The following is a 124,523-nucleotide window of genomic DNA, read 5'->3' as shown; positions in this document are numbered from 1 at the left end:
CAAAAAAGCAACTTGCGCCAATGCCACGTGACAGTTGAGGACGAACATCCTCAACTGTCACGTGATGAGCAGAAATTGGACCCAGAAGCGGACATGACACCGAAGTTTGAAAAGTAAAAGTCTTTATCTCTAAAACAATAACTCCACACAGAGCGGAGCTGGATGCGGAAGACACGAAAGAGAGCTGCCATTCTGACTGGGACTAAGCTCGATGTACTGACAAATAGCGAGGGGGGAAAAAAACGACGTGTTCTAAACATGTGAAAATGAAGTCTGGTTTCAAGGCGCCTGTCAGTTGCATTTTTGTTAGGTGACCTGGGGAAAGTTGACGTCTCATTCGTGGATGTGCGTATTGAGGGGGAAAAAGTCACATGACCGAGAAAACAAAGCCTCATTCGGGGCGATTTGTGAAGAGCGGGAAAGGTTCACGTGACCAGGTACCACCAGCTGATGTATACGATGCAGACCAGTCATAATTTTTTTCCTGCTTAGCTGTTATTTTGTATCATTTTCTCTGCAGACACTTATTAAATTGCCTGGTATTTTGCTGGTCAAATTTGGATACACTCCGATTTAACGCTTCTGTGAAGTGTACTCAGTCACCCGAGCACCTAATTCCGATTTTTCAGGATAACGTTGCATTAGCTTAGCAATTAGCGTGGCTTCTCCATCTATTGCTGTTAATTACTCTTTGTAATGCTTTCTTGTAAGAAGTGTAGTTTATTCGCCACGATGGAACTGTAATTACTGATTTAAAAGCGAAACCGCAATGTTTTTAGCCGATGTAGTGGGCAAACAAAGCTCATTGTTAGCTAGCCATGTACCACTGATTTCTCGCCTCGACCTGTCAACTACCCTCCCATATGTGATGAAAGTAGTCCAGTGAAGCTTTTTGTCCACCGTTCAATTACAGGAAAGACTTAAAAGTCTGCAATTCAAAGTTTTACTCTTTGTGTTTTGATGAGCCTGAAAACCCAATCTGCTATGCTAGGTTCAGTTCCCAGGAGTACCCAGCATGCCTCGATGCACTCTTTTTTTATTTTCTAAATAATTAATCATTTGGGGTTTATTGTTAGTTCCCTAAGCAATACAATACATTATTTGTATTCAATCAGCTTGTTATTTATTAATTTTCATTGACGCCGTATGTTTGTTATGTATGAATGTTATGCATTTCTTTCCTGCGTTGTTGTTCAATCTGCCATATGGTGACCGCGGTGTGACATAACAATGGTAAGTGAAATCTTTTGCCCATCAAATGAAGCTTTGTCTGTTGTTCTTTTTACTCACCGTTTGCTTTAGGTAAAAAAAAGTGGGTCTAAAATGATCAGAGACACGAAAAGTGAAATGACAGAAAGTTTTCTGTCGTCTTCGCGATATATGTATCGTCATATCGGCCAGCTCTAACCGCAGGGGTGCCTTATTGCTCTTGTGTAGTTTCCTCATTGGGCACGAGGATCACAGATGTGCAAGTGGTTCCATTCATTCAAGTCAGGACATTGAATCGATCACAACTGAACTGTTCTGATAAGACGTTTCTCCTCTCATACCAGCAGGATTCTTCAATTAATGCAACAAAGCTTAGTTAGGACAACACCAGCCTGAGTTGGAGTGTGAGGAAAAAAATACTGTTTATGCTCCCGATGATCCAGTTGAAGGCACGACCCAACCACGAATGGTCTTTCCACCTTCAGAAAGGCCATCTACGTGAGGGTGGAAAGACCATTTCTAAAAAGAGGCTTGCAAATCCCCCACATACAAGGCCGTCCTTTCGTCTATTCCAAAGAGAGAGGCACATTCACCACTTTTTTTACAACTGGAGTTTCCGCCCGATGAGTCTTGTTGACAGACAGAGGCCTCTCTGCAAGACATCTTAACAACTGCCATTTTGCATTCCAAAAGAATAATATATAATATACTATATATTTGATATATTAAATAAGATTTCAAAAGAGAGCTACCATTATGTTTGCTTACATTTTTTTCTACCCATACAGAGGAGGCATATTCAAAACCTAATATACTGTCATTGTAATAATGGCACATGCATGCAGAAGACGTGCAATATATTTGTCTGGAATCCTATGCTTTAATCTAACTCAGACCAATCGGATGCAAACATCCAATAGGGAGAGGAGTACTGGGGGCATTACGAACACTAAAGAACTTAATTTGATAATAATACATCCATATGTTTCCACGTAAAAAAATGTATTTCTTTCATTAGATAATAAAGATGTAATTTATTTCAGTAATGTCGAATATCGCAATAATATCAATATTTCAATATGCAACACCCGTTTCACGTGTTATATGTTATTCCAATATCGTGCAGCTTTACTTTAAAGGTATTAGCGTGATCATATATAGCATCTTTGAGTATAATTGCAGTGTCTTGAGGCCAGGCTGAGTGTCCTCTTTTTTTGGAAATCAAAATCTGCTCACCCCTACGATACGGCCCACACACAATGCACTTGCTTCAGATTGCTTCTGTCAATCTGTAGCTGGTGCTGAGCGGGACAGGCAACAGACTCTGGAGCTTGGAAAACATCTTCTGTTTAGCTGAATTTTCAGAATCGTACATCAGAGCATACATCACCTACTTCTGATTCGAACAGGCTAAAGTCAGTGAGGAGGCCATTGTCATCATCTTGTTCTTATGTGTTTCCAGCAGGTGGCAGTGGAGGGCTTTTTCTCCAGCGTGCAACCTGCTGCCAATTTGATCATGTTAACACATACTTTGTTTAAATAAATTAGACTTTGCTTAAATAAGCAGCGGTCCCCATCCTTTTTTGCCCCACGGACTGGTTTAATGTCAAATAATATTTTCAGGGACCGGCCTTTAAGGTGTGACGGTTAAATGCAACAAAATATTATATAACCTGCATGAAAATTGTGATATTTTCATAATAAACAGGAATCATGACATGAGGAACGTCCTCTCTGGCCACAACGCTCTCTGGTCGGAATGGTATTGTTTAAATGTGCCTTCAAAATAAAATACACTGCAAATAAAGAAGTGCATGAAAAATACGACTCACTTCGCCGCATATTATTCGGAGTGGACTTGGTGCGTGGGAATCTCCCGTTGAGATAAATCCATATTTTAAGTAGGACTCCTGATACTGTCTATTAAAGGTAGCCTTCTTTTTCTCCTGATCGGGCCTTTTCTCGTTCCCAAAGAAGCTTTCCAAAAACGTTTGTTTTTTACTCATTTTGCTAGCTCCTGGGTTTCATTTTAGCGGTAACCAATCACGTGACCGAGAAGTGCGCCTTCACCTGCGTCAAGAATGACATACTGTAGACGAATGTAACAGAGAATCCGGTAAACTTTCAAAATATAACATCTTTCAGATTCCAAAATAAATAAAAATTAAGTTGTTGTAATCTAAATTATTGATTCTTTCTGTACGGCTAGGTACCAGATGACCAATGGACTGGTACCAGTCCACGGCCCGGGGATTGGGGACAGCTGTATTTAACGACCGCCAAGATCCCGTGTCTCTGTCAGATTATTGCCTTGCTCACGACTCTGTCTGCTTGTGCTTAATCCTTGAGACATTCTCTATTTTTTTTCTTCTTCATAGCCTTTGCCAAGTCATTCATAGTATTTTTGTCCTGTGAGTATTCTGTTTAATGCGTTCTCGATTTATGTTCTGTGTGTGTTGGATTCTTTTGTCCTTTGAATTGACGTGCAATTAATGTTTTTCTTGCCCCTTGCTTTTTGCAAGCGCTTTTGGTTTGTTCTCGCCTGTTCCTTGTTCTTTGGTCAACAGCGTCCTAGGTTGTATTTTGTCAGTCATTTTTATAAATAAATATATTTTTGTTCAAAGCCTCTTATCGTCGTCTACGCTTGTGGAATTCTTGTTATGTCCGGAATCCAAACACCCGACAGACATGTTGTTTACATAAAGGCCGCATTGGACAGCTTCCCCAAACCCTGCTGCCATAAAAGGCCTGGCGAAGAAAATCCATGTCAGAAGTAAACTGTCCCATTCTTCAAAAGTTCCAATTTCCAGCACTCAATGTGCCATGATCAAAATGTGACAGTCACTATTTGTGTTCTCATACTTGTACGATAGCAGAGGTCGGGAACCTCTGGCTCACGAGCCAGATGTGGCACTTTTGATGATTGCATCTGGCTCGCAGACAAAACAAAATATTCTGTTTAATCCATTCATCGATTTTTCACTGCTCATGTTCTGTTCAGGGCTGCAGGAGTAATTTTAATTGGATGATACTGGCCTACTATGTAGGCTGTTGCTGGGGAAACTGAATCAGCCTGCTCATTCACGAGCTCAAAGCTAATCCTTCGACGAATAGAATGGCGAAAAGAAAAAAAAGATGACGAATATGGTACACTTCAGGACGAATGGCCTGAAGGATTCGCCTTTGTGGAGAGAACAAGTTCTGCGGTGTGTCTAATTTGCAATGACAAAATACCATCGATGAAACGGTTGAGTGTAAAGCGGCACTTTGACACGCGCCATGCTACGTTCGCATCAAAATACCCCACAGGAGACAGCAGAAAGGAAGCGTGCAAGCTAGCCAGCAGCAACTCCGCATATGAACCTGGCAAGCTGACAATAATTCCAGTAGTTTTGCTGGATCTTTAGCAATTGTGAGGAACGGAAAACCATTCACATTAATGGTGAATATTATAACATTATTTAAAAGTATACATTCGCAGGCTTATTATACTAGGGGTGTTCACACGGCACACATTTGCATCGGTGCCGCACCAACGTATTTTGTTGCGATATATCTCACACCGGTGTAAATTTTGTGGAGCGTTCACACGTAAAAAGCTACTTACGAAAGAGAAGCGCGTTAACCTTTTCCAGATTACTTCCGGGTTGAGTGAACGCTGGCGTGTCTGGCTGCCGCTGCTCACCCGCAATTTGTCACGTTTGCAAGGTGGTGGTGGACCCCAAAAAGCAGGCAAGAGGGAGGAGCAGGGTATACTTGAATAATTGTATTAAAACACAGAAAACTAAATCCTAAACAAAGTCCTGAAAACAAAAGGAATCCAAAGTAGCAAACAAAACCATGACTGAAGCAAAAACTAACCATAACCAAAACATGACAGCAGCAAACAGCAACAATGACCCGACAATGAGTGTTCGGGCGGGAGTCCTTTTATACAACTAATTAACCAACGACCAACAGGTGTGCAGCTGCAGGGAAGCCCGACAGTGCCACTTGTTGGTCCCAAACCAAATCATGACAGTACCCCTCCTTCAAGGGACGGATACCAGACGTCCCAAAGTCGTCCAAAGGCTTGCCTCGCCGGGGAATGGGAACTAAAAGCGACGGCAACCCTTGCCTCGCCAGAGAACAGGAACAAAAGCGACGGCGACTTTCTCCTCGCCAGGGAGCAGGAACAAGAAGCGACGGCAACCCTTTGGCTGGGCTTGGCCTGACGTGGATGGAGCTCGACGATAGCGGTGGACATGGGACAGCCGGACGTGAACAGGTGCACGGCCTGACGTGGGCGTGGACGTGGCACGGCTCGTCATGGACGTGAATGTGACTCAGTTCGAACAGACACGTGACGAGCCTAGGCTCAACGTGGACGCGGACGGGGCTCGGCCACCGTAGATACGGCTTGACGAGATGCAAACATGGACAGCCGCATCACCAGCGCTGCCTGAAGGTGGAACATCGGATAGCCACATCACCCGCGCTGCCTGAAGGGGGAACATGGGACAGCCACATCACCCGCGCTGCCTGAAGGGGGAACATGGGACAGCCGCATCACCCGCGCTCCGCCAGGCACATGGTGGAATAGGGACCAGTCCTTAGTACCTGCGGGGTCCAGGTGGCCGGGTCATTCTGTCACGTTTGTGAGGTGGTGGTGGACCCCAAAAAGCAGGCGAGAGGGAGGAGCAGGGTGTACTTGAAGAATTGTATTAAAACACAGAAAACTAAATCCTAAACAAACAAAGTCCTGAAAACAAAAAGAATCCAAAGTAGCAAACAGCAACAATGACCCGACAATGAGTGTTCGGGCGGGAGTCCTTTTATACAACTAATTACCCAACGACCAACAGGTGTGCAGCTGCAGGGGAAGCCCACCTGTTGGTCCCAAACCAAATCATGACACAATTATTCTTTTTTTTTTTTGCGTTTTTTTATGGTTTACTGTCGTTTCTACGGTTTACTCTCGTCATGGGAGAAACCCTACACTCCTGTTGCAATTCGTTGTGGTTTTGGACCGTCGGTCGTCGCACGGTTGTCCTTGGTCATGCTATCGCGGCGTCCTGCCTGTTCGGCTGTCGGACGGGGCCCCATGCCTTCTCCACCCCTCTGCCTCCTTGGTGGGGGTCGACGGGGCCTGTGTCTGGGCTATGCTGCTGTGGACCGTCCTGTCGCTCCTCCGCCTGCCCGTGGGGGGATGCGGTGCGGGGCTTCTTGGGCTCTGCTTCCAGTGGTCGGGCTCCCCACCTGCGCTGCACCGCTTCCCGGGCGTCACTCCTCGTCCTTCCCGGAGGTGCATCCACCACGGATCTCGTCTGGGCTTCCATCTCGATGGCTCCAGGGGCATCACCTCCTTTTGGTCGTCCTCCCGCCGGTCATGCAGAGACAACGGCAGAAACGGCGGCCGATCCGCGGACCAAGGCGTGTTGGCCGGCCTGGCTGGGTTGACTAGTGCTCCTCGCGACGGCGATGTTGCCGGCGTCAACTATTTAAAATCGCATATTCAGTTCAAATTCATCTCTCCTTTTATTATTTGTAATTTTATCTGTGGTTTTATTGTTCTTGTTTTGGTTGTAAAGTGTCCTTGAGTGTTTTGAAAGGCGCTTATAAATGAAATGTATTATTATTATTATTATTATTATTATTAACCCCGATGCAGCTCCACTTGCATTCACATGGCAGTTTCTGCGGCCGTGCAATACGATGCGCATGCGGAAAGTGTACTTCCTTTTCCCTGCCTTGTTTGTGACATATCGAAAAACCACGGTTTATACTTCTCCGGACAAATCAACGCTGTGGTCTATCAGACACTATAAAAAGGATGAGAGATGAGAGAAAGGAAAGATGACAGAAGTACAACAGAGTACAAAAGCAACACATTCAATACCTGTGTGTAATCAACTCTTCTCATGCGTAGCGAGTCTACCCCTGTAATGTTCACACGTACCCCCCCCCCCCCACACACACACGCAAATCAACATTCAATTCCATTACTTAACTAAACTAAATTAAATGTGTCATGGAAAATCAAACAAAATATCTCAACATGTTTCTTTTTATTGACTGTCTTATTCACCTTTCTTACATTGTTAGCGTAGCGAATTAATATAAAAGATGATTTGTTCAGCTCTGATGTCATCAAATTTTAATGCAAAACCAACATTTACTGTCTCCTGTAAGTCAATCAGTTAATTTTATTACAGACACAACTGAATTGTATTTAAAATAAAAGAACAAACAAAAATTAACAGATGGTGGTCGACTGGTTAGCACATCCGCCTCACAGAACAGAGGTCCAGGGTTCGGTTCCAGGCTCCGGCCTTGCTGTGTGCAGCTGGCACATTCTCCCTGTGCCTGGTATGGGTTTTCTCCGGGTACTCCGGTTTCCTCCCATATTCCAAAAATATTCTCGCTAGATTCATGGATAACTCGAAATTGTCCAGAGGTGTGATTGAGAGTATAAATGGTTGTATGCATTAGTTTTAAAGAGAAAGTGGAGTGTGTCTACTGGAAATTTGAGATGGAACTGGCGACTGAGGGACGGATCAACTCTTCCATTATCATAGCAAGGATGTGACACAGCTCCTTGGCCTAAAAGAGAATCAAGGCGATGAACAAAAAAATGAGACACAGCACAGCTTTGACATACAGTATGTACTGCACATAAAAAACACAGACATCATAACAACTTTGTATTTACACCAGAATTTATCAATTTATCATTTTAAAAAGTGGACTCAGTCAAGGCTCTGGATGTTTTGTGGCTGTCCTGGTTGACACACTTCTGCAACATCATGCTCAGTTGGAAAAGGGTGAAGTGGATTCGTCAGTTTGAGAAGGAAATCCTGCTCCAAGTAGAAGAGTTTTGTGAGTCTTGGTCATGAGTGCGAGGAATTAGAGATCGACAGGCCAATTGGTGCAGTTCTGCTGATTTTGGATTGGTTTCTTGCGGTGAATAAAGGGATTGAGCTAAAGGCGAAGCTCTCATTTTATCGGTCGTTATACAGTACGTTCCCACCCTCACCTATTGTCATGCGATGTGGGTCATAAGCAAAAGAAAAAGATGGATACGAGCAGCCAAAATTTGTTTCCTCCGCAGGGTGTCTGTCACTGTCCTGGGGGCCTCACCCCACCAGGAACAGGAACTGTGTAACCTTCTCGAGGTGTGACAGCTTAAACCTACCAAGTGCCTGCCCAGGCTCGGTGCATTAGGGAGCCTGTCACCTTGGGGGGCTTACAACACTAGGATGGCACAAATGAGCAGTTCCGCCCCTGACTCATGACAGAGCTTCACAGCCCGTCAGTGTGCTGTAAGGTGGCAGCTCCACCAGCTGACTAGCCATTGCAGGGCCAACTACCCAGCCTGGCGAAAAGAAACAGTTATGAAACCCACTAAAGCAACCAGATTTAACCGGACAGACCTTCCTGGTAACAGACCTGTGCCTGCACCTGACCAACGAAATTTGGACCTCCGCTATAAAACCCGCATTGCCTGTTGGAACATCCAGGCACTGCTGCGCCCCACTACTCTCCCATGAACTTTCCAGGTATAACATCACCCTTGCTGGCCTTTGTGAGTCACGCTGGCGCGGAACCGGAGAAACCACTGCCGGCGACCATCTTTTTCTGTGGAGCGGCCCGAATGATGGGAGAGGCCTCCACGGTGTAGCCCTAGCTATTCCGCTATACCGGCGGAAGTCAATCATCAGCTGGAAGCCAGTCAGCGACAGACTGCTCTCTGCCCGTCTCCTTCACCAACATGGGAAGATGACAGTTATTGTCGCCTATAGCCGACAGACATCACCCCAGATGAGACAAAGGACAACTTTTATGACCAGTTACAAGCTGCCATCCAGGCAGCCCCCGCCCATGACATCGTCATTGTCCTCACTGATGCCAACGCCACAATCTCCACTCAAGACCACACCCTCCCGGCTGTAACAGGCCTAGTTTTCATCGACAACAGCACCAACGATAACGGCCAGCGACTATAAAATCTATGCAGAGCCACCAACCTCTGCATTGCCGATACATGTTTTCCCCATAAGCGGATCCATCACTGGACCTGGTACAGCCCTGATGGAAAAACAAAGAAAGCAATCGACCACATCCTCGTATCCTGACGATGGAAAAATTCAATCATCAACTGCCGTGTCTACAGAGGTGCACAACTCGGCAATACAGATCACCGCCTGCTGATAGCAGACATGCAACTCAAGCTCAAGGCTGGGGCACAAAAGACTGCCTCCCCCAGGCTGGACTCCTCTCGCCTACAAGACCCGGCCATCGTGGAATTATACAGATGCTCCATCACCAATCGATTCAGCACACTGACCAGCGAGCAGTCCCTCGACTGGCCGCAATTTAAAGCTGATGTAATCGAGGCTTCCATAGAGACCATCGGGCGAACAAGACCTGCTCCGAAGAAGCCCTGGATATCCCAGGATACGCTTGACATCGTAAATAAAAGACGAGATGCTCGGCTGCTCTGTATCGGCTCCTTAACACACAACGGAACATCTCCCTTCGACATGACAGTGAAACCTTCTGGAGTAATCAGGTATCAGCGATGGAGGTTGCTTCCCAAAACAACAATCTGCGGCAGCTCTTCAACCTTCTCCGCAAAGCGAAAGCCGGCCCCAGCCAGCGCTGTTATTTAGTCAAGGACAGGGCTGGCAATATTCTATCAGCTGAAACTGAATGCATCAGTCGCTGGAAGGAGCACTTCAGTGAGCTCCTAAATCATCCTCCTGTCCCCGAAGACCCAACCCACACCATACACTTCACCACTAATCCGGACTGTCCCATCACCCCAATATTGCCAGCTGAAGTCAAAGCAACCATGACAAAGCTCAAAAATGGTAAAGCACCAGGTCTATGTTTAATCACAGCAGAGATGCTGAAGGCTGGTGGTGACCATATCATCCTGTGGCTCACACAGATCATCAACCATGTGTGGGTCATAGAGTCATTGCCTGATGACTGGAGGCGGGGCATCATACTTCCCTTCTGGAAGCACAAAATACCAATTGACCTGTAGCAACCATAGGGGCATCACACTCCTCTCCATTCCTGGTAAACTTTTCACCCGAGCTCTACCTGCAACCAGAAGCAGACGTCGCCAACAACAAGCCGGATTCATGCCCAACCGTTCCACCATTGAACACATCTCTGCTCTCCGACTCCTGATTGAAAAGGCTCGGGAGTTCACAGAAAGGACCGGCACTTATTCATTGCTTTTATCGACCTCAAGGCTGCCTTTGACACAGTGGACCACGGGTCCCTCTAGAACATCTTAAAATCCCTCGGAGTCCTAACCAAGATCACCACACTCTTCAAACAACTGTACCAAGGTGCAAAAAGTTGTGTTCGTGTGAATGGCCAAGAGTCCGAGTGGTTCCCCATCAACAGCGGGGTAAGGAAGGGATGTGTTGCCGCTCCAGAGCTCTTTAACTGCGTCATTGAGCACCTGATGTCAAGAGTTTGTGAGCGGATCCCTTGAGTGCCACTTGCCAACTGCATCCTAAAGGACCTCGAGTATGCCGATGACACCGTCCTGTTCAGCGAGACTGCCGATCAGCTTCGTGAGGCCCTCAGAGTGTTCGATGAGGAGTCCAAAAAGCTTGGCCTCAAGATAAGTTGGGCCAAGACAAAACTGATGCATGTTGGCGATGGCCCTGACCCACCACCTTTTGTATTTGATAGCACCCCTGTCCAATTTGTCTCCACCTTCAAATATCTCGGCTCGACATTGACCAACAACGGAGACCTCAAAACAGAGATCGACTGTCGCCGTGCCCTTGCAGCCAATGTTATGCAGTCCTTGTGGAGACCGCTGTGGCGCCACCGGCACATATCCCGTGCAACAAAACTCAGAGTCTAGAATGCCTCAGTCATCTCTGTCCTCCTGTACGGCTCCGAAACCTGACCTGGCCACTGAATAACACTCTCGCGGCCAGGCTTGATGGCTTTGACTCCAGGGCCCTCAGGAGGATTGAAGGTATCTCGTGGACCGAGCACATCACAAATCAGGCTCTAAGAGACAAAACCAAACAGCCACCAGCCTCCCGTCTCGCAGCAATGCGGCGAGTGCGATGGTATGGCCATGTCATCCGCCTGCCCCAGGAACACCCAACCAGCACCATCTTGGCCTTCAACCCCCAGCAAGCTGGCTGGAGACGACCCACTTGCCAGAGGTGCCCCCCGCACTCGCTGGCTGGACGTAATAGCCCTGGACCTTGGGGCCTGCAATGTTACCCTGGAACAAAGTCAACACCTTGCCCAGAACAGATCCAGATGGAGAGACCTGGTTGCCATGGTTGGCGCTACACGCCATGAAGTGCACGAGAATTAAAGGAAAAAAAAGAGCAGGGTGTCTGTTCTCTCAACTTCCAAGATTTACATGGCAAAATGAATTGTAATGAATCATTGAGACTTTTCAGCGAATTGGTTTAGAGATGGTTCAAAGTTGCAGGGTGCTTCATTTGCTCAATGTCAAGAAGATCAGGCAGTAGCAACGTATACACAGAATGACAAAAGATTAAAGGCTACACAATGATAGGACAATTAGTAGTCAAAGCATGACAGGTTTAACAGTCGGTGTGTCATTTATACTGTACATTCAGGATGCACAATATTTATCGGGCCAATAATCATCAGCTGGATATGGGAAGAAATGGCATCACTCTTATCTGTCCAATACTGCAAAACGAAGGAAGGAGGAGACAAGCAAGACTTCTAAAGATATTTAGCCCCTTGTGGATGTGAGCCCACAAGTCTGCTTTAGGCGGCTGTCAGAGACTGATAACGAGGGAGCTGTGTCTTTTCCATTTTTAACTATCTTTTAACTTCGTCTTTTACCTACTATAATCATTTGGACTCAATCGACATTGGATTACAGTATGTTGATGAGTTCCAGTGCCAATTGACTGCACTTTGAACATCTCACACGGGATGGCGCATGACCAGTGGGACCTCCGTGGATTGTTGAAGGGTCTGGCAGGCGGCGAAGGCCAGCCGAGCCGAGTTATGTTGCTCAGCTATAAATGCTACTACTGAGGATAAGTAGTCCAGAAAATGGATGGAGGGATAATAAATGCCATGACACTTTCCTGTGTCCTACTGTACTTGTTGAAATGCATTCAGCTACGGCTGACTGAACAAGCATATTTGGCAAGTGATATTTTGAAATATTTTGGTCCATAAAATGTCTTCACATAGGCCTGTCACGATAGCAACTTCTCGTTCAATGAAAAAAAATGGAAACAGTATTTTTTTGGGGGGGGGGGGGGACACGAGAAATGGTCATTTGCATGCATGTTTGTTTACATACACCAACATTAACTTGCGCTGCTTCTCTGTCGGAGTCGGCACTCACAAGCGTGTACGCATGACAAGGGTGCTCTTTTTGTACTATTTAATTGCTTTTGTTTTTAAATATTAATTATATACAACACACTAGTGGGGGTGATAAAATGACCAAATGTGCCCGAACGGCTGGACATGGAATTGAGACGAGACCCATCAGGATTGGAAGAATGGTGAACTATATAGGCTGCGATGATTAGCTTAGCGTTATTGGTTGCAATTTGATGCCGTATCGTGTTGTAAACTGCACACGATGGGATTACCTATTTGGTCCAAGGACTGTATTCCGACGAGCTTTGAGAGCACACGTCATAATGGCTTGGTGGACACATTGTCATTGCTAAGGTAGTTCTGTTGTATTGTTGGGCACCTCGCAGATTATGTCGGCAGCAACACAACATCATGCATACCATGTTTATAAATAAGTATGAGTTTAAAACTGTCAAAGTTATTAAGTGGATCAAATCCGAGACCCCGCGACTGTAAGTGTAACTCCAGCAAATGAGACTGCTACAGGCAAACAATGACTGAAATCAAAATGCTAAACCTCCACAAGTGTTCTTTTCTGACACACAGCGTGACTCGCTAACTAACTTTAAGCTCACTACAAACGGCGACATCACCTGCAAAACGACGCAAGGTCTCCAGTGTTACAAGGCTAGACGTTGAATGAACCAATTATATCATCTGCACAAACCTGCGCCTTGTGTGTTATCGGTCATGTGATTTTCTTGCAATCGACACACTCTGAAGTGAGGCTTCATTTAGAATGCCCACTTTTGCTCCAGATGCTCTGAAGCCTTGCTTAATTTGATCCCCACTTAACAGTTATTAAATTCAAAATATTGAGGCGGTCATTCTGATAAATTCAGAAGTTGAAGTGGGCATGAGTATAGATGTCTATGAGAATGTCGGTGATGGTTATTCACAGTTATGTAACTTAACGTATCGTTTTCAACTGTCTTGTCGTCTTTGCCATAGAGTTACTGTAAATAAGCAGGGAGGCTTGCCATCTTTAACCGGCTGGAGTCCTTTGTTATTGAAGTTGAGTTGTTTGGCTCCAATAAATCAATCACTTCTTGCTGGATTCTTTGCCAATATTGACACAGATTGGTTTGCTGGAAACAACAGATATGCCCTTCTGATACCAGCTACATAGGTCATTTTATAATTGGGGCTTTTCATAATATAATATCTCATTGTGTCTGAGACTCCATCGTATTATGGCTCCAAAGTCTCACCTATTAGTTAATAGTGTGAGCCTATCCAAGTGACACAACATGATATTGGCAACTGCCATTTAATGTTGTCGTATCCACCTTGATTAATACCTGACTGCACCACATTTAAAGGCTAACATTACATCACAATAACAAAGTGGCAGAATTTGTCATAAGATGTCTTTGGGGGTTTTTGGGGGGGTTTGTTACCTTCACCCAATTCAATTTGATTTTAATCAAAGAATAGTGTTCAACAGTGACATATAGCAATGTCACCTGCAAAGAAAGAATTTAAGTCATCACCTGTTTGAGATGAATTGTTATTTTTTGGAACTTATTTGGTGTTCCATAACTTATTTCCATCGATGGTAGTCTTCCTGCATTTTTAGGTCGCACAGTGCGCATGGACTGAACATCTGTGAGAGGGATTTGAAACACTTTCTCCTGCAAAGAAATGAGATATAGATTTGAAGGGAGATCCATTTAGCAGAGGCAGGGCCAACTGTTAAGGTACCCTGTACAGCCACCCAATGAATGTCGAAATGAAAGCTGTGGGCAGCAATGGTGGCGCCCCACTAGTCCACGTGGCCAAAGTGGGTCTTGTTTTGGAGTGGATGGTGGCCTCTACAGTGTGATTAAGATCTGGCCCTATGTAGCAGCATTACTGGAATTTTGTTTTTTGGCAAGTCATCAACATTTTACACTGTACTCAGACCACACAGTAGGAGAGGTTTTTCGTCTTGAAATTTAAGTTAGTCCTTCTGTCTAGCACATGTGGTTCAATTTAGCTAGCAATTCTGCCTTTCCCTTCAACCATGCGAAAATGTTAAAAATGGGAAAGCCCTCAAAAAGGTGATTTAAGCCAAGGACCGCTAGAAGCTTGGGCCTTAACAAAGCAATGTTCAAAATCAAGACATCATTGACATTCTGTACCTGTGTTTTAGGATGAAGAAATTGCACTCCTTCATGGTTGACACTGACAATGCAAGGGGAAGGACATCCACGCCGGCTGACTTTCTGGGCCAAGTAATTGTTGGAGCCAAACAGATGTTGCTCAGTCAGAAGCACTGCCAAAAACAGTCAAACAACTTCATTTCAAATAATTCAAGGATATGAGGAAAGGAGAAGCAACCTCCTACTAACCAATAAATTGTATTTTGGCATCGAGTGGGCTGAGAGCCTTCATGGCGTCGATCTTGTTTAAATAGAGGGAGTGGATCCCATCTATATTCACGTTCTGCCCCTCCTGAGCAGGCACGTATTTCTTGATTTCCAACCTGACAAAGGAATACAAAAAACAAAACCATAAGTCATGCCTAGCTGTTTCGGATTTTCGGATACATAAAATGAGGACTTTGATGGATTTGTGGATGAGGATTGATAAAAAATAAATAAATAAATAACAAGAGTACATTGTGAAATACTTCAATAAAGTACAACCGAACTCAGTTTTGTTCCCGCTGCCTTTTTAAAAATATATGTGACCGTGCATGCGGGCTACCATATTTTTACTACAGTGAAACTCCTCTATAACGAAACCTACATGGGCGAAAATACCCCCTAATGTGAAAAAATCTTCATGCATTAACTCCATTCCGATTCTCCTGCCCCCCATACGATGAAAAAAAAACCCTGTTGCGTTATACGAAATCATTTTCTCTGCTCTAGCCTCGCGAAGAGATTCACTACAACAAAGTTGAATCCAACAGCGACCTCTACTGCTTCATTCGGAAACGGCAACAGCAACCACCACACTGGTTTACACAGCTCTGAGTTTCCTGAACGCGACATACTCATAGCTGCTCTGCCATTGGCTTACCGAGCATCATCCTGGCCTCCGATTGGCAAAGAGGGACCTTCACTGTCTATGTGTGTAGATACTGCGGCTCGATCCGTGGAAGAGAGTGGAATGCATACAATTTAGCTGCTCAGAGTAAATTGATTATGGCTCGACGGACATTCAAATAAACGAACGTTTCCTCGAATGCTTTACTTGTTATCATACTAAAAACCTTACGCTAACTGGAGCGCTAATTAGAGAGAAGGCGAGTTCCATCACGCTAACTATGGCCATCGAGGACTACGAAGCGTCCCGTGGCTGGCTTAAAAGTTCATTGCATGACATCAGCTGAGCAACGCTGTCTTGGGTGGCGATCGAGGGGAGGTAGAGTTAGAAACAGTGAGATAGTGGAAAGAAAAGCCACCGGGTCCAGGAAGTATCTGTTATTGTTAGATTCAGACGCAGCATGAACGTTGCATTGCTAAAATGGCTACAAAACGGACCTTTGGATGTCAAACAGCTAAGACAAGAAGCGCTCTGACGCTGGAAGAGAGGGTAAAAATGATCAAAATGAAAGATGGAGGAAGCAAAATAACATACATTATCCAAGAAATTGATGTACCGTATTTTCCGCAGTAAAGGGCGCACCAAAAAGTCTTCCATTTTCTTAAAAGCTCACCGAGCGCCTTAAAATCCGGTGCGTCTTTTGTATGGTCATTACGGTAATATGTCGACTCCAAGATGGCTCCTTCTTGGAGACATGCTACCAATGTTATAACTTGCTGTTGGTTCAGTGAACTGTGTCACTGCTTTATTAAGTAAGTTCAACAAATACAGGTACGTCTTTGTCTCCGTGCTTTCTTCCATTTGACTCGAGAGGCGTTCAAGACCACGACCGAAAAAGGTAAACTAACGATTACTTCAATGAAACTACAAAAATTTAAAATAATACATCAAAACTGAAAAGCAAGCGAGGACATCACAAAATAAATTCTATAGCCTCCCCCTACAGAATTTATATTGTGATTTCATCATTTGTGAATACACAAAAAAGGAATAAATAACTACAACTGACATCTTGTTGCGTTATTTTGACTTCAAGATGGCGCCGCGAGAGTGGCTGCCTTTCCAGCAGCTCCCATTTATTTTGTTCTTCTATTTCTTCCTCTCATAACTTTGCTGCTGTGAAGTGGGAATTTCTCCATTGTGAGACTATTAAAGGTTTTCTTATTTTATCTTATCTGATCGTACTCTTGGAGCTACGATAAAGGAAATGCCAATGTGTTTTTTGGAGGTGGTCATGAACGCCTCTCGCGTTGACCGGAAGAAGATTTGTTCCGATTTGTTGAAAAAATGAGAGCTGTGGTTGTGGTTTTATTATTTTTTTTAAACGCAGACTTTATTAATGGTTTTCACAGTCTGAACAAATACAGGTACTGTATGTCTTTGTCCGTCTCCGTGCCTTCTCTTCCGTTCCACTTGAGAGGCGTTCATGGCCGCCTCAGAAAAACGTAAATTAATTCTTACTTCAATGAAACCACGAAGAAAATGAAATGAGGAAATCACAAAATAAATTCTGTAGGGGAGATATAGAATTTATTTTGTGATTTCCTCACTTGATTTTCTATTTTGATGCATTATTTCCAATTTTCGTCGTTTCATTTAAGTACAGTAATAGTTAATTTACGTTTTTCAGAGGCGGTCATGAACACCTCTCGAGTTGAACGGACGCCTCTCGAGTTGAATGGAAGGAGCGTAGCACCATCTAGTGGGGGCATTGTAGATTGCGCCTTTTGATGCGAAGCGTCCAATGTATGAAAAGTTTTTACAAAATAGCCGTTCATTGAAGGTGCGCCTCATAATGCAGTGTCTTTTAGTGCGTAAAATACGGTAAGTGAAAGTGAATGCTGATTGTAAATTTCGCAATTTCTTTCCCTTTTTTTTCTTTCTACACTAACTATATGAAGTGTCAAATAAGTGTGTGCTCATACTTATGCACTATTGGAATAAAAATAAAGAGTACACATACGATTGTGTGTGCGTGCACACACGTTTGTGTGTGTGTGTGTTTGTGTGTGTGTGTGTTTACATCTGAGATCAAATTTGTTACAGTGAAAAACCCCCTGTTGTGAAAAATTTCTTGCTGCAAACATGATTTCGTTGTAGAGGAGTTTCACTGTATGCGGGACCATTTAAAAAACAGCCATTTTCCAAAAGAGGCCAAAAAGGAGGAGGAAGTATCTGTGTGTATCTGGTTCAGTGTCGTGACCATATTGACCGCTCCTAAAACCAAAATCATTGCCTTCGTGGTGGCGAATAAGCGACAAGCCACAATGATTGTTAAGCTAACCTAAGATTGACACACCGCATTTAACCCTGCAATTAAGTGCTTGGCTGATATGAGTCACAGACGTCTGGTTGGAACCGAATTAAATTAATGCATGCCCTGCATGAGCCAAAAGGATTGGCCTTTAAGGTTAAAGTATATCAATGTGAGTAATCATATAACACTTATGCTTTATATATTGGAAGTGTATACATGTAGTATCAAATATTATTTAATTTCAGACAATACCAAACCACATTCTGCATGTGTTACAACAGCATGGCTCTGTAGTAAAAGAGGGCAGGTACTAAACTGGCCTTACTGCAGTCCAGACCTGTCTCCAATTAAAAATATGTGGTGTTTCTTAAATTGAAAAGTGAAAAAAAAAGACATAAGACTCAATGTCTTCTTGGTAGCAGTAAATGGAAAGCAGTTTTGTGTGTAGCTAGAACTTGGACATACGCACGCACTTCTTCCAATTACAATTCTCACAGAGGCCGTATAGATTTCTGATAACCGTCGCAAAAACAAAAACAACAACAACAAAAAAAACGATGTATGATATGCGTAGTATTTATTATTTTGGAGCTTCTCTAAAAAAAAAAAAAAAATTAAAAAGTGAATCAATGTGTTCTCCCTGGGGTGGCTCAGTGAGCAAGTGGTTTAGCGCATGGACCTCACAGTGCAGAGGTTGTCCGTTCGATCCCGGCTCTGGCCTTCCTGTGTGGAGTTTTTATGTTTTCCCCATGCCTGCGTGGGTTTCCTCCCGGTACTCCGGTTTCCTCCCACATTCCAAAAACATGCATGGCAGGCTGACTGAACACTCTAAATTGTTCTTAGGTGTGAGTGTGAGCACAGATGGTTGTTTGTCTGTGTGTGCCCTGTGATTGGTTGGCAACAGGTTCAGGGTGTCCCCCGCCTACTGCCCGAAGACAGCTGGGATAGGCTCCAGCACGCTCCGCGACCCTTGTGAGGATAAAGCGCTTCAGAAAATGGATGGATGAATGCATGGTATTCTCCCTGTGGTTGAAAGCTGTTGATAAACACTCACACTGAGAGCTGTATTTTCAGTCCCTGAGCCAGGTGCTGCAGGCCTGCCAGCTCTGCATTCTGCTGGACTGATGAGGACCCATTTGCAGCAGCAGGAGTGAGCTGGAGAAGCCCATTCAAGTAGTCATCCTTGAGCTACAGAGTGAGAGAGAGAATGAGAGCGAGCGAGAGAGAGAGAGAGAGATTCTTCATCTCATGTTATTAGACAGGAAATATTAACACTGATACAATACAATTTAACCAAGATTTACAGCTGTCCATGATCTGTCAATAAACAAATGGCTGCTTTTGAAACCTTTCTCATGCTCTGCTTGTGGTATGAACAGTTAAGGGCCGGCATTTTTGGCACCCCCTATATATCACAGGGGTCAAACTCTGCAGGTGTCAGGTTCCATAGGGGTGGATCCCACAAACGTAAACAAGGATAAGGTCTTTGCACAAAACGTTTTCGTGCATGTTTCGACCCTTAAAAGTACTGTTGTTTTCTTGGCGAAAAGCGCATTGCCATGGCAACAGCCGGGAGAATAAAACAGATTTCCTTCAACCAGTAGGCGGCGCTACCGCAACAAAATAAATAGCTTTGTGGATGGTTTCAGGCCTAGACTTATCAAATGTGTGACATTTTAACAGGATATGATGTTGTGGATCAAGTTACAGCACCTTTTGTAGTCAAAGCGACGCCAAATTAAAAAATAAATCAATCCAAAGACAGCGGACTTCCTGTTAGGTTTAGCATTTGCCTCCAAGAGACTTTTTTGTAGGTCTTGGGCTATTACATAAACCACCAAAATTTCATAGATCAAGCTTACATTATGCTTACTGAATTGTTAGAATTTTGTAGGGTGCGCTAGTTAGCCTTTTTTTTTTTTTTTTTTTACGAATCAGTTTACCTGTTGATAGTGAAACTCCACATATAAATCATTGTTGAAGCACAGAGGAATTTGCCACATCACTCTTCTTATTGACAAGAAGATGCAGCCATCGTCCAGCAAAAAGTCCATCAGGTACTCACTCGAATGGAGAGGGTGCACCATTCCGTCTGAAAACAAGATGGGATAGTGTGAAAACGAAATGAAATTAAAAACAAAACAAAACATGGCTGTCATTTATCAATCATTTATCAGCAGTGGAGCCGCTGTGTAATTGGCAGGCAGCCTGGATGATTAAACAGTAGCATGTCAAAAAGTAAAATGCTGCTTCGGTCTGAACTGTACCTTTCTGGCGGTGGGCGAAGATGGAGAATTCATTCATTTCGGAGGGATTCGAGATACTCATTTCTTTGCAGAGTTCGTTGATCACATCTGCTGCCATCTTGACGACAACAGACATAAATAAATAAATGCAACTCGAACTTTATGGCCTTAGATGGATTGTAGTGTGTTACACCAAACACTCCATTTAGGGCCGGCTGGCAATTGCGCTGTGGGCTGGCTAATTATTTTCATCCATCCATTCATTTTTCTGAGCATGAGCATTCATTATTGATACTAATCAATCGCCATTGCTCTTCAGTTATGTATTGGATAAGCAGCAGGTGTCCATTTTAGGCTACACCAATGTCTACGCCATATTAGTATGAACATAATATGGTTTAGTTCGGGTATTGTCCAGCTTCGGTCCGCGAGGGTTTTGGATGCCTCTGGTTTAGTTAAGCATGTTTTTAAAAGCACGCATATAAATGAAATGAATGATAGTAAAGCTTTGTAATATAAACATGACTAAAGTGAGGGTGAACATTTTCCATGGGAAAGTATGCGATTGGCATTTCGATCCACACCTTTCATTGCCGATCACAAAAAATGATCATCCACAACTCGTACTTCGCAACCTGCAGCCAACTAGAGACAAGCCTGTGTGCAATGCAGCATCTCCTCACCCTTTTCCTTAACCGCATCATCTGGGTGTCACAGTTTAAATCGGATTTATTTAAAAAAAAAAGGCAGATTATTACAATTATTGTTAGTGAGCAGCTCTCACATTGAAAAATAAACAGCCAATCAATGTGATGGATAATCATGATAATCAATCATCTTGGATAATCAGTATTGGAATTGGCAGCATGAAAACCAGATTAAAACACCCCTAGGAAAAAAGTATTCAACTTTTATTCCTCTGCTTCTCTAATATGCTGTCTTCTGTCTTGATATAGCCTCTGTATTTTTTTCTTCCGAAAAGATAAACCATGGAATTAGGCATCTTGGAATCTCAGCACTATGGATGAAAAAAAAATTTGACGAAAAGGGCAGGTGGGGGCCTTCTTGCCCCTCTAGGACATTTGCTGTTGGGTGGGGTACTTCTTTCTTGGCAGAAGTGGCGAATGGTGTGCTTGACAATATTGTCCGTTGATGGATTAATACTTACACTGAAGCTATGTATCTTGACAGGGAATTTCACCTCGCCTGGCAGCTGGATAGAAATGAGCTGTGAGGATTTGCCCGCCTGCAAAAACAAACAACCACCCCCGCCCCCAAACAAAAAAAAAACATGTAAGATTACAGCTGCAAATAATGCTAGAGTAGTTTGCTCCCCTTTCATCTTAGAAAATTTTGATACAGTACTTTATCGTGCAAAAACCAATAGCTCAACTTGCCAGGTTGGCTTCCAGCTCGACATGTGAAGGGATGTTACGGCGACCACCAAAATTGAGAGATCGCTGAAGGTTATCCTCACACACAGATGCCAGCTCTGAGGGCAAATACAATTGCGAGAATCAAAAGAAATAATAGATTTCCTTTTTTGATCATTTAACCCTTTCAGGGCCAGCGGTTACTTCAGTGGACAGATTACCATGTTATCAGGTTACAAGTTGTCATTATTGGTGCATGAAAGGGTTAATATACTGTCCCTATACTGTAATCAGGACAATTTAATTGGAAAAATCTAAATCACTTCCATTTGCAAAAATATCACTGAGACATCTGTCATGATTTACCCCTTTAGAATCACATTTGCCTGAAAGGAGACATTAAATAAATAATTTTCAACAATTTAAAACAGTTCCCAGCTGTCTTAATAATATGTCTGTGACATGTTTAATTGAGGCGGCACGATGGCAGACTGGTTAGCACAGCTGCCAAACAGTGCAGTGGTTGAGTTGAGTACTATATCATATGCAATAAACATAGTTACAATATTGAGGCCACCCAACTGGACCCCCTCAATACCTTGGATGCACCTACAAATTCTGTCCTTAGAGGTTATGAACAGAAGTGTGACTAAGGGCATCCTTGGCGGAGTCCAACCCTTACTGGAAACATATCCAACTTACTGCCGTTAGTGTGGACCAAACTTTGACGTTAGTTGTACAAGGACCGAACAGCCCGTATGAGGTGGTTCGATACACCATTCTCCCAACGTATCCTTCACAGAACTCTGAGGGACACGGACGAACACCTTCTCCAAATAGACAAAACACATGTAGATTAATTGGGCAAACTCCCATGCACCCTCGAGTACCCTGCTGTGGGTCTAGATCTGGTCCACCATTCCACGGCCCAGACATAAACTGTCCTGCTCCTCCTGAATCTGAGATTCGACTTCCCAATGGACCCTCCTCTCCAGCACCCCCGAATACTGTAGAGCTTTAGAGAGTCTGAAACACACCTTCCGGTGTCCCTTCTTAAAATTGGGGGTCATCTCCTTGGTATTAATTAGACTCGGGATGGTGGACCAGAATTGAGTTGAAGTGATCCAGAAGTCGTTTTCCATGGCCTCACCGAACCTCTCCCATGCCCCAGTTTTTGCTTCAGTGACCAACAAAACTGTTCTACTTGGCCAGCCGGTACGCATAAGCTACCTCTAGAGTCCCATAGATCAAGAAAGCCTGACAGGACTCCTTCTTCAGCTTGAAAACATTTTTTACCTGTGGTGTCCACCAACAGGTTCGGAGATTGCCACCACAACAGAAAATTGTCCACACAGAGTCATTGTCCCCAACCTCCTATGGGATGTGGGTGAAATTCTGATGGAGCTGGCGTTGAAGGTACTTCTGATATGGGACTCAGCTAGACGTTCCCAACAGAACCTCACAATACATCTGGGTCTGCCAGGGTGTATGGGCATCTTCCCCACCATGGAAGCCAACACACCTCCAGGTGCTGGTCAGTTGACAGCTCCGCACGTCTCTTCACTTGAGTGTCCAAGAAACGTGATCACAATTTTAATGCAATGATTACAAAGTCGATCATCAAACTGCATCCAAGAGTGTGCAGGTGCCAAGTGTAGGGATGGACACTCTTATGTTTGAACATGGTGTTTGTCATGGACAATCCGTGATGAACACAAAAGTCCAATCACAGAACACTATTTGGGTTGTGATTGAGGCAGGGGGTCCTCCCAATAACACCCTTCTAGGTCTCACTGTAATTGCCCACATGAGCACTGAAGAAATATGGAATGATGGAGTCCACAGTGTGAGATCTCTCCAACACCTTCTCCAAGGACTCCAAAATAGATGGGTACTCTGAACCGGTGTTTGGTGCAAAGGCACAAACAGTCAGGACTCGTCCCCTTACCCAAAGGTGGAGAGAGGTGTGTCGGCCCCAAGGTGGGGGATTAGGGGGTCAATAAATTAGCCCACAACGTCTTGTAGAGGTGAGCCCGACTATGTCTTGTTGCAACCTCTCAAACTCACACATCAGCTCAGGCCCCTTACCTGTCAGAGAGGTGACATGCCACATCCCTCCAGCCAGCTTCTGGAGCAAGGGAACAGACCACCAAGGTCCTCACCAATGGCCGCTGCCTTGTTCACACTGCACCGAACCCTTGGCTGATCGGACATATGGTGAGCCCATGGGAAGGTGGATCCATTTTGCCTCTTTAGGCTGTGTCCAGCCAGGCCCATGGTTGCAGGACAACCACCAGGTGCCAACAAGACCCTCCTCCAGGCAACCAAATGTAATATGAGAAATGGTGAGGCTCCTTGACTCTCTCATAAGCATGAAAACGTGCCATCCTATGAACTCATGAGCCTTCTCTTCTTCATCTTTTTTCCTCACTCTTCCTTGTGCCTCAAGAGCTTCTTCTCTCAAGCTTTCTTTTTGTGCCCTCTCACTTTCAAGATCCACTCCATTTCAAAACCTCAGCGGAACTTTGAATTATTGGCTATGTGCCAAGCACCTCAATATCAGAGGCCCTCCGCCAACGCTATAAAGCAATAGCTTGAGAAGCATTTGATAACGCCCTGTCATGGTTTGCCGGGCTCATGACCTCGGAACCCTTTTGATCACTTGTGCCAACACCTCAGCAAGCCGGTGCATGTTTTGTACGGCTGCAGGCCCACAAATTTGATCATATTCACTCCGTGAGACCGTAAATTGTATTTTTTCCTTCAAGACTCCTGCTTTGAATTATTAAATTTTTCCTTGACAACTCTTCTTTAACTAACGGCCCTGCTTCCACCAAAAAGCTTGAAAAGAGGGCAAATTTAACAACTCTCAAATCATTTGGGGCCAAACCATCTACAAACGATGAGTCAACATTTGAAGAATTTACCAGATAACTTGTAAATGGGTGCATATCAAATTGGGTTTAGTTGTTTGGGAAGGTTACAAGTTCCAACGTGATCCTTTTCAGAAAGTTTTCATTCACTTCATTCAGGACTATTTAAACACAAGTTAAGGGGTAAAGACGGGGAAACAATCAGGGCGGGGCTGACAAACAGACTGGCACAGGACGAAGGGCAAGCAACCTTCAGCGCAGTGTGACAAAATCAAATAAAACACCCTCTCTAAAGTTTATTTTGAGAATAAACCGACATGGCACCCCTTTGAATGATACAGATCCATTTAGTTCCATAGTCCGATAAAAATTCATTTAGCTGCCAAACTTGATCTACTTCCTGAATTTGACCCATGAGAGCTGAGGGGAATGCAGGCATTATCTTTTGAACTCCCATCTATTTAATTCCGCGTTTTATGCAGAGCAAAATTCACAACTTATGAAACTAAAGTGGTCCTTATGTGCTAACTCGCCAACTACATATCCGCTCTTTAAGATGTTTCCAGTTTGGAAGTCTTTTTCACAAATCATTTAACCCTTTCAGGGTACAGCAGTTACTACAGTGGACATCTGATCATGTTATCAGGTTACAGGGTGCGTGAAAGGGTTAAAATACTTCAACAAGAGGAAAAGTACATGTTTAAGGATTTCCATGTAGCCAACAATGTCAATGACTTAACCTACACGTGGTGGGTGTCAGAGTTCTAGGTGGGAGAATGATCGTACAGTGGTATGAAATTAATTGATTCTGTGTTAGAAGAATCTATGAGCAAAATTGTATCATGTTTAAAGTTTCATTTAATCTGGACACATCTAAACGTTTGGGTGCGTATCCAGCACCCCCAAATTCCTGTGCACAAAGCCAGAGGGCTGTTGAAGTCCACAATTAGCACGTCAATACAGGTGGGCGATCACGGGGGAGAGGGCGAAACTCGGTCACAAAAGGGGAATGAATAATTCGGGAACAGCGGTTGAACAACAAAAGACGAGTTGAGAACACCCGTCGCGCCCAGACGACATTGGCCATCCGCAAAGTCTACAACATGCTAATTCGATGTAGACCAGCCAGAAAAGGCGCCAATGTACTGGTGGTTCAATGTTTAACACAGGTAACCAATCACTACCGAGGGGCCGGACCGTGGGTGCGGTATGCAAATATCGGGGGCAGTGTTTTCCTTGTATGTTACAATAAAAGTCTGAACTGGCGGGAAGGGAGCTCGAGTGTGATCGCGGAGCAACTAACCGTCGTTCGCTCTCAGAGATCCGCTCCCGCCGATATTGAAGACAATTTTCCTGTGTGCCGAGTCATTTCTTTAACTTTGTCCGAGAAAATCTCTGACATTCTGGAAGAAATTTCACAACTTGAAAATTTTGTAAGGAGAGACGCGTTTTCCATGTAAATACATTAATCCGTTCCAAGCCCACTAAAATTCAGGCATAAATGTTTTTTAAGGCATAAAAATGCATCAAAATATGTAACAAATACATGTTACAATTAGATTATTGCACGATAAATGAGAGTTATGCATAATGCAAAAAAAACACTAAGAAAAGACTAAGAATAAAATTTATTGTCATTTAACTTTTAACTGCGTCCTCATCGTTTTTTGCCCTTTTTAGTTCATGTTCTCTGTCAGAAGTGGGTTTTGCTTGGCGTTTTGTAAATACTGATCCAAGGACGTTTGCTTTTGTCGGCTTTTAACAATCCTTCGAAAATATCCAATGCAAATATCAGCATCGTGAGCGATCGCCCGACTGGTGAACACTTTTTCTGGGTGATTCACAATTAAGTAAAACTATCGGAAAGCCTCATGGCCTCTTAACCAAAGTGATGCCAGGATGATGCTCAGTAGTAGCCAATGGCAGAACATAAATATGTTGCATTCAGGAAATTCGGAGCTGCGAGTAGCAGCCCATATTATATTTTTCCCTTTTGTATCTTGAAATTACTTTCGTAACAAGAGGCAGTATTTTCCTGTCAAGGCATTTTGTAACTTGAATATTTCGTATGAAGGGACGGTCATAAGAAGAGATACCACTGTATTTGAAAAGTGCTTAAGTCCAGACGTGGAAAAACGGCAAGAGTCTCCTACAAAGCAAAAGTAGCATCATTTATATTCAATGTAACTGAATCCGTTTTCATGAATACTATTGTACCTTGGTAATGGTGTTCAGGGTCTGTCTCGATGTCATGCAGGTGGCGTGTAACATAGGGCACTAGGTTACCAGAACAAGGGAAGAACCCAGCAATCAGGTATAGTAGACGCCAACCGAGAATGCAGCTGGATCTGTGGAAATACACATGAATATGAGGGTTTTTTTTTCCACAGTTGAACACAGATTTCAACTTAAACTAGAGCTACGGGTAGCTTTGAAGGGACCCTGCATTCTGGACGACTTTGGGATACTGGCACATTGGAATTGGAATTTTTTAAACATGTGCAAACAATTATTTAGAGCACAGGTGTCAAACTCCAGGCCCAGGGGCCAGATTTGGCCCACCACGTCATTTTAAGTGGCCCTCAAAAGCAGCTCAAACATGTCAACTTCCATGATCTTTTCAAAAATGTCTACCAAAATTTTGAACTCTCACATGTAATAAATAAGAGATATATTCTAAGCATTTTCTTGTGACCAAACCCCTCATGATAGTAACATAAACAAAACTTGAATCAACAGATGTTCTTGATTTCTATATATGGTTTCAGTCACAATGGCCCTCCAAGTCAAACAGTAACTAAAATGTGGCCCGCGCCAAAAATTAGTTTGATACCTCTGATTTCGAGAGACAGCAGTTTTAAAGTGACTCGGTCATGGTTGCGTTATCGGGGTGTGGGCTGCGAGTACCTAGACGAAGCACAGAGTAAGCTTTTGTCTGTAACTTATCCAGATTGCAGTAAGTAGGAATCACAGGAAGCTTTTACTCTTCGATCGCAAAGTCGGTCAGGATTTTCAGTGCCGGCAAGCCCAGTTAAGTGTGACAGCTTATCGTGTTATCAGGTTACAGGGTGCATAAAATGGTTAATTGACACTATACGGCAGGGGTGTCAAACTCATTTTTATTGTGGGCCGCATTTTGGTTACCGTTTTCCTTGCAGGGCCGTTATGACTGAAACCACATAACGAAGTCAAGAATAAATGTTTATTCACCTATTGTTTAAGTCAGGGGTCCCCAACCCCCGAGCTGTGTACCGGTACCGGTCTGTGGGTCATTTGTTACCGGGCCGCACAGAAAGAATAAATAACTTGCATTACTTCCGTTTTATTCATTTCAGAATCTGAAAGATGTTTTATTTCAAAAATTTACTGGATTCTCCGTTACGTCCATCTACAGTATGTCACTCTTGACATTCTCGGTCATGCGATAGGTTACCGCTGAAATGAAACCCTGGAGCTAGCAAAATGAGTAAAAAACAAACGTCTTTGGAAAGTTTCTTTGGGAAGGGGAAAAGGCCTAGCCAGGAGACAGAAGAGAAGCCAACGACTTCCAAGAAAAAGAAGGCTACATTTAATAGAGTGTCAGGAGTCCGACCTAAAATATGGATTTATCTCAACGGGAGAGTCCCACGCACCAAGCCCAGTGTAGTAAATATGTGGCGATGGTGAGTCGTATTTTTCATGCACTTTGTATCTTATTTTCAAGGCAGGTTTAAACATTACCATCACAACCAGAGAGTGTTGCGGCCAGATAGGACATTCCTTTTGTCATGATTCATGTTTATTATTATGTTTCGAAAATACCACACTTTTCATGCAGGTCATATCATATTATTTTGTTGTATTTATCTGTCAAACCTTCAAGGCCGGTCCCTGAAAATATTGTCTGACATTAAACCGGCCCGTGGGGCAAAAAAGGTTGGGGACCGCAGGTTTAAGTTGTTGTAATGAGGGGTTTGGTAACAAGAAAATGCTTACAGTATCACTCTTATTTATCATGAGAATTTGAAATTTCGGTAGCAATTTTTGGCAAGCATCATGAAAGTTGCCATTAATGAATTGCTTTCGCGGGCCACATAAAATGATGTGGCAGGCCAGATCTAGCCCCCGGGCCTTGAGTTTGACATAGCTGCTGTACGGTGTTCAGTGATGCTACTAGGTGTATGGAAGTAGTATGAAAAGCTACTAAACACTTGTACTTACTTAGTATGGTTGTTGGTGGTTTGCTTGATAACCTGACAGTAGATTTCATCTCTCAGCAGTTCTCTTTCCTTTCCGAGCTGAAAAGCCAATGGAAGCTTCATCTTTATTGTTCAAAGTCCATTTTGTGTGAAGTCGACGACTGACGTGAGCACTAACCAGCAAGATGTGACTCAGACAGTCTGTTTGGGTGGTTCGCTTTTTCATGGCTGTATCACCCATGAACTGCATCACATCTTTGACGAATCCATGGTTGTTAGAAAACAAGCTACATGTTTTATTTTGAATTGCATTTTTGCAATGATTATACTTACTGCGAAAGCATTGGACTGATAAATCATTGGTGTCGGGTTCATTGTAGAGAATTAGGGACTCTTGAATGGGCACCTGAAAATTAATCAGATATATTTGTGGAAAATGCCGCATGATTTCAAAGAAATATATATTGATGGCTTCAATTTACCTTTGTGAATTCAACTGCCTCATTAAAAGTCTTGACACTTGCTTTGGAGCCGTCATTTTTCATTCTGTGATAAAGAGGTAACGATGAACAGATATTAACTTCTCAATTTCATCACAAAAAAAAGAACTATATACAGCCATACACGTACATACATAAACATACTATACATTGGACACTAATAAACTCTGGTTTGGCACCTGCGAATTCACCTATTGGCAGATTTGTTTTCAATGTTTTTTTTTTCAAAAAGTTTTTTCAAGCTTGTTGTTTTTTTGTTTTTTTTTACCTTTCACCGTTAGAAAACTTGGAGGTTTATCTTTTTTAAAAAAAAGATTTTTGGTGGTTAACTTTTTTTCCAATGCATTTCAAAATGGGACTTTTGCCAGTGACGAATAGCAGGGGCCCATTGTATGTTAAGTACGTATATACATACCTGTTTATATTGAACGTGTACACAGTGTGCGTACTCATAGTACCTTGACCTAAGACCACACAAATAATACTGTATACATATTATTTTTTTATGAGACAAACCATGTAAAAGTTCACATTGCGGATTATTAAATGGCCAGGGGCGCTCAACCTTTTTTACTGCAGAGGAAAGCTTTCAGAGGCCTTTTATATTGAAATGCAACATCAGATCCAAATGAAAGTGCTTTGGTTGGGATACCTGGGATGGTCTAGTGTACCCTCGATGTGGTCTGGTTCCGAGATCACAAAATTTCATTTTTTAAGGATTTTTTTTTTTTAATCTGGCGAAATTTTAGTCATTGTTGTTGATTTAACATGAACTTTTTTTTCTCTCGCAACTTCAGAAGCATTCTTAAGTGCTGCCTGCCAGAAATTATTTTATAACATTATTTGAACCACTGTTGTGCATGCATTAGTTGGACAGCTTTTATTTTGAAGGTGGCCAATGCTGTTCACTGGCAACACCGTAATGCAGAGCATTAACAATCGCTGTGGGAGCTCCCTTGACGGATCTGTGAATGGTGTCTCTCCATGTTTTTTTTCTTTCTCAAATAAATCTCATCTTTTTTTTTATTTTTTATAATACTCGTCTTGACACAAACTCACAGTACTGTACTCCTATAAAACCAGTAGACGCCAGTCGTAGCTCTGGTGTCCCTGCTCATAGTAACATATTTTGCTTGCTTAGAAGTGGTAGTGAGTCTAAGTGTGTATCTCATACAGCACCTAAAGAATTTCATGGCGAACTCAGCCATTGCAGACATCTGGATCTCTCTATCTTGAAATGATTCCTGGACAGGCATCTGGATTGATCTCTGGGATGAGACATTTCTCTGCCACTCTGAATCACTGTTTGGCCTTGGTAACTCGTGAAGTGACCGTTGGATGGATGACTGTGCTGTTCTCTGAGATGAGACATTTCTCTGCCACTCCGAATCACTCTTTGGCCTCGGTAACTCTTGAAGTGACTCTTGGATGGATATCTGTGCTGTTCTCTGAGATGAGACATCTCGCGTCATCCACTCGGACTCAGTGGTGTCAATTTGCTTGCCAATGGAAACCAGAGCTTCTTTTTCTTGACTGGAAGCTCTTGCACCTCTCATGCTTTTCCACCGATTATCTCTTCGATCCAGTTGGAGATAATGGTAGTCCAATGCAGCAGACGGTTGTGTTAGATCCTCTTGGAAAAGACCAGAGCGTCCTCCCATTGTACCAAAACGCCAACCTGCAGAAAATTATGCGAGAGGAAGAGCTAATTGTACACTCAGTGGCATCGAGTATTACCTCATGAATTTACTTCTGGATTTCACTAATATAGTACAGATTTTCAATGCTGGATTGCATACACAAAACATCCTTCGCAGACGCGTTTGAGGGCACACACACTGCCTTCATCTGCCTTCTTGAGCGCATTAATAAGCCATAAAAATCCATCCATTTTCTGATCAACTTTATCCTCACACCCACGGAGGGTGCTGGAGCCTATCCCAGCTGTCTCCGGGCAGTAGGACACCCTGAACGGGTTGCCAGCCAATCGTAGGGCACACAGAGACAAACAACCATCCGCGCTCACACTCACACTTAGGGACAATTTTGAGTGTTCAATCAGTCTGCCATGCATGTTTTTGTAATGTGGGAGGAAAGCGGAGTACCCGGAGAAAACCCTCGCAGGCACAGGGAGAACATGACCACGACCTCTGTCCAGTACTGTGAGCTTGACGCGCTTACCACTCGACCACCGGGCCGCCCAGCAACCACAGTGACCATAAAATTAAACTTTGCCCTTGCAACTTGAAATGACTTTGTTCTAGAGGTTTTGTTGCCTTGTTTAGTTGCTCTTTGACAAATTGTAAGCGAGTTTTTTGTGGCATTGGCACATTAATGGCTTTTTTTGGCAACTCAATTAGTAGGCTCATTTTGTTCAAGTACACTAAAACTCCTCAACAACGAAACCTACATGTGCGAAAATACCCCCTAGTGTGAAAAAAATCTTCATGCATTAAAGCCATTCCCTCTTTTCTGCTTCCCCCTACAACGAAAAGTCCCCCTGTTGCGTAATACGAAATCCTTTTCTCCACTCTTGCCTCGCAATGTCATTGCAGGTCGGACCTGCCATCGTGTACTGTATGTTTGAGTCCGAAAGCTTGTATTGTTTTTGTGTGTCGTGTCATTCTAAAGTAGGGGTGCCCATTACGTCGATCGCGGACAGTACGCGACCGGTAGATTATTTTATAATAAAATAAAATAAAGCAGGTCATCTTCAACATGCGGTGGCGCGTATCCTGCGTCACCAGAAGTTATCGCTCAGCAGTCTGCAATTGCAGCTTGTGATCAGAGCTGTTGCACTGTATCTTTTATCGTTATCATTAATCTCATTCAGAGTTAGTTTCGTGTACAGGGCACGGGCAAAGAATAGGAATCTAGAGGGCCGAGGGAAGCACTTTAAAACAATATGTGTGAGCTACGATAGTTAACAGGCTGCAAAAGTCTTTCATCTCAAACTGCTTCAAACAACAAAGCGTGTGACGAAAAAGTGGTTAGGACTGCACGACTGTCCGTGTTTTATGTTATGTGTTGTGTTTATTGTTTTACTTTATGTTAACTGTTTTGTTAAGCGCTTTGTTACAGCTGCCGCTGTTGTGAAAGCGCTATATAAATCAGCATGTATTGTATTGTATTGTAAAAGTGCCTCGCATGCCTCTGTGTCAAGCTGTTCCTCATTCTGGTGTGCGTGTGTATGTGCGTCCGCGTACGCGGTAACGGGTCGATCGCGGGAGGTTGGTTGATTGAAAACTCGATCTTCAGTCCAAAAAGTTTCGACACCCCTGTTCTAAAGCATTTACGCTGATAGGGAGAAGTTCTGCCTCCGCATCCTGGGTGTCAGCAATGCTTACCTGCCTGGAGTCCCTCCATTGGTAGCAACTTGATGACATCACCTTTGCTGAAGCTGAGCAGGCTCTTGTCATCTGTTACAAAGCTCTTCAAGGCAACCACATGGCCAGAATTCTGAAGAACCAAACAGCACACCATTCAAAACCTACAAGGTATAAAACATATCTTCCTTTGGGGTGAAGAATACTAGTAGGAGCATTTCATACCTTCATGAGCTCTTTGAGGAAGAACTGAACCATAGCAATTATTTGAGGGGCTCTGGAGGAGTGCAGCTGTAGGTTTTCATTTGTCAGCTCCAGTTGCACTTGGTTTGTGCCACAGAGTTCGACCGACAGCAACTCTGCAAAGCTTTTTCAGATGCGGGACCAAGCTAAATTACTATACTTCCAAATGTCAAAACTGACTACACAAAATGGGAGCAGAGTGTAGTACTGTATCTTTTAAAAACTTTAAGTGTTGTTGTTATGAACTGCATCTTTAAAAATTGAAATCAAATATCCATCATTCCATCCATCCAAGGATCTTTGTCTCACACTCTGTTCAGGGTCAACAGGGTACTTGGAGTCTATCACAGCTGAGTTTGAGTGAGAGGCAGACCCCAGATAGTCAATAAAGGACTTGCGGGTGTCATTTGCGTACGCGTGAGAATCCAGTTTAAAAAAAATATGGCTACCAAACAAGCCATCTATCCATCCAATTTTTGATCCGCTTTATCCTCACAAGGATCGCGGGGTGTGCCGCAGCCTATCCCAGCTGTCTTCGGGCAGTAGGTGGGGGACAGCCTGAACCAGTTGCCAGTCAATTGCAGGGCACACACAGACGAACGATCCGCGCTCACACTCACACCTAGGCACAATATTGAGTGTTCAATCAGTCTGCCATGCAAGTTTTTGGAATGTTGGAGGAACAGGCCTGGGGAGAACATGCAAACTCCACCCAGGATGGCCGGGGCTGGAATCGAACCCGGTACCTGTTGCACTATGAGGTTGACGCGCTAATCACTCGTCCAAGCGGGCCTCCTACCGAAAAAGCATCCAATGAAATTTCATATGATGTATGCCTAACTGCACAACTTAAAGCTTGCAGCTATTGTTTCAAAGGTTATAAACCCTGAGTGACAAAACAACAAAAGCACTTTGCCATGTTTGACTGCTCGAAAGGAATTTATAGGCTTGAATGGTGGTGTAAAAAAACAGTATAGCAAAGCTCTGAGTTCATCCAAAGACGAGTTTGTAAAGCTGCGTTCATTCTTCACAATTCCCCGATAGACCAAAAACAACCAGACGGATGGAAAAGGTGCACTAATTTCTTGAACAGGTTTATTTTGTCAATATCTTGAAACCAAGGGAACAGACAGACAAAATGACATGGGATCAGCCGGAGACAAATCGTTTTCTAGTCACGGTCTCTTTTTAAATTGAAAACCATTTCCACATTTCATTTATTACTGCGGCATGCCAGTGTTGGGAGTAACACTTAACAAAACTAGCGATTTTCAGAAACATTACCTTTCTCAGCAATATATTACATGAAATTACGATGCACTATCAAGACATTTCATTTGTTATGTGCTGTCAGCAGTAAATATCCCCATGCACCAGGGCAACACACCATGCCTTCAGACGTGCTAATGTGTTATACCTGTCTGTTCATCAGATTCCGAAGTCGTTTCACTGTCCCGGTACAGTGCATATATCCATCCAAATGTCATTAATAACTTAACTGTAGTGTACCAGCACAGGGTAGTCAGTGGTACTGAATATCAAACGACACAGGCTGTGCATGCTTAAAACTAGAGGTGTCAAATTAACGCGTTAATTGCCAATATAATTGCAATGTCTTTAGCACGTTATGTTTTTTTAATCGCATTAATCAAAATTTTAATCTTTAATTGTATTGTTTCTGTAGGTGGTTTGCCTTTTTATAATATCCATTTTTATGTTTTGGCTTTATGTGTTCAAGTTGTTGAGGGTGGGAAACAATGGGCAGTCACAACCTGAAGCGGACATTGATTGGCTGTCATTATGTTTGGGCTTGTTAGCAGAAGCTGATAGGCTCACATTGGAGTTGGGAGGGCCAGGTAAGCAGCAATGAGGAGTTCTCGGCCCAACGAATGGAAAATTTACATTCGAAAAACGCCCTGGCGGCACTATTGATAAAGGTAGAGTGTTGTGCCTAATTTGTAAGGAGTTTGCTTACCACCGAAGCAGCTCAAGTTTAGTCAACACATCAATGCAAAGCACCCAGTCGCGAGTGCAGCCACAGCTAACGTTAGCATCAAAAGCTTTAGCAATATCGCGAACTATAGCCAAACTACACTTGAGGAGAACACCCTGCGTATGAGGCATGAAGTCAGCATAGCTGCTGTGTCCTCTGTATCCTATGAGAAGTGATTGATATTTATTTCAGCACTTTATTTTGTAATGATGAACAGTGTTATTTCTGAAGTGTTAACTTACACTTTTATTTATTTTTTACTCTCCAAAGCAAGTTCAGTGTTCAGTACTTGTATTGCTCAGAAAAGTGTTCTTATTGTTTTTGATATGTTAAATTTAGCACTTCTTATGGACCTGATGTTCTATTTTATTTTATTTTGTAATTCTTAAGAGATTTACAAAAACAAACGAAACAGTGATATTCCCCTCGTGGTCGAAATTAAAGGTTGCAGGTAGGACTTTGACTTGTCTCAAATACAGCAGAAAGTAAATGGCTAGGACTGCATCTGTTCAAGTCTGTTTGAAAACAATAAAATACTTTATCATGCCACTTTTTTGTGATATCACTCTTTTGATCTAGAGGTAAGATCGGGCCGCCCGAGCCCGACCCGACCCGAATTTCGTTGGTTCGGGTTCGGGTCGGGCTTCTCTCTCGCTGACATTTTTATTTTATTTTTTCGAGGCCGTCAATAGTTTTGGCCACGAGAGACCGTGGTTCGCAAAAAAACAGAAGTCGCCTCATCACAACACGCACTGTACTAAACTCTTGCAATGACAATTCAAAGAACTCCTTCTGTCTCTGTCTATGATCCACCCATCATTATTCTTTTTTGTCTCTCTGCTTCTCTCTCTTATAGTGCCGCGCTAGATTCTTAAGGACGTACTGCTGTGGTGGTTTACGGCCCAATTTTCAACCCGTCAAAATGACGGACGGCCTTAAATTTTCCCCATCCACTCTTAAAAAAAATCCGTCAATGATAGAAAATTGTCGGTTAATGTAACCTCTTCAGAAACAGAAATATAAAAGATGTAAATGTTTATACAGTCTTGTTTAACTTAGATTTCGTTCCAAAAGACAGGCTTTGTTATCAGAAATCACCCCTCCTCCTCCCGAGTCCTCACAAATAAAAGATGAAATGTCGGGTTTGCTTCGGGCTCGGGCCTGCAAATCAAGCTAAGTGATCGGGCTCGGGCCGGGTCGGGCTTAAATACCATCGGGCCGGGCTCGATTTTTTAGGACCGATCTTAGCTCTATTTTGATCTGCCTCAATAATGTAATGAATTTAAAATGAAAATAGGGGTTTTCCCAGCAATTTTTAGATGGAATTAAAATATAGCTTAATTAGATCAATTAATAGCAGATCATAATTAATTAATCTCACATTTTTTTAATTGCTTGACAGCTTTTTTTAAAACAGATTAAAAAAATTTAAAACAACTTTCCAGCAGTTGAAACAGTCCAAATCACAGCTTTCTTCATTAATTTCTACCAGTTTAGAATACCAATTGGTAGCCCAAAAAAATTATCTTACCCATAGTGCACCGCATGGCCGGAGATCTGCAAGTGGCTTATTATGGGGCACATATACTGTACTTTTTTAAAATGCGCATAGGCTCGATAGGACAGCTCTTGCCTGAGTGGTGGTATGGAAATCTAGCAGCATATTTATCCCTAAATTAGAGGCACACCCCAACTAACGGTAATGTTCTTTTGGGATGCAAAATGGCAGCCGTTAATTTACATGAAGATAAAAGGCTCGGATAATGGACAGATGAATGGAAGGATGTTGTTGGTTTAGTATGGGCTTGACTTGGAGGCTGTAATCGAGCAATAACTGTTGAATCAGTTTCCAATGCGTATTGAGTTTGAATTCTAGTAAACACTGAGTTATTTAGTTTGGGTAATAGTTTCATTTTTGGCCAGCTTCAGATCTCTGATCTGATCAAAAAAGTTGTTCTCCCTGCTCCAACACACCTGATTCAAATGTGGAGATGCATATGTTCCTCCATTGATCAAAATAATCTGTCCAACAATGCTGTTTCTGGATGCTAAATAAATGTTTACCTGTAGCTTCGAAGTAGGCGGAGGTGTTTCGGATCGATGCCGGATGCTGCAACCATCCTCAGGAGACGAATTCCACGATGACACACACCCAATATCTGAGCGTCACCACTGTCTGACTGCAATTAGGAGATATGAACAAACGGGGTTGGTAAGGGTGTTGTGCCGAAATGTTCCCTGTAATTAGAATGTACACCCCGGTAAAGATTATATATATATATACAGTAAAAAAATAATTCCTCGTCTCACCCCTCCTCGGGTGGTGTCCGTCCCTCATTCAGCTCGGGTCCTCTACCAGAGGCCAGGAAGCTTGAGGGTTCTGCGCAGTATCCTTGCTGTTCCCAGCACTGCACATTTCTGGACTGAGATGTCCGATGTTGTTCCCGGGATCTGTTGCAACCACTCATCTAGTTTGGGGGTCACTGCCCCGAGTGCTCCGACCACCACAGGCACGACTGTCACTTTTACCTTCCAGGCTCTCTCCAGCTCCTCTCTGAGCCCTTGGTATTTCTCGAGTTTCTCGTGTTCCTTCTTTCTGATGTTTCCATCACTTGGGACCGCTACATCCACTACAATGGCTTTCCTCTGCCCTTTATCTATGATCACGATATCTGGTTGGTTCGCCATTACCATCTTGTCAGTCTGGATCTGGAAGTCCCACAGGATCTTCGCTCTGTCATTCTCCACCACCTTCAGAGGTGTTTCCCATTTTGACCTTGGGGTTTCCAGTCCATACTCCGCACAGATATTTCGGTAGACTATGCCAGCCACCTGGTTATGGCGTTCCATGAAGGCTTCCCCTGCCAGCATCTTACCCCCTGCAGTTATGTGTTGGATTGTCTCAGGTGCCTCTTTGCACAACCTACACCTTGGGTATTGTCTGGTGTGGTATATCTGGGCCTCAATGGCTCTGGTGCTCAGGGCCTGCTCCTGAGCAGCCAAGATGAGTGCCTCTGTGCTGTCCTTCAGGCCAGCCCTCTCTAGCCACTGATAGGACTTCTTGAGATCGGCCACTTCAGTTATGGTCCGGTGGTACATCCCGTGTAGGGGCTTGTCCTCCCATGATGGTCCCTCTTCCAGCGCCTCATCTTCTGTTCCCCATTGTCAGAGGCATTCTCTGAGTACGTCATCCGTTGGAGCCTTCTCCTTGATGTATTCATGGAGCTTGGATGTTTCATCCTGGACAGTGGCTCTCACACTTACTAGTCCCCGGCCTCCTTCCTTTCGGCTTGCGTACACTCTCAGGGTGCTGGATTTGGGATGGAACCCTCCGTGCATGGTTAGGAGCTTTCGGGTCTTAACGTCCGTGGTCTGAATCTCTTCCTTTGGCCACCTTATTATTCCTGCAGGGTATCTGATCACTGGCAGGGCATAGCTGTTTATTGCCCGGGTCTTATTCTTGCCATTGAGCTGGCTTCTTAGGACTTGCCTCACTCGCTGGAGGTATTTGGCCGTAGCCGCTTTCCTTGTTGCCAGTTCGAGGTTGCCATTGGCTTGTGGTATACCGAGGTACTTGTAGCTGTCCTCAATGTCTGCTATTGTTCCTTCAGGGAGTGAGACCCCTTCAGTGCGGACTACCTTTCCTCTCTTAGTCACCATCCGACTACATTTCTCAAGCCCGAATGATATCCCGATGTCGCTGCTGTAGATCCTGGTTGTGTGGATCAGGGAGTCTATGTCCCTTTCGCTCTTAGCATACAGCTTTATGTAATCCATGTAGAGGAGGTGACTGATTGTAGCTCAATTTCTGAGGCGGTATCCATAGCCTGTCTTGGTGATTACTTGGCTTAGGGGGTTCAGTCCTATGCAGAACAGCAGTGGGGAGAGTGCATCACCTTGGTATATGCCACATTTGATGGACACTTGGGTAAGTGGCTTGCCATTGGCTTCAAGTGTGGTTTTCCAATTCCTCATCGAGTTCGCAATGAAGGCTCTTAGGGTCCTGTTCACCTTATACAACTCCAAGCATTCAGTGATCCATGTATGTGGCATCGAGTCATAGGCTTTCTTGTAATCAATCCAGGCTGTGCACAGGTTGGTATGTCGGGACCTGCAGTCTTGTGCGACTGTTCTGTCAAACTCATATATCTGTCATATATACAGTATATATATACTGTATATATATATGTAGAGAGAGAGAGTGAGAGTGAGTGACATTGTCAGTTCAGGCCTCAGGTACTGTTTGGCCCTTTATCAGGGACCTCCATATCGTGACCAACGGAGCCGCCCACGTAAAGGATAAGTTTTCTCATCATGTAATTTTGCACCAGTTTCCTCACTTTGCCCATTGCCACCTGTTCAACCTTTCCTCGTTCTTGCATAAATGGCTCCCTCGTGTTTCTTGTGCTACCCAACCACTATGGCTGATGGGGCAGGTGAAGACTGCTTTCCTATTGCGCATCGTGCGGCTGACATTCCTTCAGCACTGCATCTCAAGACTTGCGTTCCTACACCATCGAGGCTGTAGGCTCCCATTTCTACACGGCCGCAGCTGCAGGCTCCCACTACTATGCGGCAAAAGGTCCAGAATCCCGTTCTGTGCCATGACAACTCAGGTTCTGGTTCCTGCGCTTTCACATACTTCTGTTCAAGTGGCTCATGCTGTATTGTCACCATCGGACCCTGTCTTCTTCACTATTGGGTGGCCAGGGCTCACAGGTGCCGGTCACCTGTCAACGTTACTGGGTATTCAAGGTTACCGTGCCAGTCGCCTGTCCATATCACCACTGGGCAGCTGAGGTCACCAAACTAGTCAGCTGTCCACGTCTGCATCCACCACCTGACCCTACTTGAGCGGAGCACACACATCCTCTGACTACCATTGATGCATCATCTATGGCCCTTGTGATGTCATTGGGTCCGGGATCATAGCCATCTGCCTGAACAACCATGAAAAGTCTTGTTCTAGCCAAGCTGCTGAACGGCCTACTCGAGTACCACACATCTGGCGTCCCAGACCCCCTCCAGACTGGACATCCATCCATCCATTTTCTGATCCGCTTATCCTCACAAGAGTCACGGGGCGTGCTGGAGCCTATCCAAGCTGTCTTCGGGCCGTAGGCGGGGTACACCCAGAACTGGTTGTCAGCCAATCGCAGGGCACACACAGACAAACAAGCAACGCAAATACTACTATTATAATGCCTACATTTTTGTGCTTCATGTAGGCAGGGTGTATGCAGGTCGAGGTTCCAGATCGACAAACCGTAGCTTGGTGCATTGCTCACTGGTCAAGGTTGGCCGTGGACCATCGCGTTTGTACACAGACCGCAACAAGGGAAAAATTGGGGGTCTCATTTGGCATAAACATTAAGTGGAGGAAAAGTGAGGAAACCAAAAACCAGATTTAAAAATATACAATACATATTGTTGTATCGCACAGCTCTACTTCCAATAATATTAATACAGTAAAACTCCTCTACAACGAAACCTACATGTGCGAAAATACCACCTAGTGTGAAAAAAATCTTCAAGCATTCCCTCTCTTCTGCTTCCCCCAACAACGAAAAGTCCCCCTGTTGCGTAATACGAAATCATTTTCTCCACCCTTACCTCGCAATGAGGTTCACTACAACGAAAACAGCTTAGCTCGGAAACGGCAACAGCAACCACCACACTGGCTTACACATGCACAGTAGTACAGGAAGCATTTGTTATTGTTCGCAAGTGGTTAGAAATTTCACGATTAGTGTCAGACAGAGCACGAACGTTGCATTGCTTGGTATAAAATGACTACAAAACGGACCTTTGCAGACCAACGCTCTTCACAAGGAGTTAAGAGAAGCTTTAACACATCTAAGACAGAATAAAAGTAATAAAGATGAAAGATGGAGGAAGCAAAGTAAAAGACATGCAAAAAAATGGATGTAAGTGAAAGTGAATGCTGATCGTAAATTTAGCAATTTCTTTCCCTTTTGTTCTTTCTACGCTAGCTATATTAAGTGAAAAATAAGTGTATGCTCATACTTATGCACTATTGGAATAAAAATTAAGAGTACACATGTACTTTATGTGTGTGTGTCTTTGAGATAAAATTTGCTATAGTGAAAGTCCCCTGTTGTGAAAGATTTCTGGCTGCAAACATGATTTCATTGTAGAGGAGTTCTACTGTAAATATTAAATTCTTACCTTAACAGGAAATAGGCGTGAAAAGTAGTTTTCCCAATTGTCCCGAGCAGCAATGACAATCCTTCTCTTCATGTTGTCATCCCAACTGTTGGGCATCGTTCCTACATTAAGATTTGCTATTAAAGACAAACAGCAAAAATTATATGAACTGCAGACGTTATACAATACTCAGTGGTTTATAATTCGGCATGCATATTTCATAAAATTACCAACACTTGGTCCTGCAACACATGAATAACAAATTGTGCGCTAACTGGTTTAATCTTTTAGGTTACTGCTGATTGATGACATTGTTGAAAATATATATATTTTTTTTTAATGGGGGATCCTGGCACTTCGGGAAGGCTATGGACCGAAACAGCGTCAATGGATCCTCCAATGAATTCCTCCTTCATACCTTCTATTCATCCCATCCGTCAACCAGGAGGCGTCCATTGGGGAGGTCGGGGGGTACTGTCATGGTTCTGTTTGTCTGTTTCAGGCCCTTCTGGAGTGAAGGGCATGCCTTCCAGCAGCGCGCCTGTCACCAATCTATCTCGTTAACCGGCTGCCAATTTAAACTCTGCCATGTCGACAACTGGCTGTCGGATTATTTAGCCTTGCTCACGACTCTTGTCTGAAAGTGCCTGATTATTCGAAACGTTCATGCCTCATAGCTTCTTGTCACGTTTTGCCCTCGTATTTTTTCATGTAAGTAGTTCTTGTTATTTCTGAGTTGGTACTTCTCATGGATTGGATTTCTTCGTCCTTTGAGCAACAAGCAATTTACGTATCTTGTTCCTTGCCTTTTGCAAGCGCTTTTGGTTTTTCTCGTTTCATCTTGGTTGCTTGTTACCAGAGTTTTTTTTTCATTGAACTTTTGGTCTTGTGTTAATAAACATTTGTTATCAACTCTTATCTCTGCCTATGTTTGTGGAAACCAATTCTGTTCCGGAGCATTATGGAACACATGACAGAGATGGGGCTCCTTGGCGACCAAGTGGTGACCGGGTCTGCAATTTAGGGGCCCGGGTCTGTACTCATGGGGCCCAGCTGGGCTCAGCCCAAAAGTACAATGTGGGTCCCCTTTCCCATGGGCTCAGCACCTGTGGGAGGGACCAAAGTGGCTGAGTGCAGAATGAGCTGTGTGGCGGCCAGAGGCAGGAACATTAGTGGGCCAATCCCAGCTCCAGAAGCTGGATCCAGGGAGGTGGAATGTCACTTCTCTGGCATGGAAGGAGCCTGAGGTCGTGTGCAAGATGGAGAAATTCTTACGAGATATAGTAATGCTTGCCCCAACACACAGCTTGGGCTTTGGTACCACTCCCTTCCAGAGGGGTTGGACTCTATTCCACTCTGGAGTTGCCCAAGTAGAGAGGCGTCAAGCAGTTGTCCTGATGGGATGCCTTTTGGATTCCGACCCAGACTGCATTCCCCCTGTTAGGGACCTCTGTAATTGGATATTTCCAAGCAAAATACTTACCAAGCAGATCTTTCATCTTCCTTCTTTCTTCTCTGCTTACTTTCACACAGTTATCAGAGTAGGTGTCAGTCATGATCTATAAAAACAAACCGACTGAATTAGGAACAAGTCAAATGTCTGTCGTCTCTCAAAAGAGCAAACAATCTACAGCCATTACTGGAACATCAAAGACTCCACATTGAATACCTTTGGATAACCATTTCATATGTACAGACCTGTTCACATAAAAGATTGAGGATGTAGGGTTGGTTGAACGTGTCTTTGGGGTAAAACACCTGAACACAAACACATTTGAATACGAACATTAGTTAGTGAAAAAGTGGGGGAAAAAAGAGTTAAGAACAGCAAAAATGCCCCTGGGCCAATTCCATTCATGTTTAATTATCGGATGTCTCAGAAATGACAAACAAATCCCAACATTTCTTGCACGGTATCTCACGATGATTTTTCTTGGACGATGTTGATTACACTTATGACGCCAAGCAGAAGATAAGTCAGACCAAAAAAAAAAAAAAAAAAAGTAACTACTTGCTCTTGTTTAATGTGTGAATGTGAGAGCAATACCGATATCTGTCCTGCAATTGGCTGGCAACTAGTTCAGGGTGTACCCTGTCTAGCGCCCGATGACAGCTGAGATAGGCTCGGGTACGCCCGCAAACTTGTGTGGACAAGCGGTTCGGAAAATGGATGGATGGATGTAACGTTAAAGTGAATAAAATTACATGAGCTGAAGCTCCTCTAAGATTGTTATTGTATTATATATGTTATGCGTATATTTTACCTCTTTGCGCAGGAAGAGTTTTCCAGGCATTACAGAGAAAGAGAAGTAAACACCAGGGGAATAATGAGAAAGTTGAGAGTGACAGCTTTCGTCATCTGGCATCATACCTAGGAATGGAAAAATGGAATGTAGGTAAGGCAAGGCAACTTTAGAACATGCTAACTCGACACAGGGAAGGCGGGACCACAACCTCGGCACTGTGAGGAGGATAGGCTAACCAGTCAGTCACCATGTCACCCAAAAGTACAACATTTAACCCTTTCAGGGACAGCGGTTACTCGAATGGACAGCTATTCAAATGTTGTTTTCTCTTATATTAATTCTTTTTAATTCATTCAGTACCAGCCAATTCTCGACCAAGTCTGAAAAGACGTTTAAAAACGGAGTGAATGAGTTAATGTCAGAGTTGTGCATCAACCACTACAATGGACCATTATGCGTGTTTCCATCCACTGCCATTTTTTTTCCATGCCAAAAAACTAATAAGAACACTGATAAAAATCCTGATATTGGGTATCATTATTTATGCATGAAAGGGTTAAAATCAAATTCAACCAGCCAATCAAACCCACCCCACCCAAACATTTTGTTTCATGTTTCTGGTAGAGAATTTATGCTTTGTGATTAAACGTTACAACATTTTGGTAGACTCACTCAGAGATGGTGCAAGCATGGTCGGTGGGTCCGGAATGTTGTCAAGTACAGAAGGTGGCGGGGAATCAGGGGGAGGTGGTAAAACCTGTAGACGGCGCTGTGAGCCAAACAAATCTTCTAGGGAGCGCTGCTTCTGCCTCATGTTATTAGAGATGACACGACGGCCCATCGTAGACGGAGGAGAAGACTGTGGGGATGGAGTGTGTGGGGGAGATTGCTTTTCCATTGGTGGAGATTTCACCCATTGTTTCTGCAATCAGCGAGGAGTGATCGTTAAATAGTCATACTTTTCCTTTATGTCAGCAATTCATCTTTTCTTACCTTTTTCTCCGGCACTGGTGCTTTGTTTTTGAGTTTGGCAAGAGCTTCCTGTTTGGGATCTACCTTCTTCACAAATTGCCTCACAGGAGCTCTGTGGAATGATTAATAAGATTAAAATTACGAGGAATGCTTTTTATGTTTGTTTTTTTGCGATGAAAAACAGTGTTGAATCATAAGCATAACATAGGTTGAGCTCATCATTGGGTTTTGGGCTTCACCAGTGCCTCCAAATCTCATATGGAAAATTAGAAAGAGGTTATGAGGCCCATGACCAATTTGTTTGTTTGCTTGGCCCTTCAGCCCACAAAAATGATAGCAAGACCATTAGATATGTCTGCTGAATATCCGAGGGGAATTTCCATTTCTCAAGTTGTTGCATTTACAAAAATATAAAAAAAAGAATTTTGAAAGAATTGTGTCTGATATGGCCTCCTAAGGATTTCATCATGGCTGAAAACCTTGTCAACAGGGAAACCTGATGCTGGCACGAGTGCAGTGGAACTGGGAAAGGTGTTTTTTTTTTTGTATGAATTTGGAAATGTTGTTTTTAATGAATTAATTTCTGTGATTCATTTTATAAAAACAACATTATACAGTGTTTATATTATATTGATGAGTTTAGTCCTTGTCTGGCTTTTAATTGAAATTTACCCTGTTTTAAAACATTACTGCTTTGTTTTGTCAAATGTTTACTCACTATTTAAAACCATATCTATGTTCATCATATATGTTCTTTTTTAATTGGGCTTTTTAGCCACAAAAGATACACAAGCAGAACATGCTTAGTCTGTAGAATATATCAATGTATATAACCATTTGATAACGATTTTCTACTGTTCTGTGCCAAAAGTGACGTGTTGCCTGAAAGTCAATGACTAAACAGTCTATTTTCTTTGATTCAAATTTAGCATCACACACTACGGCGTTTTACATCAAACTCAAATTTTTAAGGCCCTTAAATTAAATACCTTCATTGTAATGTTTGTTGCTGCCGATTTTAACAGCCAGGCAAGGAACTACAGCCTTCTTAGAGAGTGCCTTTGTGGTTACCCACGGACCTCTGTGGTGTGAATCAACAAGAGATTGACGTATCCCTCAATCAGGGTGTCTGTGCAATCTCTTCTTGGCTACTATTAATAATACAAACCAAAAATTTCCATACCTAATAGGCTCAAAGTTTTTGGGTTCTGGTGGAGGTCGACTGTTGAACTTTTTGATGATTTCCCGAATGTTGGAGGTTGGTTCAGAGGGCGGCGGAGAGTTGGAGGTTGGTTCAGAGGGCGGCGGAGATGTTGTTGGACTTTCTGTTTTGCTGTCAGGCACAGGGATCCGCTTTACTACAGCAATTAGGAGACAACAATTGACAATAAATATAAAAATGTTTTTTGTTGGTCTTGTCTCTCTCAAAATACAAAATGAACAGAATATTTTCATTTTAACGGGAAAGAAAGATAAATCAGTCCAGTAATCCAACGAAAGGGAGAGTTCGCAATGTTTAGCCTCACTTCATAGCCCCCAGCCGAATGGCGCACCCCCCTCGGGTGCAATTCTCAAACATGGCCACTCATGACGACATACCATTATGCATAGATGTGAGACTGTGTCGGGTCACAGAGAACAGTGTCCAGCTTTAACAAAACAGCAGCACTAGCAATGCTAAACTAGCATTAGCACTGTGAACGAGCCATCGTTGGTTAGCCACGTAAGTAGCATGACTTATAAATAATAACGAACTTTAGCTGAACCACGACATTTTTTTGATTTGAAGTTAAAAAAATTTTAACTGTACGAAAATAAAAAACGAAAAAGTGGTGACAAACGTACCTGTTGAGTAAAAATGTCGTTTCTGAAGCTTCTCAGTTCCCTGAGGTCACTTTGTTCTGCTTCTTTTTGTTAATTTCATGCGCAATTGCTAAACGAGGATGTTTTTGTCTCCCCCCCCCCCCCCCAGGAACTCAATGTCTACCTTAGTAGAGAGTTGGCGTGGAGGCTAGGGTGCATTGTACACTCACACAAAAATCCATAATATTAATAACACACAGAGACACGCAAATCTTTTTTTTTTTTCCACATTTCCCGACACCCCTTGCGATTGACTTGGGACCAACCCGTCGACTACCGGTCGACCATGATAAACTGGTTAGGCACCCCTGCTGTAAATAATTGGCACATTATTAGTCATGCCCTCTGTCTCAAATAGGTTGTTTTCCTTAGGTGTGGTGGTTTCTTTGGAAAAACAACCCCCCCCCTCCACCCCCTCTGCAAACTCCCCTTTCAATATTCCATAAAGTGAAAGTTTTTTCAAGTTAGATGGATCCATATATTCCATTTAATTTGTGTTCTTACCCTTTGGTTTAGGTGCTACAGGAGGAGGGGACGGCTGTGCTGATGGTGTAGGTTGTTGCTGTTTGAATCCGGTAGAGGGAGAAACCTGGGTAGCCTCATCTTAAGGTTGAGAGTGATATGTCAGGAAACCAAGGTTGAATTTGAAATTTATATGACTTTGCCCCCCCTCACCAAAAAAACAAAACAAAATTACATGAAAATAAAATATCTACTGTATTTTCTGCACTATAAGGCGCATCGAAAAGTCTTCCATTTTCTTAAAAGCTTACAGCGTGCCTTAAAATCCGACGCGCCTTGTGTATGGTCGACCCTAAGATGGCTTCTTGCTGGAGACATGCTTACAATGTTATAACTTGCTCTTGGTTCAGTGAACTGTGTCGCTGCTTTATTAAATACGTTTTTGTTGCAGCTCCGAAAAAAGGAGAGCTGTGGTGTTGTTTTTTTAAAACACACAGTTTATTAATGGTTTTCACAGTCTCAACAAATATAGGTACGTCTTTGTCCGACTCCGTGCCTTCTCTTCTTCCTTTCGACTCGAGAGGCGTTCATGACTGCCTCAGAAAAACATAAATTAACAATTCCTTCAATGAAACTACGAAAATTTAAAATAATGCATCAAAACAGAAAACTAAGTGAGGAAATCACAAATTAAATTCTATAGCCCCCCCTACAGAATTTATTTTGTGATTTCCTCGTTTGTGAATACGCAACAAAGGAATAAATAATAAACACTTCTGAGACAGTCCAGTCACCTACATTTTACTGACATCTGATCGTTCTGTTGGAGCTATGCTCAAGGAAATGCCAAGGGGGGGCTGTATAATTTATTTTGTGATTTCCTCGCTTGATTTTCTGTTTTGATGCATTATATTCAAATTTTATAGTTTCATTGAAATAATCGTTAATTTACGTTTTTCGGAGGCGGTCATGAATGCCTCTCGAGTCAAACGGAATGAGCATAGCACCATCTAGTGGGTGCATTGTAGATTGCGCCTTGCTACCAAAACAACATCTGCTATCTCGACCTTCCCCTGATGAAAGTATGCACGGAAGCTAGTCCCCCACCATCACCCCCTCCTTCATACACTCCCTTGTATCACCGTCTTCATTGTTTATGTCTTGTGACCTGTTGTAACTGTCATATGCTTGTGCAGGGGTTTTCTGCCTAACTTAAATTATCCTCAAAATGAGGATAGTTCGAGCGTGGTTTTTTTTCTCTCCCTCTCCCTCCCTTGTGGTTTCTTTCTGACTTCCGGGTTGAGTGAACGCTGGCGCGTTTGGCTGCCGCTGCTCAACCTGTATTGTTTTGTGTTTTTTGTTATTGTAAAGTGTCCTTGGGTGTCTTGAAAGGCGCTTATAAATAAAATGTATTATTATTATTATTATTATTATAATCCAGTGCGTCCAATACAGGAAACATTCCCATCCCCGGAATTCTACGAAAAGGAATTTCCTTCACCCGGAATAAAAACCTATGCATTAACATTTTGATTACGATATTACATGTTATCGGAACTTACGTAAGCGGGAATTCCACTGTAACCCGGATGGAGACGGAAGGCCGCGGGAGCTAAAATACACGCAACGCCCACCCGATGCGAGGGAAAGACACGACGGAAGACACGTTTTCACTTCGCCTTTCTCTATCATCAGATCTGAAATGATGACGTGTAAGTGACTTTATTGGCGTGCGTTTTACTCTAATTGCAAAAGATTTTAACTTTATCCACTTACGTCTCGTAGATCGCGGCACTAGCTTAAAAAGCAGCGCCCACTCGACACGACGGAAGAAACGTTTTCGCTTCGGCGTTTTCATTCATGAGATCTGAAACGACGACGTGTAAGTGAGTGTTTATTGGCGTGCGTTTTATTGTAATTGTGAATGATTTTAACTTTATTCACTTACGTCTCGTAAATCGCGGCACTAGCTTAAAAAGCAGCGCCCACTCGACACGACGGAAGAAACGTGTTCGCTTCGCCGTTTTCATTCATCAGATTCGAAACGGCGACGTGTAAGTGACGTTTTATTGCCGTCCGTTTTACTGCAATTGCGAAAGATTTTAACTTTATTCACTTGCATCCTGTGGATCATAGCATCGAAACGTAGAAGAACTGTAATGACTGTAGCGGAGTGAGTGAAATGCATCCGTTTGAGCGAGGCTGGACACAGTAAAAAGCATCCAGCAGACACTTGGAGTCGGAAAGACACAAATCTACGAAACTTAAAAAAAAAACAAGGCATCGATTCAACTCCTGATGACAAGCCACCATCCAGCAAGGAAGCAATGCAAATGGCAACAAAAATCCTTCAGTATGCACAAGAATCACCAGACATCGGTGATCAATGGGACAGTTACTTGCAACGAGCAAGAAAACTGTATGACACGCAGGCAAACATTGTCATAAACCAAAGAATGCATCCAACAAAACAATCCAAAATAGACACAGTTTTTTCCCAAGACAGAAAAAGATAAACATTAAAATACTGTACGTATTTTCCTGTTGTGATTTTTTTGGATACACCTGTATTGCAGTTTTTGTTATACAAACAGTTTTTGGACAGTATATATTTGCATTTTATTGATTGTGTTGTTACACGTGCATTTTGTCAACATACTTTCAAGTTCATAAAGGACATGTACCATGCTCATTTCCCAAATGAGGAATTTCTGTTATCAGGACAGATTGGACAGCGCAAACACGAGTCCGTACTAGAGAATGTTTATTGTATATGAAAAAAAATTTAAAAATAGCCCATTCATTGAAGGTGCACCTAATAATCCAGTGATCCGTTTAGTTCGGAAAATACGGTAATCCTTTTAATTGGTTTACTCACCAATATTGTGGAAGTACTGCCTTTTATCTTTAAAAGACTGCGGGCGATCTTGATTGCGTAAATCCACTTCCTGAGGGTGTGACAAACATACAATGTGTTATTATAGATTTTTGTTAATACATTCAATGATCTATTTTCTACTGTGTATCCTTTTCAGGAGCCTGTCTCAGGTGGCTTTGGATGAGACACCATTCCTCACTCAATTCTAACAACCATATTCATATTTAAGGTTATGGACACTTTAGTCTTCAATTAACCGTACATGTGTCATGATCCTGTTCTTGTGTGTCTCCAGCAGGTGGCAGTGGAGGGGGTTCTCCTCACACCTGTTGCCAATTTGATCATCATGTTAAGATATGTATTTAAGGACTGCCAAGATCCCATGTCTCTTGTTTGATTATTAACCTCGTTGCTGCTCTTACTCAACTGTTGTTTTCTAGACCTTTCGATCTCGTTATCGTGGCTTTTGCCTCTAGTTCCTCTGTAATAATTATGGATATTATTTTGTCTTTGATCTTGCTCTTGTTTTGTTTTCATGTAATATCATTGACATTCTCGGCGCTGTGACCTTGCCTTTTGCAAGCGTTCTTTATTTATGCCTTATTTTTCCTGGCGCCTTGTGACTAGCGATTTCTTTGTCGGTCGTTGGCGCTTTTTCTTGTAAATAAATATTTCTCTTACGGATTTTTGTTTGTACCTACGTTTGTGGGATCCAATCACCATTCAGTTTGTTCCCAAACATGCATGCTTTTCGAATCCAGAGTATCCAGACTAAACCAATGCAAACACCGTTAAGACATTCAAATGCCACACAAGATGACCAATCCGAACAGAATTTGAACTCACTTTACCACCCGCTATATATTACTACATCAATACTATTAAAGTAATGATGACGCTTTAAAAAAAACAAAACACATCATTCATAATCGGACTACATATTGGCAATATGTGTTTAAATTCATTTGATGATAATTTTAGATTTGGTGCACAGTTAAGTTGATTTGGCCCCATTCCCGCCCCAACTGACTGGCACCGGTTGGAATGGAAAATCAACAGAAGCCATGCGAGTCAGGTCATTCTGGAACCTGTAATGAAAAAGTTGCCATGGAGAAGTTATTTGCCTAAGCCTTAGGCAAATGACTAAAAAGAATGGGAAACCTTAGGCCTTAAGGTTTCCCATTCATTTTCCAACCTCCACTGCATGTGTTTACATTATGTGTCCAATGAAAACAAAATCATGAAAGCATCTAAGTGTTTCTGTGGTATTATTGTATTGGTTCAAAACCTGTTTTGTGACATAGATAACAAACACGTTATATCAATTTAGCTGTAATCCAGGTACAGTAATTCCAAAGGGTTAACATTTTTTGTGGAATTGTATTTGGAATTGAACTGTATTTTGCGAGGTGAGGTCAGCAAGCTCCCACCTGCAATGTAAACAGTGAACGGCACACTGTTCCTTCCTCATAAGGTTTTTGACAGTTTGTCTGAATCTCTTCGCAGCTCCCACTACCAGGGTTAAAGGGTCTGAGGCCTGACATGCACCAAAAAATATCTCCCTGATGATGGATTCATGTGGCTCTTTTGGGCAAAGTGAGACTGGGGCCCAAAGGTGAAGCTGTGCACCATGAGGTGCTTCCCTATTCACTCTCCCAGGGTTCAAGGTGAGACACTGCCTAGTCCTGATTCACACCGTTGATGTGTTCACAAAATAAAAATAAAATAAATAGTACAAGTCATAAACCTTTGGAATAGCAGATGCGACTAATTCACGTGTACAGTTACTAGTAGTGATGTAATTTACCTTCACCGAAAGTGGATTAGGCTGCCTTGCAGGTTGAGATTGGGTGGAAGTTGTGAGCGTGTGTCTCTGCTGCTCTTCTTGCTTCCTCTCCTGTTCCCTCAACCTCTGCTGCTCTTCCCGCTTCCTCTCCTGTTCCCTCAACCTCTGCTGCTCTTGTGTCTGCTGCTGGGACAGAGTCATTGCCTGCATAGTCATCTGCTGCGCCTGCGGAGAGAAACCAGGGGCGGGTGGGAAATAGAGATAATGAAAAAATAACTAAATAAATGATGTGGTAAAAGACTAAAAGTGTGTTTATTCAAACCATAAACATAGCCTGCTGGTTGATGAGGGCTTGCTGTGTGGCTGCCATTTGCATGGGGTCAGTGACTGAAGGAACAGGAGCCGGAGGCATCATCATGGCTGTGTGGACATTTGGGTAGATAAAGTCAGTTTAACAATCAATTGAGAAACAATTTTAGAATTGAAATGCTGAGACAGTACCTGGCATGGAGTGCATGGCTGTCATAGCTGGCATCATGGGAGTTGTACCATAGTTTGGCATTGAAGGGCTGACTGGCATTCCTAGACATAAACCACAATGAGGCATTAAGATGAATGATGAAAACTCAACACATCTGTAAGTCTAACCTTGGAGAACGTGACACCAAAATTTCAATCAGGCTGTGAATTATGGCAGGAGTATGAAACTTTTTTCATCATTAGCCACATGACAGTGTGTGTCTTCATTGATTTTAAGATCTGGGTTTTCTGTTCACAGTCGGTACAGTAAGGGAACACAGTCACTTACCTAATAAGTTAACGCATTTTTTACACTATATGGCGCTTCGGATTGTAAGGCGCACCTTCAACGAAGGGCCTATTTTAAAACTGTTTTCATATATAGGGCGCACTGCATTGTAAGGCGCATAGAATAGAAGCTACAATAGTGGTTGCACCTGCGCTAAGAATCCACTAGATGGAGCTACGCTAAAGGGAATACAACAGTATAATAATGGAATGCAGCTTTATTTATATCGAGCCTTCACAACCGCTGCAGCTGTAACAAAGCAATAAGAAATGGTCACAAACACGGACATGAAACATATACATACAAATGGCATTCCAAAACAATAAATGAAAGACAAAAGTTATGAGGACAATCGATTCAACAAAAAGGCCCACAAATCTCGTGGACTCACAACAGCAAGGGGATAAATATCCTGAAAAGGCTTGCTTGTCTCCTTCTTCCTTCATTTAGTCAGTAGTTAATTATGCTTTTGGTGTCATCTTCATTTCATTATGGCTGTGCAGAGCTCACAAACTATTTGTTTGTTTGAGTGCGTGTTGGCGAATGCACATGTCAATTAGTGTCGGGCAGAACCCTTTCACGTTACAATTGGTTCCTGCTAACAATCACCACTAGATGGTACAGGAACACTGACAGGAAAACAACTCATTGGGGAATATAAAGAGACTCGAACACCATTTATAAGGTGCATCGGATTATAGGGCGCACTGTCGGCTTGTGGGAAAATCAAATGATTTTAGGTGCTCCTTATAGTGCGGAAAATACGGTATTGTATGTGTAAGAACTTATATAATCACCATATCCCATTACATTGTTGTAACTGCATTTAATCATCATTTTATGATGAATAACTAATTGTAAACCCAAAGAAAAAGTGAAGCTGTCACGGCTTGGCTCACAGGCTGGATACGGCCCATGGGCCTTGTTTGACACCTGTGCTTTGCGGTTTCCAGTTACTTACCCATGGGATAACCTGGCATCAAAGTAGGCATACCTAGAAAACAGAATGATGAGCTCTGATTACATCGAATCAGTTCATTTTCACAGGAGAGTGAAAACAATGACATTTTCTCAACTAAAAACATGGAAGTCTATCAATATTGAGTTGGGAAGTGGCATTCATTTGCTTTTCCACCTTCAAGAAAAATCGGCTCAGGAGTGCTCTCTTACAAATCTTTATACAGTGAGACCCTAAAGATATATTCCTTGAGCATGTGATATCATGAATAGACCCACAAAAAAATCACAAATCTTTTGTCTGAAAAGACATAGGGAATTGGCCATTTAGGTTTGAACTGGACATTTTAAGATTATTTTAGCCATTCGCAAGGGGTCATTCAAAGCCAAATTGTCTTTGGGAGTCAGATAGCGAGCAAATGAGACCCACAAAAACTCAACCAATGGACAATGGCAAAACATTTGAGTTTTCGTCAGAGTACAGCAAGTGAAGATGTACATATACTTGCCATTAAAAACAACAAATCTGATAAGTCACATCTGTCATGTAGAGAGTGAGTCGGATCCTAACGTGATAACATAGGAACCGGCGATGGAAAAATGGAATTGGAAGCCCATTGAGCAGCTGGCTGTTAGGTCAGTGAGTTTAAAAGCAAGAGAAAGACAATGCTTTTTGTCTTGATTTAATTGAAAGTGCCCTACCTAAATGAGTAGTAAGGTAGGGCGCATAACAATTTCAACACAGTTGGAGCCAGACGAAACCTGTTGTCTAAGCTTACTTGGAAACCCTTAGTTGCTCAAATTGAGTCAACGTGAGAGAAAAGTTTTCTATTTTGTGCCCTTGCTAAAGGCAGCTGGGACAGATTTCAGCTTCAAAGCAAGACCTGAACATGATATACAGTAAAAATGATACAAGATTCAAATTGAGACTTTAAAACTCATTAACTTACATGATGTTATAGTAATTAATTTAGGTTTTCTCATAATGGGTATTTATCATGCAATAACTTATGGTCTGCAGATCAGTCCTGTGGATACGGAGTTTTCCACATACCAGAGCTGTATAAACCAGGCTGCATGGGTCCAATACCTCCTCTACCTCTCATCCTGCGGTTTAGCACAGCCACTCTATCCTTGTCCTACAAAAAAAAACATGTTGGTCATATCGATGCATAGTTATTTTGAGTCATTTTAAATATTTTATTTATACTGAACATAAGTGTTTAATTGTCTCATCGCATTATTACTTGTACACAACAAATTGATGGATTGCTAGTTTTGAAATCAGTCAACTGTAAAAGTTTGTTCAAGTGAGTGGTAACAAAATTACTGTAATATCACAAATTCATTTATGATAGATGACAATTTGACATTTCGGGACATATTTCCGCAAGGATCTTGGAAGTTGACACACATGGGGGCTCAATAAAATGATGTTGGGGCCTGGATTTGCCCCCTGGGCCTTGAGTTTGACACCCATGATTTAGAGTGACTAATTAACCTAAGATACATGGTTTTTGAAATGCGGGAGGAAAATGGAGTACCCGGAGAAAGCCCAGGCAGGGATGGGGAGAACATGGGACCTGCACACAGCAAGCCTGGAACTCAACCCTGGACCATTGTACAGTGAGGTGGACATGCTAACCAGTCACCAACTGGGTGGCCATTCTTTATTTATGTATGTTTATTCTAATAACAATTCTGATATAAATAAAAATTGTGAACTTGTAAGGAAATAGTTGCTGGTCTAAATATGTTTGTATATACTGTAATTTTTATTTTATTTTATATTCTTTATATATACTAACCAATTGTCCTTGGTCCAGGTCAAATAAGTCATCAACATATGCATCCATCTGTCGACGATGGCCTACAGATAAGAAAAAAGGATGATAACCTGAAATGAGTTGTTGAATGGGTGCACAGAGTGAAAAACATCGGTGTGTTCACTGTATGAAAGCACAGTCTGAGAAAACCCACCAAATATTAATCATTTGTTGATAATACCATTGGAGGAAACGTGTTGATATTTTTACTGAATAAATCTGCCATACCTTCCTGTGGATAGTCGCTTCCCGAAAGGGTTCTGTGAAAATGAGAAACTCCTGGAGCTTCAACGGCAGGTGCTGGCGGAATGAAGTCATCGAGATCTGTAACTGGTAACCTTTGAAAATGACAATGAGTGAGAAGAGAAGCATTAGATTTTTTTTCATTGTTTTATATATTTCTAAAACCAGTATTCCACTTGAGCGGCAGCGTTTTGCAAATGTTCGTGAAGGTAGCGAATGTTGATTTTTATTTATTTTTTGGTCAGGTTATGTTCAGGTTCGGGCCTTCGTGTGTGGAGTTTGCATCTTCTCCCCGTGCCTGTGTGGGTTTTTTCCAGGTACTCCGGTTTCCTCCCACATTCTAAAAACATGTATTGCAGGTCAATGGAACACTCTAAATTGTCCTACTGTAGGTGTCATTGTGGGTGCGAATGGTTGGTTGTTAATGTGTGACCTGTGATTGGCTGCCAACAAGTTCAGGGTGTACCCCGCCTACAGCCCGAAGACGGCTGGGATATGCTCCAGCACGCCCGCGACCCTTGTGTGGATAAAGCAGTTCAGAAAATGGATGGATGGATGCAGGTTTTGTTCAAGGTCGCAAACAGTTGACAGACATTGGCCTGACGTTTGTAAAGATTTTGAACGGTCACAAACAGTTTTTTGTGTTGCCACGATTATCTGAACATTTTTGCGAATGTCTGGCAAACGTCTGTGACCGTTTGCGACCTTGAACGAATCCTCAAGCCCCCCACATCACAACGAACTGCATTTGCACTCGCAAACCTTCGCCGCTCAGTGGGATAATGTTTTTAACGGGCAACGTAAAAAAAGTAGACTTATACCCGTCATCCTGGGCACTGAATAGGTAATCAGAATTGGTCGATAAGGGCGTGCTTGGTGGCAGTACTTCTGCCTCAGCACCAGCAAGCAGATCCAAGACAAAGTCTGATCCAGCCAAATCAGACCACCCATCATCAGTCAGAAGAGACACAGACCATCCCTGTGTTGCTTCGATCACACCTCTATGAAATATTAGTAAATCATTTACTGAATACATGTACAGTATACTTATACAGTACACTGCAAGTATGTACATGCAGAGACAATGAGCTGTCAATATACTCATATGAAGCACCTGGCATGGAGAAGCCACGAGGCCAGCTTTTCTCCTGTTGTCCAGGACTCCACTTCAACTGTGAGCTTCTCTTCTAGAAATGAGCATACATAGTGTTTCCACTGGAGATGTCACAACTGACTTTAATAGAATACACTTAGTGAATTATGAAAACGAATCCCTTGGATAAAAATGAAATAAACCTTTTCCCAGCATTTAGACGATTGTCATTTTTGTAAATAGCAAATGAACCCTCTTGTAATGTTTCTTCCTCAAGAAATTCATGTTCCAAGTCAATTTGAGCCATTATGTACAGTAAATGTCTCAGAAATGGAAAATATCGCAATAAAAATTGTTTACTCAATATTTCAATTACTCACCATTTCAATCAATAATTACGGTTGATTACACTTAAAGTATAAAGCCACAAAACTATCCATCGATCCATTATTTAAGCAGCAGCTTCTCTCTCCCCAGCCACTTCTTCCAACTTTTCATGGTTTCTCTAGCGCAGTGGTTCGTAACCTTGTTAGAGGTACCAAACCCAACCAGTTCATATACACGTTCACCGAACCCTTCATTCATGAAAAATAAAAATATGATATTTTACAAATTCAAGACATTTAAAAAACACATTTATTCAAAAGAGAAAAAATTCAATAAAATTACATGGCATAAGTATAGTTTTTTTTTTTTTAATTGCATGACATACTCTCAGGACAGTCACACAGTGACTATGGAGCGAAATAAATTTCTCGCAGCACTGACTTGACAAGCAATGTAATGTGATCATCTGCAGCCAGCGATGGCCAAGCGGGCGTGTCATAACTAATTGACATCTTGAGTCGGTCGGGTATGTCTTAATCTCCATGGCAGAGGCTCCGTCGAACCCCTGAGACCGATTCACCGAACCCCTCGGGTTCGATCGAACCCAAGTTAAGAACCACTGATCTACCATGTCCAGAGTGATGCCCGAGGCTTCCTGCCAGTGGGACATGCCCGGACCACCTCAACAAGCCAGCCCTTATTTCATGGCTAGTCTTGGTATTCACTAAAAATAGCCGAAATAATTTGCTTTTTTGCCTATGCTGAGAATGGCAAGTTTTGTTATAATTTCAGGGACAAGGCTTAAAAAAGGTGGCGCGGGTGCCATTTATTGCTGCTTGCAAGTGACAATTTCGGGGCGTGCCTAACATTGGCATTTGTCTTACCGTTGACTGCGTATACATCCACAAGCATTGTGCCTTTCCTTTTGTTGGCGGTCCATTCCAGCTGAGTTGGGGGATAAATACGGGAAGTGGGTGCTGGGAGTTGCATGGATATGAGCAGCTTGTGTTGGCACAGTGAACGGTACTGCATGGGTCCGTAGTCAGAAACATACCTGAATGGGAAGTATGAAAAAATACTTTTTAGAAATATATATTTTTTAAGCTCGCCTGCTCAATTTAGACTGAAAACATGAATAAAATTAAAAGACGCAACTCGTTTAAGAAAATACAGTATTTCTGATTCACACAGAACACAGAACAGAGGACTCTAAACATCAAAATCTTTGTGAAACAAGTGAGTTTTGAGTTTTTGTTTGAAAAGTTCCAGCGATGGGACATTGCAAATCTCATCCTTGTTCCGGTGACTCTTCTACTTCCAGAAGTACATCTTGATTTTCTTTTTTTCCCTAGTAAGTTAAGTCTTTGGGTCTGAAGTTTATTTTGTTTCCAGACAAGTCTTGTCCAGTAAAGAAAGAATCCCCTTACCTTTCTGACAGTTTCGGCAGTCACTTCAGCCTTCGTCAGAACTGTCACCACATCCCGTGATGTGCCTTAAAACAGCAGATTGGCTCGGAAAAATCTGTCAAGCTACGCCCAAACCCTTTATATGGATGCATCCGCTACGGTGAACTGTTATGTCTGATTTCTTATTTTCTTGTTCAGCTTTTTGTTTGCGTGTCCTGGTGTATCGTCCTGTTGTTTCCTTTTCGCATTCTGTTTGGCGTTCTTTTTTTATTTTATGGGTGTGACATGTCTTGTTGTCGTGGCCACTATCCGCAATCATGAGCAATGTTTTCTTGGAGGACTTGGCAACAAAATCCATTCAAACCGCCCCCCTGCAATATAAACCTACACGCTGAAAACAAGATGTAGACAGATTCAAGGTGGCGCCATAGTTGGCAGCCGTCGGCAAGAGCTCTTCTCGCATTTGTTGTTTTTGTCTTTTGTTATCTGGTGTTTGTTGTCTTTTGTGCACGTCCGCCTCACAGTGCAGAGGTGCAGGGTTCGATTCCAGCTCCAGCCTTCCTGTGTGGAATTTGCATGTTCTCCCCAAGCATGTGTGGTTTTTTTCTGGGTATTCCAGTTTCCTCCCACATTCTAAAAACATGCGTGGCAGGTTAATGGTGCACTCTAAATTGTCCCTAGGTGTGAATGTGAGCACTGATGGTTGTTCGTCTATGTGTGCCCTGCCATTGGCTGACAACCAGTTCAGGTTGCACCCCGCCTACTCCCCCGAAGACACCTGGGATAGGCCCCGGCACGCCCCGCGACGTTTGTTTATTTACCATTGCCGCTAAAGGCTACATGCAAAAAAAGCTCCAGGCTGGCACTGGAGCCAAGAGAGTCAAGAGACCAGTCAATAAAGATCACCATTGCTAATTTACCCACTGGCCAAAGTTGGAATGCCCAAACTCAAGAGAACTTAGCTATCAGCAGGCTGCAGCACCAAGAGCTCATGGGCAAAGTTTAGGGTCGGAAGATCACTGCTTGGATGGTGAGAACCACCACAGTTCTGGACTAAAGCCAACAGCAATGACAAAAATACAACAGGCCAAGGGAGACACAAATGCCGTTTTCCCCTGACCACCAGTAGGAGATGAGGGTAGACCTCAACAGGCATCTCCAGTTACCCACTGAGGTCACCACCACATCTCTCCTCCCTAACATAGTGGTATGGTTCACCAAGGTAAGAGTGGGGCACCTAATTAAGCTTACAGGACCAGCAAAGGAAGGGATCAAGGCTGCTTTTGAGTGCAAGCAGGCCAAGAACTCGGAGCTGGCGCCGTCAGTGTCACATGAGTCTTGTTCTTTTATTCAACTTTGAGTGACGTTGACCATTCTTACATTGACATTGCTTTGACCGAGCGTGTCATTGTCCTGATATGTTTTTTTTGTGGGACAAGTTAATTATTCCCAGGTTTACTATGTTTTAGGCAGGGGTAATTCTTCATGAAGTAGTGTGAGGGTTGGATTACTTTGGTTGTATGCAAAATAATTAAGAGCAAATTATGAGTTACCCCCATTGAGCAAACCTCACTGTGTCATGGCATTCATGATTTTGTTGGGACTTGCTGTCATCTCTTCTTTGTTTTGGAATTTGGTGGCCCTCATTTTCCTCTTGCTAATACTCCATACATTTTGGTCAGCACTGTGATGGCATGGGTATGGAAGCAGGTTTTGGTGCTTCTGACGGTATCAACAAGGAGCCAGGTCCTGCTGGAACTTGAAATCAGATCCTCACCAGAAGGAATCATGAAGTACTCTAAAACATTCTGGTAGACTGTTGCAGTGACCTTGGATTTAAGAAAGGAGAGGGTATTGGACCCCAAATCCTGACTGATTGTGGATACTTCACACCAGACCTAAAGCAGCTTGGGTGACATTCCTCATGTGACATTCTCCAAACCCTTGGACCTTGATTCTTGAATGAAAGGCACACTTTACTATCACCAGATAAGGGGGATCTAGGACCCCTATCCAACAGTCCAGGCTCAGAAGTGACTTGACACAAGGTTCCAGTTGTCGCCCATTTACCGGATGCGTCTGAATGTGGTGGTTTTTGAAGTAGTGACTACTGTCCCAATCAGTTCTTTCTGAAATTCTTTAATCTCCCCTGTTTAATAATCCACTGGAGCCCAAGGTCATCTCTTTTGCCTGTGAATCTTCTCTTGTCACATTTTACCCCCCACTAGAAATTCCACTGATATGCGTGGACACAGCACTCTGAACAGCCAGCCTCCTTAGCGCTTGGCCTTGCTTTACCTGAACTTTGCAATGCTTTGCTTTTAATTTCTGCACCAGTTAATGTTGCAACAATCACCCCCAGACGATAATCGGTCTAACGCTAATACAGAGAGTTGCAAAAGGTCTTTGCGACCCAAAAAAAGGACAACACAAATATGCCACCTACTTTAGCAGCGGTTTTTCCAGTTCTGCTGATGGAGTGAAGGCACAGAGGCAGCAAGCCAGCAGCAACCAGCCTTGCAGGCTGGGATGTTCATTACCCAGCCCCCATGTGTGGTAAACCAACTGGGCCAGGATCTCATCCCTCAAGGCAGGTCGGTTCTGTCCTTTCTCAATGATGAAGTTTCCCAACAACTGCTCCTCTGAGTCGCTGAGGTCTGACTCACCTGTGAATCGCATGATCTAAGGAAAAAATGTTTTGAAATTTGTAAATAATGAGTGCAACAGTTGAATTACATTGTGGTCCTTCCTATACCAGTTTATAAATTTCCAGCGCAGTGCAGGCATCTTCTGGTCCAAGAGGGGTCAGAGCTCTTTGGAGGGGGGTTCCCTGAGGTTGGCACCATGTGTCCTGTGGAGAGATTTAGTTTTTAATTAAAGGGGAACTAAACAACCTTTTTTTTCCCAATTCAATTCAATTCAATTGTATTTATAGAGCACTTTCGAACAGCCATCGCTGCATACAAAGTGCTGTACATGGAGCAATTAACATATACAACAAACAGTAAAGCAAATCAGTAACAAAGACGGTAGAAAGCACCGAACAGCAAAACCAAGAACAAATCTAAGTCATGCTGAGTCAAATGCCAAAGAATACAAGTGAGTTTTGAGGCGGGTTTTAAAGATGGGCAGCGAGGAGGCTTGCCGAATGTTCAGTGGGAGGTCATTCCAGAGAGAGGGACCAGCAACAGAAAAGGCTCGATCCCCTCTGAGCCTCAGTTTAGTTCTTGGTACTTCTAAAAATGTCTGGTCCGCAGACCTGAGGCGGCGGGCAGATGTGTAGGGGCGGATGAGCTCAGAGAGGTAAGGTGGCGCGAGGTCATTTAGAGATTTGAAAACAAATAAGAGGATCTTGAAAATAACTCTAAAATGTATGGGGAGCCAGTGAAGGGATGCCAGAGTAGGCGTTATGTGCTCCCTCTTACGAGTACCAGTCAAGAGGCGGGCAGCGGCATTCTGGACCAGCTGAAGGCGCTTAATGGAGGACTGGCTGACTCCAAAGTAAAGGGAATTGCAGTAATCGAGCTGGGATGTGACAAAGGCATGAATTACTGTCTCAAAGTGTTCATGAGAGAGGAGAGGTTTTATTTTGGCCAGCTGTCTAAGGTGAAAGAAGCTGGATTTAACAACGGCACCAATTTGCCGGTCAAGTTTGAAATCACTGTCCAGTTTAAGGCCCAAGTTTGAGACTGTTGACTTAAGATAAGGAGACAGGGGGCCCAATTTCTTTGCACAAACAAATTGTATGTGCCACCATTCAAGACTGTCCATTCATTCATTTTCTTACTCTTAGATGAGCTCCTGCCACAGAGATGGCAGCTTTAGCAGGAAAGCCCAAAATTTCCTCTCCCCAACTAGTTTGTCCAGCTCTTTCAGGGAAATCCCAAGATGTTCTTCCCCCAGCTGGGAAACACAGTCTTTCCAGCGTGTCCTGGGTCATCCCTGGGGCCTCCTCCCATTTGGATGTGCCCAGAACACCTCACAAGGAAGGCCTCTAGGAGGCATCCTCACTATATGACCGAGCCAGTCATCTGGCTCCTCTAAATGAGAAATAGGCTGTACGCTCAGCCCCACCCTGATGACCAACCTTGTCACCCTACCTCTAAGGGAGAGGCTGGATACCCTTCAGAGGAAACTAATTTTGTCTGTTTGTCTCTGGGATATTGTTTGACCCACAGCTCATGAACACAGGTGAGGGTAGGAATGCACATCGACTGTTAAGTCGAGAGCTTCTCCTTTCGGCTCAGCTCTTTCTTCACCACGACAGACTGATACAGAATCCACACCACTGCAAACGCTGCACCGATCCTCCTCTCAGTTACCTGTTCCATTCTCCACTCACATGTGAAGAAGAACTCAAGATTCAGGGCTTGAACAACTCCACTTGAGACAGGATCTCATCCCCAACCTGGGAAAGCCAATGCGCCCTTTTCCGACTGAGGACCCTGGACTCAGATTTAGAGGTGCTAATTTTCATCCTAACTCCTTAAGAATTGGCTGTGAAATGCTCGAATGAGATTTTAAGAATGCTCTTTGATAAAGCCACCAGTACCACATCGTCTGCAAAAAGCAGCGATGCAATTATGAGGCCACCAAACCATAACCCCTCAATGCCTCATCTGTGCCTAGATATTCTGTCTGGAAAAGTTATGAACAGAATTGGTGACAAAGAGCAGCCTCACTGTCCAACTCTCACTGAAAACAAATCCGACTTACTACTGGCAATGCGAACAAACTCTTACATCAGAGGCACAGGGATTAAACAGCCTGTATACTCCCGAAAACACCTCCAACAGAACTCCCAGAGGCACATGGTCGACCACCTTTTCCAAGTCCACAAAACACATGTAGACTGGTTGGGTGAATTTCCTCGAAGCCGTCAAAACATGCGGCCGCAAATCCAATGATGCGATCACAAAGTCAATCATTTTAATTCGTTAAGATTGCATGACCATCTGAGTTTTATGTTATGTGTTGTGTTATATTATTTTGTGATTTTATGTTAAATGTTTTGTAAAGTGCTTCGTTACAGCTGCAGTTGTTGTCAAAGTGCTATATAAATAAAGATGTATTGGATTGTATTTAACTGCGGCCAAGGGCCTTATGTTTAAACACAGTGCTCGTGATGGACGATCCGTGACAATCACGGAAGTTCAACCACAGAACACCACTTGGGTTCTGATCAGGGGGCCGGACCTCCAAATCACGCTCTTCCAGGTCTCACTGTCATTGCCCACAGGAGTACTGAAGTCCCCCAGCAGAATGAGGGTTTCCCCAGAGGGAGCACGCTCCAGCACACTCTTCCAAGGACTCCAAAAAGGGTGGGTACTCTGAGCTGCTGCTTGGTGCATAGGCACAAACAACAGTCAGGACGAGTCCCCCGACCCGAAGGTGTCGGGGGATGGCCGTTTTTTTTTTTCATTTTTATGTTGTGTGTGTTTTTTTTTGTGTGTGTTTCTGCATCTCACTGTTGTGACTTGAATGCACTTATTACATTTCTACATCAAATAAAAAGGATTTCATTTGACTTGAACAACGCTACAATGCAGATGGGCAAGGGGCACAATAATTCATTTAGGGGAAATTTTCTCATGATGCAAAAACGGGTTGCTATGCAACACTTTAGTCTATATCCTCGAAACAGCAATTTGGTAAACCTTGCAAAGAATTCACATTTTCCTTAAGCATGAGAAGTGTTCTGCTGTGGTCAGATCGAGTATCATAGGGCCAAACCAATAGAAAAAAGGAAAGGCAAATCAAATGCCAGAACAAGTAAATGATTAATTCACAATGAGGAAAAGATGGTGATGACGTAATGCTTGGCAAACAAACACAAAAGCAGGGCTGAGAGGAATGAAAAATCTCAGGTATTGAAAAGTAAATCATTTGTGTGCGCATGTTTCCGTGTTACTGACCTTTAGTATGGACTTGGCATAGTGAGAGAATGGGTATCTGTCTACATCTTGAGGCAGAGTGAGGTTGTGTGTTGCCTTTACTTGCGGAGATGCAACCTCTGTCACTGTTGCCGAGTGTCGATATCCTGTTTGAATGAAGTACACTGCAATTACAACCCGTCCAAATATCCTTTTCTGGATTCTTTTCTTGAAGATCACCTGCTGCCCTTCGAAACCTTGCCGACAGTTCGGCAGGGATCTCCAACATCCCCACATCCTACCGGTAAAAATGAGATCAGAGTACGGCCAGACATTGGGGGGACATCAGCAAATCGTATTTGACTTTTTTAGAGCAGAAATTGTCCTTTTTGTCTTACCATTGTTAGAAAGACTGAAGTCTTTTTCTTTTGTGGGGTGGGGGAGAGGTCTGGAATTAGCGACAGAGAAAGACAAACAAGCACAGAATCAGTAGGCAGTTTTAGTCAATTCAGACGCTTCACATACCAGCAAATTCACCAGATAAATCAATTGGTATGACTATGTCAGTCCAGACATTCTGCTCGGATGTATTCACTCAGCTCTCCCCTGAGATGAGTGAATACATATGAGCAGCTTGGATTGTCGTCCTGACACACCCGCATACATGCCTGGCCTTTGTACAATAAGATATGAGAGTCCAAAGGTCCAAATAGTCAGGGTGGTTTCATTTATGCCGAGTTTTCAGATACACATATGGTTTATTGGTTTGTTCCACCATTCCAAATTAGTCATTGGAAAGCAGCAGCTTTGCCTCGTGAGAGGTGCTGAGCAAGGGGGGGGGGGGGGGGGGGGGGCTTTATGCCGGTGTTCATCTTGGTGGATGAGAGCGTAGCCTTGCCCTGCCTTCGGGTGAGGGGATGGTTGCTGACTGTTTTTTTGGGACGATTCGCCAAATACGTCGGCCCCGTAGTCGAGTGGTTAGCGTGTCGACCTCACAGTGCAGAGGTACCGGGTTTGATTCCAGCTGCGGCCTTCCTGTGTGGAGTTTGCATGTTCTTCCGGGTACTCCAGTTTCCTCCCACATTCCCCAAAACATGCATGGCAGAAGACTCTAAATTGTCCCTCGATATGAGTGTGAGCGTAGATGGTGGTTCATCTCTGTATGCCCTGCGATTGGCTGGCAACCAGTTCAGGGTGTCCCCCGCCTACTGCCCAAAGACAGCTGGGATAGGCTTGACCCTTGTGAGGACAAAGCAGATCGGAAAACGGATGGATATTCGCCAAATAACGGCTACCCACCCCTTTGTGAGGACAAAGCAGATCGGAAAACGGATGGATATTCGCCAAATAACGGCTACCCACCCCTTTGTGAGTCCTTGCAGGGCGTGTCGTACTCAGCTGTGACAATTAAAACACTTGTTTCTCTATCCCACAAAATGTTTATCTGTTTCATACTCTAAACTGTTTTTGAAGCACCTTTATATCTATCGGTAGTACCTACTACGGGCGCTCACATCTTTTAAATTGAAACTGATTTTCCAATTCAAAACATTTTTTGCTGTGAATTTTCACTCTCAGCCTGTGTTGTGAAGTTGCTGTTGTTGTTGTTGTTTTTAAATATATATACATAATCCATCCACTTTCCGATCTGCTTATCCTCACAAAGGTCGCGGGTATGCACCAAATGTCATTCAAATAACACGGTAAATCAACACAGTGACATGCGGCATAAACTCAGACTATTTAAAGGTGGTGTCATGCCCAAAAATGAAATACAGCAGAGTGTAAAGGAAATTTTCTTGAAATACATTTAGATTACATTCAAGCGTGACAGGAGGATGAACATGGAAAATGAATTTGCCGAATCGGTTGGTTGAGGACAAATCTAATCAAATTTAAGATCGTAGCATTTCATGGCGCTTCCTATTGAAATTCTTGTGAAAAAATATTCCATCTTTGACAATTAGTCTTTTTTTTTTTTTAATTTACATTGCTTGGTTGAAGGTTTACGTCTGTTCTAACGAGCTACACTCTTTCAGAGGAAGCTGGACATATTTCATTCATTTATCTAAATTAAAATAGGCTGATGGTACAAAGGTCTATTTTTCATCATTTTCGGCCGACGCATTTTTGAATTTGGTAAAAAAAAAACAAGCAAAACAAAGATATGTACAAACCTGTTTGAGCCGTGGAGCTAGAAGTCTATGACGCCAAGGATCCGTTGTCGCTTCAAATTTCACAATAAGAAAGGTTGAAGTCCAAAAGTGGAGGACGACGAAGGTAGAGGCAGGGTGGAAGGAGTGTGTATACTTAAGTGACGCAGCCCAGATAAGTAAGCTCTTTGAAGAATGTGATATGGTTTTACACAACGCGCAGTCACGTATGTTGTTGCTGAGGTGATATTTATCAAATATTTTGGGAGTCATTAGATTTGGGTTTCGTTTAGTTTTGGCTGGCGAGAGAATTTAAAAAAACAAAACAATTGAATTATTTGAAGTAATCAACATGACGCTTTTGGATAACAGTTTGCTATGGTTCTTGAAAAACAAATTGTTGTTTTCTGCGATTTGTGTGATTGATGATTTTCAAGGCGTTTTGGTTGTGTTCAATGAATATAGTTCCGATTTGCTCAGAGATATACAGTATATATTAAAAAAAAACTAGATTACCTCAATGTTCATGTTTTGCTTTTGTTAAATGTGTTTCCCTGGACGAATGAGCCAGTCCTGTTTTCGACTGTCGTAAAAAAAATCTCATCTCTTAAATCAGATGAATCATATATCAAAAGCCAAAAATTGTAACTCAGCACATTATTGTGTAAACAAACTAACATTGGTGACAGACTGGATGAGAGAAATTAAGGTCGGACAAAGATTTTGGTTTCGAATTGGCGCAATGGACTTGCACGAATGTTTTCTCACATGCATTTTAGTGTATCCACTACTGCTCGTGAAACAATGTCATTTTCATGTTATAAATATTCATTAATATATTTTTAACCTCATGGGCCTACCATTCTCTCGGCTGATTTTGTGATGTTTTTGTTTTTAACACCAGCTGGAGTGTTGGGCGTGACCTTTGGTGCACCTGTGTCTCGTGAACAATCAAGCTGCTGTTTATTTAAGGACTCTGACTTCTGATTGATTATCTTTGTCAGCTTATTGACCTTGAGGGCTGTTTATTCCCAAGTGCCATTTTCTAGACCTCTTGCTCATAGTCGCTTTGGTCTAAATCGCCTTTTGTTTCATAAGTATACTTTTGAACGAGTTATTTTTATCTTTCCTGGCTGTTTGTCGCCAGCGATTTGTTTGTACTTTGTCGGTCTTGCACTTTTGTGAGTCTGCCTTTTTGGGATCCACTTTCCAACCGATCTTTATTCAGACCTTGTCAGATTTATGTGGCGATGTACTCTGTCATTTCTCACCTTAACTACACTGTATTCATAGAGCACTTTAAAACAACCACCGCTGTATGTAAAGTGTGGTGCATGCAGCAAAAATAATTTATACAACAATAAATTAATAAGACACTACAAAGCACAAAAACAGTAAAACTAAAAATCAAGTCTCATGCTGAGTCAAAGGCCAAAGAATAATAAGGGAGGTGGCACTTGGAATAAAAACTTATCACATCCTCTGGTTGTTTAATTAAAAAACAATCGATTATTATTATTTTATCACCGTCTCCATTGTTTGTATTGCACTGTTTCTAATTTGGGGCCACAGCGGTTGACTGTTATTGTACGTCCACACACATTCCAAAAACATGCACGGGAGGTTACTTGAACACTCTAAATTGTCCGTTGGTATGATTGTGACCGCGAACGGTTGTTTGTTGATGTGTGCCCTGCGATTGGCTAGCAACCAGTTCAGGGTGTACCCCGCCTACTGCCCAAAGACAGCTGATAGAGTCTCCAGTGATGCCCGCGACCCTTGTGAGCATCAGCGGATCAGAGAATGGATGGATGGATGTTTCAAATTTGTTGAGAATCCAAAATACCCATGTTCTAATGATCATAAATTGGTCATATAGCTATAAATGGGTGGATTGTCAGGGGGCTTGATTTAAAAACAACACAAAAAAAATGCATTGACTGAAAAAAATGGTGCATTTAAGCAGAATTGTTTATTTTTGAATAGGAGGACGACAGTGACTCACATGTTTCAGTCTGATGGAGCTTGACTTGTTGGATCAGCAACAGCAATCATGGCAAATTATTTTTTTTACCTATGTAGAACTTGATCGGCAGTCGCAACAAATGTTGTCCAATATATCAATGATGTCGATGTATCCATTACAGTGCCAGCACAGGATAGTGAATGAGAACTAAGTAAAATTCAACGAGGTCTCAAACATGAACTAAACAACTTTTCTTATCCTTATGTCTTGAAATCTTATTCACATTTTTCAATTTTTAATAAATGCGTTTTTCATGTCTTGAATTTGTAAAAAGTCATATTTTTGTTTTTTACTAATGAAGGGTTCGGTGAACGTGCATATGAACTGGTTGGGTTCGGTCCCTCGAACAAGGTTAAGAACCACTGATCTAGTGCATTATGAACAAGGCAATTTAATTTAACGATTGAAGATGTTATTTGTTAATTTGAGCTGGTGATGTAGCAAATCAAGGCTATTCGCAAACCTTACTTTTTTAAATGGATGTTCAAATCACATGAGGATTGTAAAATGCACCGCCATCGAATGGAGAAAAGGTAAAAATACAAAAAAAACCAAAACAAATGCAGGTCAGGGGTTGAAAGCATGCTATAATTAATCACAACAAAACTGCAAGGTGATGTCACAAAATAAAAATGGGCCGAATCAAGTCACTACAAAAATATATTCTCGAAAGATACCCAATATTTTGCAACAAATTACCAAAATATTATTGTACAACCTAAACATCAGTTTACCCCACATAGGAAAGGCCCAAAAGGTACAACAAATCAAGTCACATATGGTATACATTAAACAAGATTGCACTACGATATCTTTCAAATCACATTCATGAATTACAATATACATGGACAGAAGTTGTTTTGTCAAAAAAAAAACAACAACAAAAGAAAGAAAAATACACAGGACAAATTCCCAACCCCATAAAAAAATTCTGACAAGTACAACACTGTAAATTGCATTACAGCTTTGTCATTGTGACATTTGACAAGTTGCACTAAATGAACAAGAGGTGGTATTGATTAAAAAAAAAAAAATCATGGTGGTTGAGATCCGTGCACAGCCATAATTGCCAGGTCATTAATTCATCCTCCAGAATATAAAACCAATTAAAGCCAGATATGAGATCTCTTAAAATGCAGCCATTAACCTTAACAACAAACCAAATGCATTTAAGTTAACGTGTACTAGCTGCCAGTGATTAAGGCTTTCCTATTTCAAGGAAATGTATGCATTTCTTTCACAGTTTAAAACAGTTCGCAGGGTGTCACAACATGTTTTGTCAAAAACGCCCTCTTTTACGAAACCCAGCTGAAATCAGCTTTTTTTTTTTTTTTTGAGGGGGCACTATCCAGTCTCACTCAAATTTATTTCAACTTTTTTTTTGTAATCCAAGTTCAGTAATTCAGAACACATTCTCATTTGCAATTCAGAACTGGCCGCTGACAGCAGAGTAAAACAAAGCAAATCCTAAAAGTCAATTGACGATCATGTCCCTTTTAAACAGTCTCGAGTGGTATTCAATTTTTAAAAAGTCATCACGACTAACAAGGCATCCAGTTTGTGAGACGCTGAAAACTGAAGTTTTCAGTTGCAAAAAGACGAAAAAAATTGCATTGAATAAAATGGTTGTTTTCGAGTTGATAGTCATCCCCCCGCAAGTGGTGGCGCTCCTTCAACTTCTGTCTTCAAAATAGGTGAGACCTCTGTTGAACCGGCACTCTGAGCACATGCTACTCCGGAACATTTTGGTCAAGACATGAGAAGGGGGCCCTGAGAATCTTTGAGTTCATCAGTCACATATAGTGGTTCTGAAAGCCGAGGCCATTGCTGGAACAAGCTGATCGGATGGTCAACAATCTGAAGATAAAAAAAAAAAAAGTATGACTTTTCACTGTTTTTTTTTTGTGGGTGGTTAGATTACAGTTTTTTCCGCACTATAAGGAGCACCTAAAAGCATTCCATTTTCCCACGAGCGAGAGTGCGCCCTATAATCCGATGCGCCTCATATATGCACGCTTGTGTTTTTGCGCCTGTAATGAGCAGCATTTTTCACAGCGCTATTTTGTTCAGCGGAGATGCCAGCACTGTTGGAAAGTCTGCATCGGTGCGGCTGGATGGATGGCTGCTGGAGTTGAGGATGAGGAGATAGGAGCAATTTCATCAAACTGGAAATGTGAGCCAATCTCTTTTTTTCGTCAATGGACGCTACAGCTTCTTGTTTGCTTTCAAACTTAGCTTGTAGCAGACGTGTGCACATTTTCAGCATGACGTCTCTGATCCACTGGTGAGGACACTTTGATTCTCTCCTCTTTCATCTAGAACTGCTTCAATCAACAACGTGTATGCAGAAAATGTGGTTAAGATTGCATGACTGTCTGTGTCTTATGTGTTGTGTTGTGTTGTATAATTTTGTTATTTTATGTTAACTGTTGATGGTGGCGCGGGTACCCGCAGCGGCTCCTCTTGCTCCTGTGGTTGCACTGTGGTTGAGAGTGAAGATATCACCTATATATGTTATATGTTTAGCTTAAAACTTTGTATCATAGTCAGGTCGACTTTGACACTAGTCTCTGTCCTGAACATCTGCTGAAGTACTTAAAACAAAGAATGTAGTGTGAAGTTTAGATTCTATTTTCACTTGGTTAATTAACACCCCCCCCCCCCCCCGAGGGTTTTCTTGCCTCCTCCACCTCGTAAAAGTCCCTGAAGCCTGTCAAATGCCTTCGAAGAGGAACCCTAATCTCAAGATTTGTGGACCAGCAGATATGGTCTGTACTTTGTCAAAATGCCAAGATCGAACTTTGCTTGACTTTCTTTGTCTCTGAATTTTTACATAAGGGGAAGGACTGCCCGCCCCTAATTAATATAATTAACATACTATGCCTATATGTACGTGTGACTGTAGTTGCTCTGGGCTTCCTGATGAAATCTGAGACTCACAGGAGCCCGAATCGATTCGTGTTGTGAACGTTCAGTAAAACATCTTGCAAGAACTTCTCCATTTCCAGCCTCTGACTTTTGCACATCAACTCAGCCCGAATCAAACGAACACGCGGAGGACCTGGGGAAGTGGAGAACGGTCAAGGGATCCCGCCGTGTCGACAACAACACGCTTCCCCTTGCTTGATCATCCTCCAACAATAGGAAAGAAATTTCATCTGTGCTGTATGTTGCACATCGAGCATATTTGACAATAAAGTTGACTTGACTTGGTGTTCTAGTCACTTTATATTCTCCATTGAGTGTTTCCCTGTTAGTGTTCCAATGCTATCTAGTGATGATTATTAGCAGGAACCAATTGTAACGTAAACGGGTTCTGCCCGACACTAATTGACATGTGCATTCACCAACACACACTCAAACAAACAACTACTTTGTGAGCTCTGCGCCGCTATCATGAAACGAAGATAATACCAAAAGCATAATTGACTACTGACCAAACGAAGGAAGAAGGAGACAAGCAAAACTTCTCAGTATTGTAGCCCCTAGTGGATGGTCTGTGTGCCTTTTTGTTGAATCAATTGTCTTCATAACTTTTTGTCTTTCATTTATTCTTTTGTAATCCCATTTGTATTTATATGTTTCATGTCCGTATTTGTGACCAGCGGTTGTGAAGGCTCTATATAAACACAGCTGTATTGTATTGTATTCCCTTTAGCGTACCACCATCTAGTGGATGCGTAGCGCAACCGCAGTCACTATTGTTGCTTCTATTCTATGCGCCTTATAATGCAGTGGGCACTATATATGAAAACCGTTTAAAAATAGGCCATTCATTGAAGGTACGCCTTATAATCTAAAGTGCCTTATAGTGCAGAAAATACGGTACAACCCGACTGCGCACACATTAACTGTCAAAGGGAAACAAACATTTTAGGTGCAAAATTGGATTATGCTTGTGGAACGGTGGGAAAACGACACTGGAAAACTAATACTGTGTCGGGTTAAAGAGTTTTTGTGTTTGTTGAAAATGAATTGAAGTGCAAAGTTCAACTGCTAATGGTTAAGCATGACACGATGACATTGGCGAATCGGGCTGGGCCATATGGCTGAAATTTTTTTCATTTTATAGCAGTACTTTATAACAGCCGATATTTATGATTATTCTTTTTTTTAACTAGTCAAAACAAGACAAAATATTACGTGGATAAAAAGACAACTATCGATTTTTCATGGGCACATGCATGAATTTGATTTTTTTTGCAGACTTTTTTTTTTTAATTCTGGAATATTTGTTGTTGCTGACAAACTTCTAATCCACACTTTCACCCATTCATAATAAATATTGTGACGAGTGGAAATTTGAGTATTTACCTGTCAAGTTGATTTTTGATTCGTGTGTGCCCCTATATTTTCTACTTGTACTCCTAAAAATTCCAGTTCAGTGTCATTGTGCTCATCAAAAAAAAAAAAAAAAAATGTGAGTCTGCAGCCCTGTGGTACCCGAGGGGCTGTACTCAGATCCTCTCGTAAGTAATGGGAGTAGGTAATGTGTCACGTACCTAAACATGGTCACCTTCCAGTGACCTTTGAATCTCATGCAGCACTTCTGTATGAAAAAAAAAATCACTAAATTATTCACTCAGTCATATTAGGCAACAACTTGCTCTGAATGTATTTTATAGAACGGATGCAATGTCAACAATTTTTTCCTGACAATATTGCTCATAGTGTTTTATGATAAGATAAGAAAAATGCAGATAGAAGCACGTGGCAGTTAAAAAAAAGCAACTCTTAGATGATTGACAAACATCTTTCTTCGATATGAGTAGTCGCTCTCACACATTCTCCATCACATGCTCTGCCCTTTGTCATTCTCACGATACATGCAGACGAACGCGCACACACACACACATTTATATATACACACACACACACAGTATATATACCATATTTTCCACACTATTGGGCGCACCAAAAAGTATTTTTTCTTAAAAGCTCACCGAGTGTGTGAAAATCCGGTGTGTCTTTTGTATGGTCATTACGGTAGAACGTCGACTCCAAGATGGCTCCTTCCTGGAGACATGCTTACAATGTTTCGTTGCGTTCAAGACCGCCACCGAAAAACGTAAACTAACGATTACTTCAATGAAACGACAAAAATTGAAAATAATACATCAAAATTGTAAATTTCCCCAGTGTGGGACAAATAAAGGATATCTTAAAACTGAAAAACAAGCGAGGATACAACAAAATAAATTCTATTGCCCCGCCCCCTACAGAATTTATATTGTGATTTCATCATTTGTGAATACACAAAGGAATAAATAACTACGACTGACATCTTCTTGTGTTATTTTGACTTCAAGATGGCGCCGCGGGAGCGGCTGCCTTTCCAGCAGCTCCTATTTTGTTTTTCTACTTCTTCCTCTCATAACTTTGCTGCTGTGAAGTGGGAATTTCTCCATTGTGAGACTATTAAAGGTTTTCTTATTTTATCTTATCTGATGGCGGCCCGGGAGTCCAGTGGTTAGCACGTCGGCTTCACAGTGCAGAGGTACCGGGTTCGATTCCAGCTCCGGCCTCCCTGTGTGGAGTTTGCATGTTCTCCACGGGCCTGCGTGGGTTTTCTCCGGGTGCTCCGGTTTCCTCCCACATTCCAAAAACATGCATGGCAGGCTGATTGAACGCACTACATTGTCCCTAGGTGTGAGTGTGAGCGCGCATGGTTGTTCGTCTCTGTGTGCCCTGCGATTGGCTGGCAACCGGTTCAGGGTGTCCCCCGCCTCCTGCCCGAAGACGGCTGGGATAGGCTCCAGCACCCCCCGTGACCCGAGTGAGGATTAAGGAGTTCGGAAAGTGGATGGATGGATGGATTTTATCTGATTGCGACGAAAAAGGAAATGCCAATGGGTTTTTCGGAGGCGGTCATGAACGCCTCTCGAGTTGACCGGAAGAAAAGAAGGGAAGGAGACGGACAAAGTTTGTTGAAAAAATGAGAGCTGTGGTTGTGGTTTTATTATTTTTTTAAACGCAGACTTTATTAATGGTTTTCACAGTCTCAGCAAGTACAGGTACTGTACGTCTTTGTCCTTCTCCATGCTTTCTTCCCTTCCACTTGAGAGGCGTTCAGGCCTCCTACGAAAAACGTAAATTAATTCTTACTTCAATGAAACCACGAAGAAAATCAAGCAAGGAAATCACAAAATAAATTCTGAAGATGGAGATATAGAATTTATTTTGCGATTTCCCCACTTGATTTTCTATTTTGATGCATTATTTTCAATTTTCGTAGCTTCATTTCAGTACTGTAATACTTTTTTCAGAGGCGGTCATTAACGCCTCTCAAGTTGAACGGACACCTCTCGAGTTGAATGGAAGGAGCGTAGCAACATCTAGTGGACGCATTGTAGATTGCGCCTTTTAGTGCGAGGCGTCTTAATGTATGAAAAAAATTGACAAAATAGCCATTCATTGAAGGTGCGCCTCATAATCCAGTTCGTCTTTTCGTGCAGAAAATACAGTATATACATATATACACACACACACACTGTATATACATACACATACATATATAAATTTACTCACTCTCATCATTCAGCAAAGCATGCTCCATCACACGTCTAGCAGAAATATCTGGAACACACACAGGTAGCAGTGAAGTGAGCACAATGAGCCGCAGGAGCGAGAGAGCGAGGCTAGTACGACAAGAAGTTATTTCCTGGAAAAGAACACATGCATGTTAAACCTGCTGCTGTATTACAAGCATAAGTCTTTGTTTTACCTGAGTCTTCAACTTCTTGGCTGGTTTCCCTAGGGTATTGTTCAGAGAAAAAAAAATTAACCCTTGAATTCATTGGTGAACTCCTCAACTAAATGATCAACCAAACCTGTAGGCAGATAAAAATCCATCCGGTTTTGGCATGCTTTGAATGGAGGCATCTGAGGAAAGTGGAACCTCCACAAGGCAGCAAGGCTCCACGATGAAGCGACTGGACAGCGAGAAGCGCTCAAACTCAGACGGAGAGATGAGGTAGAAACCTGAAGAGAGTCAGCAACAGTGTTGTCACAGTTACGTTGAAAGTATAACGATTACTTAATCGATGACTTGATTTAAAAACTAACTCAGTTTAGATTAGATTACAAATTAATTTTTTACCCCCACTCAGCAACTGGCGACAACACACAAAAATGCCAACCAGTTTGCCAATATTTTTCAAGTGCATTTTTATAGAAATAGAATTCTAGAAGAAATTTCATCTTTGCTGTATGTCATACATAAAGCATATTTGACAATAAAGATGACCTTGACCTTGACATTGATAGCACTGTTTGATGATGGTTCTTTTTAAAATAGTCTTGGTTTTACTTAACCCTTTCATGCACCCTGTAACCCGATAACATGATCATCTGTCCACTGTCGTCACCACTGTCCCTGAAAGGGTTTGATCATAAATCGGCTCCTTGATTTGAATGAAAATGATGAGTTGTTCTAGACTTCACACAAGTACTTTACCTTTCATAAAATATAAAATAGAGGCAGCTTTTTTTTGACCTGACGAATTCAACTGTTAATACAGAATGAAAACTAACAGTTATAGAGTCCTTGGTTGATAACTAGAACTTCTAAAATCTTCTTAGCATGTTTTATGAACAGTGAAACGGATGTTAATGTTCACAGCATCAGTGCAGCAAGTAGTTTTCAAATGCATTTGACCACATAAATCCAGTAAAAAAATGTTTGAGGAGTTTTTTTTAATTAAAAGATATTAAAACTAATTCAGTACCAGTCAATTCTGGACCAAGTCTGAAAAGACGTTTAAAAACGTCTTTGGGAGTGAATGAGATAATAATGGGCTTTGCGCACCTCCTCAGTCAGTCTCGGGGCTGTGGGAATGATTTCAGTTTGATAAGTCACCACTAGATGGCAGGAGTGGTTTTGATCAGATCTTGGTGGCACACAATGTGAGTGGGTGTGGGGTGTGGTATGGCGAACCTACGTCACGAGGTGACGTACGGAAGCAGTGTAGTGTTGAGAACATGGATGAATACAAGCGGCTAACTCTAAAACAAAGCTTTTTCAAAACAAAAAAAGCTCTCAAAATTTGAGAAAAACGTCCGGCACTGAATGAGTTCATTTGATTTCTGGTCTGGAAATTGTAATGCGTTCACATGCTTGTGACCAAAAAACATGGTCAGGCTAGAGTATCAACATCATCTCGTCAGCATAAAACTGAACAAGTTGCATCCAAGAAGTTGCCAATACTGGCCCTGCAGTATCGCATTTCACTAGTAATAACACAGTTCACCACTAGATAGCAGAAATGACTTAATAGTATTTCGATTCATCTATATTAGAGAATAATATTGATTGATTTATTTATGTTTTTAAGTCACTCTAACAGAGACTCTTCCAACAAGGAGAGGAAGGAGCATATACCTGTATTGTATGAGGCACACCAAAGCATTAAATTTTCTCAAAAGGTGACAGTGCACCAGAAATGCGATGTGTCTTATATATTCTGTTTTTTATACCGTATTTTTCGGATTATACGTCGCTCAGGATTGTAAATTGCACAAACCGAAAAATGCATAATTAAGAAGGAAAAAACATAAGTCGCACTGAAGTATAAATCGCATTTTTGGGGGAAATCTATTTGATCAAATCCAACACCAAAAACATGCATGTCATCCTGAAAGGCAATTTAAAATAAAAATAAAACTAGAGAACAACAGGCTGAATAAGTGTACGATATGCTAATGGTACATGACGCTTAAACAACAAACTGTGAATGTTCCTGGTATGTTCACGTAACATAAGAGTTATTTAGACAACTAACTCAAATTATCCTCAAAATGAGGATAATTCGAGCGTGGTTTTTTTTTCTTCTCCCCCTCTCCCTCCCTTGTGGTTTCTTTCTGACTTCCGGGTTGAGTGAACGCTGGCGCATTTGGCTTCCGCTGCTCAACCCGTATTGTTTTGTGTTTTTTGTTATTGTAAAGTGTCCTTGGGTGTCTTGAAAGGCGCTTATAAATAAAATGTATTATTATTATTATTAACCATTTCACACATTAGTCGCTCCAGAGTATAAGTCGCACCCCCGGCCAAACTATGAAAAAAACTGCGACTTATACTCTGGAAAATACGGTACGTAGTATTTCAAACGTTCTGTAAAGCTACTTTGTTACAGCTGCAGTAGTTGTGAAGGCTCTATATCAATAAAGCTGTATTGCATTGTATTGTATTCCTTTAGCGTGACTCCATCTAGTGGACGCAGAACACAACCGTAGCCACTATTGTAACTTCTATTCTATGCACCTTATAATGTGGTGCACCCTATATATGAAAACAGTTTTAAAATAGGCCAGTCATTGAAAGTGCGCCTTATAGTGCGGAAAATACGGTACATGTCGTGCCTTGAAAAATTATTCGTACCTCTGATAACTTTTTATACATGTTGTCACCTTAGGCCGGGTATAGTAGGATTTTTCACATTTAAAAAAACCCCCATCTTTTTGGCAGACCCCACACATAAAGCTTGCCTTGGATTGGAGTTCATTGGGGCATCGGAGTTTGTCAAAGAACAAGCGATAAAAGATAATGAAATGTGAAATATTGCAAACAATCTATTCAAACAAATGTTTGAAAGCATTCTGTACCATGCCAGCTTTTCTTTTATAGAGATTGATACTTGTAAATACTTTTACCTTGGCCATGTCTTGTGAAGACACATGAAGCAATGCCGCTGACATCTTCTTTGCGAATGCAGGGGAAACGCACCTGCAGCTTCACCCCTGGTAATGATATCACAAGAAGGTCGCCTTGATTTGTCAAAACCACCAGGGCACTCTCGCAATAGTCCTCTGATTGGCTACTGCCGAACCATGCCACGGCAACCCGCCGTACGCGGGAGCCATCCATAGCTGTTAGCTTCAGCTTCATCTTGGCACTCACTTTAGGAAGGGTGAATACCTGCACAAAAGAAAGTATCAGTTTGAAACTTCAAGTAATTTCACTTCTTAAATGTTTCACCTGTAATCACCACTGGAACTGTCAATATTGCAAGATTTGGTGGAAATCCAATTCCAAGTACCGTATTTTCCGCACTACAGGGCGCACCAAAAAGTCTTCCATTTTCGTAAAAGCTCACCGAGCGCCTTAAAATCCGGTGCGCCTTGTGTATGGTCATTACGGTAACACGTCGACCCCAAGATGGCTCTTTGCTGGAGACATGCTTACAATGTTTCACTTGCTGTTGGTTCAGTGAACTGTGTCGCTGCTTTATTAAATACGTTTTTGTTGCAGCTCCGAAAAAAGGAGAGCTGTGGTGTTGTTTTTTTAAAACGCAGTTTATTAATGGTTTTCACAGTCTCAACAAATACAGGTACGTCTTTGTCTGTCTCCGTGCCTTCTCTTCTTCTGTTCGACTCGAGAGGCGTTCATGACCGCCTCGGAAAAATGTAAATGAACTATTCCTTCAATGAAACTACGAAAATTGAAAATAATGCATCAAAACAGAAAATCAAGCGAGGAAATCACAAAATAAATTCTATAGCCCCACTACAGAATTTATTTTGTGATTTCTTCGTTTGTGAACACAGTACACAACAAAGGAATAAATATCAAACACTTCTGAGACAATCCAGTCTCCTCCAATTTAACTCAACTCAACTGTATTTATAGAGCACTTTCAAACAGCCATTGCTGCATACAAAGTGCTGTACATGGAGCAACGAACATATATCTTCGTTATAATAAAGTTTATCCAATCCAGTCCAATCCAATATACAACAATAAAACAGTAATTAGTAACAAAGATGGTAGTAGGCACCAAACAGTAAAACTAAGATCAAATTTACTGACATCTGATCGTTTTGTTGCAGCTACGGGGCTATATAATTTTTTGGGGATTTTCTGTTTTGATGCATTACTGTATTTTCAATTTTCGTAGTTTCATTGAAGTAATCGTTAATTTACGTTTTTTGGGAGGCGGTCACGAACGCCTCTCAAGTCAAACGAAAGAAGAGAAGGCACAGAGACGGACGGACAAAGACATACCTGGAGCTCTATCTAGTGGATGCCTTGTAGATTGCGCCTTATAGTCCAGTGCGTGCAATATATGAAAAAATTTAAAATAAATCATTATTTGAAGGTGCGCCTCATAATCCAGTGTGTCTTTTAGTGCGGAAAATACAGTAAATACAGAGCCAGTATCGGCAATAAAAATAGCATTGCCTTTTGTGTGCTTTTGTCTGATCTGACCTTAAACTGTTCCTCAGATGTAACAACAAGGTGATGGGACCCCTGCATATCAGGCGAACGAGCAAGGTCATGGGCGACCTCCAGCGGCTCAGGGAGAGGAGTACCGTGACCATCCAATACTACGAGGCCAACAATAGGGGCACGATGCATGAGCTGGATTTCTTTTGCTGCAGAAGTAGGGGAAGAACACAGACAACACAAATTAGACCGTCCAAGGATTTTGTGATCTCGTGACCACATCTTGGGGGGAGTATTTGTTTTCAGTCTTGCCATTTTGTTTCTGCTTCCCGGCCACGAAGATAAAGTTTATTGTCACTGGTTGATATTTGCTGCACATTTTTTCCCCCCAACCCACCGATTTCATGGGTTTATCATTCATGGGTAAAACTGAAAAAATATATATATACATACACATATAAATATTTTCAAATTCCAACATTATTATTATTATACTAGGGTTACACAATGGTGGCTTATGAAAACAATACAATTTACTGTATGCCGTGGAATCGGTTCCCCATCAGTGACGGTGTGATTGTGGGTGTGAATGGTTGTCTGTCTCTATATGTATGACTGACTGGCAACCAGTTTAGAGGTTAGTGCGCTTTTTGCCCAAAGTCAGCAAGGACAGGCTCCAGTAACCCTCGTGACCCTCTTCAGGATAAGCGGTGTTGAAAATGGATGTATGAATTTACTGTATTATTGAAAAAAACTAACAAAAGTGAGTTGCATGGCTCACTTGAAAAATGTATTTCCCACCTTTGACTTGCAGTATATGGAACCTTGTGATCAGCTAGCTTATTTAGCACAGTTCTCAAGGGCAGTGATCCGCATTCTATTCTTTCTTTGCACCTGGAGTGCTTTCACGAAAGGACTTTTTTTTGACAGACTGTAAAAGCTGTGGCGCAGCATCACGGATATAACGGCCCATCTGCCTGCATCAGATGACCACAACCGCGGCCACTTGTGAAAAAAAAAACCCAAATAAAACAAAACAAAAAAATTGCATCCATTGGACCAAGCAGCAATTAATTGTGTCATCTTTTGATCATACCCCCTGGCAAACTCACCCCCACTCCCACCCAAATAAACACAACGTCACCCCCTGACCCCTGCGCGGATGATTCCCAGTCCGCGAAAAGCCGTATAGAGCACTTTTTTAAACCAGTCCGTTACAAAAAAAAAGGTTGAGGACCACTGCTATAAAACATAGATAGCAATGCCATACCTGGGTTTTACTTTGAAGATGACTAGTGGAAACAATTGTTGCGGAGGGCTGACCAAACTTCAAATAGAGGCTGGCTTCATTGCAGTCAAGCTAACTGACTGACTGCAATATGCTTAGAACGCAAAAGCGCAATGACAGACTTGGACTGGAGCGCAATATTCAATTTCCGGTGCTCATGCACACCAGCGCACAACCTCTGCGCACCCTTGACTGTAGTGATGACTATAGTGAAGCAAAGTGGACGGACAACTATGAACCCATTGTATCCCAAAATCTAATACCTCACCAGGGTGTGCAGTGATGGGCTCATCTGTCCGATGCTCGACAGAAGGAAGCCGGAGTATGAATACATATACACAGCCCCCATTGGTCCCCGCCCAAAGCGAAGGTGTATTATGTGAACCTACAAGAAAAGAGGTGGACATAAGAACAGGCATTTTTGTGTATTCAAATCACATGTTGAATTTGGTGACTCACTGTCTGAGAGGAAGGTGTCAGCAAAGTAAAGTATCCGCACCAGACCGGTAAAAGAGTCATCTGACGAACGAGCCTCAATCTTCCTTTGAACAGGAGCTAACTCCATCTCGGCTAGTTCCGCCTCCAAACGAGCATTTGCCTCCTGGAGCTTTTTGGTGGTGATAATAACAACAATCCAAAAAAACAAAAATACAGAATATGTTAACATAGAATAGCTAAAGAGATGAGAAGTGGGAAACTTGAGTCACATGACTTGGACTCGAGTCGAACTATGTCGATAATTTGTTTCCTTGCGAATTACTGGGGAAAAGTTGACTTTGATTTGGCATTCACGAGACTCGACTCGACTCTACTTTTACTTCAACTCCATAACTTGACAAGTGCTTCGGTTTACATTGGAAAATCTTTTTTTTTTTTTGTATCGCGCATGCCACCAATTTGGTAACCGCATCAATGACGGCTACCATTATGCCAAACATTCAAGGATTATTCATCATTTTGATGAACCCGTGGAAAAAAAAAAAGAAAAAGAAAGCAACATGCAAGATTTACCGCTCGATGATGTGAGACATCTACAATGTTTACTTTGATCTGCCAGACGCAAGGCAGTCAAGGAATCTGAAGTATGAAGTTAAGCTAGCTAGGTTAGCTCAACAGTTTAGCTCACCTAAAGCTGGTCAAATATGAACTCAACTTGATATCAGTTCAGCATTTAATTGAGAGGAAAATCAAGCGAAAGATTAGACACCATGGTGAGTGTAACCTTGACACTATAGCATTAAAAAAACGGTCAATTTTTTCAGCATTGACATCTATATATAGACTCCACTTTTCGTACTTTTCTGATCGTTAGCAGGTCTGCTATATTTGATGTGGCAGGGCGAAAACTAATGCACATTAACTTGATAGAACTTCATTAAGTTACAAACTACTAAGTTCACCAAGTTAATGCATCCCCCCTTTTACACACACAAATAGATTTGGGAAAAAGACTGGCACAAAAAAAACAACATATAGAGGTTTTAAATTTGATGATGAGACTTGTTCAACATATGTCAATATTTACCATCACAGTAACAGTGCGACACTCATACAAAAAAAACCTCATCTCAATAATTGAAAAGTATGTTAATTTCATTTGTTGTTTAATTTTTTTTAGAGATTTAAATCATTTAATTTTAAGAGATAATTTACTTTTTTGTGTTATGATCCGTAAAAAAATATTTTATCAATCCAATATATATATATATATATATATATATATGCCGTGACTGAACAAGATTTTGTGACTTGACTTACAACTTGCTTGAGATAAGTAATTACTTACTTTTACTGTTGGTGATTTGACGTGACGTGCTTGATTTTTTAATTTTTTTTTTTTTTAACCATAGCAACATGGGATTTGCTCGAGACTTGGAACTTGTAATTACTCCCTTCATTTACTCTTATTAAGATAAGCAGGAATACTGTACCAAAAAGACTAGTTCAAAAAAAGTTTTTTTTTTTTTTTTTTTTACACTACCTTGGCAGCATTGTTGACTTGATGTTTCCGTAGTGAGACTCTGCTGTGCCGGATTCGCCTAAAGGACTGCCGGAGTGATTTTTTAATGCTTTTCACCCGAGACAGAGGACCCTCCATGGCCAGCTGGTCACTGGGGTTGAGAGTGCATCTAGAGAAAAAGCCATTTCACCACGCAGAGTTGACACAGACAAAAATACAAACATGAATAATATAACAACATGAAACAAATATAGATTTATAAGCTCTCTGATATTATGTAATGCATAAAAATATGTAATGCATGAAAAGAAAAAAACGATAACAGCAAGTCACATAATATAGAAGCTATACGGTACCACTGTACTGTTGTGCATGACACAATAAGGCACAAATGATATTCTGTAATGGTAAAAATTTGATGGCTGGAGAGATATAGTTTGATTTCTACTTTCAGCACCCATCATTTTTATGACATTGGCTTTATAACTTGAAACATTTTTGAGTTCCCAAAGCGTCTCCTTACTTGATGAAGACATTGCTTTTCTGTTGGTAATCAAATAATCCAAAGCCATGGCTGGTGCCATAAGCAACCAGCTTCCACTCGGAGTGAAGACAAAGAGCGGTGACCACGGCAGGAGGCTGACATTGCACAACAGTGAAGGGCTGGAAGCCTGCCTCAAAACGGACTGGCTCATCTCGAACATCTAGACGTGTGTGCCCCTAAAAACAACAACATTATGTATATGTGAGAGAGAGAGATCAAAGTCTATGGCCCAAAAATGGAGTCGGTATTGTATATTACATGCAGCAGATTAAGTAGCTCACTGCGAATAGCATTTCAGAAGAGGACACACCAAAACCCAGGTTCCCGAGTATTGGGTGCATTCGGAAATACGCTACGAGTGCGCTGCTTCATGCAGACCGTCCCGAAACGCAGAGCATTGTTCAAATGACGGGCAACACACTTTAAAAATACAACTCGTTGTCAATGTAGAACTCAAGGTCATGACGTGACTGTAACAAGTGGCATCCCAATTAGCCACTTCCAGATCCCAGGCCGCATTATATGGGTCAAGTAATTTTTTTGGGGATCCCAAACAATTTCACAAATAACAGAAAGCAACAAGGAAACAGCGTAATTTGGAAACATTTCTCGATTTCAAACTGACAGTGACTAGGGAACATTAGTTTCGCTGTCTGCTAGCTAGCTTACCATACTTAGCCTCTGTCTGTTCCCTTGGTTTTGAGATGTTGAGAAAATAAATGTGGTCAATAAATTCACTATTTTAGTCCATGTTTCACGTCCGTCTGGATCTTTTTGTTTTTTGTTGGGAAATTGTGAAGAACCAACGGCGGTTTACAACTTTATTCTTTCCGTCTTTGGGTGAATTTGTTGCAGCTTTACAATAGTGTTTTTTATGCCAACGTTCAAGCTGATGAATTTCATTAGAGCAGTTAAAAAACATGGCACAAAGCGCACCGGCCATTGTGCTACTTAAGGCTCAAAGCCTTTTAAACAATGCCTGCAAGCTTTAAGGCAGTGGTTCTTAACCTTATTAGAGGTACCGAACCCAACCAATTCATATGCACATTCACCGAACCCTTCATTAGTGAAAAATAAAAATATTTTTTTTTTTTTTTTTTTTTTACAAATTCAAGACATTTAAAAAAATGTATTTATTAAAAACAGAAAAAACTATATAACATTTCAAGACATAGGTATACGTTTTTTTTAATTGTGCACAAAATGAACCAGCCAGTGATGGCCAAGCGGGCGTGTCATAACTAATTGACATGTTGAGTGTGCCTTAACATGGCAAAGGCTCCGTCGAACCCCTGAAAGACCGATTCACTGAAACCAGGTTAAGAACTACTGCTTTAAAGTGTAACAGTCAAAATTTCAACGACCACTGGTTTGTTTGGGAGCCTTTTTTTTTTACTGCACGAGAGCTGCACGTCACTTATTCTAAGTCACATTTTGAGAGAGATGCATTAAAGGAAAAGGAAAGACGAAGGAGACAAGCTAAGAGGAAGATTTGGTAATGGGCCTTGTCTGCCGGCTGGCCAGGGAAATGTTAAAGTTGTTGCTGGATGGAAATGGATGGATTTTTTTTTTTTACTTTAAAGGGAATTAAGATACAACCCTTTATTCTTGTGAGCAATTTAAGATGATACACAGGTAATCATATACTTTGTCTAGCATCTGTATGTACTGTTCAAGGAGGAATAGGTACAGTTTTGTGTATAACCATATTATTGATTACCTTCCAGCGGAAACCTTCTTGGCCTTGCAGCAAATCCACAACTTTCGCTTCCACGGGATGTTCTGCTGCCTCGTCATTGAGCTCCAGCACAAGAATCTTCAAAGAGAATGGATTGAACTGGTCACATACAACAACAGGCTCAAACCAAAGCTTGGAACAAATTCTTTCAGTGCATTGGATGTCAATGGAGATGTTTCTAAGTTCGAATTTTTTTTACCTCTCCCCACCCCCAGTGGTTCCCTTTCTAACTAAGATCTCGGGGCGCTTTACATAGCGAGTACCGACAGGCCCTTTGCACTGTATCCCATGTTCGTCATTGTTTTTTCATGTTTCTTGTGCAGAGTGTGCCTGTTAAGTGAAATTTTCGTTGCACGAACGTGTAATGACAATAAAGGCCAATCCAAGAACACCGGAGGAAAAACAAAAGAAATGCATTTTCGTTTTTGTCATTGTATCTCCAATGTTTACTCAGGCACTCAGATTCCTCTACCGTGTTCGGGTAGTGATTGACAGAGTTTACCAATACAGCCTCAAAGTGAAATCTCACCTGTCCAGCTGTTCCTGCCACAGCAAGACAACCACTGTATTTACAAAGGTGGATCTTTTGGATGCCAAGCCTTGGATCATCGCTGTAGGGGTCAAAGCAGCCAACCTAGACAGTAAAAATGTAAACAGAATCATCAGACATTGGTATGACAGTTGGAGATTAAATACAGTATGTCTACTTTATTTACCATATTTTCCGCACTAAAAGACGCACCTTCAATGAATGGCTATTTTGTAAATTTTTTTCATACATTAGACCAGGGGTGGCCAACCAGTCAGAGACGAAGAGCCATTTTTTTTACTGTGTTACTGCAAAGAGCCGAATCATACCCTTCCTTGCACGCGCGCGCACATATACGCGCGCACACACACACATACACACACTTTTTTGGCCAAAGATCGACTTTTGAAGCGACCAACTTCCCACGAACGACCCGATCGTGCACGTGCAAGCACACACACACACACACACACATATTTTTTTTTTTTCCCCCACCCATTTCCTCCTCCCACACCTTGCGATCGACTTGGGACCAGTTCACTGGCTCCCAGTCGATTCTGATCAACGTATTAGGCACCCCTGCCTTAAAATCAGAGGTAATTTGCTGACTAGCTTAGCGCTTAGCGCCGTTGTTTGCGCATGAGCGGTGATGCAGTCATCTGATTGGTTGCCCTCTATGTCAATCAAGTAACGGGATTGATGATAGGCTGACGTAGTACGTTCTGCGTACTTGGCGCTTTGTTTGAATGGCATCACCATTGCCGAGTACTAGCTTAGCGCCGTTGTCTGTGCACGAGCGGTGATGCAGTCATCTGATTGGTTTCCTTCTATGGCAATCAAGTAACGGGATTGATTATAGGCTGACGTAGTACGTTCTGTGTACTTAGCGCCTTGTTTGAATGGCATCGTTTTCGACGCTTGTCGTGTGAAAGCCCGGGAGCCGCATTGAACCAGCCAAAGAGCCGCATGCGGCTCGCGAGCCGCAGGTTGGCCCCCCTGCATTAGACGCTTCACATTATAAGGCGCAATCTACAATGCCTCCAGTAGATGGTGCTATGCTCCTTCCATTCAACTCGAGATGCGTCCGTTCAACTTGCGAGGCGTTCATGACCACCTCTGAAAAACGTAAATTAACTACTTAAATGAAACTACGAAAATTGAAAATAGATATCAAAATAGAAAATCAAGTGAGGAAATCACAAAATAAATTCAAATTCCCCACTAGAATGTATTTTGTTATTTCCTCGCTTGATTTTCTTCGTGGTTTCATTGAAGTAAGAATTAATTTACGTTTTTCGGAGGCGGCCATCAACGCCTCTCGAGTGGAACGGAAGAGAAGGCACGGAGACGGACAAAGAGACTGTGAAGACCATTAATAAACTCTGCGTTTAAAAAAAAAATAAAACCACAACCACAGCTCTCATTCTTTCAACAAATACAGGTGCGTCTCTGTCCGTCTCCCTGCCTTCTTTCCTTTCGGTCAACTCGAGAGGCGTTCATGACCACCTCCGAAAAACGCATTGGCATTTCCTTTATCGTAGCTCCAACAGTATGATCAGGTAAGATAAGATTAGAAAACCTTTAATAGTCTCACATTGGAGAAATTCCCACTTCACAACAGCAAAGTTGAAGAACAAAATAAATAGGAGCTGCTGGAAAGGCAGCCACTCTCGCGGCGCCATCTTGAAGTCAAAATAACACAAGTGTCAGTCGTAGTTATTTATTCCTTTGTTGTGTATTCACAAATGATAAATCACAACATAAATTCTGTGGGGGGGGGCCTATAGAATTTATTTTGTGATATCCTCGCTTGCTTTTCAGTTTTGATATATTATTTAAAATTTTTGTAGTTTCATGGAAGTAATCGTTAGTTTACGTTTTTCGGAGGCGGTTTGAACGCCTCTCGAGTTGAACGGAAGACGGCACAGAGATAAACAAAGACGTACCTGTATTTGTTGAGACTGTTTTAAAAAAACAACACCACAGCTCTCCTTTTTTCGGAGCTGCAACACATACTTATTTAATAAAGCCGTGACACAGTTCACTGAACCAACAGCAAGTTATAACATTGGAAGCATGTCTCCAGGAAGGAGCCCTCTTGGAGTCGATGTATTACCGTAATGACCATATAAAAGACGCAACCGGATTTTAAGGCGCTCGGTGAGCTTTGAAGAAAATTGAAGACGTTTTGGTGCGCCCTATAGTGTGGAAAATACGGTAATTTGTTTTCTTTAATTTAGATTCAGGTAAAATGAATGAAAGAAAAGGAAGGAAGTCATGCTTTTCGACACACACCTTTCTGAAAGGTGGCCAATCTCCTTCAGCACCTTGATGCAAGTTGTCATTGGGGTCAGTGTCTGTGTGGAAGACTCCAGCTGTGCTCAATTTGTACATGGGGTACAGACAGACTCCTGAGGCATTCCATAAGCGCACGGTTCCATCCTCGTGCCTAAACATAAAAGGCAAATGTGATACTGTTAAGAATTCAAGTGGATTTTGTTTTTGGGATTAAATATGGTTCACAAAAAGAAAAAAAGTTGAGGTGACCTGACCCTGTGAGCAAAAGATCTCTCAGTGGAGGATCTGGGGCCAAGTTCTTCCCTCCGGTTATTGGCCATGGCTGAATGGGGATAACATAGTGTTTCAGAGTTACTAGTCAGTTAATATCTGTCAAATTGTGTAATTGCTAATGGTTATTTATGGTCAACTGTACAATTGATGCATAATCATACAAGCTCCATTTTTTTCCTTTTTGTTTGTGGTCCGCTTTTCCTATGTTGTTGTTTATTTTTGTTTGTACACCGGACCTTCTTATACTTCATTTTCACCTTCTCTGTCCACTGTTTATCCTCCTCTGGCCATGGTGTGCATTCAATCAGCCTCATAGATTATCCTCTGTGGCCGCGAATTGTGGAGCTTCGCTCATTGGACGGCCGTCCACAATCCTACGATATTTGCGTGTACACTATTGATCATCAACGGCCAAAAGTTACTTCACGTGCTCCATCAGTTTTTGTTTACTTTGAAAATATGGAGCAATATTTTCCGGCCACTGTGATGATGCCTCGCATCATGTGATGGTATACTCAATTATAACTGGGTGGTTATGTAGTTGAGGTACACATACAAAGGGTGACCCAAAAAAAAATGGGCCCGTTTCTTAGTGTTTTGTCCGAATGAAATGAAACTGGAGCAAGTTCTTACACCTCAAACCTGTCCCGAGATTGGCTGAAAGAGAACTTCGGAGGCCGAGTGATCAGTCTCAAGACTGATTTTGAGTGGGCACCCCATAGCCCGGACCTAAGCCCCCCAGATTTTTTTCTTTGGGGCTATCTTAAGGACAGAGTCTATGCAGGGAAACCCAGAACCATCACGGAACTCAAGAAAGCCATCAGGGAGGAGATGAGAGCCATTACCAATTCAGTCTGTAAGAACGTCATGGACAACTTCGTGCTGCGCCTCAAGAAATGCACAGAGCTAAATGGAGGCCATCTAGAACATATGCTGTAGAACGGAGAAAAAAAGGCCAAAGACCCTAGTGTTTTGATGTGATGTTTTGAATATAATAAACTAGTTATGGCCAAAGTTTCATTTCATTCAGACAAAACACTAAGAAATGGGGCCTAATTAGAGTTGGGGCCCGTTTTTTTTGGGTCACCCTGTATAACATGGTAGCGTGTATGAGACAGTAGCAGAATGGACATTTCTCCTATTTATATTACTTTTTTGGATCTTAGGGAGCCAAAAATGAGTTGCCTTTCGGAACTTCCGACCTATCCAATGCCTGGGCCCTCCGATCAAAGAGCCTCAGAGATAGATTCAGAATCAGAATAGCGTTTCCCACAGGGTGCAAAGAAATTGAACAGACACACCCTGTCCAAAAAAAAAAAGAATAACCATGGCCAACAGGAATACAGAATGGGAGTCTGCCAGTCTGCCTGTCTCATTTTCAGATAAAAAAGAAAAAAAACGTGAGGGATGGTAGTGGAAAAAACACCTCAGATTAAAGCACAGAGCTGCCAACCTATAGAAATTCACTTCCTGAACAAATTATCTGAATTTTGATATTATCAAAACCCTGGCTGGCAGCCACTTCAGTGTGTAATCCGCCAACTGCCGTAAGACAGCTGGGATAGGCTTCAACACACCCGCAACTCTCATAAGGATAAAGCGGTTCAGATAACGGATGGATGGCTCAAATATTCTGTCAAAAAAATTAACGTGGGATGGTTGTCAAAGTATCCATCCATTTTCTGATCTGCTTATCCTCACAAGGGTCATCGGGCGTGCCGGAGCCGATCCCAGCTGTCTTCGAGCAGTAGGCAGATACCCTGAACCAGTTGCCAGGCAATCGCAGTGCACACATAGACGAACAACCATCCTCGCTCACACACACTCACACCGAACAATTTCGAGTGTTCCATGAACCTGCCGTGCATGTTTTTGGAATATGGGAGGAAACCGGAGTACCCGGAGGAAACCCACGCAGGCACAGGGTGAACATGCAAACTCCACACAGGAAGGCCGGAACCGGAATTCAAACCTGCACTGTGAGGCCGACGCGCTAAATTGTCGATCACCGGGCCGCCCGGTTATCACAGTATAAATAACATATATAACAATGGACACCCACGCACACATTCATGCACATACACTTATTATTATTTTTTTTTAAGAGAGGTATTTTCAGAGACTGACAGAAATAAAAATAAATAAATAAAAATATTTCATGTATCACTCAGCATTATCTACTCTTCAACGAGACGGCCTCTTCCAACATGTATTACGACAGTGAAGACACAGGCGCCATACAGTGTCATGCCATTGTTATTCGATGATGAATTAAGTTTTCGTGAGCACACTGTTGAGGGTGGGAAGAGATAAGGTTGTGTATTGTGTTTGTGTTATCATATGAATGCGGTGGTCTGAGTCAGTATCCTGTGTCTCAATGGCAAAGCAAAAACCATCATCTTGTTGCCATGGAGACAAACTTGATTGGCTCCCAAACAAAACTTGCAGCATAATGATGGAGGAGGTAAAAAAAAAAAAGAAAAAAAATGTAAATCCCAAATAATGGCTGTTTTGGGAACGGGCAGACATCAATTTCAATTATCCTTGAGTTTTCCACTGGAGCTCCTGATGGGCATCAATTGGTCGCATGAGAGATCGATTATTTGAGACGAGTCGTCAACTGTCAACCACGTTGGCACGTCCAACATGCAAAGTGTCTCAGAAATCGCATTCAACCTGATTGAGTATGAGTGTTCATCAGCTGCCACAAACCGTCACGCGTGTTTGGCAACATGCTCCTTTCCAAAAAAGCTTCTCGCGTCTTCTAAATATGTTATAAATTAGGAAACTGACAGGTTGTTGCTCCTCTGATCGAGAAAATTTGATCAAATTAGCGCGGGGGACCCTAATTCGCGGATTTTCGTCTTCGCGGGACGTTCTGGTCCCCATTAACCGCGATAAGTGAGGGATCACCGTATGCATTACCTGCAGGACGGGAGAAGAACAGCATCAAAGGGTGAAACTGATTGTACCTTTTTGGAGTAATTTGTCTTTTGGAGCTCTCCGGAGGCGAGAATTCTCTCCCACAGTTTGAGAGGGATGGCAGAGACATGGTGTGAGCAGGTGATTGCTGAACTGTGTAGTGGAACCAGGTAAGGTGTCTGAATGACTGGCCATCCTTCTGACTTGAGGTCAATCACCACCAACTCCTCTTCAACCAAGACCACTAATGCGCTGGGATCGCCTGGTCAAAACAAGTGATCATGGGAAATTCATGCAATTAATTAGCATGCAAACCCCCGCACCAAAAAAAAATATCCCGTCTCAATACTTGAGACATTTCAAGACCTTGATATGAAACGCTAAGGAGCAAAACTGGCTCCATCATGATCATGCACGGTATGAAATCTTCAGAGTTAAAATTATGAAATTGGGTGTTTCTGCACTTTTACAGACCAGTGCGAAGTGGTCCATCTTTGATGACAAAGAAGTCAATGATCCTGGAAGTGAAGTCCAAAGCAACGTGTGTTTTATTGTGGATGATAGTAATGCAGTGTCTGTCCCCAAAGCTTGCCCTGGGCATGCCGCCACTGAAGAAGAGGAATGGCGCCCTATAAAAATGAACACACGTCAGGAATGATTCCAGAGATTGATAAGAATAACTTTCAACTTGAACACATTTCAAATGTCCTTATCAGCCATCTCGTTAACTCTGCGTCCCGCTTCCTGGACGCATAATTTTCCCGCCAGACGCACAGTTCCAAATAATGTGCGTTTTTGGGACGCAAGGAAAATTTTTAGTCAACGATCGCAGTTTGATAATCACCGCCATTGTTGTTTTGATCTCGCGTTAAGTAATCTCACGTGACGAGATTTCCGTTCTCGCGAGACGAGATTGGCTCCGATGCTCCAGAGTACTCCGATGAGCACTCTGGCTTGCATCCCATCATGCAGCTGCTGGAGGATGCAGAGAAACTTGGGTGGCACCCCAAGTTTGGAGAGGTGTTTCCAGAGCAACTCACGGTTGATGGTGTCAAAGGCTTTGCTGAGATCGATGAAGGCTATGTACAGGTCCTTGTGATGTTCTCTGCTTTTCTCCATTAGCTGTCTTAAAACAAAGATCATGTCAATGGTGGATCTAGTCTTCCGGTAGCCACACTGAGTTTCTGGAAGCACACCTTCTGAGATGTGCTTGACCAGCCTGCTGAGCATGATTTTGGCCAAGATCTTTCCTGCGATGGAGAGGAGAGAGATTCCTCGGCTATTCCCACAGGCTGCTCTGTCCCCTTTCTGCTTATAAATAACAACGATGTTAGCATCCTTCCAATCCTGCGGGACGGTCCCTTGTTCCCAGATGTTTTGAATCAGGAGGTGCAGTCGGCGCGTGAGGAGATAACCTCCGTGTTTGAAAACCTCTGCGGGGATGCCAATAGGTCCAGTGCTTTTGTTATTCTTTAGGCCCGCAATGGCTTGCTGGGTTTCAGAATAGGATGGTGGGGTGTCGAGGCTCATGATTGTTGGCAGGTCTGGAAGATTGTCCAGAATGTGTGGGTTGACAGGGTTGGTGTGGTTGAGAAGATTTTCAAAGTGGTTTGCCCAACGGGCAAGGATCTCATGGTGGTCCTTGAGGAGTGCAGAGCCATCAGCTGATCGGACTGGAGCAATTGCCCGCTTCTTGGGACCATACAGTGCTTTGATGGCATTGTAGAAGCCCTGGGTGTTGTTACAGTCTGCCAGGTTTTGGATCTCATTTGCCTTCTGCACCCACCAGGTGTCCTCCATGATACGGAGTGCTTGCTGGGTCACTGTTCTAACTGCAGAAAAGGTGGCTTTACGGGTGAGAAATGTAGGGCAGGACAGGAGAGCTTTATGGGCCTCATGCTTTGCTTTCAGAAGTGTATGTATCTCGGTTGAGTTGCAGTCAAACCAATCCTGGTGGCGCCTCCTTGACTGGCCAAGCACATCCGAGGCTGTGCTCCGGTTAGCCTGGTGCAGAGCTGGCCAGTCACCTGATTCCTCCGGGATCTTGTCAAGGTTTTCAGCAAGGAGTCGCCAGAGGTTGGCTTTGGTGGTGGGGTTGTTCAATGCTGCACAGTTGAGCCTTTTGTTGGGAGCTGTTATTGGATGATGGGGTCGAATGCTCATGAGCAGTTTGGATCTGATCATGAGATGGTCAGTCCAACACTCAGCTCCGCGCATGACACGGGTGATGAGGACATCCCTTTGTATGTCCTTTTGACGGACAATCACATAGTCCAGTGCCAGTGTTTGGAGCGGGGGTGCTGCCAGGTGGTCTTAAACCTGTTCTTCATTTGGAAAATTGTGTTAGTGATGACCAACTGATGTTCTGCACAGAGGGAGAGGAGCCGAAGGCCGTTGTTGTTCATTTTTCCCCACTCCATGCTGGCCAATAACTTCACTCCATACCAGCTGTTCCGTGCCCACCCTAGCATTGAAATCTCCCATGACTATGAGCTTGTCACACGCACACACACACACACACACACACACATTTATATAAGTCACCCACTGTATTTGTTCCAGTACTCGTATTTCTGCTGAGTCATTTGGTGTGTGGCAGGGCAAGACACTTGGAAATGGCTTTAAATTGATGAGAGTATACATTTCTCCCTGAAGCAAATGGTCACAATGATCAGTTTACCTTTGTTTCACAAAAAGATGCACTTCAGTGGGTGTGCAACTTGACTAAAAGTACATTCCGTGCATGTCACCCATCAGCAAACATTAACACACATACACGTCTCTGAAATGCATGAGCGAATGAAAACACAAGATAACATACCCTTTCTTTGTAGGCAGCTGAATTATTTTAGAAATGGCTTTGCAAGGGAAATGTCCTAGAGAAAGCAAGGAAAATAAGTTATTCATTCCCATCCAGCTGAATGTTTTTCTCATCCAACAGTATCGGAAAGTGGGCACGCAGCATCCTCACCATAAGGAATGTCTGACTTCTCCACCTCATTTCCATCTTCCGCACCAAACAGCCAACGACAATAGCTACCATCGCTGTGGGAACTAAGAATGTATCCTCTGTCCTCTGTCCAACACAGACTCTCCAGTTGCTGTGGTGTATGGACAAAAAACAAATATTTGTAAATTTATGTACTGATCAAATCATTGAGCATTGTGCTGAGCATTCTTTATGTCACTTCCTACCTGAGTAGCCGGAAAGTGCTGGATCGCACACCGTTTCTGAAGATCCCAGATGACAATAAGACCTCGTCCATAACCGATAGCAACATGATTCGGGTCAGCTGGGTTCTCCTCTAAGGCTTCAACATGTTCTAAACTTCTTTGCACTATGCAATCATCTGGTACACTAAAAGAGATGAAGGCACATTTCTTGACACAAGTAGGGCAACTACATCACAATCCCACCACCAGCAATCCAGAAACAGGGACAATCTTCTCATTGTCCAGAATGTGTTCATTTCATAAAATATAGTTTATAGGGGCCAAGGACCTCACCTAACAGCAGTTTCAGCATGATATTTGGTGCACATCTAGCTGTTTTGGTACAGTGGTACCTCTATTTACAAACGTCTCTATGAAATTTGCAAGTTACGAAAAGCCTCAACAGGAAAATATTGCCTCTTGTTACGAAAGAAATGTGTGTCTAATGTGTTGTATTGTGTTATTTTGACTTTAAGATGGCGCCGCGAGAGTGGCTGCCTTTCCAGCAGCTCCTATATTTTGTTCTTCCACTTCATAACTTTGCTGCTGTGAATTGGGAATTTCTCAATTGTGAGACTAATAAAGGTTTTCTTATCTTAAAAAAAAAAAGATACGAAAAGTAAAAATAGAGTATGGGCAGGTACTCGCAGCTTCAAGTTTCCTGAACGCAACATACTTAGAGCTGCTACCGAGCATCACCCTGGCATCCGATTGGCTAAGAGGGGCCTCTCTGATCCACTGGTGAAAGGACACTTTGATCCTCTCCTCTTTGATCCTCTCAAAGTGTATGCAGAAAGGTGGTGAAGATTGCACGACTGTCTGTGTCCTATGTGTTGTGTTGTGTTATGTTATTTTTGTTCTTTTTGACTTAAAAAATGGCGCCGCGAGAGTGGCTGCCTTTCCAGCAGCTCCTATATTTTGTTGTTCTACTTCTTCCTTTCATCACTTTGCTGCTGTGAATTGGGAATTTCTCCATTGCGAGACTAATAAAGGTTTTCTTATCTTATCTTATCTACCGGATCTGTCTGTGTGGTGAGATGCAGATGTGTCTATGCAGGCTGTGTCTTCGTCATTCGCCCCTCAGGCCATGAGGCGTTCCGTTAGTTTTATGTAAATGTGAATCACCCAGAAAAAGTGTTCACCAGCAGGACGATCGCTTACTATGCTGATGTTTGCCTTGGACATTTTCGAAGGATTGTTAAAAGCTGGCAAAAAACTAAAGGGGCCAAAAAACGATGATGACACAGACAAGTTAAATGACCATTTTTATTTTTTATGCTTTTTTTTAATATTATGCACAACTCTCATTTATTGTGCAATAATCTAAATGTAACATGTATTTGTTACATATTTTGATGCATTTTTAAGCTTTTATAAAACATTTATGTCAGAATTTTGGGAGACCTGGAACGCATTAGGGCATTTACATGGAAAACGCGTTTGTACTTTTCAAGTTTCTTCCAGAACATATTAATTTCGTAAATAGACGTACCACTGTACTTGGTAAAATTGAGTCCCGTTTGGTATGATCTGTGTGTTGCAATACACTGTTATGGGCCGTGTTCGTTTCTGTTTTGCATAAAGGCTATAAGCCACAGGCAAGTCAAATAAAACATTTTATTTACAAGGCTCATTACGGTTTCCGGCAAGAAGTCCTCATGGACCATGGTTTTTCAACATTTCATTCAGAGGCAAGTTGAATAAAACATGGATTGTATTTTTTTTATTGTATTGTTGGCACTTTCTGAAATTATTTGAGTGATAGATTTATTTATTTATTTTATGTCAGTCATGTTTATTTGCCTCTTCCGCTGACAAAGCGCAAACCTGTCCTTGAAGTAGAAGATATGAAATGTTGATGTTTTGTGGCCCGACTTGCTCTCCCTAATAAAGCTTGACACTACGAGGTGGGCGATATATATCGTCATTGATATCGTCATTGTTGCTTTCACGATTTGCAATTTTATATTAGCAGGTATTAATACTGTCTTGAAAAGAAAAGAAGAGCGAGTCCATTGATTTACTGTAAAGTAGGAGGAAGTGATAAACCCTCATTCTGTGAATCGGCAGGCAAGACTCAGTCACGTGTGGGACTAGCTAGCAGAAGACAGCATTGCTTCAAATTTAGTCTCTCATCGCAGTGACTATTTAATAACGTGGCCTGGAAATTATTTGCCTGGAAATGATTTGCAGTTAGAAATCATTCGTGTGATGTCACTTTGCCATTTGTGAAATCTGCCGCTCCTAGTTTTAAACGCCGAATTTTTAACCCTCGCACTGCTAGTCGTTTCTCTGATGCCTTTAATAACCTTTGCGTACCCTCGTCGAACACAGAGGAACTCACCTCTTGGTTCAACTCATCATGCCGTGCCATCCTGGATTTGGTGGCTCCTTCAAAAACTGTGCTCCCAAAACCTAAACCCGAGCCATGGTTTAACGACATTACCGCGCAGCTAGGCAGGGGTGTCGCAAAGCCGAACGCAAGTGGAAAAATGACAAATTGCATGTCTCTTATCAAATTTGGAAAGACTGCTGGCGTAACTACCAGCTCACAGTAAAAGAGGCCAAAAGAGAATATCTGTCGGACCTTATTCAAGCTAACCGTCACAACCCACGCGCACTATTTAAAACGATAGATTCTGTACTCAAACCCCCTCTGCCTACTTGCTCGGATTCTTCACCCGAGATGTGCAACAGATTCCTTCAGTTTTTCATTGATAAGATCTCTACAGCTAGGACTCCGGTCTCAAATACTGCATCTGACCCCTCTGTCCATGTTCCATGTTCAGCTGTGCTAAATTCTTTTGAAACTGTGTCCTTGGCGCTTTTGGAGGATGTAGTTCGCCAGACGAAGCCATTTGGCTCCCCTTGCGACTCTCTTCCCCTGCACTTCTTTCAGGAGGTTCTCCCGAGTGTTGGCGCATCAGTCTTGGATATCATCAACAACAGCCTCTCTTCTGGTGTAGTTCCCCAACAGTTTAAACATGCTCCAACCCTTGATCAAGAAACCTGGTCTTGATCCAGATGTGCTGTCAACTTTCAGGCCCATTTCCAAACTGCCTTTCATTTCCAAAATTCTGGAAAAAGTGGTGCACATGCAGTTGAAATTTTTCTTGGATGAACATAACATCTTGGAGGTCTTCCAGTCAGGTTTCAAGACGATGCATAGTACGGAGTCAGCCCTGTTACGCGTTTCTAATGACATCCTCCTGGCAAATGACTCTGGAGACCACGTGTGTCTAGTTTTATTGGACTTAACTGCAGCATTTGATACCGTGGATCACAGTATTCTGCTGACTCGTTTGCAGCACTTGGTGGGCATTGGCGGCAGTGCTCTTGAGTGGTTTAGGTCCTATTTAGCTGACAGAACCTTCTGTGTCAGCCTTGGCTGCTCTGAGTCACGCACTGCTCCCCTCTCATGTGGTGTTCCACAGGGCTCAATTCTGGGGCCTCTGCTGTTCTCGCTGTATCTGCTCCCATTGGGTTCCATCTTAAGGAAACATGGTATTCCCTTCCACTGCTATGCAGATGACTGCCAGATCTATGTCCCACTGAGCAAGAAAGACGCCTTCTCATTAAGACCACTCCTATCCTGTCTGGAAGAAATCAAAACCTGGATGGCACAAAATTTCTTGAGATTCAATGAAAAGAAGACAGAGGTGATATTGTTTGGTCCCAGTGGCCCTTGTACATTCCATCCTGTAGACTTGGGCCCCCTGTCTCCTTATCTTAAGTCAACAGTCTCAAACTTGGGCCTTAAACTGGACAGTGATTTCAAACTCGATCGGCAAATCGGTGCCGTTGTTAAATCCAGCTTCTTTCACCTTAGACAGCTGGCCAAAATAAAACCTCTCCTCTCACATGAACACTTTGAGACAGTAATTCATGCCTTTGTCACATCCCGGCTCGATTACTGCAATGCCCTTTACTTTGGAGTCAGCCAGTCCTCCATTAAGCGCCTTCAGCTGGTCCAGAATGCCGCTGCTCGCCTCTTGACTGGTACTCGTAAGAGGGAGCATATAACTCCTACTCTGGCATCCCTTCACTGGCTCCCCATTCATTTTAGAGTTATTTTCAAGATCCTCTTATTTGTTTTCAAATCTCTGAATAATCTCGCGCCTCTCTGAGCTCATCCGCCCCTACACACCTGCCCGGGGCCTCAGGTCTGTGGACCAGACTTTATTAGAAGTACCAAGAACTAAACTGGGGCTCAGAGGGGATCGAGCCTTTTCTGTTGCTGGTCCCTCTCTCTGGAATGACCTCCCACTGAACATTCGGCAAGCCTCCTCGCTGCCCATCTTCAAAACCCTCCTCAAAACTCACTTGTATTCTTTGGCATTCGACTCAGCATGACTTAGATTTGTTCTTGGTTTTACTGTTTGGTGCTTTCTACCGCCTATATTACCGATTTGTCTTACTGTTTATTGTGCATGTTAAATTGCTCCATGTACAGCACTTTGTATGCAGCGATGGCTGTTTGAAAGTGCTCTATAAATACTGTTGACTTGACTTGACTTGACTTTGGAATAAAATTGTTAGATGTGCCGAAACACTCTGCAATTCATTGACAAATCTGTTCCATCGCAAACCAAATGGATTATGAGGTCAACTGCGCAAGTCCACAAGCATGCTAAAGAAAAGCTAAGTAAAGCTGCCACGGGGCGCTAGTGTTTTTTTGTGCCTGTAATGGGCAGCATTTTTGACAGCTTCGTTTTGTTTAGCGGAGATGTCAACGCTGTTGGACAGTCTGCGCTGGTGCGGTTGGATGGATGGCTTGTTGGGCCAAAGATGAGAAGAGTGGAGCATCGCATCGTCACAGAGCACAAATCAGTAATTGGACCTGAGAGTCGCTGCTTGGAATTGAAGCGGATTTAAATAGGACAGGACAAGTAAACCAATCTCTTTTTCATCAATGGACGCTCCAGCTTCTTGTTTACTTTCAAATTTAGCTTGTAGCAGACATGTGCACATTTTGAGCATGACGTCTCTGATCCACTGGTGAAAGGACACTTTGATTCTCTCCTCTTTCATCGAGAACTGCTTCAAACAACAAAGCGTTTGCAGAAAGGTAGTTAAGATTGCATGACTCTCCGTGTTTTATGTTACGTGTGTTGTGTTATTATTTTGTTAATTTATGTTAACTGTTCTGTGAAGCGCTTTGTTATAGCTGCAGCTGTTGTGAAAGTGCTATATCAATAAACATCTATTGTAGAAATCATTATAGAGTTTTTGAAAAAAATAAGATAGGATAAAAAAAAACTTTATTTGTTTCACAATGGAGAAATCCCCAATTTACAACAGCAAAATTATGAAATGGAGAAAGTAGAAGACAAAAAAGTCTATAAATAAATATAAATATCAACTATAACATATAAATATAAGCATATTAAAAATGTGTGAGTAAGATATCCTTTATTTGTCCCACACTGGTGAAATTTTGGGGTGTGAGTGTGAGTGGGGGTGAGTCCAGATTTTCAGGACCGTCTATCAGCTATTTAATAGCCTGACAGCTGTCAACAGGAATGAGTGGCGGTACCTCTCCTTGCAGCGCGGGTGTATCAGTCTCTGGCTGAAGAAGCTACCCAGTGCTGTCACAGTGGCCTGGAGGGTGTGGGAGGGTCTGTCCCTCATAGCTGTTAGCTTAGCTCGCATCCTCCTGTTGCCCACCTCCTCCAGAGTGTCCGGAATATGGATATACTGTATTTTTTTTAGCCCATATCGACCACTCCTACTTGACACTTTTTGGGGTTTTTCGACCATTACATGTACAGCACTACTTATTGCATATGTTCAAACCCTGAACACCGAACATGATTATATTTGTCAAGAAAGAACTTTTCCAGCTATACATTTTCTCACCTGTTGGTAATTTCAGCAAGACTGATGTTCCTCTCTTCAAGCTCTCTGAAGCCAGGCACCTGAACTATAAAGACATGCCCCCCCTCAGTTCCCAGAAGCAACAGCTCTCCAGAAGAGTGGGCCAGCACCGCTGTCACCCTGGTCACACTTGGTGGGGCACTAAGGAGAAGTTAAGGCGAGAGATTAAATACAGTTAACACTACAGGATTTCACAATATTATGCGAATTGTCTCAAAGTGCACTAAATCAGCCATCTCGTTACCTCTGCGTCCCGCGTCCGAGACGCACAATTTTCCCGCAGGACGCACAGTTCCAAATAATGTACGTTTTTGGGACGCAAGGAAAATTCTCAGTCAAAAAAAAAAGAAAACTACAGACACACACACACACATACACAGCCAGCGATCCCGCGGCCGTGCAGCAGACGTGTTTATGATTCGTCAATTAAGGATGATTAGACAATTAAGGATGGACGAGACCTGCATTTGTCTTATAAGCCTCCTCTCTCTCTATGTCTCTCTCTCTCTCTCAGACACACGCACGCACGCGCGCGCGCACACACACACACAAGCACACACACACTAACCCGCATCGTTAACAACACTTAGACACCTATTAAAGATCAAAGAGTAACCCACGTGATAAGACAGAAAGAAGATGCACAACCACTCAACATGGCTTTGCTGCATCTTCTCAGTCCCCCCTCACCCCACATGTACTGTATATGTTGCTCTATGTGACTCGCTGTTGTTTTGCTGACTTTCGTTGCTCCTCGCGGACCGTTTGCGGACTTTAAAAAAATGAGTTTTTTTAGGAATATGTTTGAAAAAATCACAACACCTGTTGGTCATAGGTAATTAGGGCCTTAAAAGGACTCCCAGCCCGAACACTCAGTGTCGGGTCATTAGGCCTGTTCACACGGCACTTGCTCCGGCGCTGCACCGATGTATTTTGTTGCGATATATTTTGCACCGCAGCAAATTGTGTGGAGCGTTCACACGTACAAAGCCGCTGAGCGTGTCTGCACCGGCACAGCGTCGGTGCAGCCCCACTTGCGTTCACACGGCAGTTTCTGCAGCGGGGCAAAACGACAGAAAACAAATGAGCTGTCGTGTTGGTTCTTTTTAAAACGTATACACAACTCAAGCGACTACTGGACAGGCACGTCCTTCTCCTTCTCGGTCTCTGTGCCTTCTGCTCGAGAGTGACCGCCCCCGAAAACGTAAATCAACGATGACTTCAATGACACTCAGAAAAGCAAACACATAATGCACCAAACAGAAAATCAAGAGAGGAAATCACAAAATAAATTATATGGGGAGCGTGGGGTTGTGAACACACAACAAATGAACAAACTACACAAACAACTCCGAGGCAGTCCAGTCTTCTACAAAAGGAAAGATGTTACCAGCCAAGTCTTATGTCGTTATTAAACAAACACATGGCGGAAGTCCGACAGAGCACGAAAGCAACGCATTCTCGCCGTACGTAAACTCTTCACAAGCATTTGCTCTGGAGCAAATTTAACCCAGTTGCGTTCACATGTGCAAATTTACACCGGTGCTGCTTCGCTAACGAGCATTTGCTCTGGAGCAAATTTTTAAACCACCTCCCTGAGGTGGATCAAATTTGTAAGCTGTTTTCCGGGGCTACGCCGGAGCTAATTTGCACGTGTGAACACTCTACTGGGGCAGCCCCGTCGTAGCACCGGACCAAATCTTGCCGTGTGAACACCCCTATTGTTGCTTCTTGCTACTGTCATGTTTGTTTGTTTGTTGTTCCTTTGCTGCTGTCATGTTTTTTCTGGAAGTGTTTTGGTTATTGATAGTTTTTGTTTAAGTCATGGTTTTTGTTTGTTACTTTGGACTTTGTTTAGGATTTAGTTTTCTGTGTTTTAAATACAATTCTTCAAATACACCCTGCTCCTCCCTCCTGCCTGCTTTTTGGGGTCGACCACCACCATGCTACGTGAGCTGACGTGACTCAGAGGCTTTGTACATGCCCACTCAAACAAGGCGCGTGATTAGTTCCCGGCACGACATCGACCGATGAGAGCACGAGTGGATTTATCCCATAAGCTGATTGGCTGTAACTTTTCTTTGTTTGAGTTAAACTTTTTTTGATGAGTTAAGCTCCGCTCCAACCCCATGCCGCTGCCAAAGCAATGCGTCCCTGCTGTGTGGGAGCGTGTGAGGCCGCTCATCGGGACACATTGCTTTAACGGCGGCAGCGGGGAGTTGGGTCGCAGCCTTGACCGGGTAGAATTAGAAGGTTTCCTGACCCGGCTGTTTTTTTTTTTTTTTTAACGTATCACAAGGAAGCCATGACACTGACAGCTCAGGCAAAGGCCTGAAGAGACAGCCTAAACTGTTAGCTTGGTTAGAGTTTTTTTCTTCAATAAAAAAAGGCCATTGTCTGATAAATAAAGAAACCTTAAATTTTTTTCAACTGATAAGAAGACGAGATAAATGTCATAGAGCTACTCATCACCATTTTTTTCTACAATTTAAAACCTCAGCTACACCGTCAGCGCCTCCAGCAGAAGATTCTCGAGTGAAGCAAAAGCCTACAAGTCAATTGAGAGCCGCCTTCTACGCCACCAACACAATCCACTTCACCTCTCCCAGAAGGCAATGTTGATGATGTTAATTACGGTATAAGGTTTTATGATTAAAGCTTTAAGTAAAGACGCCACAGTGGTCGACTGGTAAGCATGCCGGCCTCACAGTCCAGAGGTGCAGGGTTCGAAATCCTACTTTGTGGTTTTTCACGGAGACCAATTAACTGCGAAAAAGGAGGGATTAATGCATGGTCGATCTGACCTGGTGTTGGGCGGAAATTTGGATGAAATGTCAAGTACATATCGGAGTGGTCACGAAAGAGTTGCAAAGAATTCCCCGCGTGAACACCAGTGTTTCATGGCCCAAAACAATTTCATAATGATGCAACGGAGGGAGATAGAGTTTTGGCCGTTTAGTACATGTTGGAACATGGAGTGGTGGTCAGATGTTGTATGTAGCAATACATCAGCTCATGCTGAATGACCCCCCCGCCCCCCCAGAGAGGATCAGGGAGCCTCCACGGAGGATAGAGCCCGAGGCACAGTGCATGATCCTCGTTTTGGGAGTATTTGAACTTGAACAAGTCCTCAAGTAAACAAAACTAGCCGCTTACACAGAATGAAACTCCCTTCAGCAGTAAATCAATAAATACATCAATAAAAAGACAACAGAGAGCGTAGACAAAGGAAGCCGGTTTGGGCATGTGACAAATAGGCAATCTAACTAACCTTGTACTTGACAGTGTCAACGTCCAGTCGGAGAGCAGAAACAACAGCCCCCTTTTTAACAATGACAAAACCTTTCTTGTTTTCAGTGGAACCTTTGCTTGGAGTGAGAAAATAAAGTGCGTATGCGAAACATTGAACAGAAATCTGAAATGCGTGAGTCTCACATTCAATGTGCGAGTGGTGACAGTTTTGCCACCACCGAATTTAGCATGGTATAAAAAGGTGGCCACTGCTGCATTAGTAGTTGGCAAATGCTTTTGGTGCATTACCGCTGGTGGAAAGAAGGTGGCGGTAATGCACATAAAGCTGACACCATTTGGGAATGGGCGATTCTGGGTGCTCTAATTTTAATAGATACAAGTCGCACCCGAGGATAACCACAGGACCAGCCAAACTATGAAAACCATTGTGACTTGTAGTCCAAAAAAATACAATCATCATTTCGAGACCATGAGTCTAATATTCTCAAATTTTCGTAGTCCTCCATGAAAGAACCCTTGTCTTTGTGTGGAATCAAAATTTACAAACATCTGCTTTTACTTTGGATAACAAAGCAATATATTTGCCCATTTTTGGGGCCAAACTAGTAAAACAAATCACAACTATTTTTGCTTCTACAATTTCTGCCCTCAGTTTTAAATTCCCTGTTTTCGAATAAACACAGTACAAAAGGGATGAAACTTGAAAAATGTTTTTAAATCTGATTCACGTTCATCAAAGCCGAATAGTGAACAAATTGTACTGTGTGGACATAATTTTTTTTATTTTACCCAGGTGGACCAGTGAGAGTGAAGCGTCCTATCTCTAGAAGCTCTGAAAGTCCTGTGTGGGCTCTCAAAGTCCACATGTGCAAGCTGTTGTCGTCTAGCAGAGTCACCAGTTCAACCTAAACAAAATATAGTGTATAACATACATCACATAATACAATCATGATTTTATCATTTCATATACAACTATATTCCAAACAGTGTGAACAGTTATAATCATTTATATACTAAAAAAGAGCTTGACACCTTGATCAATATTGGAGAACATGCTTTGAGATATCTGTACCTGATGGGGGAGAAAGTGTACTTGAGTGACTGCGGCATTCTCATCATGTAGACCCATGAACTCCACACCTGGGGCTCCATACCTGACCTTCGGTTATGGAAACACTTAGACCACATTTAAATCAAATCGAATAATCACAACTGTGATCATTCTGAGGCACATGTCAACATGAACACAAAATACAAATACAACCACCACTTTGATCAATTTTCTTTTGATAGACATGTCACGACAATATATTTTCATTATAGATTTATGAGATTATACTTTCAGGGAAAAGTCCAACAGATCCTGACTAGAGAAATGTGTTTCTAATGTGTTTGGTCATGCTGAAAATTTCCCCATTGTCAAACGAACAAATGTTTTCAAGGGACAACTAAGCGATAAAGCAATCCAGAGACACTACTGAGTTCAATTTAAAATATACATGATTACAAAATTTACAATAGAAACGGCCTTTCAAAAAAAGGATGCAATTTGATGGCTCCTGAACGAGTACCAATGGCCACCAGCTGCAGAGAAGGACTGTAGCCCAGAGCACTGGGCTGGTGAGGGAAGCCATGCTCCACAGTCTAGAGACAAGAGAAAACCAAACATGAAAGTCTGACAATAAAATTATAATTCAAGTCAGTTTTCAGAGTACAAGGAGTCACATAAAATAATTAACGAGTAATATTACCAGTGTTACCATGTACATGTGTCTCTAGATCGGTCATGTCTATATTATTTAAGTTTGTTTAAAAGATCTGACAAGCTCTTATTAAGGCTTTAAGGGAAACATATTGCGGAAAATATGCCCTCCGTGAGCAGTCACCCAACCGTGGTGGATGGGTTTGTGTCATGATTATAGAAGTTAAGTTATCTGGGGCTTTATGCTCCGGATAGGGTGAACCATGGCAGGCATGTCCTAAGTGAGGGACCAGACAAAGCACGGCTCAGAACCCCAATGACGAATACAATTTATTTGACACTATTTTACCTCCCCTCGACGAAGATCACCGGCTAGACAAGCTGGCTCTATGGACATGGAAGGTCATCTCTCTCAAGAAGAGCCTGAGCTGGTGTGCGAGGTCTCGGAGTAATGTAGTCAGGCTCACTTCAACACACACAGCTTGAGTTCTGGTATCAGTCATCTTGAGAGCAGTTGGACTCTAGTCCACTTTGAAGTTGCCTCTCAGTGCGGGGGACGGGTCCTGACAACTCAGAGTACCCACCCTTTTTGGATTCCTTGGAGGGAGAACTAGAGAGTGTTCCCGCTGGTGACTCCCTCGTTCTGTTGGGTGACTTAAATTCTCATATAGCCAATGACAGTGAGAACTGGAGGGGTGTGATTGGGACGAATGAGCCCCACCCAGAACCTGAGCAGTGTTCTGTTATTGGACTTATGTGCTCATCACAGACTGTACAAATCTTACATCTTGTTCAAACATAAGGGTGTCCATATGTGCACTTGGCACCAGGACAACCGAGGCTGCAGTTTCATGATCAATTTTGTGGTCTTGTCATCTGAGCTGCAGCCGCGTGTCATGTATGTATGTATAGGCAATTTCGGGTGAAGAGAGGGCTGGAGCTGTCAACTGATCACCATCTAGTGGTGTGTTGACGCCGACCGTGGGGAAAGAGGCCAGCTCAACCTAGCAGACCCAAACGTATTGTGAGGGTCTGCGGGGAACATTTGGTAGAGTCCACTGACAGAAGGAGTTTCAATAACATATTGAGTGTGAGGGGAGCATTTCTTGCACTCCATTTTTGAAGCAGCCGACCGGAGCTGTGGCCACACGGTGGTTGGTGCCTGTCATGTTGAGTGCCCCTGGACTGGTTTGTGGACACAGGCGGTAAGGGATGTCGTCAAGCTGAAGAAAGAATCATATCGGCCTTTTATGCCTGTGTCCAGAGCTGATGGGTACTGGCAGGCCAAGCAAAATGCAGCTTTGTTTGTCACTGAGGCAAAAACACAAGTGTGAGAGGAGGGTTCAAGAAAATTCTGGTCCACCATTCGGCGTCTCAAAAGTAGGGAGCAGTGAACCAGATTTATTTCCAGTGAGGGTTGGACTTTACCAACACTTCCCTTTATCACCAATTCTGTTGATAACATTTATGTATAGAATTTCTAGTTGCAGCTGAGGCATTGAGGGCATCCAGTTTGGTGACCTCAGTATGGAATCTACTTTTTGCAGATAATATGGCTCTTTTGACTTCATCAAGCCAATATTTCCAATTCTCACTGGAGTGGTCCCCACAGCCTAGTGTGTCGTGGTTGGGATGAGAATCAGCATCTCCACAGACTATGGTACTCATCCGCAAAATGGTGGACTGCTTTCTTCAGATTGGGGATGAGGTCCTGTTCCATGTAAAATAATTCAAGTATCTTGGGGGTTTGTCAACAGGTGAGGAAAGAATGAAGTGGGAGATTGACGGGCGGATCAGTGTTACATCTTGAGTGATGCAGGCTCTGTCTGTGTCGGTCTGACGTGGTGAAGAAAAAGCTGAGCTCTCAATTCATCATTCCCACCCTCATTTCTGGTCACAAGCTGTGGCTCATGACAGAAAGAACAAGATCCACGACAGGACGAAAGAAGAGAAGCGCGGTCATCCAGGAGGGCCTCAGAGTAAAACAGTCATTCCTCCGCATTGAGAAGTGTCAGATGAGGTAGGATGCCTCTTGGATGCCATCTTGTGAGGTGCTGCAGGCACATCCCACTGGGAGGAGGCCCCAGAGACAACCCAGGACATACTGGTTTGGGAACGCCACGGGATCCTCTCGGAAGAGCTGGATTAAGTGGCAGGGGAGAGGGAAGTCAGAGCTTCCCTGATAGCACGGCTGCCCATGTGACGAAACCCCGGAAAAGCCGAAGATAAGTGGAAGAAAATTGATGTACAGTATCTTTGTTGTACCTTGGTCACTCATCATTATTTGCACAATTGTTTTTGTATCAGTGTTACCCACACTTGAGTTTCTGCCCATGATAATTACCATACTCTTCATTGTAGCTTTGTCACTCTGCATTATTTGCACAGTTGTTGTATCAGTGTTACCACATGAGTGGTTACTTTGTGGTGCTGCCTCTTGGCCAGGTCTCTCTTTTACATTACATCTTTATTTGCGCTTTGACAACAGCGGCAGCAGTAACAAAGCGCTTTACAGAACATTTAGCATCAAATAATAATGCACCAGAACATATACTGTACCATAAAACAACAACGATAAGACAATGGTAACAACTATTCCTACTTAAGCCATGTTGTTTGAAGTGGTTATAGATGAAAGAGAGAATTAAAGTCTTCTTTTGCCAATAGTTCAGACACGTCATGATTGCAGCATGCATGACATCACACGCGTCTGCAACAAGCTAAGTTTGAAAATAAACAAGAAGTTGTAGCGTCTATTGATAAATACAGGGTTTGGTTCAGTTCTCCTGTCCCAGCTAGATCCACTTGAATCCTGAGCACTGACACTCAGTTCCAAATACAGGTACTCAGTTCTGGCACTCCACTCTCCTCATCCTCAGCTCCACCAGCCATCGAGCCAGCCGCACCAACGCAGACTGTCCAACAGTGCTGACATCTCCGCAGAACAAAACGGGGCTATGAAAAATGCTACTGCCTATTACAGGCGCAAAAAAACATAAGCCCCCCATGGCTGTCAAGCGACGACAATCAAATAGCGCTGACCCCTTTCCTTCGACAAATACCACAGCTAAAACGCTGACAACAGTCCATAACGGGTGCACATGAAGGACAACAATCACTTACATGACAAAAAAAAAAGCACAGCTCTTGAAGACGGCGCCATCTTGGGAGAAAACAAAAGTTGGAAATCTCATTGAGTTTTTAATTTGGTTAAATAAAAGATTAAAAAACAAAAAAAGAACACATTGCTTAAGGACTCTCTGTACTTTACTGTTAATGTCCTAAATGTGTATTTTGTACGACTAAGATGATGTCTACTTCCACAGAAAAATTCCTTGCAGTCGCAACATACTTGGCCATTACAGTAAATATTCCCATCTGTGGAATTCTGAGTTGAATTGGGTTTCGTTGGCTGCCCACATTAGTGTTAGCCTCTAAAGCGCTACATTTGGGTACTCAGGGAAGTTATTAATGTGTGTTTGTTGACACGTCTGCTGCATATGCCACAGTCTAAGACAACACTAATTGACAAGTTTATGAAGTGTAATGGATGAAGTGTTCCATTCATGGCAGAAAATCATTTTCATGTGTTTTTGGTGTTCACTTTTTTCCCACAAAGGGCCGCTTTCCTTGTTCAAGCTCAAGTTCACAATCAAACAAGCCTGGTTCCCTCGCGTCATTGTCAGAGTCAGTCTCGTTGCCGGAAGGTTCCTCAGAAATGATGCCGGCTTTTGTGTCAGCTAGAACAACAGTGTAAGCAGAAACGCAAACCCACGCAGACACAATCCATTCACAAACTGTGGCGCTGCCTCCCAATCTTAGTAAAGTTGTGTTCGCCATTGCCTCCACACCGTTCGCAACTTCACTTTCGCCGTTTCTATCCATTACCGTGGCAACCAAGCACATCAGTGAAAGCCGACTTCACACGCCCTGTTGTGCGTATCGCTACCATGCTGGTCCCCTTCTTCTCCTTGTGGTTCACCGGAATGTCGAACATGAACATCCATGTTGATGAGGTGGTTGGGCCGGATGGGTTTGTCTGCAATGTTTTTGTTGTACATTGGTACCTCTACTTACGAAATGTATTGGTTCTAGAAGAAATTTCTTCAATAGACCATTTTGTAAGTAGAGACATGTTTTCCATGTAAATGCCCTAATTCGTTCCAAGCCCCAGCAAAATTCAGACATTAATGTTTCCTAAAGCATAAAAATGCATCAGAATATGTAACAAATACGTTACAATTAGATTATTGGACAATAAATGAGAGTTGTGCGTAATGTTAAAAAAAAAAAGAATAAAGAATAAAAATGATGGTCATTTAACTTTTAATTGCGTCTTCATCGTTTGCCCTCTTTAGTCCATGTTCTCTCTCAGAAGTGGTTTTTGCCTGCCGTTTTGTAAAGAAGTGATCCAAGGATGTTTGTTTTTGTCGGCTTCTAACAATCCTTCGAAAATATCCAAGGCAAACATCAGAATACTGAGCGATCCCCTGACTGGTGAACACTTTTTCTGGGTGATTCACATTTACGTAAAACTATAAGAACACCTCATGACCCGAGCGGCAAATGACGAAGATGCTGCATAGACACATATCTGTCTATTTATCTCCACACATAGACACATACGGTCAAAGTCGCTCTTGGCCAATGGGATGCCAGGATGATGCTCAGTAATAGCCAATGGCAGAGCAGCTATATGTATGTTGCGTTTCGGAAACTCGGAGCTACGAGTAGCAATCAATACTGTATTTTTACCTTTCGTACCTTGAAATTTCTTTCGGAACAAGAGGCAATATATTCCTGTTGAGACGTTTCATAACTCGAAAATTTCGTATGAAGAGACATTCGTAAGTAGAGTTACCATCGTATTTCCAGATGCAAAGTATTATTGCCGTAGGCCATTGCGGGTATGTAGGGCATTGGTTGAGAAAACAGTCAGTAATGGAAGCCAAATGAGGCCGGCCAAGCAGCAGAAAAAGAATGAAAATGTCCAAGAAAGCATATTTATTTAACGTAACTCAGAACATTACACTTTTTACTGCAGTAGGACCAGAAGTTGGCCAGCTTTTCCTCAAAATCCGCTGGATGGTGGACGGTCATCCTTGCCTGGATGGATAGATGGCGCGATTTCATAAAACAAAAGCACCAAGCACCATGGATTTGTTGATCTTCAATTCTCTCACGGCTGCTCGATTCCCATGGTCCTCCGCATAACTAATAGCTTGAAGTTTAAATTGTTCTTTGTTGATGCCATTTTTTACGATGTTGTTTTGCACAATACAAGTACTGGCACCTACTGGGAGCATGCTTTGAGCGTCCTCTTTCACGCGCACCCTTCCCACTTCAACGTCCGCATGCTGTCCTCAGTTACGTCCGCCTTTCCTCTATATAAGCAACGTTTGGGCACAACATCGGTCTGTCAAGCAGAACCCTCATTGAAGTTACACAACAGCATTCACAGATTTTGGAACTCGGTGCATACATAAGGTGACTTATTTGGCACTCCGTCCATTTTGGAGAAAATTTAAGACTTATATGTGCATCTTATTTCAATGAAAGAAGCTTTTGTCTTGCGATCAATTTGTGGGTGCACATTGTCACTTGCCTTGTTGAACTGGAAGAGTTCCTGTTTGAGTCTATCTCTCTGGGAGTCCTGGCCATGTCGCCTGAACCTTTTCATCCTGACAATGGTATGGAGCCCTCAGCCCCACTTATACACTGTTGAAAGGAGAAAAAGAAAGGATTATTCACTTATTTTGTCATTCGCATTCTGGACATATATAAAAGCATGCAATCAGATGACAGGTAGATTTATTAAAAACTGGAATTATTTTGCAGGATGCCATTTTCAATGCGGACAGAGAGGTTAGTTTGAAAGCAACATGGAGTGAAAAGAGAATTTGGTAACCCACTATTCACTGGGACAAACACATTGAAAGACTGAATTATCTTAAACAACATTTGCAAAGAGAAATCGAGCCTTAGAGTCCTGCTATGACGGAGCGCCTAGCCCACTGCACCTAATGAAAGTTTCACCTGGGTAACAAATCACCAACGGATTAAAAATTTGAAACTATATTGCGAATAAAAACCCAGCCACTAGGGAGCAGTGCCCTCCCCTGGGGGTACACTGTTCCATAGTGCCGGTCCCAAGCCTGGATAAATGGGGAGGGTTGCGTCAGGAATGGCATCCGGCGTAAAACTTTTGCCAAAACGAACATGCGAGTTGATAAAACGATTTCCATACTGGATCGGTCGGGGCCCAGGATAAAAACAACCGCCAACAGTGCTGTTCACCTACAGGGTACTGTTGGATATTGGACTACTGTTGGTCAAAGAAGAAGAGGACAAAGAAGAGGAGGACGATTGGTTTGTTTGTTTGTTTGTTTGTTTATTGAACATAAAACATATATACAGTAATAATTTGACAGAAAATAAGGTAGATAAAAAAAGAAAGAAATCAATCTTCATACAACACAGTTATTATGTTCAAGGGAGTAGGAAGAAGTAAAAAACTTATCTAGTCCTACCCTGTTATGTGATTGTATCTAATAAATCATTTTTATATCAATCAGAAAAGAAAAAAGTAAGAAGAAAGAAGTCTCCATTAAGGCTCATACTTTACCCTTAACCGTGATATTTTTACAACTTTTGGTTTGTATCGGGATTATATACTTCCACACCCTGACACTCTTGTGTCAATTTTCTCTTGTATTCATAATGGATATTTATATACCTTTCTCTATTTATCAACTTAGTTCTGATTTATCATTATATTTAATGTTTTGAATTTATCATTTGAACTCTGATTGATGTAGGTTGTTTGTACTATTTTTTTGAATTTGTTTTTGAACTCAGCAAGCGATTTACTCATTTTCAGGTCCGTTTCGAGATTATTCCACAGATTAACACCTTTGATAGATACACTTCTTTGCTTGATGTTTGTTCTTGTTTTGAGTTTTTTGAATAAGTTGGTACCTCTTAAATCATAGCTGCTTTCTCGAATTTCGAAAAATGTTTTGGCAGAGCAGGTTATTGTGTGCTTTGTACATTAATTGGGCGATTTTAAAGTCAACCAGGTCATAAAATTTCATCGTATTTAATTTGATAAATAGTGGATTTGTGGGTTCCGTATATTTTGATCTATTAATAATTCGAATTGCTTTTTTTTGTAGGTTGAGAATAGGGAGTGTGTTTGTTTTGCAGGCATTTCCCCATATTTCCACACAGTAGGTCATATATGGTAATAATAATGAAGTGTATAATGTGTACAAAGATCTCTTATTTAGCACTTCCTTGGTTTTGTAGAGGACCCCTACGGTTTGGTGCAGAGAAAGAGGGAAAAGAGGAAGGTTAGAAGTATTGGTCTGAGGTTAGGAACTCTGAATGTAGGTACAATGACAGGGAAAGGTAGAGAATTAGCTGACATGATGGAGAGGAGAAGAGTAGATATTCTGTGTGTTCAGGAGACAAGGTGGAAGGGCAGCAAGGCTAGAAACATTGGAGGAGGCTACAAGCTGTTCTACCACAGTTTAGATGGGAAGAGGAATGGAGTAGGGGTGATTATAAAGGAAAAATATGCTAGACATGTAGTAGAAGTAAAACGAGAGTCAGACAGGTTGATGTGCGTGAAGGTAGAGATAGAAGGTGTGATGATGAATGGAGTCAGTGGGTATGCCCCACAGGTGGGCTGTGAGTTAGAAGAAAAGGAAAAGTTCTGGAATGAGATGGATAGAGTGACAGAGAGCATTCCCAGGGGAGAGAGAGTAGTGATTGGAGCAGACTTAAATGGTCAGGTAGGGGAAGGTAACAGAGGTGATGAGGAAATGATGGGCAAGTTTGGCCTTAGAGATAGGAACTTGGAAGGACAGGCAGTGGTAGACTTTGCCAATAGAATGGAAATGGCCGCGGTAAACACCTATTTCCAAAAGAGAGAAGAACACCTGATAACTTACAAGAGTGGAGGCAGGTCCACACAGATAGATTATATCCTATGTAGAAGAGGTAATCTGAGAGAGGTTAACGACTGTAAGGTGGTGCCAGGAGAGAGTGTAACCAAACAGCATAGGATGCATGTTTTTGGAATGTGGGAGGAAACCGGAGTACCCGGAGAAAACCCACGCAGGCCCTGGAGAACATGCAAACTCCACACAGGAAGGTCAAACCCACGACCTCTGCACTGTGAGGTCGACGCGCTGACCACTGGACCACTGGGCCGCCCCTTATAAATAATATTTAATATATATATATTTTTTCTAAATAATGTAGGATTTTTTTTTAAATAAGAGGAAAATCAAACCTTTAACTCAAGTGCATTTATTTAAAAAAAATTTTTTTAATCCCACAAAGAAATACAGTAAATATTCCCATCCCCGGAATTCTATGAAAAGGAATATCCTTCACCCGGAATAAAAACCTATGCATTAACATTTTGACTACGATATTATATGTTATCGGTATTACGTATGCGGAAATTCCACTACCCGTAACCCGAATGGAGACGTCATGCCGCAGGAGCTTAAATACACGCAACGCCCACCCGATGCGACGGAAAAGAGACGATTCTGAGACAGCAACAGAAATCACAGAATTGCTCGAGCCACCAATGTGATTGAGTCTGAGAAAGAAGATGACCTTCCCGGCTCAACTCCTGATGACAAGCCACCTTCCAGCAAGGAGGCAATGCGAATGGCAACAAAAATCCTTCGCTACGCACAAGAATCACCAGACATCGGCGATGAACAGGACAGTTACTTGCAACTAGCAAGAAAACTGTATGACACGCAGGCGAACAGTCTCGTAAACCAAAGAATGCACGCAACGAAACAATCCAAAATAGACACATTTTTCCCCAAGGTAGACAAAACATAAGCATTAAAATACTGTACTGATACTGTATTGTACTTTTGTGATTTTGTTTTGATACACCTGTACCTGTGCACTATTGCAGTTTTTGTTATATGCAGTAAACAGTTTTTGGACAGTATATTTTTGCATTTTATTGATTGTATTGTTACACATGCATTTTGTCAACATACTTGCAGGTTCATAAAGGACATGGACCATGCTCATTTCCCAAATGAGGAATTTCTGTTATCAGGACAAATTGGACAGCGCAAACACGAGTCCGTACTAGAGAATATTTACTGTATATCTTTTACAACAAATCAGGTCAATATGAGCCCCCCAATGTGAATACATTGTACAACCCCCTTTTGCCAACAAAACAGCACCGAATCTCCTCCTATAAGGTTTCACAAGATGGAAGAATACAGCAAGATGGATCTTCAACCATTCCTCTTTGCACAAACTCTCGGAATCATCCTCTCCTCTGCGCTTTCCTCTTTCGCCCCTCAATAGGGTCGAGGTCTTTCAGATTCAGAAAACTTTATTTATCCCAATGGGGTAATTAGAACTTAACAGGCACGCTCTGCACAAGAAACATGAAAAACATGTCTGCGGATTAAGATGGCCATGGGAGGAGCTTCATGATGTTTCTCGTCTATGTATACCTTGGATGTACATTAGCAAAAGGGTACTAGATTGGCGGAGTTGATACTCCCTGTCCCGTAGCGACATAGCACAGTGGTTGAGAAAATGCCCGGCATCCAAAACATTCTAATTATGAGCTTCGGCAATCAGCTTTTACAGCCCCATGGCAAAAGCACCGCACTGACGATCAGCCCTTTCCGGAGGCGCTATCTTGAAAACAAACCATTTTCATACCAGCAGAGTAGAACCAGTTAAACAGCTCCAATGTTAGGGAACAGGTTCCCAAACAGGATGTGGTCATGAAAGTACTTTAACCTATCACTCAAGCTCCGACAGTATCAAGCAAAAAAAGTGCTCAGTTTGAACATTTCTGGATAACTCGAGTCGACTTGATGTTTAAAGCTCAGATCATGAGTTATGTAATTTCCACCCTTTATGGATAACAAAGCGCAACAAATCCAAAGTGGAACTCACCTAAGTAAACAGTCAGTGTAGATTGGCATCATAAAAAGTAAAATAATCTGTCCATTGGACAAAATAAAAACTGTCTTTTTGGACTATAGTCAGGGGAGGCCATGCCAATCATATCTCCCACAAATGCAATTACCCATTTCCTGTAATCTGCCGCTGGGAGAGTTGGATGGGAAAAAAAGTGATAAGAATTACACTCAGCGATTGCTAACTTTGACTTACAGTTGGACAAATAAAGGTGAATCACTCCTAAAATGATATATTTATTTATTTGTTTGTTTATTTTACTAGGTTATAACTACTTCTGCTCAAGCACCATCCAGTGCAAAGGCCCACTTGCGATTGCTGTAACTTATCCTTCCAGGGTTGGCCAATGTGGCTAAGCAGTATAAAATCTAATAGTTAGCCGCAACAACGTGTGTTTATGTGGTGGTGGTGCCGCCTCTGTCGTCGCTATATGCTACGTGTGCAACTCATTCATGCACACAGCAGAGTCATTGTCGCCCAAATAACACACACCACCAAAAAAATAAATCAATAAATTTTAAAAACACTTCAGGAAACTTTTTTTTCATTTTGTGAGCAGAGCTTGACGGCTAGCTGCACGCCAAGTAAGACATTGTGCTCCCTTTTCGATGCTACATCCTCGGTATAGATAATTTTGATCAGTGGTTCTTGACCTGGGTTCGATCGAATCCCAGGGATTCGGTGAATCGGTCTCATGGGTTCGACGGAGCCTCTGTCATAGAGGTTAGGACACACACCCGACTCAACATGTCAATTAGTTATGATACACCCGCTTGGCCATCATTGGCTGCGGATGATCACATTACATTGCTTGTCCAATCAGTGCTGCGGGAAATTTAGTTCGCTCAGTAGTCAACGTGTGATTGTCGTGATAGTACGTCATGTACGGTAGATTTTGTGCACAAAATCTTATAATTAGGTCTTGAAATTTGATTTACTTTTTTCAGTTTTTGATACATGTGTTTTTTCATGTCTTGAATTTATAAAAAATCATGTTTATGTTTTATATAATTTTTATATTTTAAATATGCTGATATTTATATTTTTTATATACTTTTTGTCTTCTACTTTCTCCCTTTCATAATTTTGCTGCTGTAAATTGGGAATTTCTCCATTGCGAGACTAATAAAGGTTTTCTTATCTTCTTACCTTCACTAATGAAGGGTTCAGCGAATGTGTATTTGAACTGGTTGGGTTCAGTACCTACAACAAAGTTAAGAACCACTGATTTAGATGGAAAAGTACTGCGCTCGAAACGAATGTCGCATTTTTAACAGAAGCAAAAGAAGTGGGAATTTGTCCGGAGCAATGGAAGGTGTCTAAATGATAGTAAGAGAGGTTTTATTGCACAGGTGTCAAACTCTAGGTCTGGGGGCCATATCCGGCCCGCCTCATCATTTTATGTGGCCCCCCCGAACGAAAATCATGGGTGTCAACTTGCATGATCCTTGCTAAAAAAAAAAAAAGTACCAAAATGTCAGATTGTTATGTGTAATAAATGACATTGAGATTTTGCAATAATTTTGTTACGGTTACAAGTAATAATGTGATAATGCGATAATAATTTTTGTGGTTTCACTGTCATAACGGCCCTCCGAGGGAAAACGTAACTCAAAAGTGGCCCCCAAAAAAAATGAGTTTGACACCCCTGTATATTGGTTCCAATTGCAGACCAAGGTATTAGGATACTCTGTGCTTTGTAAAATTCTTGAGAAAATTATATCTACTCAATCCATCCATCCATTATTTGACCCACTTATCACAAGGGCTGCGGGCGTGCTAGAGTTTATCCCAGCTTTCTTCGGTTAGGTCACCACCCAATCGCAGGGCATATATAGACAAACAACCGTCCGCGCTCACAATCACACCTAGACCCAAACATTTTTGACCGGAGATCTACTTTTCCAGCAGTCAACATCCTGCAACCGACCTAATACCGCACGTGGCACGCATGAACAGGCACGCTTGCACGCATACCATGATAATGGACCTGAACATGAATGAAACTGAAAAAGAAACTGGATACAAGGAATGACTGAGTTTGTGAAAAGGAAATCACCACCTACCACATTCTCAGACCTGACATATCGAAGCAGGGTTGTGTTAAGCACAGTGAAACTCCTCTACAACGAAATCATGTTTGCAGCAAGAATTTTTTCACAACAGGGGGGTTTCACTGTAGCAAATTTGATCTGAGATGTAAACACACACACACAAACATATGTGTACACGCACACACAAACGTGTGTAGTGCATACATATGAGCATACACTTATTTGACACTTCATATAGACAGCGTAGAAAGAAAAAAAGGGAAAGAAATTGCGAAATTTATGATCAGCATTCACTTTCACTTACATTAATTTCTTGGATAATGTCTTTTATTTTGCTATCTCCGTCTTTCATTTTGATCACTTTTACCCTCTCTTCTAGGGTCAGAGCTGTTCAGAGCTCAGAGATGCTTGACATCCAAAGGTCCGTTTTGTAGCCATTTTAGCAATGCAACGTTTTTGGTGCGTCTGAAACTAACAATAACAAATACTTCCTGAACTACTGCGCATGTGTAAACCAGTGTGGTGGTTGCTGTTGCCGTTTTCCAACGAAGCAGTAGAGGTCGCTGTTGGATTAGACTTCGCTGTAATGAATCTCGTCGCGAGGCAAGAGCAGAGAAAAAGATTTCGTATAACGCAACAGGGTTTTTTTTCCGTTGGGGGGCAGGAGAGTGGGAATGGTGTTAATGCATGAAGATTTTTTCACACTAGGGGGTATTTTCGCTCATGTAGGTTTCGTTGTAGAGGAGTTTCCCTGTACAGAAAGATCACTATTGTAGCTCGTGTGTACCGATTTAAAGTACCTCTCCTGGCGCTTCAGATGACCATTCTTTGACAATGCCATCGGTGAATTAGAGATCAAAACAAACTTTGAATGAGAATTCATTTTCAACACCGCTTCTCCTGTACAGGTGGTGGTGGAGCTTATTCTAGCTGACTTCGAACGGAAGACAGACTACACCTTGAACTGGTCGCCAGTCACAAGGCACATAGAGAAACGAACAACAATTCACACTCACATCCACACTGTCACTTAATGGGAACCGATCCCATGCTGCCCGCACACAAGTCAGGCGAGTGTACTTTGAATGATAATTAACAAAAAAGAGAGAGATCTCAACAGTTCTGATCGTGAAGCTTCAATTACAGACTGCTGACCGCGAAACAAGTTCCTGTGATGCTGGTCGTACGCCACCTATTTATTTATTTTGAAACATATTTTTGGGGCGTGCGGTGTACGCCAACACAAAAATATATAATATTAATAGCACGCACAGCGATAGACAATTTTTTAAATCCCATTTCCTCCTATGCTCCTCGCAGTCAGTGGACTACCGCTCGACAGGTTGAGCACTCCTCATTGAGAGGATTCAATCAAACTACCATGGATGTTTTTGGAATGTGGCAGGAAACCGGAGTTCCCGGACAAAACCCACAGGCACAGGTAGAACATGCAAACTCCACACAGGAAGGCCAGAGCCTGGATCGAACCCACGACCTCTGCACTGTGAGGCGGACGTGCTAACCGTGCCGCCCTATGTTTAATCAATTCTTTAATTATTTTAGTGGAAATGACTGATTTCAAAATGCACAGCACGCATGTAGACCAGGACACTTTGCAAGCATAGCATTAGTGCACATGAATGGTTAAAAGCCTTCAACCAAAAAGAAGTGGTCCTGGATGTTACCGCTGCAATTGATGTCTTTGATCGTGGCATTCTCATAGCAAAGCTCAAATTTTATGGTTTTTCGGTCTAATCTCTGGCTTGGATGAAGAGTTATCTGTAAGTCAGAACACCGTGAGGTTTTTTTTTTAATGGCAGTTTTTTCTACCAGTGGAAATACGTCTTGTGGGGTCCCACAGGGAAGTTGTTTGGGACCACTTTTATTTTTGATTTTTATAAATGATTTACCCTGTTTTGATAATATCTGCAGATGACTCACCTTGGTTCTATAAATCACCCTTGTCAATTGTAGAAAGAGATGAACTTCAGGTTGAGTTGAATAACATTATTAGATGGGTGAGAATGAACCATCTGGTATTCAATACTGCCAAAACTAAATCTGTATAAATGTTCTGCTTTTGTTCCATGATCAATTGTGCATGCTCTTGATTGGATCGCAGTGTTATGTTTTACCACAGCACTTTTCAGACTTGGTCCAGAATTGGCTGGTACTGAATGAGTTAAAACTTATAACATGGCTGGTTATGGAGTTTATGCGTCCCTCAGTCATAGTTTCATCAAGTGGAATGCGTACGTGTCCAGAATTTTGCCCAAAACATTCAAAGGGGAGGTGGAAACAAACGTAAAGCCCCTATATCGCTGAGCGGCAAACATGTGAGTGTTGGTTCTTGTCAGGGTTTGTTCAAGGTCACAAAGGTCCGCTTGCAGTCTGCAGACGTTTGCCTTTACTATTCTTGTCACAAACTAATTTTGAACATGTTCAAATTTTTCTTGTGAGAAGAAAAAAAAAACAAAAAAAGCCATTGGTGAGCATTTGATTAACGTTTGCAACATTGAACAACAACTGACGTAAACGCACATTCGCTGCCTTCCCCTACAGTTGCAAATCTTTGCCCTTCAGTGGAATAGGGGCCAAAAGTAAAGATTAGTGAAAGAAATGTGACAAAATAAGAGCTTTTTGTGTCATGATGCTTTTTAAATATGATCTGAATGAATAAGCCAATCGCAGGATGGGAAGCGGTCTCGGTGACAATCACTCCGATTGGCTGTTAGCCAGCAAATGCGAATCAGCGCATGAGATACAAGTCAAGTCAATGGCAAAGAAAAAGACATTTAGTAAATTAAGCTCACCAAAATCTTGCTTTTTACTTGGACTTGGTCCTGCGTGTGTTTCTGATGTGCGGTGTGTCGGTACTGGTTACGTGTAAATTTTGTTGTATGGAAACATGACTAAGCCTGGCGTGGGGAACAATGACTTGCTAGTTTAGGAGAGTGCAAGGAGCAAAGGCTTGCACAACGGAGTGTACACACAAGATAAAGCGCGCTTGCTCACTCATAAGCACGCGTGCTTCCAACGACATGTTAGGCTGGTAAAAATACCAGGGGCTGTTGCTTCAACAATATTTAAGTTTGATACATTGTTATTTCCATGCATACGGCAAGTTGCACTCCGGTGAGTTTGAATAAATATTAAACGTTGTAGCATCTATTGTTTTTATTCTTTATCTCGTGATTATAACCCTCTTTTACTGTATCAACAGAACAATACCTAAATATCAAATATTTTCTTGATTAATTAGTTTTGCAACGCAGTAAGTGAGTTAGTAACTTAGTTACTTTTTGGAAGAAGTAATTTGTCACGAAACCATCACATGAAACTATCGCAGCACAATACACAAAGAAGTTTCAAGGACCGCCATTTTTGTTTAAACCAGAGATTTTGGGTGACTTCACCCAAATGAGCACAAATCAGCAGCAGGCATTCTCGACAGTTGGGCTACACACACACACACACACACACACACTCACACACACACGCACACACACACTCACACACACATTCATTTTCTGATCCGCTTATCCTCACAAGGGTGGTGCTGGAGCCTATCCCAACGGTCTTCGGGCAGTAGGCGGGGGACACCATGAACCGGTTGCTAACTCGCAGGGCACACATAGACGAACAACCATCCCCGCTCACACTCACACCTAGGGACAATTTCGAGTGTTCCATTAACCTGCCACGCATGTTTTTGGAATGTGGGAGGAAACCGAAGTACCTGGAGAAAACCGGTACGCCGGTACGGGCAGAACGTGCAAACTCCACACCAGAAGGCCAGGGCCAGAATCGAACCCTGCACTTCTGCACTGTGAGGCCGACGCGCTAACCAGGCAACCACCGGCCCGCTCTACACACACACACACACACACACACACACACACGCACACACACACACACACACACACACACACACACACTACTCACAAAAAGTTTGGGATATTTGGCTTTCAGGTGAAATTTATGAAATACGTCAAAGGTTCACGCGCCATTGATATCATATCATGAAAGTAGAATATTTAAGTAGAAGGATGCACTGGTGATTTCCTCATCTCAAGCAATTCATTGAAACAAAAGTTAACAACAAGGGTGGGTACACCACAACTAAAAAAATTCAACGTCTCAATAAATCATCCCACAGGTTTACAATAGAATTCAGGTCTGAAGAAAGTGCAGGCCAGACACACCTGCCCACATTGTAACACCGCCACCACCAAAGGCTCGTCAGGTGACAACAGTGGCTGATGCATAGCGCTCTCCTTGAAGTCTCCAACATCGTTAGCGGCCATCGTTTCTGCTCAACATAAATCAACTTTCATCAAAGGACAGCCTTGAGGCCCACTGGTCTCTCGTCCAACGTAAACGCTCGCTGGTCCATACCTGGTGGTGTGGTCAGGTACCCTTGCAGGTCGTCGAGCACGCAGACCACGCTATTGTAAATGGTTTTGATGGTCTGACGTGAGACTTGGGTGCCTCTCACCTCCCTTAAATGCGCCTGGAGTTGAATGGCATTAATCATCCGGTTTCTCATGGCATTGTTCACAATGTAGCAGTCATCAGCATGGAATGTGGCCAAAGGACGTCCAGCTCTTCATCTTTCAGTGACTCTTCCAGTCTCTCTGTATCTTTTTTGACACATCTTTATGACACTCTAAGCTCCACATGCGTCTGAAAGCATCCAGTTTGAAGCTTCACAGTGGCAAGGTCCTGTTGTTAGGTGTCGTCTTGGTCTCATGATGTCAAAATGTGAACAGCATGATGAGGAGGACTGTTTAAACATCAGCTAAAATTGAACCAGGACATTTATTGGTTGATTCAAGGATCAAACACCTATTGTGAATTTTGCCGTTAAGCTCCTCGTGAGAGAACAATAACTTGTGCAAAGTACTGAAACATCTAACAGTTGGACATGTGCATTCAAAAGCTTAGGGAAGGTCACATGAAATTCGTCTGTAAAGGTTTTAATGCATTTTAGGCTCATCCTGAAATTTCACCTGAAAGGCAAATATCCCTCACTTTTTGTCAGCAGTGTATGCAGCGATGGCTGTTTGAAAGTGCTCTATAACTACAGTTGAGTTGAGTTGACTGTATATACATACACACACACCGCACACAACAAAACAGTTAACACCCACAACATCCGATTGTTTTGATATTTAATGAGATTGGTGTGGGCATGGGTGGAGATGTGCAGATGAATTTTGGTGGCAATTGGTTTTCTTAGACTAAGCCACACGAAGGCTGTTCTCTCCAGTAACCTATATGGGGAAGAAAAAGCTTAATGGCCATAAAATTCAAAATACTGTGACGATTGTTTTGATATTTTTAAAGGTTGAAGTAGGCATAGGTAGATATGTGCATGTGAATTTTGAAAATGATTGGTACCAGTTTTCTGATACGAAGGTATGTTATAATTTTTTTACAATAAGTGATTTTAGACTGTCCCTTTTTTTCCTAAGGCCACCCAATATGTGTGAATTATGTCATCATAATTTGATGATAATTTGAGGATTCACGAAAAAATGTGTTTGTAATTTTTCACCCCACTGGCCTCAATTTGAATTTCCAATATATAAATCATAATAAATTAGTAGTACCTGTATAACACAGCACATTGTTTAGGTTGAAGTTGAGATTTTCTGTGCATTTCCTGCAAAAACAAACAAACGATTAAATGATTCTCCAATGATGGGGTATCTTTGGAGAATCACGTAATCGTTTGTTGAAACACCACCACCAAACACAATTACGCAGTAACCTGAAACTACACTGTCGTCCCAAAGGACTAAGCAGCATACCTGCTGGGGAGACACACCTTACCCGAGTACGTTTCCGACATTATGCAACATTTACCACAACTACTCAACGCCCTCTTCCAGCGTTACTACAGTTGCTGAGCAGTATTGTCCATTCCAACGTTTGTTATCGTTATGAAAAACAAGTGTTTCCAGTCGCTATTACTGTATAAATGGTGCGTCTAGGTTAACACTGTCAAACAACAAGGGCGCAGTAAGTTGGTGGCGGAGTGATGACGATACGATACTAAAAGCCCCGTGAGTGGCAAGTGCCTCAGAAAGTAGGATTTTCAATTTGCGGTTCTCTCTCTCTCTATATATATATATATATATATATATATATATATATATAGATATATATATATATATATATATATATATATATATATATATATATATATATACAGTATATATATATATATATATACAGTATATATATATGATATGGCGTGTTTTGATACATGAGGATAAGCGATACAGCGAATACATACAGTATATATATACACACACACACACACACACACACACACACACACACACACATACAGGTATATCACAATTCGCTGTATCGCTTATCCTCATGTATCAAAAACACGCCATATCATATTGCCATCGCACAGGTGAAAGTTGCTACTGTGGCTAAGTTTTAGGAGAAGGCTAGCTCGTTAGCAATGTTGCGGTACCGACGAATGTCCTGACTTGTACGTGTTCAATGTGCAAGAAGAGAAACAGGTGGCTCTGAGGAATACTGTGCTGTTTCAATTGTCAATAAACCAACAACTGTGTGTCCCTCTCGAAAAAAGTCGCACACTCTCGCGTGACCCTGAACAGGGTGACTGGTCTAGAAACTAGATGGATAGCAATACTCTGCCCACCTGAATCCAAACGGCCGTTGCCGAGTTGATCTTCACTCTGTTTAAATCGGCAGAAGAGGTTGTTTAGGTGTCAATGTCCGGTATTTGAGTTGGATCTCCCCGTCGTGTCGAGTAAATGGGAATGAACGTAAAGTTCAGTGAGAATCCACAATAAAGGTCCGTATGGGAGGGAAACAACAACAACGAAACTAGACTTGAAGTGGTAAAGTATCCCCGGGTTCAATACAGTAGCTCCTCCGAGACAAGCAGCTTTAAAACTGACTCCGCCCTCCCTCTCGCGTTCAATAGAACCTCAAGAACTTCGATTAAAAGTGACGCCTACTTCCGCATCCGTAATCCCTGTTTCTTTTCAGGAAGAATGGGTCGACGATTTGGAATTTAGTTTTAAATACATTAAAAGACGACAATGCCTAGATTCTAAATCAGAAACTATAAAATGCCTATAAACGTATTTGACTTTCACTTTTACGTTTTACTTTACACTCGGTTTAAATTAACATAAAACTAAAATCGTTTTCCAGAATCACTTTTTTCTGTTTAACATTTGGCAACAAACTCAAGTATTGGATACTTCTGACGAATAGAATTTGATTAACTACTAATGTCTTCTTACTATTATTTAATGAGGCTGCACGGTGTCTTTGTAGACGAGGGGGCGAGGGCATTGTAAAATGCCAACGTAGTTTATGTGATGGACATGAGATGCCGTCCAATGTTTTGCAGGAGCTGTTCCTGAACTTCTGACAAAAGGTTCACGCACGAAGGCGGAACTGAGGGGCGGAAGCATCAGACATGACGCGGCGCGCTGCAGACGCCTGTTTTTTCTTCATCGATTTTTACTGAACATGACCTTTTTGTCAACGTCAAAGCATGTGCTAATACAGAACTTTTAATGAAGAGAGCACAAAAATATTCTGACGTATTGAAGGTTATTCCCACTTGCCTTGTTGTAATTGTATGGTGCTGTGTGCAACTGTATGGAGGCCAATGTACAGGAATCATTATATTATGTTGTCCACAAATATGGATTGTTGACACTTCCCCCCGACTAGAGTAGCGTAGCCACAAGCAAGCAGCTCAAAATATTGTGTCGTTTGTATCTCTGTGCAGGCATCTTTATTTCGTGTTGTCCACAAATATGGACTGCGATGACACTTTGCCCGCACTAGCCTGGTGTCTCTGAAGGCACGCAACTCTGAGAGGCATGTCGTAACGAACTAAAGTTCATATCCAGAGGTGTCTAAAGTACTTTTGTTCATTACTCAAGCAGAAGTATATATACTGCGATTTAAAAACCCATTAGAAGTTTAATTATCAACTCCAGC

General features: G+C 42.4%; 2 protein-coding genes across 9 annotated transcripts; both read right to left on the bottom strand.

The window, feature by feature from the left end:
• Nucleotides 1-7,299: 7,299 nt before the first annotated feature.
• Nucleotides 7,300-65,765, bottom strand: myo15b (myosin XVB). Its single transcript, XM_086138641.1, has 43 exons — nucleotides 65,708-65,765; nucleotides 63,929-63,978; nucleotides 63,771-63,828; nucleotides 63,573-63,697; nucleotides 60,413-60,508; nucleotides 60,104-60,339; nucleotides 57,136-57,305; nucleotides 55,946-56,018; nucleotides 55,653-55,832; nucleotides 54,817-54,926; nucleotides 54,571-54,632; nucleotides 53,817-53,901; nucleotides 52,767-52,799; nucleotides 51,499-51,579; nucleotides 51,320-51,417; nucleotides 51,019-51,222; nucleotides 49,212-49,281; nucleotides 46,376-46,474; nucleotides 45,192-45,366; nucleotides 44,030-44,120; nucleotides 43,709-43,958; nucleotides 43,055-43,161; nucleotides 42,489-42,548; nucleotides 42,274-42,349; nucleotides 40,812-40,927; nucleotides 36,687-36,802; nucleotides 32,612-32,753; nucleotides 32,408-32,519; nucleotides 30,240-30,738; nucleotides 29,043-29,106; nucleotides 28,894-28,966; nucleotides 28,739-28,815; nucleotides 28,583-28,659; nucleotides 26,600-26,730; nucleotides 21,534-21,628; nucleotides 21,305-21,382; nucleotides 20,158-20,254; nucleotides 19,834-19,982; nucleotides 18,945-19,078; nucleotides 14,931-15,064; nucleotides 14,721-14,854; nucleotides 14,091-14,231; nucleotides 7,300-7,791 (listed from the first exon to the last, which is right to left on the bottom strand). Exons 2-43 carry the CDS (start codon nucleotides 63,929-63,931, stop codon nucleotides 7,705-7,707), a joined length of 4,998 nt encoding a protein of 1,665 aa, XP_085994767.1. The 5' UTR covers nucleotides 63,932-63,978; nucleotides 65,708-65,765; the 3' UTR covers nucleotides 7,300-7,704.
• Nucleotides 65,766-67,636: 1,871 nt separating this feature from the next.
• llgl2 (LLGL scribble cell polarity complex component 2) lies at nucleotides 67,637-123,460 on the bottom strand. Of its 8 annotated transcripts, XR_015103882.1 has the most exons (27): nucleotides 123,199-123,460; nucleotides 110,072-110,184; nucleotides 104,311-104,408; nucleotides 103,837-103,918; nucleotides 103,554-103,669; nucleotides 99,495-99,653; nucleotides 93,618-93,780; nucleotides 93,394-93,523; nucleotides 93,244-93,298; nucleotides 90,897-91,051; nucleotides 90,473-90,684; nucleotides 87,482-87,549; nucleotides 87,225-87,378; nucleotides 84,930-85,034; nucleotides 84,383-84,478; nucleotides 82,642-82,838; nucleotides 82,140-82,287; nucleotides 80,618-80,765; nucleotides 80,427-80,543; nucleotides 78,913-79,079; nucleotides 77,358-77,622; nucleotides 74,540-74,690; nucleotides 74,434-74,462; nucleotides 74,238-74,285; nucleotides 72,653-72,725; nucleotides 72,212-72,258; nucleotides 67,637-69,566 (listed from the first exon to the last, which is right to left on the bottom strand). XR_015103882.1 is itself a non-coding variant. In XM_086137726.1 (26 exons), exons 2-25 carry the CDS (start codon nucleotides 110,144-110,146, stop codon nucleotides 72,212-72,214), a joined length of 2,985 nt encoding a protein of 994 aa, XP_085993852.1. In that variant the 5' UTR covers nucleotides 110,147-110,184; nucleotides 123,199-123,459; the 3' UTR covers nucleotides 67,637-69,566. The 8 variants fall into 8 exon arrangements, 7 of the variants coding, with proteins under 7 accessions (XP_085993852.1, XP_085993855.1, XP_085993851.1 ...); XM_086137726.1 differs by lacking the exon at nucleotides 72,653-72,725 and having other exon boundaries at nucleotides 123,199-123,459; XM_086137729.1 differs by lacking the exons at nucleotides 72,653-72,725; nucleotides 74,238-74,285.
• Nucleotides 123,461-124,523: the final 1,063 nt, after the last annotated feature.

The sequence above is a fragment of the Hippocampus guttulatus genome, chromosome 19, assembly GCF_054856545.1.
Source record: "Hippocampus guttulatus isolate MCC_2025c chromosome 19, RoL_Hgut_1.0, whole genome shotgun sequence".
Lineage (NCBI taxonomy): Eukaryota > Metazoa > Chordata > Actinopteri > Syngnathiformes > Syngnathidae > Hippocampus > Hippocampus guttulatus.
Note: the sequence above shows the minus strand (reverse complement) of the source record. Positions and strands in the feature narration are given on the sequence as shown.

Excerpts from the sequence above, each read along its gene's own strand:
- myo15b (XM_086138641.1), bottom strand. Across the intron at positions 60,340-60,412 it reads CGCTGGAAATTTATAAACTG|ATCATGCGATTCACAGGTGA; the intron begins GTATAGGAAGGA and ends TTTTTTCCTTAG. Across the intron at positions 42,549-43,054 it reads AACTCTTCCTGCGCAAAGAG|GTGTTTTACCCCAAAGACAC; the intron begins GTAAAATATACG and ends GTTTGTGTTCAG.
- llgl2 (XM_086137725.1), bottom strand. The coding sequence starts at position 110,146 with ATGAAAAGGTTCAGGCGACATGGCCAGGACTCCCAGAGAGATAGACTC. Across the intron at positions 99,654-103,553 it reads ACTCTCACTGGTCCACCTGG|TGCCCCACCAAGTGTGACCA; the intron begins GTAAAATAAAAA and ends ACTTCTCCTTAG. Across the intron at positions 93,781-99,494 it reads CTTGCTGAAATTACCAACAG|TGTACCAGATGATTGCATAG; the intron begins GTGAGAAAATGT and ends CATCTCTTTTAG.